General features: G+C 43.3%; 2 protein-coding genes across 7 annotated transcripts in view; both read left to right on the plus strand.

The window, feature by feature from the left end:
• Positions 1-2,221: 2,221 nt before the first annotated feature.
• DENND5B (DENN domain containing 5B) lies at positions 2,222-115,274 on the plus strand (the record flags this gene model as incomplete). Of its 5 annotated transcripts, XM_080631810.1 has the most annotated exons (24): positions 2,222-2,333; positions 49,893-49,958; positions 56,964-57,073; positions 61,830-62,496; positions 73,203-73,390; positions 76,861-77,397; positions 78,753-78,984; positions 79,776-79,862; positions 81,055-81,205; positions 93,195-93,288; positions 94,261-94,371; positions 96,579-96,710; positions 97,506-97,658; positions 98,164-98,242; positions 99,525-99,606; positions 104,205-104,333; positions 105,618-105,739; positions 107,865-108,010; positions 109,713-109,831; positions 110,955-111,142; positions 112,792-112,874; positions 113,040-113,166; positions 113,967-114,141; positions 115,091-115,274. In XM_080631810.1, 24 exons carry the CDS (start codon positions 2,222-2,224, stop codon positions 115,272-115,274), a joined length of 4,074 nt encoding a protein of 1,357 aa, XP_080487936.1. The 5 variants fall into 5 exon arrangements, with proteins under 5 accessions (XP_080487936.1, XP_080487937.1, XP_080487938.1 ...); XM_080631811.1 differs by lacking the exon at positions 79,776-79,862; XM_080631812.1 differs by lacking the exons at positions 79,776-79,862; positions 94,261-94,371 and having other exon boundaries at positions 56,937-57,073.
• Positions 115,275-136,944: 21,670 nt separating this feature from the next.
• Positions 136,945-144,179, plus strand: part of SINHCAF (SIN3-HDAC complex associated factor) — an 18,244-nt gene continuing 11,009 nt past the window's right edge. Inside the window, exon 1 of one of the 2 annotated variants that reach the window (XM_080638973.1) lies at positions 136,945-137,191. In XM_080638973.1, coding sequence (XP_080495099.1) covers positions 136,951-137,191 — 241 coding nt within the window. In that variant the 5' untranslated portion in view covers positions 136,945-136,950. Of the gene's footprint in view, positions 137,197-144,179 lie in introns of both variants that reach the window. The other variant, XM_080638974.1, reaches the window with a different exon arrangement.

The following is a 144,179-nucleotide window of genomic DNA, read 5'->3' on the forward strand; positions in this document are numbered from 1 at the left end:
CCAGGTCTACTGGCACTGCAATTTTATCCAAGAAAAAAACACTGTCCTATGCAGAAGGCAGCTAAACAAAAAAAATTTAGAACCACTTGTACCCAAGGAAAAGAGGTCAGGACCATTGTGTTAAATTTTGGGTTAATGTTAGAAGCAGTCCTAACTCGTACATCTTTCAGAGAGGCTGATGAAACCCCTGTCTTGGACTGGCTGGAGACAACCATGCCACCAGGCCTCTAAAAGAGCAGCATACAATAAGAGATGAAGATGGTGCTTCTCCACAGTAAGAGCAATTACCTTTGAATGAGACTGACTTGTCAAACTCTTATCATCTGATGTAGAGCTGAATAAGCAATTACATACAAGTTAATAAGCAAACCAAACTACATAAAATAACCTTGCCCTCAGTGCAAAGTCGAGAAAACAACTGGTGTCCTAGCAAATTACTACGTGGATCTAGCAAGGTTCAGCTTGTTATGCCAAGTGCTGCAACCAGCAGAATCATTGAAAGAGTACTCATCTTCTTTTTCCTTGGATATTGGGGTTAATTCTTGCCTGCTTTCAGTAGAACACTGTGGGAAGCTTAGAATGAAAAAGGCATAAAACTTGTTAATTCAAAAGACAGAAGAGAGATATATGCTGATCCAGGTTGCCTTCAGGTGGGTAGGAACAGTTATTCCACATACCCCCGTAAAATGACCTGTACTGGATGAAATGCTGCAAGGTTCCTTGCAGCCATTTCTTTATCAAAGGTGCTTGTTAAATAAGGACAAGCATAAATCATAGAAAGGAAAAATGTGGCTCACGCTGCTGAGAGGAAAGAGAAAGAGGTCATAAGAGTCCACAGTAAGCAAAGGATGAGACTGGAGTTATTACAGACTGCATGAACAATACTAGTAAACAGACAAACACAGAAGGATGAAAGTGCATATTGAATGCTGCCCACAGCATCCTTAAAATACACACATGAAGGATCATTGTCATAAGCAGGGATCTTATCAATTTGGGGAAGAAAATCTTAGAACTTCAAAAGAATCGTTTTTGTCCCTTTAAAAGTAGATGCCATTCCTGAATGGATCTACCACTGCTTTGGCATTGAGGAGTAATAACGGGAGGAGTTTTAGCAATTGGAGTAAAATAATATTGATTTCTTCCTGGATGCAGCAGAACGGGTAATAAATCTTCAATAAACTGTGAATGAAGCAGCTTTTCAGATTTTTGCTTTGAAACAGAATGCATATAGCAAAGAAATAGTTCTCCATCCTAGCAATTAGGGGGATGCGATTGCCATCAATCATGGTGAAGGGATGGAGACCCCACAAAAGCCTCTGGAAGTGGCCTGGAGCACAAGTCTTATGAGGAACGGCTGAGGAAATTGTGGGTCTTTAAGCTGGAGAAGAGAAGCCTCAGGGAGGACCTTATCACTCTCTACAGCTATCTGAAAGGAGGGAGAGAGGAGGTGGCTGATCTCTCAAGTAACAGACGATAGGACAAGAGGAAACAGCCTCAAACTGTGCCAGGGTAGATTTAGAGTGGATATTAGGAACAATTTCTTCACTGAGAGGGTGTTCAGGCATTGGAACAGGCCGTGCAGGGCAGTGGTGGAATCACCATCCCTGGAAGTGTTCAAAACCGTGTAGATGAGGCCACAGTGACACGGTTTAGTGGTGGCCTTGGCAGTCCTGGGATAACGCTGGACTTAATGAGCTTAGAGGTCTTTTCCAACCTAGCTGATTCTATGATTCCCTTTCATATTCAGATAAAAGCCAGCCTCCCATATTCCCACCCAGGGGGGGGGGGGGGGGGAAGAGACAGTAAGCTTGAATCACATAACCCGAGAACTGTGCAAAAAGAACAAAACCACAACGTGCCGCAAAGCCTCCTGGAGCTCTCCCGTATCCCTCACACCGAAAGCGCAGACGAGAGCCGGAAACGTCTCGCTAAAGCCGGGGAGCAGGAGCGGGAGGAGGTACCGCGACCGCCCGGGGTTTAAATGCCCCGCGGGGGGCGGGCCGTCAGTGCGGCTCCGCCCGTTTCCCCCGCCCCGTTCAGCTGACAGCGGAGCCGCTCGCTGTCCGCCCGTCGCGGACGGAGCTGCTGCTCGGTGCCCGTTAGCTGCGGCCTGCGCGCCCCCGCCGGGGATGGGGGGCGGTGCGCCGTGACTGGCCCCCCGGGCGCGTCCCCGCCGCGCAGAGCCGCGCTGCCGCAGGGAGCCGCCGCCGCCGGCGGGATGAGCGGGAGCGGCGCCCCGGGGCCCGGCGCGGCTCCTTGCCGCTTCGCCCACTACTTCGTGCTGTGCGGCATCGACGCGGAGAGCGGGCTGGAGCCCGACGAGCTGGCAGGTGAGCAGCAGCGGCGGGGCCCGGCGCGGCGCGGAGGCCTCGCCCGCACCCGCACCGCTGCGACTGGCCGCGGCCCGGCGGGCTTTTGGGATCCGTTGCCTCAAAATGTCTGCGCCCCCCGCGGAGGAGCGAGGGGAGGAGGAGGGAGGAAGGGGGTCTCCGAGCAGGCAGGAGCCGCGGGGGGCGAGCAACTTTGAAGGATGAAGCGCCCGCCGAGTGGCCGGGGGAGCATCCCTAGAAGCGCAGTGTTTGCCGGTCAGGCGACCGCCGGGATGCGCCCTCCCCGCAGGCAGGGCCCCGCGACCCGCCGTTGGCTCTGGTCCCTGATGGTGGAAGGGGAAAGGGAGCTCCCAGCGGGGACCGGGGGGAGAAGGGTACCCGGGGTTACGGGATTGACCGAGTTTTCTGTTGGGGCAGATGGATATTCTTCCCTATTTGTGCTAGAAAAGGGGGAGAATAGGATGTGGGATCTGGGAAGCACTGAATAAAATAAGAGAATCACATCTTTAATTATGCTCCTTTATTCACATCTTATGTCTATTCAGAAAATAGTCTTCCTGTATCCTTCCTTCTTCCTCCACCCCAGAAGATGTTACAGAATCCAAGAACAAAATTATTACTATGGGATCTAACACATTAGCCAAAATGGTTTTTTTTTTTTGAAGGGTTCATGACTGGATGTGAGCTGATTATGTTGGCATAAGGCAGTATTTCTTCCTAAAGGTCACTTTTGTTTATATAAAAGGAACTGTTGTGATTTTACATAGAGAATTAGGTTGCCTGTAAGCTCAATAGCGAGGCAGAATGCATGAGAGCTGAACGTTTCCTCCTTGAATCAGGAGTCTGAAAGCACGTAAATGCTTACAGTTTGCCATTCCTATGCACTCGTACTGCAGGCAAATGGGTGAATGTGGCCGAAGCTGAAAGCAGCGTTGCTGTCACGATGGGCACCTCTGGGGGTGAGATCACGGCAGGGTCTCTGCTACTGTTGCGTCAGGAAACACCTTGCCTTCTGATTGTGTGAGAGAAAGACTTGATGATGTGTATCACTGATCAGTGTATCCTGGCTAAAGTTCGTATGTTTGTCACCTGTGAAAGAGCACACGCTAGAGGTAGCCCACGGATCTCCAAGTTGAAGCATTAGCCAAACGTGCTTTAATCTCTGCTTTTACACGTGTACTAGTGACTGCAATTGTATGTTTTCAGTTTTGCTGCTTTTAGTAGCAAACTCCTGCCTTGTGAGCCATCTCTCAGCTGATGGCATACAGGGTTTGGTTTGCATAATATGACTTAGTGGGGTTTCAGCTACTTAAACTTTGAGTCATCTCGAACTCTTCTATCGAAAATAGTTTTAAAGCAGTGCTGGCTGGCAGGCTGTGCCTTCCCTCATGAGTACCCAGACTTTCAAACTTGGCTTTTGCTATTTCCCAGTGAGATGTGCTGGTGTGTTCTTGGGGAGCGCTGCTCAAGGACAGCCAGAATGTGGTGAGCTCCTGCTTGGATACAGGACTCATCTCGTATGGTCATTCAGTAGGTTTAGCTGAACTGCTCCAGCAACACTAAAAAGATTTCGAAGCTAAAGGAAGTCTCCCTCTTCATTTTTCATTAAAGGAAAGACATTTTGACACATCTGGGATACTCCTATTTATCAAATAGAACACAACTGTGAATAATTTCAAAGGGAAATTACCAGAAGTAGTTATTTTGGAAGAAAGTGGGGTTCTTTTTATTCCTTCCTCTCTACAGGAAATAACAAGCAGAAATGTCTTTAACTGCTTTAAACTAGGCAAGGTCCAGCAGTATGGCTTGAGCACACAATAATTGTTAATAGTGCAAATTTGGGGGAGACTCTCAGTACCTAGGAGGGTTGGGATATGATAGAGGAAGAAGTGGAATAACAGAAATATGATGGGACTTAATATTGCCACTGAGCAATGTTATATTTTTAGGGACTCATGACAAGAGTTTTCTCCTATCAGCTGGGAGCACAGCAGTTGGAAATGTTAGGGAGGAACAGGGAGTGCTGTGAGCCACAAATATAATGCAGCCATGGAAAAATTAACTCTGGTTTTAGATGTAGCTGAGGGGAGTATTAATGCCACTGTAGGCAGGCAGTAGCAAGATCCCTTCTAGAAATCTGTGTTACAGGTTTCAAAACCCAAGTTACTACAATTGAATTCATTACCAGAATAGGTGGGGAGAAAGATGCTTGAGGAAACAGAAAGTCTATTGTATCACAGGAAACACGGAAATTAAGGCTATTTCTTTCTAAAAGTGCTCTTACAATGTTTTGCAGAAAAAAATGATCCTGTTGTTTCAGTATGAAGTTATGTAGCTGTGATAGCTTTACATCGTGCTCTCCTTGTGCTTAAAGAATTTGTCGAGGTAAGTCACAGCGTCAATGCAGAGTTGCTGTGACTTAAGCCACTGCACAGATCATACCCGATTTAGCGAAAAAGTAATCAAGAACCTGCTTATCTGCACACCTGTGAATCCCTTAGCAGCTGGCATACACACAGTGCCTTGCTTAAGCCAGGTTTGACCTAATGGAGCTGTGCCAGGGCTGAGCAGAGGAGCATGAGAGGGAATGAGCTGAGTATAAGAGGAGCTCTTCTGCAGGGCCTCTCCTGTGAACAGAGGAGCACAAGTCACAATATCCTCGAGGGATTTTCAGCTTCCAGATGGACTCATTGGTGATGAGCTGAGGCACAGGCACCTCGCTGGGGCGCGTGGCGTGCTAAGGAGCTGCCAGTGAGTCAGCTCTGGTGTCATCTGGAGCTCCCTGACCTGCGCCCTCCCTACGCTGGGGACAGCCCAGGAGCCACCCCTTGTGAAGGCTTGCCATGCCTGATGGCTTAAACACAAAACCTCTTTCCATGCAAACCCTCTGCAGTAAAACAAAAACCAAACAAACCCACAGCAAAAAATCACCTACTGCGTCAGGCATGAAGTGAAATGTTTCAGTGATGCTCTTGGAGGCAGGGTGAAGAACTGCATTTTTAATTCTTATTGTAGAGCCATTAGGTCTATTTACAAACTGAAATAAAACTAATGTTTTAAAGGTGCATAAAGTCTTGACATGCCTTTAGGGAAGAGTGACTTGCTTTATATATAGTTCCTTGTTCCTGTGGATGCTCAGCGCTTAAAATAAATTTGGTAGATGAGGATTTTCCACCATTGTTTTTTAATAGGAAATTGCTCCACAGCTGGCTTCTCAAATGGATTCATTTTAGGTTTTAAAATTAATTAGTTTTGAAAAGTAAAAAGCTGTTTACCTAATTGTTCAACTTGGTAGTGCGTACAAGCATGCAGCAAAGTAGCATATGGACTATAATACTGTCAAAACACCTGTGGAACCATCAAAAGCTGTCAGTCAAGGGTGGAAGAAAAAAATGTCTCTCTAGGGACGTAGTTTCCTTTCCTCCCTCATGTAAGCACTTAATAGTTAGAGAGGTCAGTAAACAAAAATGGGGTATTTGATGTGAAGTATCTTGAAAAGCATGAAAATTTCTGTATTGGGTTTTGTGCCCTGTTGAACTCCACTAACATAGGATGAAAGGAGCTTTTCTCTCATATTCAGGGCTGATGGAAAATGTGTTTCAGTTCACTTTCAGCCTCATGCCTACTTCTTTCAGGTAAAGCCATTTTGAGGCTGTATCAGTCTTGGAATTGCATGAGCTTAAATGAACTCGTTATAGTAGATATTTAACATTGCCTTAAACAAAAAGACTTAATTGTTCACTAAATTGTTTCTATTAAATATTTTGTCATACTGTATGAACTTCATCAGTGTATGTGCAAGGCATGAGATTTTTCTGGCTGTAGTGGATTTTACATTTTGCTTTGAGAGCATGTTAAATTTTATAGTTTCTTGTTACAGAGTGCCACAAACTACAATTTAGCAAAATCCAGAATATATACGACTCAATTAAGAAGAAAATTAAGTATCTTTTATTGCGGAAATAATTTAGTGCTCTGGAGGAAAGCAGAGAGAGAATTAGGGATGGGAGTTCTGTTCCCAAGTGGAAGGTCTGTTCTGTGCTCCACTGAGGATGCTGTTGCTGGAGCGGTTTGGAAGGAGAGAGGATGCAGTAAGCTGACATGGGAACTGGGGCCTGAAGGACCGTGTTGGATGGTGCCTTCTGCATCACAGAACTTGCATGTTGCTAGAGTTGTGGTAGCTCTCTTGCTGTGTGAAATGAAAAGGTTTATAGCTGATTTTTCACACATAAACCATAAAATGTTACCTCAAGACTCTCTTTACAGTGATGAGACATTCCATTATCTTGTCTGGTAACATATTTTGCATTGTCTAGTTTTAACCATTGCATAATATAATAAGTTCCCGTATCTTATTGTCCTGGTTCAATGTATTCTTTAAAACTGTAGAGAGCTTCATTACTCTACCTTTAAGATCAGATTTATATTTTCTTTTATTTCTATTCCTTTATAATGAGCAAAGCTGAGAGTGCTTACTGGCCATGCTCATTGGAAATGCTGAGTGTCTTGGGGAAAATAAACACTATTCCTGCCTCATGCTGTTTCCCTACCGATATGCAGGTATCGGGTATTAATTTTCCCCCAGTGAAATGTTACTTCAGTTCATAGTGTTGAAAGCCAAACCGGGCATGCTGCAGTCTGGCTAACTGTGCCTCTTATCTAGAAGGCTCTTATTTTTAGAAAGCCAAAAGACTCTTTTGTCCTTGTGTGCTCTTGGCACCTGTGTGCTCGCGCCTTGCAGAGTCTCCCCGCAGCCTGTGCACTTCCCCATCGCGCTTCCTTCATGCCGAGTCACCCTGCAGTGCCTGGTGGCATTACTACAGAGATACAACTTCTTGTATAGGTGGCTTTTCTGAAAACAAGTGATTGGGGTTTTTCCTAGTTAACTGGAAATAGACTGAGAAATGTCCCTTGACAAAGGAATTTCTAAGCAGTTGCGGTTCCTGTTCATAACTTAGTTATTGTAAATGAAAAGTGACTACAGGAGTTTTGCTTTTCATTTTTTAAGTGTAGTCCAGTGTTGCAGAAAGCATGTTTTTAGGCATTATCCAGGTTAAGTAACCTGGATGCAGGTAAGAGTGGTACAAGTAGAGAAGATGGCTTATACTGTACAGCTTCACAAGATTTAACTTGCCCCTCAGAAGCAGTAGAACTAGATGATCTTAAGGCCCTTTCCAACCCTAACTATTCTATGATTCTATGATTACTGAGGATTTCTGATCGTTATAGGGCTTGTGAGAGGGATAGAACTCAAGCATTTCTCCTGCTCCCCTTGAGAAGCAGCACTCAAATGCACCACTCAATCTTCTGCATTCATGGCTAGAATAAGCAAGTCTTGTGGATGAAGGACTGGATGGAGTAGCTGGCTTATGGAAGTAACTGTTGTAAATTGTCATAATAAACAAGAAAACACTGGCTATACATTTAGGAGACCTGTTTGATAAAAATCTAATTTGGGTTAATATTTTGTTCATGTAAAAACACTTAGTCTGCTTAAGTGTTGCGTTTCTGGTTAAAGAGAGCATGGAGGTAATCCCTACTTAAGTGCAACCTCAACTCAATGCTGAAATGGAAATAATAGAAACAATGTTTTGTGTCTGCTCTCTTCGGTATCTTTAAAAGTGGTAACATGGATAGTTGCTGTAATGGTTTATTCTTAAACATGGGGGTTTTTGGTTGGTTGGGGTTTTTCTTGCTATGGGGAAAAATAGAATTCCATCCTAATGGCACACAGAGTTTTTGGGGTTTTTTTACAGATTTCTGAATTATACATTAAAGACTTAGCTTCTGTAGGAGGATTTCTGCAGCCAAAGGAAACAGTGCTTTCTATAAAGAATTGTCAATATTATTGACAAGTATGATCTCCAGTTACAATTACCTTTAATAAGGAGTAACTCTCTTGCCTACTTGGGTAACGGAATATTTGTGGAATTGCTAATGTCTGTGATGTGTTATTATGCTTTAGTAATAGCACTTTCATTCTCTATATATGCCAGAGAGACACTGGATCTAAATGCTCCCCCAGTCCTGGTGTGAGTATTCTGCTGTACGTTTGTCTTCATCTAATCTTTTTCTACTGTATTCCTTTGAAAATAAGGTATTGATTGGGTTGGAAAAACATCATTATTCCTATCAATAGCACAGATTCAGTAATGCAAAACCAAAAAACATTTCTTGTACTTTTTTTGCCAGGTAAGCTGCTGTTTTAATTTCCACTTAGAAAGACTAAACCCTCTTTCGCTCTCAGAGCCAGTTTCACTGTCAGCATGTGTTGTGGTAGCACTGAAGAAGAAGGTGTGACCACATGAGGGTTGTTTTCTCGGTGAAAATCCTGGTAACTGGCCTGTTAATATTGCAGTAAGTAGCTTTTTTCCTTAACATAGTGAAGTAGCAGTTGTGAAAGTGCTGGCAGGCTGAGCTACTGCTGTCCTTTACAAGAATGACCTAAATCCAACCCTAATCTTGCTCCTGCACATCAGTCTGAAGTTGCTGCTTCCATTCAGGTGGCTTAGTAGTGCAGTGGCTGGTGAGAGCCTTGGTTTCTGGGGCTACAGCTACCTGCCCCAGGCAAAGAGCACTAGCAGGCAGACATGTACATGTCCTGAAGAGTATGGCAGTGCCGGATCAGCATCACTGTGGCTGAGTGTTAGTAGGGAGTGTGAGAAGATGCAGTAATTTTGAGCCTATGCTGGAGGGGAAAGTCCCTGTTGCCAGCAGAGGGAGGCTCCTGTGTTGATGTCCACCTCTACAGTGGTCCTAACAGCACTGGAGGGTGGTAGCATTTGGGGGAAGGAGATACCCACCCCTCTGAAAACGGAAGAGCAGAAACTGAATATGTCAGAATTGCTTGTGGCAGTTTATGACTGTAGTATTGATTTCTTTGCTCAGCTGTTTGCCCCTGAAGCCTTTCTGTCCTCACCAAAGAGATTTCCCAGTGCTGCAGAAGCTGTGCCAGCACCCTGACACCCTGCCCACAGCATTCCTATGCTAGCCTGGAGCTTGCCATAGGAATACCTCGAAAATAAGCTGCTTCAGGAGAGGCTGAGATGAATGCAAGCCGGCAGGACAAGGGTTTCAGGGCTCTCTTGGCTGCCTTCTTTCACCTCCTAGTCATGCACTAATCAAGTTGTCCTTAATGCCAGCTCGTCCCTGAAACTTGCTGGCAAGTGTACAGCCTGCAAAGCCTTGGCGTGTGCTGATGCTGGATATGTGGCTGGCACTCTGCTCCCTGCTGCAGTTGCTGATCTGTTGCAATGAGGGTTGGAGTCATTGAGAAATGTGATGGAAGGGGGGGAAAAACAACCCAACTGCATGGGTGCTTGGGTCCAGTTGATGCTATGGTGTTTGGCTGGTGCTGTCTGAGGTCATGTAGGACTGCTTACGTATGTGGGAAGAAGATTACAAGTAGATTGTTCAGCCATCTCTTGTGCACATGGAGAGGAACTGAATGTAGCAGTCAATATGTGAACCTACATAAAGTCTGTGAGTGTAAATAACTTATTATGATTATTATTATTACTTCAGTATCTACCTCTTGACCAGAAAATAGCAAATAAAATATGTATGGTGGGAAAACTTTCAAACAAAATTTGTTTGAATAGCAAATTTCACTGTGGAAGCAGTAGGCCTTTACTGTGGTATTTTGGTCACATTAGCCATACTGATAATCTCAAAAGTAATTAAGGAAGAAATGATGATGGGTCATCACAATAGAAGACACATACTGGGAAGATGACTAATGTGTGACAGATTGCTGAGGTGTCAGATGCTGGCATGGACGGAAGAAGCTTCTGTTACACTACCAGTATGAAAATATAAACAATTTATGCTCCTTGCTTGGAGTCAGAGATAGTTTTACTCAGCTCAGATCATTATATCTTAGCTGAGAGCTTTCTCATCTTTCTCATTAGGGTGTCCTAGGCTTGATGAAGGTGCCTGGCCGAAAACGTGAAGCCATGCTCCTTCGAGGTGTGAGGTTTTGCTTCTTCCTCCTTTCTCCACCAACCCAATCAATCCATGAAAAATAATATCAAACCATCCAAACAGATGCTGAAAGAGTGAAAGGGAAAGAATATTCCCTTGCTAATATGTACTCTGTGTAGAGCTGGTTGAAGGACTTTGCTAGATCTCAGTGACCTGCTTTGAGTGATAGTATGAAAATTAACACTTAGTAGAATATAGCGTTGAGAGGAGAGGTCTGGTTTTGGTGGATCTGTAGAGAAAACTTGTTCTTTTGCAAAAGAACAACCTTCACAATTTCATACAAAAATGTCAGCAGTTCTTGTCTTCAGAGGCAATTTAAAAACATGTCAGTCTTGAAGTGTGAGCTCCCCTGCTTCCGCTTGGAGCGTGAACTTGGCTTTGCTTTATAGTCATGTTGTTCATCAAATTGCGGTAATAATTCTGGGACCTAGTAGCAATTAAAAAATAAAAATAAGCAAAACCCCAAACAAGCTTTATATCAAATGGATTCAAATCATACTTTCAAGCGGCGTGAGTGGTAGGTTGCAGAGCATGAAAGCTAGAAGAATCCTCTGTCCAGCCCTTCTTGGTATTCTCCTGTCATGTTAAATACTAACATGTGGAAGGGTAAGGGGGCTTAATCTGAAACACCATTCTGTGTAAACAATGACAGGATTAGAAGGAAAGGAAAAAAACGTAAAGCTTAACTGTCATGGGTGTGTAGGGGCTGCTGCTTTTCATGGGTGACTGAAATTATTTGTATAAATTTGCATTTTCCCCTTAGCATCTATATAAACTTATGCTCATTTCCATGCATAGCTATTTTCATGTACAAACTGATTGGCATATGATGTAATGCAATGTTACCTATGTTAGCAATAACTATAATTTCACAGAAAAAGCAAGTGTCACCATGGATGCTCCCTACACGAGGCTGTCCAGGTGTAAGAAGTGCTTCCAGTCTCTTGTTACAGAAAGACAAGAGACTGAGCTCTTTGTAATGGAACAATGAAACCGAGCACTCACTGAACGGGGAATTTCTCAAGGAAGTATTGATCCAATGGGTCAAGCAGTTTGCTTTGGACTGACTGACGTTTGGGATGCAGCTGGAGCCTGCTGGGAGAGGATACTACTTTCACAGTTGAAATAGGTATTGCTTACACTGACTTTAGATGTCTGATGGGTTCTGGAGCCCAGGTTCTTGCTGGCCTGCAGACCATCTGAAGGTCCAAATCCCTGTTTAGGAGCCTATCCTCCTCTTTTTTCTCCAGGTAGCTGCTGAGATGAATCCAGTCAAATGGTATAAATACCTTCTGCTGGGCCCTCTGGTCTCCTGTGGGATGCTTAAGAAAGAGAATTGGGATTTATTTTTTAGATTCAAACTATGAAGTATTTGAGCAAAGAATAAAATATACAATTGAGTAAATATTTGGCCTTTCATTGTTGAGGGAGGTGCAGATTTGCTGATTAGTTACTTATTCGCACAATAGTATTTTTTTTATTGTTTGTATTACAAACAATTCTGTGCTTCAAAACAAAGCGTCAGCTCTGTTAGCATAGACTTTCAGGTGTGATGCTGGCTGGCATGGGGAAAGATGAAAGGCTGTTGCATGGTTTATAGAATGGGATTTTTTGTAATGTAGATGTTGTGCTTTCTCACTTCGTTTATTCTTCCAATATAACTATTTGAAAATATACAGCACCAAGTATTTGGAGAAGAATTCTCACCTTTTAATAAAAGAAACCAAAACCAAACAAACAAAAATCCAAACAAAACATGAAAACCACTCAAACCCCTAAAATGTTGTGTAATCATATGAAGACGAAATGGCTGGTTGTGAGTCACAGTGCTTAAAAACTGCCAGGTGCTTTGTAAAATGACTGATGGTGGATGTATGCTCTGTCACAGAGCTTTGAAAGGGTGTATTCTGCTGTACGTTTTGCCTTGTAAACACTTCAAGAACATCAAGGCCAGCAAGAATGGTACTATGGGGTCTTTAATGCACCCATTTTCAGGTTGTCAGCCTTTGTCTCTAATGGCTAGTGTTATGCATCTATTAAGAGAGAGTATTTATGTCTGGAAAACAGGATAGCAGCTATTCAGCACAGATGAATTACATGTTTAGCCTTTTCCCAAGATGATGCTCTTAGAGATAGGTTTGTCTTACTTGGCATTTGCAAATATGTTGAGTCTTTCTGGCTTTAGCGAGCATGATAGCAGATGTTGTTTGACTCTTAATTCAAGCAGGGATGTGTAGTCTAGTGTTTCTATCTCAAATCAAGGAATGACTAAGAGCTAAAGAATTCTGGTATAAGGAATGCTATTAAGTAATCATTTTTTCCTGTGTAAGTATGAACATCTGCATAGGGTGAGGCAGCTGTGGTCTGCTGCTGCACTTAGCAAAAGGGAAACAGTGATGGGAGATGTTAACTTTCATAATAGCAGTTCTGGTTAATAACTTACTGTCATTTCTATGCCTGTCTTTGTTTCCTTTCTTCCTAATGCTGCCCGCAGGGTGATGAGTTGGGAGGGGAAAGAGCAAGCCCTGCTGAAAATTGCTCAATCTAACACACTGTTAAAACAACAACAAAAAAACCTTCTAGCTTAATGCAGGCTGAACTTCCCATGAAAACTCTGCCTTAATGAGCTCAGACCCCTCAGCCCTGCTTTGTCCCTGTCAGCAGGTGAGAAAGAGCTGAGGTCCCTGGTGTGGATGCCCTGGCTGTGACCCAGGGCTCAGGGCCCTGATTAGTTCAGCTCTTGTGCTTTCGGCAGGAATAAGAATGAGAAAACATCTTGTCTTGGGGCCTGCGTGTATTCATGTTCCTTGCCTGCAGGTCTGTGCTGGCACAGGAGGAGGCATTTGTCCAGGAGCTGGGAGAAAAGGCACAGATTTAGATCTGTCCCAGAGCTGAGAATGAATTGCTTGGAGCAACTATCACAGTGGAGTGTCCAAGATACATCATATTTGATAGTGGTGAAGATCTGAAAATGATTCACTATTCAAAATCTGTCTTGGGTTTCAGTTATTGGTTAGTTTTTTATCAGCACTTCATGCCAATGACTCCTGACTGTGTCCCAGCATTGCTTGTGGTGCACTGATAGGAAGCTGACGCTAAGCAGGAGACCATCTGTGTTGTTAATAGTATAGTGTTATCACACTTGAAACTCAGCTTGTGATTGATAACATGATCACACTAGACCTGTTTCCTTCTTTAAAAAAAAAGAAGTCAAAAAACCAATACTCCAAACCAGTCTGTATCCTTATCCACCAACTTCTGAGCACACAGATCAATTTAATTTTGTCAGAGGTGAAATTGTAAAGATACAGGGGTTTTTTTTGGCTAAGTCCCTGCAGCTAAAGCAGAGATCCTAATTAACCTTCCAATAATACAAAGGCTGCAGGGAAAGCAACAGCACTTTATAAAGCAAGAGAGGCCCCTCCATGTGGGTATCCTGGTAGGCTAATTGGCAACTACATAGCTGGGATCCAGGCAGAGCGTGTGTTGTCCCATGCCCATCTGGTGGGTTGGGGAAGGAAGGGTAACTCTTGGTGCTGGGGGAAGGAGGGAAGATGAGAGCTAACAGCCTGGTGTGAGCAAAAGGAGCTACAGATGAGAGGTCCTGGTGTCCTGTCATGTCATTCCTAGTGCTTTTCACCCATACCTGTGAAACCATACAACTGTGTTAATGCCATCTTTCTTAGTCTTTCCCTCTCAGCCTCGAAGAGTATTTGTTAGGGGAGCAAATTCTGCTACAGCTCCTACAATGTGATAACAGGTGGTGGAAGCAAAGCTACATCTGGTTGTTCACTGGGTCCAAGTCCTCCTTCAACCTAAATGGAAGGATATAGGAGCTTGGCTATGCTGGTGCCGTTGCATCCAAGAGATGTGCCTATAAAAAAACACTTTCCCCTCGTCATTCCTGCCCAAATGCACCAAATGGGAAATAGAGCAGCAGAATATGCTGGGGAAGGGTGTTTTTTACTTTTTTGTTCCTCCTTCATCTTTCCCCTTACCACATTTAAAACCAAACCCACTCATCCTCATGCTTTAGTGTTTCTAAAAGGTATTCTGATCTTTCCAATAATATTGTTAAAAGCCAACTGTATTCTGATATATTAAAGTGCTAATGATGCATAAGGAGTCATAAAACTGTATCCAATGCATTAACTTTTTAGTAACACTAGTAAAAGGCAGTACAAGGGATGGCTAATCATTCTGCATGTATAAGTTGTCTTGGAAGTAAATGGCAATATTCATTTGAATCTGGCCACTGAAGCAGCCTAGAAGGAGATAGCATTGCCCTGCAGTGTAGAGGGAGGTTGACTATCCACACATGATTAATCTGCTGATACCAAAGTGGCATCACTCCGTGCTTCCTGCAAGCTTGTAACAGATGAAAGCATTAATGAGCCCCTGGGTAACTGAGACTATGCTCGGGGGGCTATGAGGGGAAATCAGAAAGGGTAAATGTTGCTGACTCAGTTTTTCTTTCTTGTGTTCCCTCTATGTATTTTTTTTCAAGTACTGCTTAAGTAATTGCATGTTAAAGTGAGCATTTAAAAATGCCTCTTCATGTCACTAGCAGTAGCAGAGCTGTTTTGTGTATGTTTGACCAGCTGGGTTATTTAAGCCTTTATTGTTTCCCTGGACTTTCTCTACCTGAAATTTGGATCTTCAGATGTGAAAGAGTGACTCTTGGTTAGTCACTGACAGACTATGCTGAGTCTTAGTATGTTACAGAGAGAGGTTGGGGCCAAACCTCCCTCAGGGCTGGCCAGGTGATCTGCTAAGCCATCTTCTTTTGAGAGGATTCAATTAACTGGCTAGTAAGTGTGTAGAGGTCTCTGAGGGCTGATGATAATTTCCAGAAGGTTTGGAAATTATGCTAGCCTTAAGAGAAACCATTTCAGGAGGCTAACTTAGCTTTGTCAGGGTTGATTGTTTTCTATTTTCACTTTCTGAATATATTTGATAAGAAAGAGATTGCAGCTAAATTTAAGCAAATTCTTGCATTCAGGACTGAAATTTCTGCCTTCTTTTCTTTCTTACTGATAATGGTCTTGCTAATGCATTGACATTCTACCCCTAAAACTGTATTATCTGTTTTATTTTGTGGGAGGTCATTGGTTTCACAATATTGTGTAAAACTGAAACCAAATCCTCCTGTCTGCAGCTGCAGTGTTAAATAGAGCATCACTGTCATGTGGTGAGCATGGCTGTCAAAACACTTCGGGCAGAGTGGGTAACATGAACAGTTCTTCTATGCTTAAATATTTATAGAAGAAAATGCAAACTCAGAATGCTGCCAGCAGACAGACATACTGCTTAAATATATTGTTGTGTTGGTAAGGGCACGAATCTTTGTGCTGCAGCTTTAGGAAGAAGACAGCGAGTTGCCTCTCCTTGCACAGGGGCTCAACGGTGTATTTTTTCTGCACATAGATATATATGTGCAGAAAAGGAGCTGGGAGTTTGAAACTTCAGAAGATAAACAATAGCTCTACGCACAAGTGGTTTGCCTGCCAGCTCTCCCAAAACAGACTGTTCTCTTTGCCCACTGGTCTTCTGCTACAACAGCAAAAGCTCCGCACAAGCCCTCTCTCGCATGCCTAGCCTTAAGGGCCAGCGTGTCTTTATTTCAGGTCCTCTGGTGCAAACAGGTGGTGAACTGCAAGCGACGAGATACTGAGGAGAAAACCATGTAATTAAATCTGGCACTGTAGTATAGTAAATCTCCTTGGTATTCTTTAGCTTCGTAGAGCCTTTCGAGCAATACACAATGGCCGTGATTAATGACTATTGTATTGTCTTAAATAATAAGCTTGAGCCTTCAGATAGGTGACATAATTTAGCCTTAATGAGCGTCAGCTTCACGTGTTTGATCTTAGTGCTTTGAATTTCAGCGTCATTGTTGCCATGTCCTTGAGAGATTGTTTTATGCCAAAGAAAACAGTAAAGGGGGATGGGAGGCAATTTCTATGAGAGTGTGAAGAATCCAACCAGTCTGTTGCTCTGAGGACATCGACTTTCTTGTTGAATCTCATTGTTAAATATGCAAGATGAAAGCAGTTGAATTGTTCATAAACTGGACCCATTCATATTTAGAGGGATTTTCTCTTTGACAAAAGTATTCCTTGCTGGGAGGTGTCTGCTGACAGTACCAGTAATGGGTGTTTCCTTTTGTGTGTCAAGATGCACCAAATACCCATAGACGGGAAAAGGCTTTTCAATCCTTTCCACACCATCACCCCATCCATCACCTCCTCAGCAGGCTTCTCTGTTGTTTCCTTCCTTGACTAAAGGCAGCAGCTCTTTGATATGAGCTCCTCTTTCTTCACATTTCTCTTTCCATTGCTTGGGTTCAGCTGACGCAGGAGGAAAAAAACCATCTTGCTGTCTTCCCTGCAGCTACCTGTGAAGAGCTTTCCCTGTTTGTGCTGCCTATCTGCACAGCACTTCAGCAGAGCTGCAAAGGGGGGGCTGAGAAACTACAAAGCACATCAGACCTAATTATTCAGCTAGCATAAGGGCCTTTCTTTCCTGCTCGGGATATGCGCCCTTGACTGTGCGGGTAGTTTGACTGACATAGTGTGCTGATTTCAAAGCCGTTGCACAGCACTGCATAAATGCTTCAAACCTAAATCCATCCCCCTCTAGGCAGCCTGTCCCAAAGGGGCAGCCCTAACGGCAGGGTTTGGTAGGGCTCGTAAGTGGAGGGTCAGTGCAGACTGTCCCCCTTGTCGTTATTTTTGTGAGGCTGGGGGGGGGGGAAAGGGATTTAAAATCCCTCACCCCTTTCCTATTAATTCTGACTCATTTTGTATGGTTTTGCATTGTGGTAGAAAGAAACATAATGGATTTGTTAGGGTCAGTGCTTCACAATGTGACGGTTGACTTTGATGGGCAATAGGGCCTAGTTTGCCACACCAGACAAAGGATTTGTAGGTCTTGCAGGCTGCCATCTGTTTCTAAAAGCAAGTTTTTGTGGAGAAGGGATGCAGCTTGCATGCTGAAAAAGTTGGTATTTTTCTGAGAATTGCTGAGTCTTTGTATTTGAGCTTTTTATTTCAAAACCAAATACAGTTTATTAATAGCAGGACTCCCTTTGTGCTCTCCCTCAGGCAAGTTGGACATCCAAATAACATTAATGATGGATTGATGTCTTGTAAAATACTTGTATTTTAGAACACATGTTCTCATCCCCCAAGTGTGTTCTACTCTCCTGCCCCCACCCAAGCTCTCTGAAATGCAGTGTCTGGCTGCATTCAGGTTGTTTGCGTTTTGATTGTGCTACATAAGCATATAAGGCACAGATTGGAGGAGGAATCATGTTCAGCCTTTGTTTGCCTTTTTACTTGTGCTGAAGCTTTGTCTTGTGCTCTCTTAAAAACAACAGAAAAATACAGCTGATCATACTCTGCCCCTGTAATCCAGACTGGAAACTCCTACCTTCCTGCAGTGATTCCACTGCAGAATCTCTTAAATAAAGTGGTCAGCCAACCTGTAGGGCTTAGACATGCTGACAGGTACGATCTGCTTGCGTGCCATGCGTTAACCTGACTGTTAATGGATTGTTTCTATGTATAACTACTAGAGGTAGAGCAGAGCTGGACAATCCAGGTCTGGAGGGCAGGAAAACATCCTGCTGTAGGATTTAGCAAAAGTAATGAGTAAAGCCTCTGCGGTTTTTTTCTTTCCAGCAGGGGATGTACAGTACTGCCAGCACTGATAAAGAGGTCCTGGATTGCAATCCTGTCCTGCCAGGTTTATTTATACAGTCGCTGTCCTGATGCAATAGAAGGGGAGGGTTAATCCTGTCCTTCCTAACACTCTTACGGTGCATTTTTCCTATTGTATTATGGAGAGTGACCGGTGTGGCTGCTGTGGCTGTGCAGGTACACAGATACATCACTCAATGCGGGACTGGAAGTGCAGTGCTCCCTTGTTGTGACAAGTGAGCTAATATGCTGTTGATGAATATCACATTAAGAGTGTGGTGGCTGCCAAAAGAAACTGGCCCCCAGACACAATAGCCTGCATACTGTGCCAGAAGGGCCTGCCTCCATAGCCATTCCATGCGTCTCTGCATCCTCCTGCAAACCAGCATTTGCCACAGACACTTGTTCTTTGTTCCTGACGGTTGCCAGCCACCAGCAGAAAGCTGACAAGCCACGTGGGGACTCGTGCTCCCATTGTTGGAGTGCCGCATTTCTGGCTGTTCCTGGAATTAACCTTTTCTCCAAACTCACTCCCAGCCCTGGCAAGTAGCATGCGGCTGGGGGCTGGGGGAGCTGCCAGCTTGCCTGCACTGCCTGCCAGTGGGAGATGGAAATATGGCCATCAGCTCGCAAGCAGCACAACCAGCTCTGATTCCGTGCCCTGGCTTTCCTCACTGCTTGAGCAAAAAGGCTTTTCTTCCATGCAGGCAGCTGTGAGGAGAGGAAGATTTTTTTTCTTTTTTCTTCTTTTTTTTCTTTTTTTTTTCTTTTTAGGGAATTAAATGACTAAAATGACTGCCTTTGATGGGGTGGCCTGGTTCTGTACCAAGCTTTCTGCCAGATTTTCCTCCTAAGTCTGTTAATGCCTCCTGCAGAGCAACCGCTGACTGCTTGTGGAAACCATGTCAGTGGTGTGGCTTTGCATTGATCAGTTCTTCACAGACTCCACATTTATTCCTCATGGGCAGCACTTTTCAGGTTTCGCCTTGAGAGATGAAGAGAGCACCTATATTCCTCACAGATCCCATGATCAAACAGGTCAGGGCTATATTTGTGCTGCAGGTGGTGTGGAGCACCTGTGTTGGAGGGAAGACCACTTCCAGCTCAAGTCCCTTGCTCAGAAGTCTTGCTTCTGAGGAGCTGAGGTCTTCAAGGTCCAAAGGGTGGCACAACAAGACTGGAAAACACTCCAAATAAATATGTGAGGCCCAGAGAAGCAGCATTCCTGACAATTAAGTTAGATGAGGGTGTACCCAGCTCTTACATAAAGACCAGAACTGATACATAATAGGCAGTCTGGTCACAGGCTGCCTCTACTAATACTGGCTTCTAGGTGCTCTACCTGGCCCTTTTGTGGAGTTCAAATATTTTGCCAAGGAATGGCTTGTCAAGTCCTGCCATGTAATCTAGCCATCTAATATGCTAGATAGCTGATGCTGGTGATTTTCTTTGGAGACGTGATGGTTCAGCTATCAAATGTCTGCCTCAAGAGTGAGCCCATCCAGCTTACCATAACTCCTTTCAAAGAACAGAAAAACTTCATGTCTGCTTTTAGGTACAATAGTGCCACAGTGTAGAGTCCTAACACCTGTATGGCATCCTTAGAAATATGCTTGAGGAAACCCAATGTTTTCATGCAGTTTCACTTTATACCAAAGCTGAGAATCTCTTGTCTTTCTTCCATCAAAATGCAGGGTGACACCACAGGCTTCACAGAAGTGTCTTCACCAGCTTAAGGATTAAAACTGAAAGGGTTTGGTTTAATTTTTGTAATGGGATGCAGTAGTCAATGATGATGCATCAAGTCCTTCTAGGTGGTTATAAATATATTTTAAATGAGTGTTGACTTTAAGAAGCCAACATGCTCTTTATGGTCCATTTGTGGTCTCCAGTCTTTTGGCAACATGAATATATACTGCTCCTTGGTAGCTATTGAAGTTGCTGCAGTGGTAGCTGTATGAGCCTCTGTATCTCCTTTTTTGTGTGGCCTTTGTGTCGTCTACATTTAAAAAGGTGAGGGGTAGAGGAGAGGTAAAATATTTAAGAGTGGGGACAAAAATGATGGAAACATCATTCATAGAAATAGCAGATGATTTAGTTGGCTTAGCCAAAGTCGGTTTGGCCCCATTAGAGGAGAAGTTTTCTGCTGTACTTAATTGAATTTGCCAAGCTGGAACAAGCCCTGGCATAGCAGTTTCAACCCCTGCCTTTGCTAGTCAGCAGGATTCAGATCTGCGGAGAGGTGATGAAAAATGCTTAGCAAATGCCATGTGAACTGGGGAGTCAGCACTGAAGTCCCTTCTTGACCTGGTGGTGATGGTGGGTCATTTCCTTCTCCCGAGTCAGGTTGGGACATTTGGGCACGTGTCCAGCACAGAAGTGCATTGCATACCTTGGGCAGTGTGCGTTACCACTGCAGGGATTTTCTTCCTTGTGGAGGACTATGTGCTTGGCGCTATCCTGGCAGGTGCCTGCACAAGCTGTGCTCTGGAGAATGCATCTGATCTGATCAAGCCTTTATGGAGATGGAAAACTGAAATTACTTAGGAGCTGTGAGAGGAAGCCAAGATTCCCACATCCCATTACATAGGAGCGTTATTTGTCTCTGGAAGCACATGGGTATAGTACAGGAGTCTGAATCCTAAATTTTAATCCTAGTGGCATTTTAATTTTAAGAGGCATTGACTGTAGATCCCGAGGAACTTTATGTGCTGTCTTTCCTGCAGTCTACTGGAAAAAATGTGTTATTTGTACATGGCAATGAAAGCATTGGCTGTGAAAGCTGCAGATATTTACACGTACAGTTGTATGGTTCTGAACCAGCTCAGCGCTGAGTGGTTTCAGCCTGCCTACTGGGATGGCAGGGAACTAACATCCTACCAAATTAGCTGTTACTTTAATTGGGAAGGGGAGGAGCAGTGAACAAATGAATGCCTTCCATTTGAGTTCATTTGGAGCTGTGGACGTAGGAGCTGTTTTTGTTTGATAAACTTGATAAACCTCATCTGCTGCAACAGTGATTTCAATTGGAGGAAGATAAATCGAGGTGGAGAAGGAAATTGGAGGGCACAGGCTCAAGCGTGAGCAGGAAGCTTGTTTTAATAACCTTGTAAAATGCATGTTGCTTTGGTTTGGGATGCATGCCAACATTTCAAAGTTTTTAGGGTAAAAAGGAAGAGAGCTCAAGTTGTTCAGGTATATTTTAGTATGACATTTGAATTTATTTGAGATGCCTCTGAGAAGCAAGCCAAGTTTCAACCAACAGAGCAAGACAGAAGGCTGTGTAACTTCCTTGTGGAAACAGGCAGGCTCTCTGCTGGGTTTGTGTTCTCAGTCCTAGAATGAGAGCTTTCTGTTTGTGCTATCCAAAATAGCGATTAGTCAGATGCGCTGACAAAAAGGAGGAATTTAATGCAGTCAGGGGAAGAGTGATGTAGTTTATCTGTGGGCATGGGTGTGCCTCTGTGGGTGTGTGCCACATGGATTAAGTGAGGTGGTGTATGCTTCTGTTGGACCCAGAGGAAATTACTTTAAGTGCAATGAATAATGTTTGGAGGGCTGAAGAATAGGAGGCAATGAACGTAAGTCTCTTTCTAACTTAAGGTTATCTTTTAGGTTTGTTTTTTGTTTGGTGCATCACATTAAAATAGCCCAGATACAACGCTTGAGGTTAAAAAGTGCACTAAAACTGGAATACAGACTACTCTTTGGAAAAGCAAACTTGTAGAAATTTCTAAAGGAGAAGTCTGTAGCCTAAGAAACAGGTAAAACCAGTAAGAGACCTGATAGCTTTTCCAGGTTACAAGGGAAAAAAGATTATGAAATGGAAGAGTGAGCTGGTGATCCTGAAAGTCAAATAGTTTTGCAACACTGTCAAAAAACCTTAAAGCAAATATGCACAATGCCTGGGCGGCTGAGTGATGTTAGCTGTTCTTTCTCTAGATCAGTGGGGAAGCGTGTGTGCACGTACAGATGCATATGCAGATCTAATTTCTCCCTTCCATCACAGCTGAAGGGACACCAGATAACCTGGGTTGTTAGAAAACGGAGTTTCTACAGGCTCCCAGCTCTCTGTGACTCTTTTCCCCTCGCTAGATGAGAATTCAGCAGAGTTTTCTGGTAGTACTGAATGAGGGACAATGACCTTAGTGGCCAACAGGTACAGCTTCAAGAAGAATCATGGAAACTTAATGGCTTCTGGTGAGTGTGTTTTCAGCACCATATCTGTATAATAATCCTTTGCATGGGATGTTCAGTCAGTGACATGAGCAAAGAAGCCTACTTCATTTGGTGCCAGGTCCCTTGCAGATGAAGAACATGCAGTGCCTTTTTTTTTGTGGCACATGACAAGTAATTCTAATGATTGGTCACGAGCCTCATTATTCCAGGAATCCTATTACTCCACCAGGAGTGGTTGCCTAAATTACTTCAAACTTTTCACTAATGTAAAGAGTAGAAAGTTTGACACCTGGTTCCCTCATTTCACTAACAGAAAGTTGTGGAAACATAAACCAAGAAATCAATCTTTTGGGGATTTTGTTTTGCTGTGGTTTGTTGTGTTGGGTTTTTGTTGGTTGATTGTTTGTGTGTGTGTGTGTGTGTGTGTGTGTGTGTGTGTGTGTGTGTTTGGGGTTTTTTTGGTGTGTGTATGCGTGCATTCATGAGAAGTCAAGATTATGTTCTTAACTTCCTTAGGGCTCTGAATATAAAATCCGTATTTCAAAATCTTTGAGGTAAGAAGTAAAAAGACATAAATGGGAGTGATTTTGATGAATGTTTCTAAGAGGATTTGTTGAGATAAATGATGTATAGGGGTTACCCCACATATGTGCATATACTTGTACTACAAAATGTTAAACCTCTGACAGACCAAATCACTGTATTTCTCAAGTGAGTACAGCATTTACGTTTTTCTTGCCATATGGTTCTGATGCAGAGTCATTTACAAGCTTGTCCAGAAGGCTTGGTTTGTGCTGTGAAAGCACAAGCTCGGTTACATCACTATATTGTTCAGTGATCTTAGAAACAACTAATGGCTGACAGCTGTCATTTTTCTTTCCTTTTGAAGCTAGCAGGCAGTGTGTCATCAACCAAGGTGGTGCTTTTCAGGGCTCTGTGCTCTTTGTGCAGGTACCACATAGTTCTGCAGGGTGATGGGTGGCTTCTGAAATAGGCTGCAAAAGCTGTCCAATTATTGGAGCAGTGAATGCAGACCAAGTTAGCTGTTTCGGTGCAGGGGTGATGATTGCTGCAGCACTGGCAAAGCAATGATTGGAAGAAAAGGTGGGTTGCAACTGTTCATGAGGAATTATTGGAAGATGTGTGACTTGATCAGGACTGGCCTGCCTGGGAGCACTTAACTGCTCAAAAAGCCTTAGCTGAACTGCCATGCTTAAAGTCTTGTGGTGAGATCATAGAACGAACTTTGACAGTTTTCAAAGGCTTCAGTCCATTCCCTGATATCTGAAATTCTTTCCCTCAAAACCAATTTTCAAAACAAGTTTTCTTCAGTCTTTGACTCTTTTATTGGAGTATTAACAAAAAGGAGAGGGTTATCTGAGGGGCCTGTAAGCTTTTGTTTGCAAGAGGGAGTGTTCCAGAAGAGGCCTCAGGGGACTTGCTCTGATCGAAGTAGATACCCTTCAGAAGAGTCCTCTGCTCTGGAAGCTTTGTCTTTTTCCACAGTACATAATACGTCTAGTAGGAAAAAGGTCTTGCAACTCTCTGTCTTCTGTCTTACCTTGTTAAACCTCCAAAGAAGAGTAGTTTTGTTTTTGAAACGTACCAATTTAATGGAGACAACTGATCATAGTTGTTGCCATATGTTGTATTATGGGGTTAAATTTAGTTGGAAGGCTGAATTAAAAACTAGGTTGTCTCATTCAGGCAAGTGTACATGTTGATTAAGTAGCTTGAGCTGCAGATGCTGTTCCGTACTGTGTATCAATGTCTGCCTAGATCACCAAAGGGTCAACCTAATGCTAAAGAGGATTCAGAGTTCTTCCTATTACCCACTAATGGTGTGTAACTCATGTAGCAATTCGTTTCTTGGTCAGCTGTACCGTCCATCTTGTCTAATAGCTGGTATGTGCTGTTGCTATGGTGTATAATTCATTGACAGTGTTATAAAGTGACTCTCCCTAAGGGGGCACATCTTCATGGTTACCTTTTGGAAAGCTTGATTTGCATACTGAAATAGCAGGGGGCTTGTATGCATGCACATGCATCCTTCAGCTGAGCCCAGCATGCTGTGGTGGGCAGACATGAAAAATGGCCAGTCAGCTTTTCATCCTCCATTGATATCAAAGGGAAGTTTTGTTTTGCTGTCGCCTATGTACCTAGAGCTCTTCTTTTTGTGAGCATCCCCAGCCTGTGAAATAATTCAGGTGATGCCCAGTTTGTTTGATGGATAGGGTTTATCGCCATCCCCATATTACATTTCTATTACAACTTCTAACCTTATTTTGGAAAGTCACTTAGTTCAGGGGGGAAAACATAGCTTGTTGAGACATGATATTTCTGGAAGCGAGAGAGAGGAGGATGTAGCTATTTGGATTGCTTCCTTGAGGCTGCCAGATTGTCTGCACTAGTACAGTCTTCAGAAAGCCAGATTTGGCATTTCTGAAGAATATGCTTACTGCTCTTTTACACAATTTTAGGAAACTATTCCAGCTCAGCAAGGTGCTGGGCCCCTCCAGTAGTCTAAGAGACTGCAGCAGCAGTGTGTGCACTGCCCCTGAGAAGGAGCAGGTGCACCCTGCCATTCTGGAAACCCATCTCAAATGGTCCAGCAGCCTCTCAGTGCATGGGTACTCATGCTCAACAAGCTATGGTCCTTTAAACAGAAGCAAGAATATGAAGAAATGAAATATGAAGCAGATTGAAGTTCAGTGTAATCACTGCATTAATCAGAACTGCCCTGCTATTTAGCACAAAATCAGTTGAAACAAAGTAATGGATTCATCAATATGGATTTCATTCATTTGCAAATGATTCCATCAGTATTTTGCTCTTTGATGTATTCATTTTATCTGGTTTGTTATGTAGCTATTATATCTCACCATACAGCCTCAGCCCTCCATAGGAGGCAACTTGCTATGGCAAGAGTCAGTTTATCAGTGTGTTTGCTCACTGTAGGCCTGCTAATGAAGTATACAGATAGTTGCTTATAGGCCTGCAGTTTGGACTTGCCTATAGAAAATACCTGGGAAAGCCCCCAGAATCCTTCTAGGAAGAGCAAAAGAGAGCTTCTAGGTCCCATTTTAATGTGATTTTATGTTGCATTTGGCTGAGGTGCAGCAGATCTGCACCTCTGTGAATCTGTGAACCTGGGAAGCAGTGGCACTGGCTGACAGAAGAGATTTGGGAGTGCTCCCCTCCAGAGTCCTGCACTCAGGCTACATGTTGTTTTCTGTCATTCCCTTCTTCCCCCCTCCTTTCTAGGCAGTATCCCTGAGCTGTCCCTTAAGAGGAGTAGTGATACTAAAACCTTGTTTTCTGATGAGAATTGATGTGTGGTCTCTGTGGGGTCAAGGAAGAAGAAAGTCCTCTGGCCAAAACTCTCCTCACAGAAGGGATATTAAGTACTTTGGCTATTTAAGGAAAGCTAAATGTCCTACTGGTTATGGTGGTTGCCTACAACAAATCTCTCACGGAAGTAAAGTAGGAGGGGAAACTCTTTGAAATTGTGTGCACCTGGCATGGGTAGGACTGGATGCTGTGCAACTTCTGAATAGCTGGTCCTCAACTACTCATTATTGATGACATTAAATATCCTTGCAATATAAAATATAAGTTGGTGTATCTTTTCAGTGTCATCCTGTAGTTCATATTCCAAGGTTTTACCACAGCTTTGGTTTACAAGGGCAAACCTTTTGGTCGTATTGCAAGGCCAGTGTAATGTCTAAGGGACTGTGTGAGGGAGTGCATTCTCCTAGGGCAGAACACAGGTCACACTTTGCTGTGTCTTGGAGAACTGCAGAACCTGGCTGAATAAAAGCTTTTGCAGGTTGCATAAACTGTTCGGTACAGCATACCACAAGGTAATGCACATTTGAAATATTAATGTAGAACTTAAAAATCTTGCTTTAAAAGCTTGTTAAACTTTGATTACAACAAGCACGGTTTAGACACCTCATTAAAGTGTTAGAAGTTGATGTTCAATGTGTGAGTTCAAGCAGAAGATGATTATCCTGAAATATGCATGCAAACAGGATTTCCCCTGCCCTTCTCCTTCAAAATAGTAGGAAGCATCAGAAAGTAAAGTATGACATTAGCAGTGCCAGCTTCAGAAATATGTGTGGATTTAAGTCACTAGGTTCATATTCATAAAACAGCTTGCCCCAGGAAGTAGAAAGCAATTGTTCATCACTTTCTCCTTAATGGAGCCTATAAATCTTTCTGACCCTATGAAAGCTGCAGAGCACAAAGGAACTTTGATTCTGTAACGCAGTTACAAGGTTCGGCATGAGATTGAGGAAGTCCCTGTCCACAGTCCCAGGATTGTCCCTGTATTTTATCCAGCTTTTGGCCCTGTATTTTATCCAGCTGAGGATCGGTCACATATTTCTCCTGACATTAAGCTCATCCCAGTCAGATGAACGATATCACCAGGGTCCTATGAAGTTATAAGCACCCTACAGGTCTTGTGTGTGGTAATTTTACAAGCTTCTTGGCTTAGCCAGGAATGACATTTTTCCCTTACTAAAGTGTTGTCAGTGGCATGGCACTATTTGAAGTAATGCATAATCCTTAATGTAGGCTCTGAAGGACTGCATGTAGTGATTGATTTGGCAATGCTTTGGAGCACTCCATTTGCAGCTAGGTGGTCCATGTCTCCAATGTGGATAACTCAGGCACTACTGCATACACCTCTAAGAGGGTCGTTTATTCTTAGTTGCTGCAATTATGGTTCAGTGTTTCTGTAAAACTGGTAGTTCTTTTCATTTGATCCTTTATTTAAAAATAATAAATGCATTAAAATACATATATATTCCTAGCATATCGCAGGGATGACTATTACAAAACAGTGAAAAGCCTCAGGCTCTTCAGGTGCAAGCTTCTCTCACTGCAGTACTTGCCTTGGTGTAAATTATAAATGCAGTCATGTTGAATAGCAGCGTATTATTGGACTGCCTTGCAGTAGCATGTGGGGAGGAGAGAATGGGAGGGAGTGGTATTCTCCTGAGAGGAAGTCGTTGGCTACATGTTTGGAAAACCCTGCAATGACCCCTTTGTAAGCCACCTTTTGGTAAGGTAGCTATGGGAACCTTCTTTCAAAAAGAGGTAATTAAATATTTTTTTGTCATCCTACATTTCAGGTTGGTTTTCACATATTTCATTCTTCCTTTCCTTTCTTCTGGGTCCTAACAGTTTTCTTTTGCCAGTTTGGGGTCTTTAAATGCTAGTGTCTGTCTTCTATTGTTATTTTTTTGAATCGGTGCACATTAAAATCTTTTCTTCCTTTAAATAAAAATGGCCACTGTTCAGAAATTTAAAACTTTTGCCTATGAAACCAGAGATGTTTTCCCTCAACTGTTTAACACTGCTGCTGCTTGCTTCCTTTTCCCCATATCTTCCCCATCCTCCAGGTGTCTTTGTAACAGAAGACACTGAAACCATCTCAGAGGCATCTCGAGCCTACCGTGCAATGCGCTGGAGCTTGTGGAGACTTTTATATTGTAATTAATTTGTACATGTTTAACATGAAAATTTTATAGGTGAATCTGAATGTAGCATCATTTACCATCTGTAAATAAAACAAGGACAGGGCTTTGCAATAATAATGTGACTTGTTAGTCAAACGAAATGTGAAAATCTGAAACAGACGTCTGAAATCCTTTTGTGGCATACATAAATGGATTCAGCTGCACAGGTGCTTAGAACAACAAAGAGACAGGAAATAGAAAACTTTGATTTCTCTCTTAAAATAAACCCCAAATTAACAACAAGCACAGCTTGTGGTGTCGGTTTCTAGCCAATGTAAACCTTCTTGGTAGACCACCTGTAGTCTCCTCCTAACAACAGTCCAGCAGTAAAGGCTGCTGGCTCTGGGTTGGATGTGAAAAGCGTGAAATCAAACAAGCCTACATTTTATTTGGTTTCTCTAATGCTACAAAGATCCTAATTCTGAATCTCTGATTAATGCCTTGAGCCAGTTAGAGGTGATCAACATTATACAGAGCATAAAAATACTGGGTTTTCTCCACATTTCTTACTGCATCAGCTGTACTTTTGTAGGGACTGGTGTTGTCTCAAGCACTCCTGAAAATCTTGATTACTGCAGGCAAATCAGATAGTGGCCTGTGGGGACAAAGCCTCAGCCTTAGTTAAAAGTGGATGTGCGTAAGACAGATGGGAGAGTGTGTTTGAGCAGTAGTGATAGATAGAAAATCATAAATGGGCAGTGAAATTATAATGATTAAAGTTATAAGAAAAAGGATACGGATGTGTCTGATCCATGCTAAATACTTGACAAGTGTTTAAGGCAGCTTGGAGAGCAGAGTATTCATCTCTTCCTGCCTCCTCCCCAGGTGGAGCCCACTGAGCAGGGGCACAAATGAGAAATTAAGTAGCAAATCCTGTTCCCTAAAATGCATGTAGATGGTTACTGAAACTGATTTTTATATTCTGCTTCATCTCTGATGTGGCCTCGCAGAGATCCCTTAATTTTTGTAACTGCTTGAAGTATTTCAACACTGCTTCTGAATTAAAGCAGCAAAGTGGACAGATAAGATTATTTATAATTTTATATATATTTATAAATATGATATGTATAAAGTGTATCAAAAGATTATTTACTTTTTCTTTAGGTTGTGGCCATAATAGTTGCCTAAAAGTGATCGCATGTGATAATTTATCAAAAAGAGATGTTACGCTTTCCTGTTATGTACAGGCCTGTCCCTTATAACAAATGCAACAGGAACATGCTCCCATCTTTCTTTTTTTTTTGGTCCAGTTGTTTACTGTGGCACAGTGTTTTAAATAGCTGTTACTGAGTAATTGAATGTGTCTCCAAATACGCTTTCAGATGAGTCTTACTGGTAATGTGTGAAAAGTAACAGATGCTTAGGGTAGAAGCTATGTTCTCTAGGAGAAATGTTTGAGTCTATAGGTACAGAGCACGTAGGTACACCCTTTTGATCCATAATCTTTTTATTTCACTTGTTCCTGAGTGCTCCCTTTAGCATCCCTCATCTACTTGGGCTATGTATCCAGTTGGCTTCGTCCCTGTGACTGGATTTCTTCTAAGATATCTGGCTTGTGGTTTTTTTACGTTTCTTGAAAGAAAGATGATGAGCCAGAATCGACTCATTTTATACTTTGAAGGATTAAGTAAAATCTGGGATATTAAATTTACTGGTTTGGGTGAACGTTGTGGTGAAACTGTTGTATTACTGCGGACCGTCACTGTTCATCGACTAGTCTTGTTGCAGTCCATTAAACAAAATGACAGCTACAGGAAACATATGGTTTCAGTTTTAGTGGCACAGTGTGTTAAGCAATCAGCAATTTGTGTTCTTAACCTGCTTATTGAGCCCCATTTTTAGTAACCTCCATCAGTAGGGTTTGTTTGTTCTAGGGTGGCTTGTGTCAGGCTTCCCCTTGCCAATTTATTGGCAGGGCACTGCGTCTGTTTACAATGCAGATGTCTGTCTCCTACAATACAGTCATACAGTTCTCATTCAAATTGAGCTCTTGTTTAGAGCCGTTTGAATGGTTTTAATATTCAAGCCCACTGCAGTCTCATAACTTAACCTACCAGCTGAAGTGAAGGCTTTTAAATGAGACTCTTCACTGCTGTTCCTATGGTTACACTGAAACAGAAATCTGCTAAATAGGAGCCAGAAGGGCACAGAAAATCTTCTAGTAACAGTTGCTACATTATTGCAACACTACAATTTCCAATTTATTCTTTCATTTTCTTTGCAATATTTTCTCTCTAAGTAGAAGCCCGTCTTTCTGAGAATTAGTGACTGCTACTGTTGGAAAACAGTAGCTAGAAGAACATGGAGCCTCACCCCCTGGAAACAGGTTTTTGTTCTGCTTGCAAGTGGATTTATTCCCCTCCCCTTCTATCAGTTAACTTAATTTGAAAAGTGCTCTTTATGTGCAGTTGTAAGAGATCGTCCCTGGCTTAGCTGTAGGTGACTTGAATGCAAACTATGAACCAGCATCAACGTACAACTTCCTGTCAGATGGTGGGAGTAATAAGTGGTATGTTAACTGCTATTGTGGGGAAATAATACATATTTAAAGCAAACAACCAGCAGTTCCTTGAGCGCTGGAACAAACAGAGCCAAAGTCTCCTGTGGATTTGCCTTGTGCATGATTGATTTTTACCATCTGAGAATGAGCACGAGCCTTTCCTTGCAGCTGAGGCATTTTGTGATGTTTCCTTCACGTTGTATCTCCAGCGGAAAGCACACACAGCAGCACTATTGGGAGCTATACTATTGGGAGCTATGCTGTTCTTTTCCTTTTCTTATCTCCACCCTATGCCCACCTTTGGGTTGAAGCAGAGGGGTCTCCCCACTTACCCCACTTTTGCTGGCACAGGAGCATATCTGGCTGCCACTGCAGTGTTCATGTGCTCTTCCCTTGCGCTCCCTGGAAAGGCATGTTAGGAGGCTAGGGAACCAGGTTGCTCCTGCCTGGATGTTGGAGAGGACATGTCAGGGACCCGGTGGCTGCTGGAGACCTGCAATGGGGAAGATGCTTGGCAGTAAGCAATAGAACTGCCCCATATTCATCTTGACCCTCTTCACATTAGTGAGAAGGTGTGACAGCCCCTCTTCATCTCTCCAAGCAGGCAGTTGGCTGCTCCTACAGCATCTGCCCACTCTGGGTCTGCCTTGAGCTGCCTCTCCCAAGGAGCCCTTTCCTCTGCCTAGCTTCCCTTGGGCAGCAGATTGAGATGTCATCTTTTATCTGACTAACACTGTTGAACTCAGTTTCCACAAGAGAGCAGAGTGAATGGTAGCTGTGGAAAGGAGTGTTATCAGATTGGGAACTGACCTCTTGGGGCTTGTTCTGGTTCCTGTTTAAAAGCATTGCTCTTGTGAAAACATCCTCAAGCCCTGTGGCATGAGAAGCAGGCTGAAGTAAGCTTTTGTACTGCAGAAAGCCCAGGGTAATTAGGCATCTATATAAGTAACACTTGACACATTAAAACAGATGAATGTTTATTCTAGCTATTCTCTGGATACATGAGTTTCCCATGCTTTTTAGATTATTTTAAAGGATGGATAGAAGATCATCATGAAAGAGGAGTAAAGAAAATCAGACCATTAATGACATAATGAAGCTTGCTTTCTCTTTTGTAATGCTGTTTGTGACTCAAGTCACGTGCAAGTTGGAAGGGTTGTCAAACCAAAGGAAAAATCAGAGTAAAGAAATACGGAGTTGTAACGGAGATTTCTGGGAGGGACTGAAGGGAAAGTGGCAGCCCTACAAATTCTGAATTAGGGGTCTGCTTCATTCTCTGAATAATTTCAAGCTGTGTTACATAGCATGGTGCCTGCTGGAGCAATCCATGCTTGTATCTCAGTGGTAAAGTGTCAAGAATACCTGGGGCCAGTGAGCTTAGAAGTAGCAACAAGCTGTTGGGGCAGTGGGAGACAAAGCGCAAAGCAACAAACTGTAGCAATATATACCTATTTTTCAGTTGTGCTTTATGACAGATGAACTGCTTTTGATGGCAGACTCTGCCCTTTGAGCCAGCAGCTTGGCTCTGACCTGTGGATGTTACCTGGCAGTGGGGTTGGGGCTCCAAGGAGGTAGGGGTGCTCTGGTACCCCTACCATCCTGCTGTTGCCATGGAGCCAGCCTGGCTGTGGCATGCCATGCACCTACTCAGCACCATGCAGTTTTCTCCAGAATATCCAGAGGGTAGAGGGTTTGGCATAGTTATGGTGCTCTGGTGGCCTCATTTCTGGGATAGTCACCCTAAAGATAGGGAATATCTTTTGTCCATCACTTGGCCTGAAATCTGCTCTGTTGTGAAGCAGCTTGAGGTAAACAGGGAAGATTTTTTTTTTTTTAATTAGTAAATAAATCACAAGGTAGAAATGCAGTCCACACAATTGCAGGCTTGAGAAAAACAGGTGAAAAGAGATAAAAGGAAAAGTAGAACTATCATTTCCTGGACTACCTTCTGCCAACCAAATTACCTGGCTGTCCCACCCTGCTTTGGAGATCCTCATATTCCCTCTAACCACTCTGATCTCTCCAAGAACCAGCCAGCTGTGTACCGGTCTGGTGCCTGGCTAAGCCTTATGTGCTTATGTGCTTGGAGTTTTCCATATGAACCTTATAAATGTGTATGGAGTGTAACCATGATAAATGCACCTTGCATCCTATAAAGTTTCACTTGAGACCAGCAATGACTGCAGTCAGTCACTTGGGATGACAATTGGTTTGAAGGTGACTTGTGCAACTTAGTCATAGGGAATGGCGTAGCAAAGTTATTAACCAAAACTCAATTTGAGTCCTCTGAGGGTCAATGGCACGATGAATGCACTACTTTTCCTGTGCTGGATCGGAGACTTCTGCTAAGCTTCATCTGTAATAATGTTCTAGTGGAGGTGAATTTCCAGCACTGGCGCAGTAAATAACTCTGCCATGGTAAATTTACTGAACCGTTCAGTGGGGGATTCTAACTGCTGAGACTGACCTTTCTCCCCAGTCTGTTGCTTTCAGGGAAGTGAAATTATCATTCCAGAAGCTGGTAGTTTATTGGTGTTCATCTTGAGATGCTTAAAATCTCCTTCAGTCTTTGATACAGTTATCTTTATGCAAACACAGTCTAAGTCTTGGAGATAAAATGGGGAACTTCAGAAAAGCTGTTAACTGCATGAATAAATTCTGAATTTAAAATTAGTAACACTTCTGTCTTGTCAATATACAGACACAAAAGTTCACTTTGTACGTCCCCCTCCTCTTCTGCGACCATTTTTGTCTCTTAAAAGAGTTTCTTTTTTTCTTCTCGGAGTCGTGAGTAAGACTGGCATTTTCTTTTCCCTGTGTGTAAAAGCTCTCTGTTGAACAGCTGATGAAGGAAAGGTGACCTGGGGCTGGTTTCTGAATGGCCAGGTCCTTCTGTACTGAGTTCCCCAAACAGTTTTAAATGCGAAGTTCCGATGGTTGACATCTAGACGTTGACAGCTACTGAGAAATATCAATTCTTTCTGTTTTCCTGCTGGGCAAGATTTAATTCTAAGGCAGGCCAGCTGAGTTTAGTGAAATTCCTTCTCTTGGCAGGATTTTGATGGGAGTTGCTTGCAGGGATGATAAAGTAGCAGCTTGTAGCTCTGGGAACTGTGTTGTGATATTGAGACCCCAACTCTGCCCTGTGAAGGGTGACATGCTGCCGCCTTCTGTAGGTAGCCAGATAATTGGAAGATAGTATTTATTGCCAAAGACAACTGCCAAAGTCCTTCAGGCGTGTGCTCTATTTGTTCTTAATAAAGTGGAGAAAGGCACTACCTTTTTAGTCAAGGTGATACGGTTGTTCTGGAGCTTGGGTGCCATACCTGAGTGAAGAGACATCTTTTATAAAATGAGTAGGATGTAAGAAAATAGGTTGCTTGAACTTTGTGGGTTTACTCATGTATGGTTATTAAGGAGCATTCCCATGCCTGTGAAGCTGGGCAGGGAGCAGGCTCCAGGAGTGTTGGTGCACTGAGTGAAAATCCAGACCATTGGGATACATCTGGGATCCTTCTTGCATGTCTCCTTCCAACGTATTAATGATGCACTTCTCTTTTTTTTTTTTTTTTTTTGGGTGCAGTAAGTCATTTTTCTTCTTTTTCGTTTTCCTTCTGGGAGGCGGAAGAGGGAAATTTAGACCCAGTCACTCTCCAGCAGGCAAAAAGAACCCCAAATTGGACAAATTTTTCATGCCTGAAGGCAGGTGTTCTACCTCTTACACCACGTTAAAGTGGACCTTTGCTATTCCCTTAGAAAGAAGCTTGGTTTAACACCAGCACCACACAGCCACTGGCTCACTCTCCTCCAGAATGGTGGGGGGGAGAACTGGAAGAGTAAAAGTGAGAAAACTCATGGGTTGAGATAAAGACAGTTTAACAGGTAAACCAAAACAAGGAATTTGTTCACCACTTCCCATAGGAGTCAGGTGTTCACCCATCCCCAGGAAAGCAGGGCTCCATCACACATAGTGGTGACTTGGGAAGAGCTGTCACTCTGAATGTCCCTCCCTTCCTTCTTCTTCCCCAGCTTTATATGCTTGAGCATTATGTCATTTGGTCTGGGATGTCCCTGTGGTCAGTTGGGGTCAGCTGTCCTGGCTGTGTCTCCTCCTAGCCTCTTGTGCACCCCCAGCCTGCTCACTGGTGGGGTGGTGTGAGAGGCAGAAAAGGCCTTGACTCTGTAAGCACTGCTCAGCAGTAACTAAAGCATCCCTGTGTTATCAACACTGTTTGCGGCACAAATCCAGCGCAGCCCATACAAGCTACTATGAAGAAAATTTACTCTACCCCAGCCAAAACCAGCACAAAGTTAGAGCTGCACTTTGTGAGGGTACTATGCTTGTAAAATGCTTGAAGCTTGGTTGCTGGATCAGGCCATGCAGGGACTGGAAAATAGGCAAACTGGTGCTTAACTGTAGCTAACTTGGACAGAAGCTTTGTCTCTAGTGGCTGAGGGAGGAAACGTGATCTGAAGGAGAATCCTGCAGAGCTGGAGTTGCCAAAGGGATTTTCAGGTCAAAGGAGGAGTTACTTAACAAATCCATAACCCCCTAATCAGTGAGCAGCCAACCCTGCAAATGCCAGAAGACAGGCTTTTCATATATATAGAAGGAAAATCCTGTGGTGCTGTATCTACTTTTGGATATGGATTTAAAGTTTTTCACAGACCACAGAGCTCAGTGGTGATACTTTTCCATTAAATCTATTTTGTAAGAGCCTGAGTAATACCAGCCTTGCTGATGATTAGTTTGTGAAAGCAATTCACATGCAACTGTTGCCTCTGTGCATGTGCTGTCTCTGGGAAGATGATGGATTCTGTAATTTATGTCAAGAGAGCTGTGTGTCATTCTGAAAACAGAAGGGATGCTCCAGATCAAATCAATAGATCACTCCTGAGCAGGAAACCTTCCAAACAGCATTTTAACAAGAATCAAAGCTAATACTTGTATGCAGGTACTGACTGACAGCAGGCTGATAAAGACATCTTATTTTAGAAACTATCATAGCTTTGTTTCGATGCTCTTCATAACATCTCTGAGGTTGGTGAGTATCTTTTACGTGTGGAGAGCTATGTAAAAGTAGCCCAAGGTGCTCCGCAAAGAAGTGTATGTTTAAGTGATGATGGAAATTTCCCTTCATACTACACTAACAAACAAAAAGCATACCTTTAACCTCTTGCTATTCAGGCAGTTTCCACACCTATGCATAATACAGTTTTAGCCAAACCAGAAAACAGGCCAATGAGGAAGTTACAAGCACCTTGTCAAAAAATAACTTGGTTGTTTTTCTTCAGATCAAATCTTTCTCAACTCTCCCTTCTTTCCCTCTTTTTCTATCTCTAAACAAAGAACAGCAATCATCTAAATGAGTCATTATTTATACTGCTTCTCTCAGTCTTGATGCATCCTAATTTTACTTATGTTCTGAGGCCTGAACAGTATATTGTCAGTCATAACAGTTTTGCACCTAAAGGCTGTCTGTCCTTAAATATATGCAGAGTGATTTAGAAAGCACATTGAGTTTTGCTTTGGCACCAGCCTTGGAGATGCCTGTGTGCCTGATAAGCCTTATAGTGGTGCCCAATACAGTAATACAGGCATCTTAAGTTAGCTGGATAAATGCAGATTGATTCCAGTCTTTCGATATAGGAGAAAATTGAATCAGGAGGGAAAACTGTAGTGAAATTAGGGCTTGCTGCTTCCTTAAGGGCACTGGGGTTGGGGGGCTTATGGAGGCTCAAGGCTTCCCTCTTCCTAGTGCTGGAGGAAAAAGACATGGGAAAGAATATGCTCCAAGTATGCAATGTATCCCACTATCTCTCTGACTGTGGAAAAAGCCCTGAGGGCATTCTGCTTGTAATCTCCCCCTCCGGAATCATTTCTTTTTAAAAATCTAGCTCTTAACCTGGGCTGGGAGGTTCACTTTACACAAAGCTCACACTTATTATACCATGGCTTATTCAAGCCCAGGCAGTGAGGCCTGACCAAGTCACATCTCACACCTTCAGAGCCAGGTTGGCATCACTGGCTTTTAGGATTTGCTCTGTCCTTCTGTCTCATGCTGGGCTAATTTAGCCTCATCTTGGTAAACAAGGAAAGGGTCCTTACTCAACAGATTTGAGCTGGAGTGACTGCAGCTGTCGTCTGGTCTGTGTGCAAACCAATTTTGTTCATTCCCTTGCCTGGCAGGAAGCCTGCACCAGAATTGTGTTGAGACTAATCGGCATTAAACTAATGTCAGGAGGGCTGTGGCGAGCTGCCCTGTAGCAAGGCAAGAGCAACAAGGCTGTTCAGGAGGGATTAGTGTAAGTCCTGCCTGGGATGCAGCTGTGCTAGGAAAGGCACCAAAAAGGTAGGGAGTATTTTTCTTGGGCCTTGTTGTGAAATTCCCTAGACAACTGCCAAAAAAGTAGCTTCCCAGTGAGCAATCTGTATTGTTTACTATATGTGACCATAAATATGAAAGCCAGGAGGGAGAAGGTGCAGTGCCTGTGGAGCTGTAATATCCAGGAGATACAACTGGTGCTCTTGAGCATGCTGGGCTTTCCTCTTCTGGAGGGGCAAGGTGGTGAATGAGTAAGTTCAGTGTGTGGTCTCCAGCCAAAAGATGATGTTAGTGGTGCTGCTGCTAGTCTTATATTATACCATAATAGATGTGTTAGTACTAAACAACGTGAAGGCTGGGAGGTGGAAATATTTCTGAGAGAAGGCCTGAGGCTTGGCAAGGGATGATTCATAGATCTTAATGCCTCACAATCTCTGTTTTCCTGGTTGGTATTTACACTGCAGGTTCAAGGGTGCCTCCTGGTTTGCACTGAAAGCATTAAATCAGAGAGATCCCAACTTAGGCTTTTTGCTCCTGAGATGCTGAAATGTTGATGTCTCACTTTGCTCTCCCCTCTCTAGAGTTATTGAATTGTCTTTGCAGCTTTTCTTCTCAAGAATTATTTTTGTCTTGCTCTGAGCACCATGATGTGGCTTTGAAGTCAGCCCTGCTTTGAATAGGGACCAAATTACCTCCAGAGGTCCTTTCCAACCTGATTTTCTTCTGATCCCCTCAATCCTGATTCCCCTGCTTTCATAGGTACATGTTTTGGATGATCCTATACCTAAAATTCTCCAGCTTCTTTGACTTTGTTAGGGGCTCATATGTTTGTGTATCGGCTCAGCATTAGTCATCCGTTCTCTGACTGTAAGTATTACACTTCATTGTATAACCACATAAAATGGGTATGCTCTTGTGTTATCCACAGCAGGCACAGCTATGATCTAAATGCCTTTTAAGGCCTTCTAAACCTTTAGGTAAATCTGCTCTGCCTAAATTTATACATCAAAACTGTTTTCTTGTGCAAAGCTAAGCCCAAATGAACTTTTGAACCATGTCCCTGCCACATGTTAAGTGTGTTTTTGTTGTTTAGGCAGCTCATTTAGGGGGAGCAAGCAGACCTTCTGGTCTAAGATGCCCCAATTAATTATAAGCTACGCAACATAAGAAATCCTCCTTCTTAGGGAAAAATCATTAGCAACAAACCTGTCTGAGATGAGTGAACTGAGACCCAGGAGCAGTGCAGCTTTGAGTGCTCTCATCAGGAGAAAAATCCTTCAGGCTTTGGAGAAGAAGGGACCAAAGACCTCAGCTTTGCTTTGTGGTTACTCATATGTGAGATAGATAGCACCGGTGGGGATCTTGGTGAGACTCCAGCTGCTTTGGGTAAGAGGGTGTGACAAGATACAGCGCTGTGCTACCAAAGCTCATATAAAGCCTGAATGCCTGTCCATTGAGGTATCCTCAGGCGGTGTCTGATGGCAGGGAGCATTTAGTGAGTGTGAAGTTATTAATTAGGCAGAAGACTATTAGCTATCAGCACTGCTTTCTGAAACAGAAAGCTTTCCTGAAGGGAAGTGAAATGGCTTGGGGGATACTCTTAAGTGGGAGTAAAAGGTTACAATAAACAACCAAGCAAAAAAACCCACTGATTTTTTGAAAGCATGGTATCCAGCTAGGTACTAACAGAAATTAGTGGGATTTCAAAGAAGCCTCCAATGCACATCTTGACTAGCCTCTGAAATGGCCCCGCATGTGTGTGTCAAATACATGTGAACCTCTACAACTCTGGTGCATCTGATTTTTATTTTGTTTTTCCTTATGGTAGTGGTGTTTTGAGGGCTTTTTGCCTGTTCTAGGTGACAGAAACCTGGCTGTTGTGAGAAGGCAAATGGGAAGGGCTGGGCAGGATCGTGGTCCCTTGTCGCTCTCCCCTTTCTCACTGCAGGACTAACTAGACCATGGTGTGCTGAGCACGCCTCCTTTCAGGTTACTCCTTTTTCTTTCCCTTCTCATCTTCTAGCAATACCTTACCTGCCATATTCATGCTAATGATACATCTCATTCTTTCCCTGACAGGTGATTGAAAATAGCTGTTTAAATTGAGGGAGGGCCAGTAACAGAAACTAGATTTGCTGCAACCCAAGCCTTCTTTTCTATCTTTAAAGACTGGAAAAAGTAACATTTTTTCCTGAACAAGTTATTGCTTTTTCAGAGTCTCTCTTTTGGACTCTGGATCTTCAGAAATTACTTTCCCCAATGCAGTTGTTACACTTGGATTCCAGGGGGGGCCTGTTTTTCATGCTTAATCATAAGCTGTGTGGTCTGCTGATAGCCAGTGGCTTCAGGCTATTGCCCTGAAATTACCACCTCTTGCCATTTTTAATGCAAGAGGTTGTTTTTTTCTTAATTCAAGGCATTTGACAAGTTTGAGTCCCCTCCCTGGGGGAGCACAGATGGCAGCTAAAGGGATGCTGGAACAATTCCACTCCTACCTCGCTGATGGCAAACCGAGTTTCAAGAGAGAGCAATGAGACTCTGCAAATCTGTTCAAACAGATCCTGTGTCCCTGACAAACATGGAAGGGATCTGATGCCCCCTGTAATGCCTAGTGCTGTGGTCTGACATCTTATCTGCTTACCCATGCTCTCCTGCTTGGCTGTTATGTCCAGGGCTCCCCTCCTGTCCAGATCTTAGTTTCTTGCTCTTATGGAGCACATGTAATGTTAAACCAATCTTAGTGTTGTGGTGTTTTGTTTTTCTCCTCCCCCACAACCTTGTACACATCTCCAAATATCATTATTGTCTACTAAGAGGGGATTTTTGCATTTGGTGACCTTTTTGAAATTGTGAGAAGATGGGAGAGTTTCTATGGCATGAAAAGGTCGGCCTTACAGACCAGAAAGGCACCTTGATATTCTAGGCTTGAGGCTAGGAAGGAACTGTTAGCTAAAACAAGGCTGAAATGCTGTTGAGCCTGTCTGCTTGATGCCCCAGCTGGAATAGTCCTTTTTCACAGCACAGGTTTACCCTGCAGCATCTCCTGAGCAGGTCCTGGAGGAGCTGGAGCAGCCTGCAGTGCACTTCTGCCTCTTCTGCCTCAGGGCACCCTGTTCGAAGTACAGAGCTGCTGTGCTTGTCAGGGAATTAATTATTAATCTTTGAGGAGAAGGGCTCTTCAGGAAAATTCGACCTGGTGCAGCTCCTTTATCCATTTTAAGGATCATGTGTGGGTTTCAAGTTTTGTGTGTGTCCAGCTCACAGAGACCAGGGGTTTGAAGAAGGGACAGCTTGGACTTGAAACGTCTGCAGGCAAAGCTATTTCAAAGTTTGCAGTCTGACTCAGGAGTTTTTCTTTATGAACATAATGCTGGGAAAAGAAACTATGGTCAAAAGCTTTTCTTCTTAAAACTGTATAAATTGCATAAGATGTTTAAAAAAAAATACACACACATGCACATTTATAGAATCATAGAATGAACTAGGTAGGAAAAGACCTCTAAGACCATCAAGACCAACCGTTACCCTTGGACTGCCAAGGCCACCACTAAACTGCCTGAAGCCACTGAGGGCACCATCTACATGGTTTCTGAGCGCTCCCAGGGACGGTGATTCCACCACTGCCCTGCGTGGGCAGCCTGTGCCAATGCCTGAGCACCCTCCTTGTCTAGAAATTGTTCCTAATATCCAATCTGAACCACCTCTCGTGCAGCCTGAGGCTGTTTCCTCGTGTCCTGTCACTTGTTACTTGGGAGAAGAGACCAATCCCCACCCTCACTACAACCTCCTTTCAGGTAGTTGTAGAAAGTGATAAGGTCCTCCCTGAGTCTTCTCTTCTCCAGATCAAACACCCTCAGTTCCTTCAGCTGTTCCTCATAGGACTTACTCTCCAGACCCTTCATCACCTTTGCCCTTCTCTGGACCCGCTCCAGCTCCTCAATGTCCCTCTTGTAGTGAGGGGCCCGGAGCTGAACCCAGGATTCAATGTGCAGACTCACCAGTGGCCAGTACAGGGGGATGATCATTGCCCTGGCCTTGCTGCCAAGCTATTTCTGATACAAGCCAGGATGCTGGTGGCCTTTTTGGCTGTGTGGGCACAAGCTGGCTCATGTTCAGCTCCATCAATCAGCCCCCCCAGGTCCTTTTCTGTCGAGCAACTTCCCAACCACTTTTCCCCACACCTGTAGCGTGGCATGGGGCTGTTGTGGCTGAAATGCAGGACCCAGCACTTTGCCCTGTTGAAGCTCATACCATTGGCCACAGCCCATCCAGATCCCTCTGCAGAGCTTCCTATCCTCAGCTGATCAGTGCTCCCAGCCAATCTGCAGACTTACTGAGGGTGCCCTCAGTCCACTCATCCAGACTGACAATAAGGTCTTTAAGGTCCTTTCCAACTCAAACCATTCTATGATTTTGTGAAATAATCCATTGCACCTTTTTTTTTTTCTGTTGTAGCTACTGTGGTTAAAGCTGCAGAGCAGCTCAGGCAATTTTCTTCTCTCTTTTTCTCCTAATTGCTGGTGTAGATTGTTCCTAGAAGCCACTACAGAAGTTTTCTGCTGGGGATCTTTGCAAAGCTTTGTGTTATTTTGTGATTGGAATGCACTTCACTGTAGCTTGCTTACTGAACTACATTCACATAGAATACGCTGTTTCTCAAAAGGGTACCATTTCCAAAATATTAAGTAAAAGAAAGGTTAGGAAAAGGGAGAAACTGACCTTCTGTCAGGACAGAACATGTACTGAAATAAGTGCTTGTGCTTCTACAGGTCGACACAAGGTTGTGATTAAATGCGTTTTCAAAGCAGAAACTAAAAAGGCTCAGGAAACATAAGTTATTTCAGACGATGTTGATTTCATGGCTTCTTCAACATGCCCTGACAGTTCAGTGAGATGAAGCAATATTGTCGTTTGCCTACGAAAGTGCAAACCTCTGTCAGAAAGTCCACCTGGATGACTACTGAAGAGTCTCATGAGTCTGTGTGTTTTCGTTTAGGTAGGGCAAATGCACTTTGGTCTAAACTGGGAAAGGAGCTGTACCTGTACAGGGCTCAGGTTTTCCATTAAGTCACCTGCTCAAGATCTGTCCCTGTGGGCTGCATCAAAATCTACCATCTCTTTAGACATGGAGGAAGCGATGGAGAGGTGGGAAGGTGATGTGGGATAGAGCCATTGAAAGACTGTTACAAGTGCATCCTCTGTCCTCACTGCAAAGTCAAAAAGTGTTACTGCCCTGAATGAAACAGGGCTCAGTGCTACTCTGCAGCCTAAACCAGCTTTGTGGGAAAGCACCAGTATAAGAATGGGAGCAGGAAAGGTGAGGGGGGTACCTGGATAAACACTCCAAAGAGTTCAGGTCTCTGAGACAGATGCAAAGGGATGGTTCCTTGGGGAAGGATTAACTTGGGAAGAAGTTAACCATAAGCACCACAAGAGCGAACAGTTCCTCAGGCTGTTTATAAATTGATACTCTGATGGCACAAAATACAGATCCAGGTTGAAGTTTCAGATTTCTGTGTTAGAATTAGTCACATTCAGGCTGTCACACTGGTATAAACAGAATAAACCTTGCTGAATTCAAAGCGGGGGTAGAGTCCTACTTTAACAAGCAGGCTTTTTCAGAAGCAAAAGGAGTGCATTTTGGAAGCTTTGTTGTTTTGGCTCATAAATGAGCTCAGCTAGAAGTCTGAATGTTTTGTAATTATTTCATGACCCCAGAATTTGCAGCTGTAGGATGTATGTGAGTGCTCAGATTCCTTTAATCTCATGTACATACATAGTCTTTTTGATTTCAAAGAGGAATTCTGTTCCCCACATGCATTGCCTGTTGTGACAGCCCCATTGGACTAATTTCGCTGTATACACGTGAAGCCCTTGAAATATTCATTATGGTCTGTGGTAATCTAATATTAGTGAATCGTCTTACAGTCCTTTACAAGAAGGTCTGGTTTTCAGCTTGATAATAAAACTGCAGGCTTTATTTAAGCAAATATACTTGTGCCCAGCTAGCCTCTGCTTAGCTTATTGCTAACAGCTGTGTAACTGCTGAGATTTGCATCTTTTGTTGTCACAAATATTTATAGTTTTGGTCTTTCGTCTTGTGTGTTCTTCCTATGTAAGCGTCAGGAAAAAAATGTGCTTCCTTAATGTAAATATTTAATGCAGCGCACACAGACCTGTTAACCTTTGCATTCAGAAGGTATCCATCAGGAAGGCTCTCAGGGTGTTTGCATGTTGCAGAATAAATCACCAGAAACCTGCCAAAGCCTGAAGAGATATGCAAATGTCTGCGTCTCTTTAATCTGGCATGTGTGTATCCTGTCTGATTGGAGATGGGAATTCTAATCCCATGGGAGCCATGCAGAAACTCCTGATGCTACCGCAGAGCTGTGAGGAATTACGAGCCAGCTGGTGTCCATGTTTGAGGACTGTCTCTATTTCAGCTTGGGCCATTTTGTGAAGCTGGAAAGAGCCCCAGGTGCAGGGGACAGCTTTTAAACCTATAATGGAACGTTCCTGCTAGTCCCCTCACTTTGGGAAAAAGGGAACGTGCACATATATGTGGTTGTGAATACATTATACATGTGCTCTCACATTGAATAATGTTGCTTAGTTTAAGAGGGAATGTGAGCAGGGACTATTGAAACCTATCCTTATGCACCAGAAATGATGCTTTCCTGCCTTGATTTGAAAGAACAACTTTCTCCATGCAAAATGGTTATGCTCTTGTTCTCCGTAACATGATGTTCAAATTCAGCTGTCCCACACTGACACACCAAGACACCGTCATTTTGAGTTGTGCTGCTATACCCATACATTGTGTTAATTCTGTTTCCTTCTGCATGCGCTTCCCTGCATTTATTACACCTCCCAGACTTTAGTACACACACACAGACCATAAGTATTAAAGTATGTTCAGATATGGTGTGGTCTGTTCCTAATCCAGCCTTGATCTGCTCAGTATGAAATACACCATTTCTAATGTATGCTCAAACAGTTACTGAGGTTTCCGAAACAGCATGGTATGGTTTGCTTCATTACATGAAGCATTCTATTTAGCTCCATAAAATTCCCCTTTGTGCAAAAGGAAAGTGTAAAATACCGTACCATATCTCATGCAGAAAAAACAGGAGTTGTATGCAATGGCCAGGAGGGCTCTCGTGTCTGTTTAGGGGTGGCTCTAAATGCCTTGGTTTTGAAGTAGCCTCTCTGTAGTCAGTGACAACATGCTTATTTAAAAATCAGAGCAGCAATTACATGCCTTCTACCTATGTATCTTTATCATGCCAATCAACTTGGGACCCACGTACTAAAAGATCAGTGGATTAGTGTAAAGAGGAAACATTTGCTTAAATGCCAAGTAATTTTAGGGTTATTTAGACCTCTGTTCCCTGCTGCTTGTATGTCTCCTAGCAGGGTGCTAAAATAATAGACAAAATATGTGCTTTGGGTGAAAGTGGACTTCAGTCTTTTATACTCCTTTTGTGCATCGCTCCTCTTTCAGAGTCCCACTGGCTCTTTTCAGCCGTCTTTCAGGCCAGGAAATGTTCCCTTTTCCATTCTGTGGCTCTCCACAGACTTCTTACCTTTAGGGTTTAAAAGCATCCCTGAAACATGTATTGTTTTTACATGGGTATCCACTGCTCTACAGAGGGATTTTCAGTGAAGTGGCCATGGAAATTTATGGGGAGGTGGGATGAAACACTGCTTTTCGTTGCTGGGCTTTGACAAAGGAGAGACTTACAAGACACACAGCTCTTTGCACTGACCGCTTTTGGTTGTTTTGTGGGACTTCACCTGTGTTCTTTAAGAGATTAATGACACTGGAAGGTGTATCCCTGGGGTTTAAGGCTGGGTTGTTGGGAGAGGAGAAACTCCAAAATACACTGGAGAGTGTATCTGATATAGGCCTTGAAGTGGTATTTTGGGGGTAAAAAGGTTAGGACCGCACCTGCAGAATCACCTTCACTTCCAGACATCTGGGGGAACAAATGGGACAGGGGAAGAAAGGGTCTGAGGTGCAGGGGCATGTGTGAGCTGAACCCTGAGACAATTATTTTTCTGGGCTTCTCAATGGAGATCCACCTTTACAGAGATGTTTTGGCACCTAATACTCCCCAAGGATTTAAGGCTCTCCTTTTAAGAGAACTGAACTAAATCGAGAGGCATGGTAGAAATGCTGCTATGCTTTGAGGTTTCCATCTGGAGTCTATTTTGGATCCAGAAATCAGTATTGGTCCATGCCTTTATTTAAATCCTGACACTTTACCATGGCATGGTGATTGAGTCCTGGTTTCAGTTTTCTGTATTTTCAGTAGACTTGGAAACTGGCCACAAAATGGTCAGAAGTGACAAAGCATAAATCTGATTGTTTATGCTTTGCCTGTATTTAACTAGTCATGGTTTACTTAAGGTTTGCTTAAGCATAGAGAATATTTTTCATGTGGTTTAGATGTGCAATTACTGTGCACTGATGGCTTCTTAATGATCCCTTGTGTAAACTCACTGGCAGCAGCCTGTTCTTCAAACAGTTTCTAAATGCAGGTGGTGTTGATCAAGACATGTAGGTTCCTGCAAAGATGTTTGTGGCAGAAGAGGTATTTTAACTGAGTAGTTTCAAGATCTGATCCTTCTTTCAATATGATGGTATTTTTGCCTCATAATGCTTTTAGTTGACAAAACTTCATTGTTGTTTTTTTTTTCCAAACCTAATCAGAACTGCATCATACAGTATGTTGTATAAATGTCTTGTGCCTCCAGTGGCCAGTTTGCCCACAGTAGAACCGTTTGCAGCAATATGCTGGTCTCCAATTATTGTAGTACAGTTGGGCTGAAACAGCTGAGAGCAATCTCCAGATTGAAATGGTTCCTTGGGTAGCTCTTAAGTGGCAGTATCAGTTATAAGTACCAATACTGCTGTGTGGGCAGTGGGTACTTGCCTGCCTGCATCTTCATTCCTGCTCACCACCCTTCTCCATCTGGGAGCTCTGGTAACTTCCAGCCTTGTCTGTGGCTTCTTGTGGCTTTTCAGCATGCAGAAAGCTTTTGTCCTTTCTTCTTCTGAAAGGATTCAGTTGTTGAAAACTGGCAGAAGAGGGGCTCTTGGAGACCATCATAAGGACAATTCTTTATTGGCAGCAGCTTAAACAGCAGTTTCTCAAAAAAACCCTAGACAAAATCAGTTTGTGCTACACAAGGGAGTGTTTCTGCTTTGTGCCGATAAAAGAGCTTTCCTGACTACAAGAAGCAGAGTTCTTTCTTTGCCAGCCCCTTTTCCCATCAAAACCACATATAACTAAGTTTTCATGCAGCCTTTGATAAACAAGCATTGCCTTGCTGAAACCCTTTGCTTGTAAAGGGTATGCAAAAAAAGTAACTTGGTACAGTGAGGAGCTACTTCAGGGTCCACCCTCTCTAAAACCACCTCTTGCCCCACTGATAACACCAGTTGTTTAAACTTCACAGGTGTGGGCTGGCTCTTCAAGAAGTGTGAAGATGCTGTTTGTGCTCAGGGTGTTTCAAGTAGCCAGCTTCAGTGCCACTGTTGGGTTGTGTGAATTGTGCTGTTTGAAGAAGAGCCACCTTCTGAACTGGGGATAGCTTCCTTCTGGTCATCACAGCCTGTGCTCCTAGGGAGTGCCCATTAAAAACCAGTCACAGTCCTTGGGACCCTCCTTGTGGCTCAGCACCGAGGAACAGCTCTTGGGGACACCGGAAAGCAAGGATTTCCCTTAAAGCAGAGGAGTCTATTGCCCAGTGCGACAGCTAGGTTCAGGGAGCTGAGGCCTTAAGCTTGTGCAAGATGGGTAAAAAGAAAGCTGCTAAAGAGCAGAACCCTAAATCAGGCACAGCTGACTATTCAAGCTGCAGCAGGGGCATCTTTGTGCTCTGTTTATGTCAAAGTTGATTAGTGCTGAAAATGGCCCAGGCCAAATGAAGCTTCTTTCTTTTCTTGTACTGATTTGCAGGCAGAGCTTAATTAGGGTGGCAGAAGGTGTTATCAGTGAGTGTATTCACACTCTGCTGTGATATAAACATAGCTTTGATGAAACTGCTTCTAACTTCATGTAACAAAACACCTGAAACTTGCCATCCTTGTGTGTCAAGGGAAGCTGATATTGGTTCATGATGTTATGTGCATTGCAGAGTGGTTTAAAAAAATCTATCTTAACATAGCCCCATTTAAAAGATAACTGAATACACTGTAATTATAAAACCCCAAAGCAAAATTTACTGAAAAATTCCCCTTTCTTTCCTGCATTCTTGCACACAAACCTAAAGACCAGTAGTACAGGGATTTTTAGGATGACATGTTCTGGTTGTTTGTGGTTTGTTTTGTTGGGGTTTTTCTTTACTCATCTCCAGAAATACCAACGGTAATAAAGCAGATCTTGGGACAGGACTGTTGTACTACCTCTGTCCCAGAGGAGTAGAGGACAAAACTTGCTTTAAGGTATATTTGAATTGAAAATGATGTTTGTGAGTGCCTGTTTCCAAAACCAGTCTGAGAATGCAGCATCATGTTTTAACACAGAAATTTGGCACATTTGAATTAGATCCTGCTCTTGTAAATGAGTAGAAAACATAAGTATGAAAGGGATCCTGTGCAGAAGGCATGACTGGATACCTCATTCCGTGTTCAGTCCGTGTTCATGCTTTGGCATCCTGCTGTGTTTAAGAACCTGACCTGATGTCTTGCTCTTGCTTGAACACTTTAAACACTGCCAAGGTTAATGTTCCTCTGGGAACTGAGAGATGGATTTCAAACCCTTCAGTTCCATGTGGTTATGTATGTTGCTCGTTTTCTATGTAACTAACCAAAAGGTTGTCAGTCAATCTAAGAAGAATGATGTATGAAACTTAAATTTAAATGAACTTTTAATTATTGTTTGGACTGTTTTCTCCATTGTAAAAATGCTTTTTTGTTCCATATCAAGTATTCAAAATGAATAGCAGATTTGTGTATAAAGTGCTATAAGAAATAAAATGTTCCACTTCCTGTATATAAACAGGATAGACCAAGGAGCTCTGGGACATGCTTTCTGTATACCACCTAGTAGTGGTTTAGGAGCTCATGCTTGGAAAGACTGCATGGCAGCACGAACGGAATAAGTGAATTCCACACACCCTGATTTCTAGAGAAAATAAAGGTCCAAGGCATAAAAAATTCCCTATAAGTATAGGTCCAGTTTTATACCAGTTCCACTGTTTCCTGCTGATAAATTCCAGCCTTTGCAAACAGACTCCAAGGTGATTGTGTAGGGGCACTGAACCTCGGATACCTGTTTATTAAACTCCTCCCACCACCACCACAAAAAGTCACCCAAACTGATGTAATTAAAGTCATGACTTTTAGGATTTGACAAGATTATGTTGCTATTTTATGTAAAAGGGATGGTGTAATTCTTACTTGTTTGCTAGTGTAATGGGGACTCTGTGGTCTGTTGGCAGCTGGGACTTGTGGCTATTTTGAGAAGCTGACATTGTTGGTGCTGTATAATGTTACTCTGTAGGCAGATAGTGAAGCATTTCATCAAGGTCAGAAGGAAGGGATCATGGCAAAATAAACTGCTCATGTTAGAGCCTTTTTCTCTTTATTTAGACTTGTGCAATATTCTTTTAGGTGAACAAATCTTTTTTAAAGGGTATTTGAAATACTGAGCCTTTCCTAAGTGTAATTCGTTTGTGGCAATAGTTGTATTCCATTGCAGTATATTTGTATGAAGAATTAGGCTGTACAACAGTGGTCATGGCTCTGCATTTATATCACTGTTGTCAATGATCTTCTTTCATTTGACTCCTTGTGCAGAAGTTTTTGCATACCTTCTGTGACTGGTTGGCCATATGATTGATGATGATAAATGGTCATAATACTGAAATGGGTAACAAAAGCAGAACCTGTGCCAGTGCATCTGGTTGTGCATCCCTTCATGAATTTTTCCATCTTTCCTTTTTGCTCTTCCTATTGCAGAGGTGCTGGCTAAGTCCATGGAGGCTCAGTGCCAAATTCACTTTGAATGATAATGTTGTAAAGGACTTTTGGGGAGAGCTGTGAGGGCAACCTGGCAAAGAGGCTTGTGACAGCAGTGTAGGCATGGGCCATTAGCAAAGGCAGTCTTGAGCTTTGGCAATTGTTTGTTTTGTTTCCTTTAATTTAAATATTTATGCAACTTTTAAGTTCAAACAGCTCCAAAGTAGAATGAAATAGCTTGAGACACCTGGACTAGGAAAACATCATCCTGCACATTGAAATGTGGGTTACCCTCAGGTGCCTCCTGAAGAAATGAGAAAACTATCCTAAAATACAAATTCTCTTCTAAAAATCTGTATTGAAAGCACTCCTATGCCCTCTCTTGAGGGCTGCTTTCCTGGGAAATACAGACTTGGCAGCATTTTCTGGATCCTCTGAACTGGTGCTTAAATTAACAGCTGAAGTAGGAGGTCGTGGTGGAAATACTCTGAATTTACACCTAGAAACTGAATGACCAGAGAGGTCAATGGTGTTGCAGCTATAACATATGCTTTGGGTTTATAAAAATAGATTTAACTTGAGAGGGATTGTGTAATGCTGCATTATAGAGTGCAAATGGGATTTTGTTTTTTGACAAAGGAATGCCATGGTGTCTGTGAAAACATTTTTGTTTTTCTGTAGGAGATGAGCAAACCAGTTGGAAGAAAACTCAGACGTGTTAGTAGGATGCTTTTCTGTTAAAAGTGCCTACTGGGGTAGCTGTTACTGGAAGAGATTAAAATTGTTCATCCAGGTTCTAAACAGAGTTCATTTATTCAAGTTTTAGTCTAAAAACAGCCTGTTACGAGACAGAAATGATGAATAGGACTATGAGGTAACTTCAGTAAGCCCGGAAAATGGCATGCAGTACAGCACTGAAAGTGTAGCGACACAGCCAACAGTGTGATACTAAGGAAAACTTCTTGTGTTTACACCAAAGTGTTCAACACCAGTTAAAGAACTGGTGTTTTTTCCCCCTGCGTTTCACAGGCTCTGGAATGGATCAATATATGAACAAAGATGTCTTTCATAATAGGGAAGCTGTATGGCAGCATGCTGTTTGAAGTAGCAGAATTTAATCTTGTTACTAATTTTGACAAGTATTTCTACAATGTCTGTCATTGCATTCAACACCTTTGTAGTAATATAGTCGTGAAGGGCTTTATTTATCACGTGGGTTTACTCTTTGCCAGTAGTGGGGGGGAAGAGAGGTTGCAAGGGGTATGTTTAATGTCTGCTTCACATTTCTTCCCTTCCCCAGTACATTTGTGTTATCTTTTCATTTTGTTCATACTTGCTTTTTTTTATCTCTGTTTCTTATGTTGTGTAGTCTTGTACAAATGGCTAGAAGCAGAACTCCATGGCAAGAGCTCAGATACTGCAGACAAAACTTCAGGTAAAGAGGGGTTAAGGACAAAACAATCACCAGGCCCTCTACTATCTCTTTGTTTTCGGTCTTCCAACTCCCCTTGAATCAAATTAAGGATCAGAGTTCAAAACTGAAACCAAAACTCCTGGACTTTTTCATTCTTTTACCTAATTTAAATCAATATCTGGTAATTTTTGTTCTGTTTCTTGAAGCTATCTTGGCAGATGTGCTTCCCCTTTCCAACAAAATGCCACTAGTGGTGTCAGGTGTATTAGTGGCTATATGATATGCTGGATCTTTGTGTGCTTGACAAAGACTGAACAATATCTTGTGTGAGGCTGTATTAAAGGATTCTTACCCAGAAATCCTACTTAGTTATGTGCATTTGTGAACAAAGGGAACTGGAAGGTCCAGCTTCACTGATTTCTGCTACAAAACCCCAAAGGTTCCTGACACCTCAAGGAAGCGTGTTTTGCAGTCTAGATTTAAATAGCAATGTTAGTGAGGCCCACACAGACATACACCAAGAAAAAGCCAAATCATTTAGATGTATTGAAAGGGTACACAACCACTATGGCTTCCTGCTTAAATATGATCCATCAGTTCCTTTACGTATTGACATGCAAGAGGTAGGTTAGACCCTGCTCTCTCCCTAACCCCCCCAAAAGCCGCCATACAGACAAATCACATCTTTAAATTTTGGAATGAAAACTGTTTGTCTGCCTTGTCCCAGTCCTCTCTTTCATATTATTTCCCTTCTTTGCTGTAAGGTTATGAGAATATGTGGCCACAAATACTACCTTGAACTCCAACTAGCCTGCCACTGCCACCTTGGTGTCCTGGTGAAGCCCAGAAAAAAAATAGCAGAGAACACTTTCTGCACTACTTAAACTAGACAGTTCCTCAACCTGACAACAGCGTAGTCGCTGCCCAGCCAAGCCTTGTTAGTCCTGTTCCCACTCAAACGCTGTGTATTACTTGATTCTCATGCAAGGTCATGCAGTTATCCCATCAGCTTAACCAAGTGCAGTCTGCAGGGAAAGAGCATTGCTGGATATGCTGAACACTTTTAATTAGAAATAGCTATCAAAGAGGCTGTCACCATGAGGTGCATAATTGTGCTCCCAGTACGCTCCTCTAAAGGAACAAAAGATATTTTTATTCCTGTAGTCACAAGCATTCCTCTCCACATTCCAGAGCTTGGAAGGAGCAACAGATAGCTCACATTCCCTGGACCAGAGGGTATGGGTATTGGTGCAGGATGCCTCTGCCTATTTGGAGCATATGCTTGTATGCCTCTATAGCTGTGATAAGTAGTTAAAATTTAAATATGATCACCCACATGAAAGCCATCGTGACTGACAACCTCACAACTGTAGCTGCATTTCCCTAGTAATTGTATCCTTCATCCAAAACACAGATCAGGCTTGTTTTTCTAATTCTGAGAAATCTTTTCATTTTGAAATGAAATTAGCACAGTTTTCTTGATCTAGCATCCATCCCCATTTGCTTTTAATTTGAAACTAAATCTCCCTTTAAAAATGAGTGCTTTGAAAGGGAAGGCACAAGTTGTTTCAAAGTTCTGTTACATAGGCTGTAGTGTCCAGTTGAGGTGGAACTTGAGTCTGACACTTTTTATTCAATTTTGAAAATTTTTATGCAAATTGAAAAGTACTTGAATGATTTTTTAATATTCTGAAGGTGAAAGGATTCCATTCAAAGTTTTTGATTTGCTTTTGAGAGGCAGCTTCCACAATGGGACATGCGAAGGTTGGCCACGCATCAAGTACAGTGTTTCTGTCTGTATTCATAGTACTGTTATCTGGCCATGAATATTTTAGAATACGGAATCAATTTGTGCTTGATACTCGCTTCATTTTTAATGTGCCTTGCTAGTCCTGTTTGGGAAGGTAGCAAGAAAGCACTTAAAAGCATATAGTAGATTTAATGGAAATTCGCTGTTTGCCTAGAATAACAGCTAAATAAATGTTCCTTGCCACCTGTGACTCAGCAGTTCATGGCTACCAAGGCTGAGAGCTGATAATATCAGGTACCCTTCAGTCCAGATCCCTTCCCTCATGTTTGCCAAGAAGTTTTTGCTCCCTATGGTTCTCCTCCAGCTGCTTGTCAGTGTGGAGCTGTCTGTCACAGTTCATATCTCTCATCTTATTATGGTGAGAGTTGGGCTGTTTCCTGCTAGTTTGGCTGAACGATGGCGTTTCACCCTGACATGCAGGCTGCTTTCTGTCATACCCTTCTACTTTTTCTTTCCTAAATTATGGATCTCCTCTAAAAGCTTGCCCTGCCTGACTTCCCAGGAGGCAACTTTGTATGGAGGGTGCCATGTTGTGTCCTTTCAAGCTAATGACCAATTGATTCACTCCAGTGTGGTTTCTTGGCTCTTCTCTTTTGTTTCATCATCACTGTTTGAGAAAATTATATTTTCTCTGTGTGTGTGTGTGTGTGTTAATTTATATACTTTTAAAAACCACTGGAGCAGTAAAATGCAAACCCTGCAGAGACTCTGCAAAGGTAAGTTCTTCGTGCCATTCACTTTTCTGGATAAAATGTATTCATGTTGTCAGCATTTTTACTGCTGGTTTTGGGAAGCTGGGTTTCTTAAAGCAATGCTAGTGCTTCATTAACAAAAGGTTTTAGCTGTGTTTGTTGTCGAAACAACTAGATTCGTATTTTCAGCAGTATACCAATTATTGGTTATTTCCAAAAGCCGATTGAAGGCCTCAGTTTTTCATGATTACAGTGGATTATTGGCAAATGCTCCTTGTTCTGCTCCACTAGTTCCAGATGCTGCCAGAGTGTTGCCTGTCAAAATGGAGGGATGCATTACAGGGAAAATGTGAGAGGAAGGATATTCAATAACAAGAATTGCAAGAAATCAAAGCCTTCCCTGCTGTTACATCTCCAGGAATGTAGTTTTTGGTCTAACTTGGACACAAGTACAACTTTCTCTACCAGATAAAGTTGTTAAGGGTTAATTAGTAATTGAGCCACCAAACTAGGGGAAGATAGTTTCCCACAGAGAAGCCTCCCAGCACCACTTCCCTAATGTCTCTGAGCACTCTGACATGCTTCCAGAGTCTGCCAGTGCCACTTTGATGCCAGAGGACAAGTTAAGGCAAGACAGCAGCTAGCACTATGCAGCAGCTGCCCTCTCTGCTCTACCACGAGCTTAAGCTGCGCTACCAGAACAGATAGGTAACACTGCCTGCACATACCCCTCCTCCTCTGGGTGCTTGTAGAAGTTATTTAGGAGAAAGCAGGTTTACTGTCCTACTCAATCTAAGCACACAGAGCCACATTGCCTGAAATGCCACATCTTAGGTGTGATGAAGGCAGGGCTCTCTTGAGCACACCCAGAGCACAGGGCAAAGCCTCCCTCAGTTTCTGTGATGCCTGTAAGTGAGCACAGGCATTATAAACAGTAAATGACGTGATTAATGTGCATTGCTGCTGCAGTCCCAATTACAGTTATGGGCTAATGCCAAGGTGATTAATCATTTAGTTGTTGACTGTCATCACTGGAATCTATTTTTCAAGCAAAAGGTGTTTTTACAACACCCATATGATGTAGGTCAAAAACTGGCCCCCACAGCACCTGTGAAGGGCTCAACCAGTGAACTGCAGCAGTGATGAGTGTCTCTGAACCTCACAAATTACCCAATTAGCATCCATCAGGTTACAGTAATGGTTCGTCACGATAAAGGAAACCTTTAAAAAAATTTGGACTCAAGCAATTACTCGCTGTTAGCGGTGGAGAACTTAATGAAATCATCCAGATGCTCTTCGAACATTTAATAGAAACATTCAAACAAATTTAGCATCAAATACCTGCCTTTCTGCTAATTCGCAGTTGTAAGGTAAACTCTGTCAGATGTGAGAAAGATTGAAGATCTAATTAGGAAGTAACCTCATGCATATTTATTTGATTATGCAAGCCCATTAATTACTGTTTGATATTAAGAATTAAAGATGTTGCCAGGTATCTTTAAGTGTATACCTGGAGAGAGAATTTTTGCTGGCTTTGCTTGTTGGGATTTTTATTTTGTGGTGGATGACATTATATCTTTCTCTCTAATGCCTCCACAAAGAACATCTGGACCAAAATCAGAGGTTGTTCTGCTGTCATGTTCTGCCAGAGTAATGATCTCTGGTGTTCTGTACTTCAGTCTGAGCTTTGTAATGGAGCATGGAGAAGATCTTTGTGGAGCTTGTGCTCTGGACTGCCATAGCAGCTAATAGCAAGCCTGGTCCAGCCTGGCAGATGTTATCAGCTAAACCCTGTCATGTCTTTTAATTTGGTCCAGTTTAGCTGATACCTCCCATTTTCTTTATTTCTATGATGCATCAGCTTTCGCTAGGTTCCTGGTTTTACCTTGACCAATTCCAGAAGCAGGCTGGATTCCCCTGTCAAAGCTCCTCACACAGAATCGTAGAATCACTTAGGTTGGAAAAGACCTTTAAAATCATCGAATCCAACTGTTAACCTAACACTGCCAAGTCCACCACTAAACCATGTCCCGGTGTGCCACATCTACACATCTTTTAAATTCCTCCAGGGATGGTAACTAAACCACTTCCCTGTTCCAATGCTTGACAACCCTTTTGGTGAAGAAATGTTTCCTAAAATTCAATTTAAACCTCCACTGGCACAACTTGAGATCATTTCTTCTTGTCCTATCACTTCTTACTTCAGAGAAGAGACCAATACCCACCTTGCTACAACCTCCTTTCAGCCAGTAAGGTATCCCCTGAGCCTCCTTTTCTCCAGGCTGAACAACCCCAGTTCCCTCAGCTGCTCCTCATCTTACCATTTCCGTTTATTCCTGCCCAGGAAATATGGCTGCAGCATTGCATCATCTCAGACTCGTTCTCCTACCAAGCAGAGAATATCCTTGCAGAAGCTTATTTACTTTTCTCCCCCATGTTTACGTACCAAAATCGAGTGAGACCGACATAGTGCTACAAATAACTAACGCTGCAATGTGTCTGAATCCTGTGTTAAAAGTGAGCAGTTGTATAAAAACACCTGTATCTTTAAAACCTCAGCGATGCCTTGGAAAGGAAAAGATTTAAAACCCTTTCTCTGAATTCATTTGAGAGTGAGTGCTGTTGGAAGGGCTGTTTACCTCTTCTCCACCTGGCTCCCGTGCTCGCTCAGTGCAGCAGCTCATACAGCAGGGAGACGTGCAGTCCCAGCACAGCTGAGTCATTCATCTCGAGGAATTTCTGCCTGCCTATGCAAGCCTTCGTGGAGGGGAGCTCCGGCACAAGCCTCTGCTTCCCCTTCCTGGCCAAGCAGGTGGCTGGCATTGCTGTAAGGAATGCCTGACCTTCACCTCCTCTTCTTCCACCTGCCTCTTGTGCAGGCACTGCTGTGATGGCCCTGGCACTGCAGCCCCTGAGGGACAGCACAGTTTCTGCCCTCTACATTGAACATGTGTTGAGGGATTCATACAACAAATGGCTTTCATCCCTCCTAAAACTTTGCCTAGATAATTTTTGCCTTGTGAGCAGCCACTGTGTTTTTCTGTTACCTTTTGTTCCCCACAATTATCTGCAGATCCTAAGTTCTGCCAGGCAAAGACTGAAGCTCTTCTTTAAAGTATCAGTTTGTACAGAAATTTCCTTGTATTAATTCACTCTGAGCCACACTGCGCTTCACAAGGAGCAAAGGGCACGCGCCAAATAGCTTGTGGCCTCAAACCTTCGGGTAGCTGCTGAACTGTGAATCTTGCAACATCACTCAGAGGCTGCTTGCTGCACAAAGGTTGAGTTGACATATGTGATTCAGCAAGCACAAATTGTACTCCTACAGTTCGTGTTACCTTCAGAGGGGGGTTAGTAAGGTTAGTGGCTTGCAGTTTAGCTTTTCTGCGGGAATATTGCCTTTAGAGCTTGCCAAGTGATTATGTTTTAATCCAAAATAACCTCTCATTAAAAAACATTCATTCATTAATGAAATACATAATGAAATATAGAGGGGTTTTTTTTTGTCTGTTTGTTTGTTAATTTTTAAGAAAGGAAATCCAATTCTATTTCAGTAACATTTTTAAAAGTATCTTGGTAACACGAAGGCATTCCAAAGGGAGCCTTTGATTCCAAAGCACGGTTTCATGAAAAACACTTCACATTGTGAACTTAAGGCTTTCATCCCATTCATTTCTCTCAGGTGAGAAAGGAACTGAACAGGAAAGCTGTAGTCTTTAAAGCAAGGAACCTGAAATTCGTAACCTGAGATACCTGAGAAAAGTGTAGTAGATGGTAATACAATTAATAGATTTTTAAGAACTTCTTGTTTTGATTACTGTGTTGCATGTTATAGGCTATCCAGTGGTGGAAACTCCATTAACAATATCCCCGTGAAATACAGTATTTGTATGCTGATAAATGGATGCATTTCTGCTTGAAGTCTAATTTCAGTCTTCTTCTTTGCACTTGCTGGATTCTTTGTGTGAAAAAGTCTGTCCTTGAAATTTGATGTAGAAAAAAGAAATGTTTAATCTTCACCCAGGACTTGTGACATGAAAAAGATCTATAATGAATCCTTGAATAATTTATAGAGCTGAGAGGTGCTCATAACTTTTATTGACCCTAAGACTGTTTCTAACAAACTTGAAGGAAGTGCCTCTTCCAGCGTGTAGGTAAAGTCATCGCTAGATATTCAAGCTATAGGGGAAGTTGAAGAATTCAGTTAGATGTGGGGTCTTTTTCAAGAAAACTCCAGCAGTAATTTTTCTCTTAACAATAAGTTTCCATACCATAAATACTAAGCTGGAAGATGTTTTGTAACTGTAGTCAGATTTTGTGGGAAGGAGGGTAAGGTCAGACTGAAAGCGCATTTTTTCTCTGTTCTCTTTTAAAAAAAGTAGTACATCTGTTGGGAGTGAAAATGCCCATCAGATTTCACAAAAAAACCCTACCCCAACCATGAAGTGAAAGCAGCTGCCCAGGCCAGCTCTCTCTCTGAAGCCTTACTGCTGTGACAAATCATTCTTTCTTCCTTTGTTGCAGGAGAGAATTTCGACCAGAGTCCCTTAAGAAGAACCTTCAAGTCCAAAGTTTTGGCCCATTATCCTCAGAACATTGAGTGGAACCCCTTTGACCAGGATGCCGTCAATATGGTAGGTAGAGAAACTCTCTTCTCAAGGTGTTTCCTGACAACTTCAACACCCAAGTGGTTCCTGAGTTGTTTGCAACGAGTCCTTGTGATGTGATGAGCAAGGTGCTTCTGCTGGGACTAAGAGCACCCACTAGGCATGCTGGTTGAAAAGCTGCTGTGGAAGAGGTAGTATGAAAATACAGAATACTTTCAGGCACAACAAATATAAAATGCTGCATTTCCCTCTTCAGTTCTAGTTTCATACTGCGTGATGAAGCAAGTCTAACCACCATCTCAGTGACTGGGTGAGAAGGGATGTAGTCACCCAGGATACATATCCATGGGTGGGAAGGAGGCTAACCAAGGAATTTTTCAGATACTTCAGGAATTTTTCAGATACTTTTCAGAATTTTTCACCCATGTGAAATTTTTGAGTAACATAAACCTTGATGCTGTGTACAGCAAGGGAAAGAGGAATCTTTATGCAGGAGCTGGAACTTACCAAAACCCCAGCTTTCGTTGGGTGTTTGGTTTTAATGGCACCTCTGCACCAATACATCTTCTGTACATGTCTTTCCTCTTGGCTAAATTTGATGTGAGTATCTGTGTGGCTAAGTCCCATGAATGGGGGAAAGAGGAGTGGGGACAGTGGCAGCTGAAAGAATGATGATCCACTGGACTACATCCTTGCTACTTCTCAACAGAACCAACCTCATTGTACAGTGCAGATATGAAGTCCAGAGAATCTCCTGGCCCTCACCCAGGAGATGTAGAGACAGGGATGACATAAATTCCACAATAAAATGGCTTTTGCAATGCAAAATGCTTTTGGAACTTCTCTGCAATTATTAAGGTGTAGAAATATGAAGTTCATCTCAATTTCCACTTATTGACAGCTGGGGATTTCTGTCCTCTGCTTCCAAATGTGAACTGACGGAGATAGTGAGGTATTTGGGCAGGTCTCCACATCACTTTGCTTAAACAGAAAGCATGAAGGACTCAAAATGATGCTTCATCACCACAGTTCAGATGGTAATAGCTACTAAGGCTATTTATGCCTTTTAATTCTGCCTTTGAATTGGGAGTGTTCAGAAAAGAAGTGATGTGGGAGGTGTGCAGCAGGAATATGGCAGCAAGAGGTAATAGATGGAATTGCTGCATTATTTGTCTCTCACGTTACAGCTGAAAATGTCTAGTATTCATGAAGTGTGATCATATTATTGGACAAAAATGGAATACTAAAATCAGCAGGAAACCTATTTAAATAAAATAATTGAACTGAGCTGCATTCAGCTGAAATCAAATAGCTGAAGAACACATCTTTCATTTGCAGTGTGTCTTGGATTTAAAAAAAAAGCATTTACTAACAGCAGCAGTATTTAATGGTCTTTTAAATCATCTTTTGGAAAACTGCTTTATTGTTTTGATCTGAAACATCATTTAAAGTAATATCCACCTCCACAAAATCCCTTGAGGCAATTATTGGCCTTTCTGATCTTGCCTTGCTGCATTAGTTCTGCCTATGTGTTTGCTTTATGTGAGCTTCCAGAAGCAATTTTCCTCAAAGAAGAAAATGCATAAATCCTTGAAGGTTAACTTGTGAGAATTCTGGCTTTGCTGAATGCCTGAAGAATTTCAATTGCCTTCTGAAACCATCCTGTCACTTTAAGAATAACCCCTGACGTCCCAAGAAATCACACTGCCTACAAGTCATGTTTTCTCTCCCTTTCAAAGTATATATCAAATTACAGAGTTCTCTTTAATAGGGAAGTATTTCTTTCCACCCCACACTGCTTTTTGTGATTATCCCTGCCTAACGTCACGTACTATCTTCTGTAGCCACTCTGCAAGTAATTTGTTCTACCAAACTTAAGTTCCCATTAGAGAGCAAAGTGAAATTTTTAGGAAATAAACCTCCTGTTTTAGCTCTCTGGTTCATCAAGGTATATAAATCTCTGACTGTATTTCTGAAGTCCGAGGAAGCATTTTCTGTTTAATGTCTCATGTACTGAAATAAAAGAATTAAAAGGTTCCTCAGTGTAATTTGAAAGAGCAGGCTACAAACAAAAGCATCTTTCACTCCACGCTCTCACCCATGGTGCAGTTTGGGTATGGAGCTGGCTGCTGCAGCATATTGTGAACATGAAAAAATATAGAGGGACTTAAAAAGTGAAATAGAGGATCTAATGGAGAAGAGGTGAACCAATGCTAATGGGCAGTGGGTCCAGAGGGAGCCTTAGGTTCAGAAATATCTGCAATGGATGATGGCTGTGAGGAGAAAGGAGACAGGGATTACAGTTTGTGTGTGTCCTGCCTCTACATTTAGGAAAAGGGTATCTCCTACTCATCAATTCTAAAAATGGGCTATGGATTAGTTGGTATCTTTTTGTCTGACTTTGTGCAGCTTCCTTTTGTTTTTGCAAACCCATCTTGATTATAAGCCTTATTGCAAGTATGATTTATTCCACATTTTTCTGCTGATGGATATGTTTAAAAATAAATAGTAAAATGCTCTGAAAACCAAAATCCTTTCCTTTAATCAGTAATCTTGGATAGTTTTCTATCATTATACAAAGGTGCAATAAAGGTGGGTGACTGCCTTCTTAGTATTAGTCAGCCAACTTCACCAGCAGGCAAAGCTTTTTAACCCTTTTATCACGCCCCACGCTGCTCTTACCCAACACTGTCCTGTGGCACATGTGACAAACAGAGATGAGATGGGATGTGATTGATGTCCAAGGCACTAAGATGAAAGTTTTCATGCATTAACTGCAAATTTGAAGCTTTCTGTATTGCTGAAAAATGAGCACAGGCCCTTCCTTTTGATCTTAGCTTCTTAAGTGACTCTTGGTCGTTCTTCCCTTCTCATCTTCTTTTTTATTTTGCCTTTCCCTTTGTCCTCTTGCAGGTCTAACAACAGCCCATGCCAGGGTTTGCAGCAGGGTCTTAAAATGTTGATAGTCTGCATATGCGGGGCTGTGGCTGAAACGTAATAGTTGGGTGTCCCTTTGTGTGTGTATGCTCAGTGTATAAAGCACGAAGGAATAATAATTAAGACTTGGAGGAAATTTATTTAAAACAGCTTTCTGGAACACTCTCAGCAGGTCTGAATTTCCCTGATGCCTGTCTGTTCTTGATTGTACCATTATGTACAATTACGTTATTCAGGTATTTTTCTATAAAAAGAGGAAAGACAGTCTTTGATAGTGTTGAGATTAAAACCTATGATTTCAGTCTGATTGGATTTGATAAAGCCATAGCTGCAGTTGAATGCCTACATTCTCAAAATAAATTTTTGTTAAGCCAGCTTGCCAAAAAAAGAGATTGAAATATTTTCTTATGCAGAATAAATTTAAATAAAGTGCGAAACAAGGATTTTTTTTACCACTTCTTTATTTGAGAAGTCTTAACCATGGCGCTGCTGTTAATGCCTCAATAAAAACGATAAACCTTTTCAATGAAATTGTGGCTGCTCTTCAGAAATGGTTCAAGCTGCAATTTCATGCTTTATGTAAGCAAAGCCCGTCAATTGAATTAAATTCTGCCAACTCCAGGCTACTTATTTCCCTTTACATTACCTTTTAGAGCAATGCATGCGAGGTACCCCAGATAGCTTAGGGGCTCATTAGCATGTCATGAAGGGAGTCTGGAGTGCCTAAAGCCCAGCTGGGCTGGTAGCAGCTTTATTAGGCTGTCAAATGGTCTGTGCAAGGTGCACTGGTGAAGTTCAGGGTAGGATGTGCCTGAAAATATATAATGATTTCTCTCTATCTCTTCCACCATCAGAATCATTTACTTCTGGTCAAGGTGAGACATTAGGGGATGAACTCAGTCATGGGTAGGTTCACATCCCTTGGGAAAGCTGGCTTCTAATGTTGCCTTTTGGAACAGGAGGAACACTTTGAAAGCTTTCTTTCAAAAAGAAAGCTCTTTGCTTTTATTTCTTTAGATAGAAGGTACAAAGGAAGCTTTAGTTCTTAGTTTATAAACACACTGATTTAGCTAGAACCGAGTTTCATGCTGACGCACATTCAGACAAGTTTGCTGCATGTTTGTTATTTTGTATTATATGGCTGATAGAATTCCTGAGGAATGCCTGGAAAAATGCCTCAAGTTATCACTAAGGCTGTATTTCAGAAAAACACCCAGTGTAGCAGAATCACTGCAAAAGATTTTGCTGAGTGGTAAATGAAAACCAAAGCTTTCATAGATTTTTGGGTGTTCCCGCATACACACACTTCTTCTCCTTTAAGCTTTCTTTTGCATTTAAGAAAGAAAGTAAATGTAATATCTGTCAGGCAATTGTTGGGTGTTTTGGGGTTCATTTCTTTCAATAAAATTAGGGAAGATGAAAGAATTTCAAGAAGTCTGTGTAATTTGAATTCAGTAGTGTTAAGATACTTCCTTGGCTCTGGTTTTGGAGAGCTGTGAGCATGATATATGCAAATAAAAACAAAACTGGATGCTTTCTATGATGCTTAAATAAATAAGACAAAGACTATCCAGTAGTGAAAAGAATTTCACAAAGTAATGAAAATTAGTTGTAACAACTTCATAGATGGGTCATTTTGGAAGGTGTTCTTCTTTCTTCAGTCATGTCTACCTCTTCTTTTAAGTAGCATCAGTTTTAGGCTGTTTGTTGTTGGGCTCCTTTTCAGAGGAATTATATTTCCTGATACATGGTTTTTATGGTAGATAAGAACACGGCTGTAACACAAAAATAATGAAATAAAATTGTAGCTTTGATAATTACATTTATTCCTTTTCTCTTTTCTTAGCTGTGTATGCCCAAAGGGCTGTCTTTCAGGACACAGGCAGATAACAGAGATCCACAGCTCCATTCCTTCATCATCACCAGAGAAGATGGCTCTCGTACATACGGGTTTGTGCTCACATTCTATGAGGAGGTCACAAGCAAGCAGATCTGCACAGCCATGCAAACACTCTACCAGATGCACAATGCAGAGCAATACAGCAGTGTCTGTGCCTCTTCCTCATGCAGTATGGACTCCCTGGCCAGCAGCATTGATGAGGGCGATGCCACATCCCTCGCCAAGCTCCAGCGGTACAATTCCTACGACATCAGCAGAGACACACTGTATGTCTCCAAATGCATTTGCCTCATCACCCCTCTGCCCTTCATGCAAGCCTGCAAGAAGTTCCTGATACAGCTCTATAAGGCAGTGACATCCCAGCAGCCACCTCCTCTGCCCCTGGAGAGCTACATCCACAACATCCTCTACGAGGTGCCCCTGCCACCCCCGGGGAGATCACTGAAGTTTTATGGGGTTTACGAGCCCATCATTTGCCAGAGACCTGGACCCAATGAGCTCCCGCTCTCTGACTACCCACTGCGGGAGGTCTTTGAGCTGCTGGGCCTGGAGAACCTGGTCCAAGTTTTCACCTGCGTTCTTCTGGAGATGCAGATCCTTCTGTACTCACAAGGTGGGCACTCATCTGGCGATGCATGTTAAGTCTGTTCCCTGGGCAGATGTGGCCACAGGAACTAATATAAAGCTGTTGATTTTTCAGTGGGTTTGTGAAAAAATGTGAGAGAAATGAGTCCTTCCTAATGAAAGCACTAAATAATTGTTTCCTCCAGTCAGTCTAGGTGCTGCTTGTTTAATTATGCATTGTATTTATCACTTGTGACAGCTAGCAATAGAATTCACTTAATTATTATCCTTACGTTGCACTTAATCGTGCTTCAAGACAGCATGAAACTAATCCTATCTTTTGCAAAAATACCAGCAGAAAGTGTCTTTCTTTTTCAAATTTCAATAGCAAACTGAAGTTTGGTGAGATTTCCTCTCTCCTGCATGATGGATATGTTCTGGTTAAAGCACTGAGAGTTCTATGTCCACGTTGAAGTATGCCAGCAAGCTTTTGAAAATCTCACCTGTACCTTTTCTCTCCTGGTTGTGTCTTTCTACAAAGAATGCAAGTTTTGGGAATCCTGGCTCGGTGCTGGGTGTGCTCTGGGGCTTTACAGCCCTATTACTGTTTCCTGTATGTTGTTGGTTACTGTGAGTCTGGCCCTGGTGATATTTGGGTACCAAAAGGAATATGCTGCAAACGCAATACACCAAAGTGCCTGAACAAGTCAAGTTCAAGAGTTGCTGAGTTTCAAGGGATTGTCCAGACTTTCTGGAGGTTCCTCTAAGTCTCACTTGGATGCCTGTCCATATTATCTCAGGTTCCCAAATGGCTTCTGTGATGCTGACCCTAAATTAGTAAAATATGCCTGAGGGAAAAAATAGTTTCATCAGACTAGAATGAGCAACATGAAGCTGGGAGGTGCACATAACTTCTAACAAAAAAAGGAAGAGATGAATACCTAGACTTCTCAAAAGATGTGGTTCAAGCAACAGACAGCTCGAAGTGGGGAGGAGAGAGGAGGTGAGAAGTCACCTAAAATGAGCACGGGTAATGAGCCTTCAGGCTACAAAACTGAATGCTTGGGTTTGTCATAGAAAAGGTCAGTAAGTGTATAATAGTAATACTAACGAGTAAATGGCTGAGAATGGGGAAAGATGTTCAGGGAGGTGGAAGGAGGTTAGTTCTTCAACAAATGACTGAATTCAAAGGATTGCTAGTTCTTTGCAGAGCACTTCTCCACATGAACTCCAGGGGTTTGCTTTCAAGAACTGAAAATGAAGGGTTTTATCTGTTCTCAGTTTGAAGTGCGAGCAGAAATCCTGCTGTTAGTTTTGATTAGGCTGCTTTTCCCCTCCTTTCTGCTTCTATGTGTGTGTGCTTATCCCTTTCTTCCTCACTTTAAATCGTGCTGTCTTTGCCACTTCACACCAGGGTTCAACATTAAGCTGGAATGCCACTGAAATACCTCCCCATCCCTGCTCATCATTCGCACTCTGGTCCCTGCTTATGGACTCACTGAAAACTGAGATTCTTTTTTTTATATTGGGGTTTTTTTCATTATTTTTTACTGTAAGCTAGTAGTGTTAGGAAAATTCTGCTTACGTTACATTTTAGTGATATTTTCTGTAGATGGAGAGCAACCTGCGTATGCGTTACTTTGTAATAGTCCTTAAGACAGATACAAAATATCTACTAAATAATTTTGATTCCATTTTCAGTGCCACCAGACATTAGATAAGTAAGTGGTTTTCTTCCAATTACTGGCTATAATTTAAGGGTTTACTTGTTCCATTTGTTTTCACTGTGGGTTTCTTTGCAGAGAAAAATGAGATGGTGAGAATTAATCCTCTCCACCCTCCAAAATTCAGATTTTTTTGTTTTTCTCCTCTCCTTCTATTATTGGTGAATCTAGGTATGTCATTGACATGGCCTTTACTTCCTGATCTAATATAGACACAGCTTGATGGTGCATGGGGAAAAGCGTACAGTCGTACTAGGGAAATTCTGTGATTATGTAAATAGCATCATAATGCTGGTTCCCAGAGGTGAGGAATGTGGAGTGGAAGTCAAGTGCAAAGCCTCATTTTTGGCACATCCTGATAGCTGAGTGCTTGGCTAACTGTGCACTGCAGCTTCTTTTAAATGTCAGTATTGCAATTCCAGAGAAAGAAAACAAAGCGGCTCTTTCCCTATTTGAGATACAACCAGCCTAGATACTACTGAAATCTCCTCTCTAAGCTCAAGGGCAAATGCTTTCTTAACTCCCAAGCTCTTCAGAGGCAAAAGATGAAAAGTTTTGGGCTTATCTCTTATTCTGTAGTAACGAATGAAAGAGCGATTTTGCAAATGCATCACTCCTCCCCTTACTGCTTGAAAGACTGTGTTTCCAATGGCCTGGCCTTGCTGCAATCTTCCCAAACTCAACAAGAGATTAGTAGAAGATGTTCCTGTGTCCACAGGGTGCAATTTCAAGCAAGCCAGCATTATTCACCCAAAGTCAGAATTTACTGAAATGCTGCAATACTCAAGGAATCTGAGCACTGGGCCGAAACCTACTTCAGTTCACCAAACTCTTTCAATGAGAGAGCTGCTAATAACATGTATGGGAAATGTAAGCTGAATTTTCTGTGGTTCTCCTAGCCCTGTTGCAAGGAAGGTTTTCATTCCAGCTTGCCAAAATAAATTGTTTTCTTTTTAAAAAAATAAGACCTATTTTAGGAAGTTGAGTGAAAATACAAATTGTTGCACAGCCCTGATCACACAATGAGCCCACTGGCTATCCACTGAGAACCTTAAACTTCTCACTAAACAGCTCTCCGCTAAAGGCAGATTACATTTGCAGCCAAGAAGGAGCTGTGGGGACGTGAAAGCTGCAAACGTTGGGAGCAACTGGTCAAACAGCTTTGGTTCCAGACTTCATAGGCAAGCAAGAGCAGCGGGCTGCCTGCGGGAAGGATGGTGGTCAAGTGGAGTTGCACCTGGTTGGTGATAACAGCAGCAAAGGGTTGGCAGAAGGGTTGCATGGAGACTACTGGCTTTTCTAGGGTGGTTTTCCTCTAGTGAATTAGGAGTCAGTGACTAAAGCATTTGTTTTTAACCCTGTAGTTGAGGCATAATGTTTCCAGCAGCCTGAACAAAAGAATCTAACTAAATGAAAAGGTGAAGGTGTTGTGTGACTTTACTCAGTTTGCGCTTGACGCGTTCCCAGCGTGATATGAGAGTCTGGTACAGCTCTGCAGGGAGACAGGACCTGTAGCTGTTTATACCATGGCTGCTGTAGTCAACTTTGGTTATCTAGCTGTTCTATTCAGGGTGTTTTACTAAATGTTCTGTTCATGGTGTTTTACAGGTAAGTGGTATCCTGTCATTTGGGAAAAAATGCAGGGGTGGAAGTGGACTGTAGCTTAACTTTGCAGCTGTGGTGGTTAAGCAGAGGGGTGGAGAGATTGACATAAAAGAATGATGAGCTCATTTTTGAGCTCATTTCTAAGATGCTTCATTCCCAAACATTTTGGACTGCAGGCAACTACCTTAATCTTCAGCTTCTCTCAGGTCTATAGTTTAAGCTTCAAAGCAGCTTGCTGCTACAGAGCTCTCACTGGCTTTACAGGCCACAGTTTGGGAACTGTTGGTGTGTGGATAATTGTGTCCTTCTGGGGCAAAAGCCAGTATGACCAAAGCATTTCAGTGTAAAGCTGTGACACATCTGTGCAGCTTAAGAACAGCAAACACTACTGTGGCAGCATTAGGGCAAAACACAGAACAAGGTGAGGATAGCTGGGTAACAGGCAGAGACCTGTGCTCCTGCCTAAACAGCAAGACTGAAAAGACAAGCCCTTACTGTTCATGAAGACAGCATGGACTTCAAGGGAATTAATAAAAATCACTGTTGATGGGTAAATGTAATAGACTGCTCTAAGCATCACTTTGGCCAGCAAAGGTGATGCGGAAAGCTGTACTTGAAAGCCCTAGAAGGAAAACTCCTTTGGATTCAGGTTATGTCTTCCTGCATATAGCAAACGCTTTGAAGTTTAAATAGGACCAAATTTTAACTTTGGAGCTTTGAAAAGCAAGGGGAGGGATTAGATATTTTTCCTTCATAATTCATCAGGTTGCAGTCTTTGCAGTACTCTTGCAAGTGCCCTTTATTTTATTCAGAGCACATCTCTCCTGTGTGACCATGGAGGTGTAAGGGTATTGTGAATGACCAGACTTCCAGCAATGTCCACTCTGTGATAGCTGCTTCCCAAGAATCAATAACAAAACACTGGCATGATACATCTGCTGGAGAGAGATGAATTAAACTATGAGCTCTGCAGAAACCTTGGCAATCCATTTCACATGTCTGCATTTCTAGGGATTTAAACATGAGAGGAAACGTGTGGATGAGAACTAAGATAAACTTCTTAGAGCTTAGGCTGTTTCTACTCATTATAGTTTTGAGCATTTCCCAAGTTGTTTTTCAAAGGGTTTGAGTAATTGCTCCTCAAAAATATTTGCCTTTTTTTTTCACTCTTAGAAATTATAATACAAATGATTGCATATGGAGAGTCATTGCCTTGAAAAAGGCAGTGTTTGAAAAGTCTTACGAAGTCTGTTCTGGGGGGGATTTTTTAAACAAATACATCTATGATGTGTTTGCCTTTTAAAGCATTTTACACCAAATTAGTTACATAGAAAACCTTTGCTCTCCTGCTCATTAATTAACACAGTTACACTCCACACTAGTATTCATTACAAAACAGTGGAAAGCTATTGGAGAGAGCAACTTACATGGGGATAAAATGCTGTGAAAGAAACCTGCGTTTAGGGTCTCAGCAGCACCACAGTCAGAGGGTACTGCAGTGTGTGTTGCTCTGGAAAGGAGACAAGTAATTGGATAGAATAATCAAATCGACTTTTCATTTTTAGCTTAGGTGAAAAGACAAAACCATTTTTTAGTTAAAAGTTGCTGTATTTTATTAGCTGAGGTCATTATGGCCTGAAAAGCCAAGTTTTTAAAGCATCTGGAAACGAGGAGAAGGAGCTAGTACAGGTCTGTACCACAACCCTACTCCTGTTCATATTCACACTGAACTTTAGGGAAAGATTGGGCAACTGCTTTTGACACTAAGCACACACACACTCCACCACCTCTCCACTTTTTTAAGTGGAGTCTGTGCTATCCACACCACCTTGCTTCCCTGGTGCAGAGCAAGGGGCTCCCTGTGTCATCAGGGGCATCTTCACATGTCCTGCTGCCCCCTTGCCAGCTTTGTCACAGACTTTTGCCCTGCTCTTGGAGGCTTAACCATGCTGGTAATAGGAGCTGATTCAAGTTTTTCTGTGAATTAATTCTTAAGGTGGCTCTTAATCATAAGCCAATTTATGCTGAATCACTGATGGCAAGCTGTGACGTGGATAAATGGAAATTTATTGAAGTGGAAGTGATTTTTTTCCATTAAGCATTTGCCAACATGGGAAAATGAGAAGAATTGGTCTCAGCGAATAGTGGCCTGAGAATGTTTCCCTTGAGGCAGAGCTGACCCCCAGTCTCAGAGGGTAATTCTCAGTTCAGGCAATTAGATGCAGTCTCATCTTGATCATTGTGTATAAGAAAATATGTATTTTCAGATTTGCATAAATTGCTGCTCTGCTTTTATCTTGTAACTCATGTGCTATGTCACCCATTGGTAAATCTACTCATCCATCAGGGATAAACGGCATTGAGATGCCACGGGTTGTTTCTTCAGGATGGTCTGCTGTTACAACCCTATGTCACTGACCTGTACAAGCGTCCTGAAGGCAGCACTGGTGCAAGGTGCTTTCTATGGAGAATTCCTGGCAGTGTTCAAGGCCACGTTGGACAGAGCCTTGGGCGACATCGTCTAGGGTGAGGTGTCGCTGCCCATGGCAGGGGGGTTGGAACTACATGATCTTAAGGTCCTTTCCAACCCAAACCATTCTATGATTCTATGACCAACGTTTCCTGAAGTCTTTTTGTGCATTTTATCTGAACATCTCTTGAAAATCACCTGATCGGGCTCGTCAGTCATCACAGCCGCCAGTAAACAAACCAGATGAAAGATGGAAGCTTCCAGGGCACTTTGAAGTCTGCAACACTTTATATGCGTTGATGCTGTGGAGCTATTGAAACCTGATTTGAAAACCTTTGCTTTCATAAACAATTTTTGTCTCAGATGTGAATTTCAGATTCCCCTTTTCATCTTCAGTATGCTATATATAAACATTACATACATAAACATTCTGAAGGTGCCAAGCTCCTAGACAGGCTTCACTGTGTGCCATTCCTGACTCGCACTCAGAGCTCAAAGTAGAATATTACCTTTTATTTTCCATTTTTTTCAATATACCTGGTTCAGCTAATCCATACTTGTTACAAAAAGTAGCAGTTCAACAGCGATTGCTTATAATACTTTGACTGTAAGGGTAGCATGTGGAAAAACTTATAAATCAAAAGAATGTTTTAAAGCCAGTTCAGGTGTTTCCCCCTAAATAATTAGCTCTTTCTCATTAAGGTTCATTGATTTATATTTTTTTCTCTGTTGTTGGCTTTGTTTTTTTTAAAAATATTGCTTAGAATTGTTTTCTTCCTTTTGATAAGGGAAGAAAGATTATTCTTTGGGATCTAATTATTATCTTTCAGGATACATATTTGAATACATGGCTTTGCATGTATTTGTAGGTATACTACATGCATGTTCAAAAAGCAGTAGAGGAAATGAAGTGGTGTCCAGGTAACCCATCTTTTCAAATGCTTCCAAATGCTTTCAAATTGAATGTAAAGCAGGACTTAAAAGGGAAAAGAAAGAGGAAGCGTGGTCTATTTTTAAAGCATAGTACTGGATTTAGAAGATCCAAGCTGAGACTCCAGCTCTTCAGCAGCTTTCTACCTTACGCTTGGTAGGTTACTGGAAAAGAGAGCTGGAAAACTGGCAAATTGCTTTTTATCAGGAAGGCTGGGTGTGTTGAAACTGGAATAACAGTGTACAGATCACAGCAAGAACACTGTTTCTGGTTTGAATGAGCGTGTGTGTGCTCTTACACATGCCTTATACTCAAAAATCCCATGGTTGGGCCTTTTCTGAGAATGTCCCAGGTGAAATTCTCTTCTGTTTGATTATGATCAAAGATTCCAACCTGTTTTGGAAGTAGCACTTGAACGAGGGAGGTCTTAGCTGTTCTGGGGAGGGTCATCCCTTTCCTCTCTTAAAGAAACTTGGTTACACTTTGCTGCAGTATGGTAAGGATTTTGAGATATCAGATTCCTTTGTACTAGGAAAAGTAATTTTTATGTTGAGCTTTGTGAATTGCCTAACATCTTAGAGCTTCTATCCACAATCTGTAAAATGAAAGGAGAAGGATTATTTTGCCTTGTTTTCTCAGTCACTGCTGGTGTTTGGACTTTAAGCTCTTCAGGATAGGTATTTCTGCATGCACAGTATCTGTTGTTATACTGTACTGGTTGGTTATTGTCCTATTACTGTATTATGGAGAATCAGCATCAAGCCAAATATTTGTCAAATTTTGTCCTCTTTCAGAGTTACATTTGTAGTGAATTGGTGTTCAGAATTGATGTTCAAATGCCAAAACCATTTCCATCTCCATGCTCATGCAGCAGAACTGGCGACTCGTGGTGGAGCGGATCCCTGCTGCAGTTATTCGTACTGCACAAGAAGTGAGATGGAGGGAGTTGGCCAAGATCCCCTGGCAGATGCTGCCAGAAAAGGAGGTTGGATTCAGACTCCTTGAACTCAACTCTTTTGCCCTGTTCTTCAACTAAGGGGAAGGTTTAGTGTGAGAGACAGACCTGTGCCAAATCCTGCTAAGCAGCTGGTAGGAGGTGGCAGTTGCAATAGAAGCCATAGGGGCCACTTCGTCCTGGAATTATCCTCCTTGAGCAGTTTCTCTTGGGAAATGTCCTGTGTACAAATCAGAGGTTAGACTCTGAACACGAAGAAACATAGAACTGTAGAATCATTCAGGTTGGAAAAGATCCTTAAGATCATCAAATCCAACCATTAACCCAGCACTGCCAAGTCCACCACAAAACCATGTTGCTAAGTGCCACATCTACACACATCTTTCAAATACCTCCATGGGTAGTCACTCCACCACTTCCCTGGGCAGCCTGTTCCAATGCTTGACAACCCTTTCAGTGAAGAATTTTTTACCAATATTCAGTCTAAACCTCCCCTGGCACAACGTAAGGCCATTTCCTCTTATCCTTCAAGCAGTTGCAGAGAGCGATAAGGTCTCACCAGAGCCAGAGCCTCCTTTTCTCCAGGCTAAACAACCCCAGTTCCCTCAGCCACTTCTCGTAAGACTTGTTCTCTAGACCCTTCAGCAGCTTCATTGTGTTTCTCTGGACACAGTCCACACCCCAATGCTTTCCTTGTAGTTGGGGGCCCAAAACTCACCAGTGCCCAGTACAGGGATGATCACTTCCCTAGCCCTGCTGGCTACACTATTTCTTATACAGGCCAGGATGCCGTTGGCCTTCTTGGCCACCTGAGCACACTCATGTTCAGCTGGCTGTTGACTAACACCCCCAGCTCCTTTTCCATCAGGCAGCTTTCCAGCCTCTCTTTCCCAAGCCCATAGCAAGCATTGTAGCAGCTGTAGCTACTGTCTGTAGCAGTATTATTTCAGGCTATGTAGATCAGAACAGACTTTGAAATGGTCTCATGCATACCAAGACATGCTACTTTCTATGTTTGATGGGTTTTTTTAAAACCTTTAAAGCTTTCAGAGTTATGAAAGGTTATAAGGTGCTTAAGGTTCACCAGTAGGTATTGTTTCAGTTTGTATAGGTGCTCCTCAACAAGACAGCACATGGACCTGTGTAATTATAGGCCATTGCACAAGGAGGGATTCATGAATGGCTGATCTGTAGCTGAGAATGGTTTTGAGGTGTAACCTTGAGACTGACTTGTGTGCATGAAAATCATTTTGAAGATTGAGTGACTAGCTATTAGTAAGACAAGATGAAAAATGGTTTTGACTGCCCGGCTGACCTTCTGCAGATCGAGGCTGGTTTTCCACAAAGAGGTGCCAGCAGGAAGGAGAATGGGTCATGCAATTTGTTGTTTTAATTTGCATATTTATTCAAGTGCATCTTGCCAGTGACCTCCTAATAGCTGAGCCGTGTCAGATGGCAGTGCTGTTGTGGATATCTGCCAGGGCATCAGGCTGGCTTGTTCAGGAAATGGAAAGGGCCAGGCTGGGTTTCTGTGCAGGCAAAAGCAGACAGTGGGGCTATAGGAAAAAAGCAGCCTTAGCAGACTCAAGATCAGGTTCATACATTTACCTTTAATGTTATGGAGTGAGGCAGAGGGGCTAGGAGAGATGGGCAACAACCCAACTGTTACCAAGGATCCGGGTCTGGCCTTGGTGAGAGTGAAAAATCCTTTGTTTGCTCAATGAGACTGATGAGAACTTGAGAACTGGTTTAAGATACAGCCATAGAGGAGACATCCCTTCTGCTGCTTTCGGTGGTTGCTGATGATGTACCGTGTGCTGGAACTGCAAATAGTAAAAAAGAAGCTTTCACAGGTAGCAGAGGCCCAGGACAGGAATTGGTACTGACTCCCTGTCTTGTCTGTGCCATGCACCTTGTGCAAGTTCAAAGACACTTATGAACTTATGCTTTGGTGTTCCTATTTCCTATCTTTAACCAACACTGTTAAATGAGGTGTGCTGCTGCTTCATGGCAAGTTAAGGTTCCTAAGGAATTGGGGTTTAAGTACCTCCATGTTCTTAGAAATTGGGGGGGCATTGTTATTAAGGCAGAAGCTGCTGTAATGTGGGGTAGGAAAATCATCTGGTTTCACATTCACCAGCAGCTTACAAGACCCAGGGCCCTTTACCTGTTTCCTGATGGATTGCCTGCAATTTGCGATTCGCTGTAAGGATGCCCTTCTCTTTAATTCCAACATGTGATTTATTTATTTATTTAAAGGAAAACAGAGAAACAAACCCCAAAGTGTTCTCAAATTTAGATTCCCTCATATTAATAAACAGGTTGTGGTATTGCATCATGTCAGCTGGGTAGTTGGAAAAGAATTTACTCATATCCAAATATTCTTGCAGCTCAGCTGGATCAAATTAAGTTTTAATTTAAAAAGTAAAGCATGAAATGTTTATTTGAGCCAAACATTGCAAAGCAGTGAACTAGTGGATTAAATACAGATTTGGGGAAACAATACAGTGTAAATATGGTAGCTATACAGAATATTTTTGACAACTAAATTTCTGCTAGGCTTCTGTTTGGGTTTTATTTACAAGCAGTGCTTTTAAATACTTAGGGACTGTAAACTTCTCCTGGTATGTGGCCAAGGCAAATCTGAAACTTAGTAGTAGCAAGTGGAGCAGAAGCAGGCAGACAGGAGCAAGCGAGAAACCACAATGTTTCCTTCAAGTTCACTTCTTTCTCCTCTTTTTTCCTTGTAAAAATACATGCTTTTCATAGAATTAGAGTATTATTATCCTGTACTATAGAGAGAACTTTCGATATGCTTTTAATAAATGAATCTAATGACATGATAGATCTAGATAAGATATGCATATTTATGCTCAGCAGTTTCTTCCTGGGGGTAATGAGTTTTGACAAATAATGTGTAAAGTTTTTAAGTACTGTCTTATTTTCACACATCTTACCACATAAACATGGTTCTCTCATTTTCTCACTGATGTCCTTGCCAACCAGATTTCAAAAGTGAAACACAAAGATAACTCAATGTCTGTCTCTCTCTCTGTCCCTCCCTGTCTAGATTATCAGCGGCTGATGACAGTGGCAGAGGGGATCACAACGCTGTTGTTCCCGTTTCAGTGGCAGCATGTGTATGTCCCCATCCTTCCTGCCTCTCTCCTGCATTTTCTGGACGCTCCTGTTCCCTACCTGATGGGGCTGCAGTCCAAGGAGGGAACCGACCGCTCCAAGCTGGAGCTGCCTCAGGAGGTCAGTCTCCACCTTTGGGGATGCAATCTTGGAATGCATTGTTAATATTTGTGTGAATCCCTGCTGGAAAATGCCATGCTTGGTCTTAGGAGCCTTCTCTGGCACTGTGAAGGCTGTTTGCCAACAGGAGTGAGATAGTAGGGGAAGCCTCCACAGCCCTTTTCAGTCCATTCCTGAATTTAATGAGTACCACTAGGTATACTGACTTCGAAATGCTTCTCCTGCTTCTTACTATGACGTTGAAAGTTTCTATGCTTTCCCTACATCACATGCTTCATCAGGTTTTGTTGCTCTTTGTCACTGTCATAGTCCTATTGACAGAGGACTAAAGAGCCTTTCATTCGGGGATGGTCTTCATGAACCTGCATCTCAGGTGCAGTTGCTAGATGGCATAAACCTGTCCCCCTGTTGCTGATGAGAAGTATCATCCTGTCCTGCCAGCCTCATCCCACCCTTGCATGAGCCCACAAGTTCCTGGCTGGGTTGAGGTTCATTACAAACAAGCCAGATTTGCATTAATTCCATGCCTGTGAACCACCTATAGGCATACACACATACTTACTTCTGTGATACTGACTCAATCCAAGGGTGATCTTTTGAAGATCTTCTGTCCTCCCATGCAATGGGAAGTGAAAACTTTGCCTGTTCTACCACTTTCTCCACAGAGGAAAAAAGGATGGAAAGGTTGTCCTCCTAATCTAGGTGTTCAGAGTGAAATGGAGATCTTTCTCCTCAAAATTTCACCAAGATGATTAAAACTGCTTCACATTTTAACCTGGCCACTGATCACTCTCCATAGTGCAAAGTCTTTGCAATATGGCTAGCCTGCCTGCATTTGAGATAGTGACTGGACCCATCTCTGGACCTTGCTATGCATTTTAACTTGGGCTTGCATGGCTGTGACATTTCGTGGCAGTGGTAGTGCTGTGCTCAGCTTCATGCATAGGCCTTTCCTTGCGGCAGGGTCCCTAAGGCTTGCAGATAGGTGCCCTGACTGAGGAGGCAGATTGTGAGCAGCAGCAGAGAAGAATATGCAGGAGGGGGAGTTTTTATGTGGAACTGGAGGGATAAACACAGAGCAAGGATAATATGGTTTTTAATAAAGGTCTATTTTAAGTATAAGTGGAGGTGCCTGATTGTTAGGATCAGTGGCATGTAACAGTACAAATCAAGTCTTGCCTTGTGGATACAATGACCCAATTCCATGAAATTTGCATTGGTGTGGAAAAGAAGCTGGTATCTAGCTACGCTTTTCAGTAAAACCATGCTAATATTACATAATTACTGTGATTTTAAAAATTATTAGTCATGTGTTTTAGTTAACAGATTAAGCTGTCATTTTGCTTAAATTAAAGTTCTAATGTGATGGGCTTGAAGTACTGCTGGAATAACAAATTAAATGTTGCCAGTGAGGGAAGAGTAATAGTGAGGTGGAAACACACACCCCCCACTATGATGTATAACAAATGAGTGAAAAATATTAGCATTTATGAACACCACAAGTCCAGTAACTGTGGGAGAGGGAAAGCAAGAAGGCGAATTGAACAGGGAAGATCTTGGATCTCAAATTCCTCTAGACAATAAAAAAAAATAGAAAATCCTTCAACATGCAAGCAGGGATGAAGTGCTGTTTGCTTTAGCATTCCTTTATTGTTCAGGCCAGGGGCTAGCTTTTCAAGCTGTTGCTCTAAATATAAACCATTTGTTTGCTAGAGATAAAAATTCTAACAACTGGCCATCGTGCTGTTTTAAGGTTACTAATCTGCCTGCATTAACTTTAATCATGGGATGTTTTTGAAGAGAGAAGTGAGACCAATTCCCTAAGGGTTTTCTGAATCCAAATCTCATTTTTCAGATTTTGTAAATTATATGCAGAGCTGAAATTAAAAAGCCTTTGAAATGAAATATTGATAGATAAGAAGACAGTCCCTGAGCTAAGGAACTGCACCGATGCATACCACAACTCTTTAAAGCTGTATAGCTAAGTAAAGCAAATTGGTTTGGATGAAGAAACACTTTTCTTTGTACAATCCAGATTTATTATGAAAAAGCAAGCTGAAGGCACACTTTGCTTTACCAAATTAATGCTAACACACTTCAAAGTATCTATGTGAAAGGTGCTTAATGTCAAACGTCCCTAAAATATCCAGGATATTATAACCATGTTTTCTGTGGAATGTATTGTCCTGCTGAAAATTAACCTTTTCAGAAAAGGAGGAAAATCAGTCCTTTCTGTTTACATAATCTGAAGATTAGTCTGCAGTCTTTGGTGAGAAGTCAAGAACAGCACAAGCGCCTTGGAGCAGGCAGAGGAGCTGAGCTAATGGCCAAATAAGGCATAACAAAGATCCACTGCTGCTGCTGTCTCTGCCCTGTGGGTTTCTGCGTCTCCCGTTCTGCAGCTTTGTGCCAGGGTAAAACCCATCAGAGCTCAGCACCTTGGGAATCTGACCTGGTTTAAGATTTATTCAGCACAGCGCACTCAGACAGTGAATTTCAGATATAAGCCGCAGTCCAGGAGGTCGATTACTCTTTTTCATTCTGCTACTATTCCTGAGGGTGCATTTGCAATGTAATTAATTTTTATGTAGGGTTCTTCCATCCCCCCATTGACACTTCCCTAGCAAAAAGTATCTGCTCCACTAGATTAATGTCTTCACTTAGCTTTAATCTTACAGGCTGAGATCCATCTCCATTCGTAGCAAAGCTGTCTAAGAGCGCTGTGTTTAAATCTTGGGCAGAGGAATTGCCAAGATTAAAAGCCTTCATGGAAACAGGGAATAAGGAGAGCAGGGAAATGGTGCTTGACCTTCAGTGGACAAGCTATACTCAGACATGATCCCAAAGGATTTGCATGGGACCCTTTTTTGTAGCTTTGCTTGTAGCAATGTCATCTTTCTCACTGAACATCTCATTCCTTGGTGGCACAGGTACAGAGTCCTCTTGCAGTTGGATCCTGGTAAAATAAACATGTCCTTGAGATGTGATAATTCAACACACGTAATTTTTACGTGTGCTGAGAAATGGCACTGCACATTGTGCTTGCTGGTGCGTCCTTGGCCAGTCTGGGAGGGAATATCAAATCTCTGCAGTGGGAAGTTTGGAATCTGCAAGTCCTGAGGGAGCAGGAGAGGGCAGGATGCTTTATTTATTCATCCAGTTGCCATCCATTTGGTCTTCAGCTTTACTGAAGGCTAGACAATACAGCTAAAGTCTCCTGCATATGTGTGTTCTTAGCCTTCTGCTGAAAGCTCTTACCCTGGGAAAACAGGGCTACTTATTAGAGAATCATAGAATCATAGAATGGTTTGGGTTGGAAGGGACCTTAAATCTCATCCAGTTCCAACCTTCCTGCCACGGGCAGGGACATCTTCCACTAGACCAGGTTGCTCAAAGCCCTGTCCACCACTGCCAGGAGGAAGCCAGTTCTGTGCTGAGCATCCATTTTGAAACTTCTATTTGTATTTCAGGCAAACCTGTGCTTTGTGGACATCGATAACCATTTCATCGAACTGCCAGAGGAATTCCCCCAGTTTCCCAACAAGCTGGAGTTCATCCAGGAAATCTCCGAGGTTCTCCTGCAGTTTGGCATCCCGCCAGAGGGTAACCTGCACTGCAGCGACAGCGCCACCAAACTCAAGAACCTGGTCCTTTGTGACCTGGTGAACGACAAAAAGAACGGGAACATCCCCAGCAATGCCCTCAACATGTATGAGCTGCTGAAGGGCAATGAGACGATCGCCCGCCTGCAGGCCCTGGCCAAAAGAACTGGCGTGACAATGGAAAAAATGACCATCACGGCTCCCCTTGCAGAGAAGGAGAAGGATGGGAAGTTGCCCTGTGAGGAGGTGGAGCTGAGGGACTACAAACTGAATGTGCAGCTTCGCGAGGTGTTTGCCAACCGCTTCACGCAGATGTTCGCAGATTATGAGGCTTTCGTCATTCAGGCTGCCCCCGATATGGAGTCGTGGCTGACAAACAGGGAACAAATGCAAAACTTTGACAAAGTAAAGATAGCCGTGTACTCATTTTTCCATCTGAAAGTGCTTTTGGGAGGGATGTATGTGTGTAATGTATGTAATGTCTGTATATAGCCTAGGTATTCTTTAATCCCCTGTTCTTCATCTGCCTCACTGAGAGATTTGTCTGGTTTGATTACACAGGGCCAGATTGTCTGCCAAAGTGAACTGGTGCAGATCCAATGAGCTGATCAGAGGTGTCCTGGCTTGTATGAACCAGGCTGGCAGGTTTCTGCCCAGCTGATGGGGCTTCCTCTGTGGGTTTGGTGGAAAGGGTAGCAATGGAAATTGACTTTTTTTCTTTCTTTCTTTTTTGTTTGATGAGAGGACAGGTGCACACACAAGACAAAAACCAAATCCAGTCCTTCTTGTTTCCTAATCTCACAGTAGAGCTTTCTTTTAATGGGTAATGTTGGTCTGTTATGACCCCACCGTAGTGTGTACACTAGAGTGAAAAGAAAGCTGAGATTACAAATGGGGAAATAAAGAGACTGTAGGTTAGCAAAAGGAATGAGAAATCTTGGGAAGCTTGCACAGTTATTTCTGAGTGACCTTGCAAAGTAGTTAGCTCTCCTAGCCATCAACTTTTTCAAACGCAAGTCCTTCTCTAAGGAGAATGGTAGAAGGCTAAAGAGGCAGGAACAGACTAAATACTGATTTGAGTCAGCTTTTGATCAGAAAAATGCTGCCATGCCTTTTATTGATCTTGTTTGTATTCAGGCATTGAATAGTGCAGCATTCATAAGGCAAGTGTTGTTTAGTCAATCTCTGCTGATACTTCTGCAATAAAATGGGCTATTAAGGTTAGGGTTTTCAAAGCTCAGTTAGAGACTTGGGCACACAATCAGTTTTATTGGAAATTCACGATTGATTTCCCTGAATGATTTCACAAGACAGAATTAGCTGTAGTGCACTGTGCACCCCTTGATATGTACTTAATAAGTGATTTGGTCCTAAGCAGGGATGCCAGACTACAGGTCCCAAGTGGGCTCATCTGATGGTGGTCTGCCATGGGTTGTACAGGCTCGTTCCTGCAGGTGGTAGCTGCTAGGCTGCTTTGAAAAAGCTGGAGTTATGCTTCAATAACTCTATAGCTCGTTTGTGACAGTCTACCTGTCACAAAGTCTCCACAACTACTTATTTCTCACAGTTGTGACTGAAGATGTGACCCGTGAACCAAACCCCTTTGCAGATGGATTCGCAATTCTGCGAGGTGTTTTTGTGGTGGGGAAGCCTTGTCCAAGCCTTCCTGTTGGCTGCTGGATCAGTTCTCTGCTGCAGGACAGCTTGTCATGTCAATGGCAGGTGGGAATACGGCACTAATGAGCTGTTCTGTGTTTCAGGCTTCCTTCCTTTCGGACCAGCCTGAGCCTTACCTCCCATTCCTTTCACACTTCATCGAAACACAGATGTTTGCAACCTTCATAGACAATAAGATAATCTCCCAGTGGGAAGAGAAGGACCCTTTTCTGCGAGTTTTTGACTCCCGAATTGAGAAAATAAAGCTATATAATGTAAGGGCCCCTGCACTGCGGACATCCAACTATCAGAAATGCAGCACTTTGAAAGAAGCAGGTACGTTCAGACAGGCTAGTAAAATATTCAAAAGTACAGTGTCAGCCACAAAGAAATATAGGTCCTTAGTCATCCGAGCATTGCAGCCAGTGAGGAAGCCCTAAAGCTACCTGAGGATGACTCAGCAGTGTCCTTATTTTCCCTAGGCAAAAACTTCATCATGCTTTTAAACACCCAAAGCAGCGGGAGCCTCTACATTCCCTTCGAGCTCTGCTAGGCTGGTGCCTTTAATAAGCACAAGTCAAACCGTGGAGCTGGGCTCGCCATTTCTCATTTTAGGCGGCTTCTGTTCCATTGCCAGGAGAGCTTTCCTTCACCACGGTGGTGGGACCAGAACCAGTGGCACCAAGGAACCAAGCCCCAGTGTCTGCTCCGCTGGCCTCATCTGCCCCTTCCTGTAAAAAGACCTTCTTTTGCCTTGTGCCATTTGGGTAGAGCAGCAGGGGATGCCGGGGCCTATCTGTGTGGCTTATCTGGTAGCTTCAGCAATAGTGTTAATGAATAGTATGCCTTATACTAAGACTTGGATCTTTTTTCCATTACAGTCACAAGATGCATTTTCAAATTACACTTGAGTTTCTTACTGTGCAAGTATTTATTTCATTTGCAAGTAATACAGGGAAATTATGTTCTTAAATTTATTGGGACACACATTAATGAACTGGGGTAAACACACACTTCTCGTGGGGATTTTTTGAATAATTCCTTCTGAGCATTTTACTTGGTACAAATGTGTCAGAAATAGAAATCCTGTGTCTACTTAACTATCTAAAACCAATTCTAATTTGCAGGTCGACTGTCTATTCAGCGTCTAGTTTTGGTAGATATTGTGGCACCAGAACCTCATTTTCTGTCTTGTGAAACGCAGCAAATGGATAGTAATACCAACTTTCCTTCATATTTCCCATTCACAATACATGTGACCCTACCACCGATCCAGCACCTGCTTGTTTAACTTCCTATTTTCGGAGCCCTTCAAACCCTCTGACCCCACACTACCCAGCCCTCTTTTCCAAAAAAAACCTCATGAAGAGATAATTTATTTATTATTTTAGTGGGGAGAAAAAGTTGCTGGTTTTCCAAGGATAATGTATGTAAATCTCCTGACAGTTTCTTTCCCATCACAGTTTTATAAACTAGGAAATGAGTTCTGTGTTGTTCCTGACAAATGGAAAATGGATTTAGCTTACACATTCTGCATATTCAGTAGTTGTGATATGCTGAAAAGAACGGGCCTGCCTGTTAATGGATGGGCTATAAAGAATTGAATATTAAAGTTGCTAATTAAATGCTGATTTTCCCCATACACCTCATTTCCCCTTTCCTTCACAGTGCATCTGAATCAATATTGAGAGGGTGACAGATTTCACCCTGCTTGAGATTTGAGATGAAATCCTCATGTTCTTAAAGCAAATGACTGAACTACATGAGCCTCAGCGGAGCTGAAATTCCTCTCCAAGCTTGCCATAGTTTCCTCCCGTCTTTCCAAGCATCTGTTCATCTTCTTGATGCTGCTCAGGCCTTGTTACAGTTAGCTATGCTTTTTGAAGGCCTGTCATCCAGTAATGGCATATCTAATTTCAGAAGGAGGATCATGATAAGTGCCAGATGTTTGTAAAACTCAGGTATTGCCTCCTGTACGCCTGCCCAGGCAGGCATGTCAGGGGCGGAGCAAGGTGTCTGATCCCATAGAGATTTGCAACTGGCCTTAGAGGTTTCCATTCTGCTGAAGGAGTGTTAAAACCAAACAGTGAATTAAAGGGAAAGATTGGACTGCTCTTGCCAGTTCATAATGCATCTCGTAGGCTCCTGTAAATCCTTGCTCGTTTAACAGCTAACTTGCTTGTGCTAGTCCTACTTGTGTTGGGTGAAGAAACTAAAAGCTAAATAACAACATAACAGCACAGATGCTCCCTCACTTCTGTAAGTGACAGAATTCTGGGTTTAAAGTCACTATTTAACTTTTATAGAGCGTTTTCAGGGATCGGAGCATGACCACTTCTGTTGTCATAGCACGTCTCTTCAGGCGGTTCACTAACGCAGTTGTTCACCTGTGACTGTAACTTGCAGCTCAGTCCATTGAGCAGCGGCTGATGAAGATAGATCACACGGCTATCCACCCGCACTTACTTGATATGAAGATTGGCCAAGGGAAATACGAACAAGGATTTTTCCCAAAATTGCAATCAGATGTCTTGGCAACGGGACCCACCAATAACAAGTAAGGACAGGTTTTATTTTCTGAATGTGAAAGCAAGTTTCTCATATAGAAGATTCACATCAGTGGACAGAAGTCCTGATTTTGAACGGCTTTGACCAGTCTAATGAACCCCTAACAACTCTTTCCATTTCTGTTTGTGTGGGCTGCAATTATTGAAGTTATAGCCATGGTTTGGGTTATGTTAGAAAGCTTTAGCTCTGGTTTTGGGAAGATTCCTCAGTACTGTTTTCTACTGAGTAGTAAGTACCATGTCTTCTCATACATACTTTTAGTTTTATCATTGCCATAATAAATTTAAAATTCACTTCTTTGCTGGTTTTAGGTTCTGACAGAAATTTTGATACTGAAACCTCCACACCATCATACAGAATTAAATTAATGCCCACTCTGTTTCTCTTTTTCCTTTAGCTGTTACGAAGTGATGCAAAGATTTTTATAGCTTTCTTTCAGTTTCCACGTTGGAATAACCAGGAAGAATAACTCTGTGAGGATGGGAAATTATGTGGTTCTGTACCTGGGTTTCTTGTCTGAGTCTAATAAGATTCTGTCTTGTTCTTTAAAATATGAAGGCAGAGGTACCTGTAGATGTGGAATTGAGCATGTCATTACATAGTTAATTTACCTAATGTAAAATGAGAACCTGGAGTACTGACACACTTTACGTTTATGCAGGTATAGTATAAAGGGAGTGCTGTAAGTTACTTTTTTCCTTTTCTGTCTTCCCTCAAAACCCAGGAATGAGAGGGTTTTTTCCCACCTTCAAAAATGGTAGATTTGTGCATCAGTGATTACTACTTCATTAAATTATTAGCTCAAGCCCTCACTCCCAGTTTCTGTGGTAGGTCACAGATAAATCTGAGAGCTTCAATAGCTATGACTGTCCGAATATTAAACCTAGCTCTTGTTTTAGACAGGTGCATGCACACACACACTGCTCTGAGCTGCCCACTCAGTTCTATTTATACACCTTTTGTGCACCCCAGTGCCAGCTAATTCCTTTTTTATAACCTACTAGGAATAACACTTGCAAATGATAAAACAAGATATCCTTGAGCATTCAGGGTTTAAAGGATTGCAGTTCTTTAAAAGAAATTAAAAATACCCACCGAACAACTGAAGGGAGGGATGCAGATTTCCAAGTTCCTTTGTTTGCAACCGAGACAGAAGTTTGGGGGTAATGCTCCCTTGAGGAATGGAGGATTTCTTCATCTTGTGGGATGCTGTGTTTAGCAGTCTGCCTCTTATCCTTATGGTGGGTTTCAGTTTTACAGTGTCAGCAACAGTGTGAGCGTGCCCAGCCTGCTCAGAGTAGCTTATATCTTCTGGCTCTATTGCAGAATCTTAGTGAATCTATGAATAAGCATCAAATTAAAAATAGTTTTCCTTATGCCTTTTGAGATGCTTCTCTTATATTGGTGCCTGTTCTAAAATGTGACTTTAACTCCTCGAGTAATGATTTTGATTTAGATAGCTGGTTTTGGTCTTCAAATTGCAGCATGTTTCAGAATTTGTAAGTACCAAAATCCTATTACTTACCTCAAAGCGATGTCAAAGTGACAAATGTTTGGAATTCCTCCAGTTATATATTGCCAAAAAGGTTTGTAATTGGAAAATCTCAAGACCATCTGTTTCTTTCTGCTTCCTGGCTTTCTATGTGAGCAGCTGAGAGGACTCTTCCTCTCTCATTCAGGATATATAATTCTGATGAATTTACACCCACATAGAAAATAGATAGCCTTTTCACGCTCTTTGCAAATACAGCGTAATTCTTCTGACCACAAAATCAGTTGAAGTATGGCGTTACTTTAATTTGATTTTCCAAGTGTGTGTTTCTTGGAGATATCTTATACTTACATATGGGACTGGGTCTTTGCGTATGGGGATGGGAGAAGAGAACATTTCAGCTACATTCCCAGGCACTTCAGATGTAGCTAATTGTGTGTTTCATAAAGTTAATGCAAAGGATATTGTTATGTAGATGAGAATTATTTTTGTATACTTCATTCTACATAGCAGATTTTGTCCTGGATGTTGTAAATGTATTTGTATGGGGGGGAAAAAGAAAAAAAGGCAAAGAAAAATAATTCCCATTTACAGTCAGTTGTTGCTGGACAGTAAAATAAACCAATTCAAAGCTGTTTTAATGAAAACCTGTCCTCACTGGCCAGCAATCAGATTTTTATTGCTTTTCTTTCTAAGCAGATAAGCTAACAAATATGTAACTAGAGCTCATAATGTAATCAAGCTATTTCCTTCCTGTAACCAGGCAGAGCATTGACAGCTACTGGGCTGTTGTATGTATATCTAAATCAGAAATATAATGCAAAGAATAAACGCTTAGTTTTAATCTTAGATCCTGTATGTGATCCCAGAAAACCACATTGCCTAGACAGGCAGAAATTGGTGTTTGGGAGAGGAGGTGTCTGGCTCTTGTTTGCTAGACATGGAGAGCAGGGCTTGGGGACAGAGGAAGGGCTGGCAGTCATGTTGGATTGCTTCCACCTAAACGCAGCTGGAAGCAAATGTTGATCACATTATCATGTGTAAGTGTTAAAACACCAAAGTCTGTCATACAAGTGAAGTCTGATAATGTTTCACCTGTCAGCCCTTGGCCACGCTCAGCAGCATGCTTTGTCCCATTTCTGTCATTCTTCTTCTTCCCCTCAGGGTGTCCTTTAAGAGACTGGTCGAGGGGGTGAACTAGTGCTCCTCTGGCCCCAGCCATCGTCACACTGCTTGCTGCTTTCTCTCACCTGCTTGGTCATTTTTAGGTCAGTTGAACAACTCCTCTTACATTTGCTCCTACTCTTACCAGCATGCGGACTGCAGATGTATGCTTGGTATCATTAAGGCTGGTCTTCACCTCTTCCCCTGGGGTAGTCAGGAAATGTGGACTTGCTCAGCTAAGCAAGAACTTCACTAAACATAACCTCAAAATTCAATTTACTGAAAAGAAATGAAAAGTTTAAAACAAGCAAGTAAAACCCCACAAAACCAAACCCCAAACAAACAAAAAACCCCACCGCAAACCCTCACCTCCATGAAACTGAAGGCTCACAGGTGTAGTTTCCCTAATTGTCTTTTTGATCAAAACTGCCAGAACATGGAAAGACAGGAACTGCAGAATATGCAGACCTAACCTTAAGCAAAATATGATAACTGCTGTATCTAAATTATTTCTATAAATTAAAAGAAACACTGTAAAGAAAAGAGCAATTAATCACAGCTAACAGCAATCGAAAAAACCACAAAACCACAGCACCCCCCAGTTCTGTCCTCTTTCTCATCAGGAAGCAAGGTCCCACTTGAGGGATTCCCTCTGTGCTCGTTGCCTTCGATACATCCCCCATGTCATGGGAAAACCTTCTGAATCTACAGAGAGGAGCTGCAACTTCCTCTGGGTACAAAAGCAGTTCATCCGTGCTGCTCTAACCTTGTAAAGCAGTGGCTTCTGGAGTAGTCCTCCTAGGAAGTGTCCCAGAAGAAAACAGGCTGCAGTCCCTTGGGCAGTTTGCCATGATTCTGGAAAAGAGCTTTAGTTTCCTGAGTCCTCCTTTCCTTTTTTAAACCCCACCACTATTGTGGTTCCTACATGTTCCCCTTCTCCTTCCCCATGTGCATTTTCTACCAGGCTTTTAAAGTTGTAGCTGGGACTCCACTGGGTGATGCGTTTGCAGTGATTCAGGAGAGGAATTTGAATGATAAAAAGCCAAGCAACATAAACACTTCATGGTTTTTCATTAGCTAATTGTTAAATTAGGGTGAATATGCTTACGGTGCAAAATTAAAACAATGAAACAAGCTGTGTTTTCAATCTAATTGATTACCTTGTAACTTAATTTGTACTAAGAAGCTTGATAAATGAGATTAAATATTGCAGAGGAAACCATTGATTGCACACCAAGCATGGGAATATATTTGCATTCTGTGAATTTATAGTGAATGCCAGCAGAGAACTGAACTGATTATTTTTATCCTAGTTTATTTTGGTTTTCAAAGGAAGGTTTTGCTTTGTTACACATTTACAAAATGGCTTAAATTATACTTTTTGCCTTTGTCTTTGTTTAGCCCAGTTTTTCCCACCTTCTTTATCTGAGCTCCACTTTCCTCATCGCATCCTTCCCTGATCAGCCTGTTTCCTCTTTCCATTCCTGGCCACTTCTCTCTCCTGGGCTGTCTCACTTGTATCCCTGCTTCCTGTGAGCTTCGTGCTTTTGTCTGTCCTCTGTACCCTACCTGACCTGCAGCGATCCCCAAAGGAGGGTGCAGTCCAAGTCTTCAAGCACAGAACTCACTGTACTTGGCCTCCTAACCTCAGGCTTCAGCAAAGTGATGTGTTGCTCTTACCCAAGAATCACAGAATCCCGAGGGTTGGAAGGGACCTCAAAAGATCATCTAGTCCAACCCCCCTGCCAGAGCAGGGTAACCTGGAGTACATCACACAGGAACTTGTCCAGCCGGGCCTTGAATATCTCCAACGTAGGAGACTCCACAACCCCCCTGGGCAACCTGTTCCAGTGCTCTGTCACTCTCACAGTAAAGAAGTTCTTCCTGATGTTCACATGGAACCTCTTATGCTCCAGTTTACACCCATTACCCCTTGTCTTATCACTGAACATCACTCAGAAAAACCTAGCTCCATCATCCTGACACTCACCCTTTACATATTTGTCAACATTGATGAGGTCACCCCTCAGTCTCCTGCTAAAGAGACCCAGCTCCCTCAGCCTTTCCTCATAAGGGAGATGCTCCACTCCCTTAATCACCTTAGTTACCCTGCGCTGGACTCTCTCCAGCAGGTCCCTGTCCTTCTTGAACTGAGGGGCCCAGAACTGGACACAATATTCCAGATGCGGTCTCACCAGGGCAGAGTAGAGGGGAAGGAGGACCTCTCTCGACCTACTGACCACCCCCCTTCTAATACACCCCAGGATGCCATTGGCCTTCTTGGCCACAAGGGCACAGTGTTGGCTCATGGTCATCCTCCCATCCACCAGGACCCCCAGCTCCCTTTCCCCTTCACTACTTTCCAGCAGGTCAACCCCCAGCCTGTACTGGTACATGGGGTTGTTCTTCCCCAGATGCAAGACTCTACACTTGCCCTTGTTGAATTTCATCAAGTTTCTCCCCGCTCAACTCTCCAGCCTGTCCAAGTCTCGCTGAATGGCAACACAGCCTTCTGGTGTGTCAGCCACTCCTCCCAGCTTAGTGTCATCAGCGAACTTGCTGAGGGTACATTCAGTTCCCTCATCCAGGTCCTTGATGAAAACATTAAACAGCACTGGTCCCAGCACTGACTTCTGAGGGACTCCACTAGTCACAGACCTCCAGCTAGATTCTGCCCCATTGACCACAGCTCTCTGCCTTCTTCCTTTCAACCAGTTCTTGATACATCTCACTACCTGATCATCAAGCCCACACTTCCTTAGCTTATCTATGAGGATGCTGTGGGAGACAGTATCAAATGCCTTACTGAAATCAAGAAAAACCACATCTACCGCTCTACCATCATCCATTCACCTAGTTACTTCCTCATAGAAAGCTATAAGGTTGGTCAAACATGACTTCCCCTTGGTAAAACCATGTTGGCTACTCTTAATGACCCCCTCATCCTTGATGCAGATTTCAAAAGCATTTCTTTGCTTTCCCCGGGCATTTGTTCCTGTGCTATGTTTTGCTGAACCCACCACTGTGTCAGTGTCTGTTTGTAAAAATCATGCATTACGAGTGTATGACATTGGTTCATTGTCGTGCTCCAGTTTATGGCATGACTTGTGTGGGCACTGTTCTGTGGCCTCCACCACCAGCCCCTGCTTCAAGTTGTGAACTGCCCAGAGTTTATCTGCCTGGGGCTTTGGTTGTTGTCATTTTTAAATAGGATACCTTTTGCTTAATCGCTAACATTTAACATTGGTTAATGTTTTTTAAAAATATGTCATGAATATAATGCAAAGTGGTTGCTGAATCTCTGTATGATGACAGAATTCATGCTGGTTTTAACTACAGTATTTTTTTATGGGAAATGATCTGTCTTGTACTGAGCGCTTCTTATTATAAGGGCTTTTTCTCCTCCTTATCTGTTGGGTGCTGTTTTAAGGCTGGCTTCCATGAAGCTTTTTTTTTAATCAAGCCAAACAGTTGCATTTTCAAGTAGTATAGGCTTGCATCTCTGCAGTGTGTCTAAATCAGCAAGACAAGAATCAGCAATGAGCCATCCACGCACAATGCTGATGTTATTTAAACCTTGCAAGTAGTAAAAGTTCACTTTTTATGTATGAAAATCTGAAATAAGCAGCTCCTATCCATTAGCACCTCTCCTATGAAGACAGGCTCAGAGAGTTGGGCTTTTGCAGCCTGTAGAAGGGAAGACTTGGGGGAGACCTTGGAGCAGCTTCCAGTGCCTGAAGAAGACTACAAGAAATGTAGAAAGGGACTTTTTACAAGGGCCTGTAGGGACACGGCAAGGGGGAATGGCTTTAAACTGAAAGAGGGGAGATTTAAATTAGATATTAGGAAGAAATTCTTCACTATGAGGGTGCTGAGACCCTGGCACAGGTTGCCCAGAGAAGCTGTGGCTGCCCCATCCGTGGCAGTGTTCAGGGCCAGGTTGGACAGGGCTTGGAGCAACCTGGTCTATTGGAAGGTGTCCCTGCCCATGGCAGGGGGCTTGGAACTGGATGAGCTTTAAGATCTCTTCCAACTCAAACCATTCTGTGAATCTATGATTAAGTAACCTAATATAGCAAACTACTGGCAGGTGCAATGAAAATATTAACCACTCGTGTTCAAGTACGTTCATTTTCAAGAGTAAAGTATGATTGACAATCTGTGCTTAAGAGTGGTTTCTGAAATAGGAACTATGTGCTATGGGAACATGGAACCTGAAGTGTGAGTCTCCCAAGTGCTCCTCTGCTCAACTGGTGCAAGGTGGTAAAAGGGCAATTAATTTCTTTCAGTTAATATATCATTTTAAAATAGCTGTGCAGAATGAAAGCTCACTGGGGAAAATGTGTGTCAGATCCTTGCATCCTCTATTCTATTTACTCTTCCTTGAACAGCATTACTGTCTGGAGGGAGTTTGCAAATTAAATACAACTTCTGGCAGTGATTTGTCTGGGCTTTAAGGGGTGATGCTGGCAAATTACTACTGCTGTTCCTTGCAGAAGATGGTGGTTTTAAGTGTCACCCCTTTAAATCACTTCTTTTCATACAATCTGAGAAGACAGCCTGTCAGCGCAAGATCACTCTCTGCAAGGCATTTTGCTCATTTTTGTCCACTCTTTGAGCCATTTAAAAGCTTTCTTGTTCAGCCCTTCAGAAGAGATGGAAAGGTGTATTAATCTCTATTTGAGCCTTCATCCTCCTTACAGTGGAGCAGTGTGTGCAGAGCAGATTCACAGTTCAGAACCCCTCCCCTGTCAGCCCATCCGTCATCAGGTGAAGCTTGGTTTCAACCTTCCTTTTGATTTCTCTCTGGTTCAGTGGGTGTTTGGCTTGGAATCTCTGTCTAGTCCCATGCAAACTACATGCGAACCCAAGCAGATGACACCTGCAGTCTGTGTGTATTTAAAATGCGCAGGCTGCATGCATGCATGCTTTCAGGGGATTTGGTGGAGGGTGTAGTACAGATACATGCTAATTTGTGAATACAGAAACACAGTCAGTTAACTCCTTTGATGGAAGTATATAGGTAAAAGGGGTGTTGTCATGATTTGCAGACTTAAATAACAGTCTACCTCAGGAGATGGTCTATATGTGAGGAGATTTAGGTTCTGTCCTATAGGCAAGTGTATTTGTCTTCTTCCTTTTCTCTCTTGTCATTGTAAATAGATTGTAAATTACAATAGTGATTTTCATGGTGATGGCAATATTGGTTAAACCTGTCTGTGAATGAAGTTCTTTAGCAGCATATTGCATGTGTTACAGTATATATCCTATCTATTACACCCATGTCTGGTTTGGGTAGACATAACTTCTTCATTTCTCCATGGATCTTTTGTAAGTGGTGCAAGGGGGAAAGGTAGGTGGGGAGAGAGAGGTGTACATATGGTTGCAGTACAGTGTGGCTGGTCCTTGGTGTGAGGCTGCTGTTCTGCTAGGCTGGTTTCTGACAGCTCAGCTGTGATGCTGACTACCTTACCATTTTTATAATAGAAATCAGGCATCACAGGTTAAGTATCATCTTTTCCAAGTGTCACCTTTACATTTCCTCCTAATCTCTACAAACCTATTCCTATGCTTGTAGGATCTAATTTGATCTTAAACAATACTGACTTCCATGTCTTCATGTTAAATAGGTCTTAGTTGGAGGTGCCTTCCTTTCATTTCTCTGTATTGAACACAGCAGTTTTCCCTGGTCCCTCCTCTGAAATACCATTGCTTTTTCACAGTCCCTGGAAGTGAAGAGCCTTCATTTCTGAGCATGGGAGTTAGATACAAATTGGCAACTGAAATGACCCTTTTCTCCCTTCATGTAGGCAGCTTGTCCCTGGGGGCTCTGCAACACAGCGCCTGAGCTGTGGCTGCTTCATCCCCAGAGACTCCGTGCTCATAGCAGTGCCCCTCCTGTGAAGAGTAAATGAAACATGCCAGTAGTCCATGCTGTTGGCCCTACAGGCAAAATATAAAGGGGAGAAAGCATTTGGGGGGGGGCAGGGAGGACTGCAACAGCATGTAGTTTGGCAGCAGTGCTGATGGAAGGGGAGGGACCAGCCTGGAAGGCTTCATTTCATGTGCTGTACATGGGCAGAGGTGGTAGCAGTTCAGCTCAAAAGCCCAAAACCAAGGGACAGCAGTAATCAGGTGTTTGCTCATGTTAAGTACAGCCTTCCTCACTGCTTCAGCAGCACCAGAGCTGAGGTGTGAATAAGGGAGCAGCCGGCAGCAGCTCATCCCAGCAGGGCCAGAAGAGGCACCCACATGGGATTGCAGCAACCCAAAGGAAGGGGTATGGCCACTGGGGAGGGCTTTTGCCCCCCTTCATTCCCTTTAGTGACAGAAGGGAGAGGCAGAGAATAGTGTAAAATACAATCTCTGCTTATGACAAGAGGGAATGGTTATTGCAATATTGAAGAGTTATTTTGGGAAAATTCTATGTGGCCCAGTAAAGAAAAGGCTTTAAAAGATTTAGCTGCTTAATCCTGTGTATCTGCTGTTAGATCTTCACCAAATCTCCTGGGGAGATTCAGAGCAGCATCTGAATGCACAGACCTCACCCAGCGCCCCAGCAGCTCCTCTTTCTAGCTTAGAGGTTGGGGAAGAGGGAACGCACAGCTCGCTGCATGTGTAATTGCTCCACTTAATGAGCAACAGGGTTTTTTTCCGTAAGTGTCCTATGATCTTTACATTTGTATATATAGTTCTGATTAATAATCCGGAGAATGGCCTGTGCCTGCTCCCAGGTGGAGAACAGGGCTAGAATTAACTGAAAATGCTTTAATGATGGTGTATTTCTGTGGATTTCATTCTGCTTTCGCCTTTCGGTGAAACGTGTTCCCTTAAAGGATGCTTCTGGCAATTCTTACATCTTCCAGTAACTGCAGAAGTGCCAGGTCAAGAGGGATCCAAACTTTGTCTAGAATTCAGGAAATAGTGTATAAATTGGAGCAGAAAAATATGATGTGGGTAATATCTGATCTCTAACTTAACTTTCCAATGTATTACTGGCATTCTGTCATGTGAAATGTAAGTGTTGTATTAACTCACAATACATGGAAGGTCTCCAGAGCCAGGTAGCTAAAGTCACTTTTACTGTGTTTGAGGGGCTATTCTTTATGCTGCATTTCTACTTGTTGAGATTATTAAATTGTAGGGGTTTATTTCCCCACTCTCAGTCATGCAATGAGACATTGGGTATTGCTTCTGAAAAAGATCAGTGGTGACTTACTAAACTCACAGGCTGTATATTCTTAAGACTTCTGAGGAAGTGCAAACACACTTACGTCAGTAATGTATTCCTCTGAGAAGGTATCAGCATTTACTGTGCAGACACCTATTGGGCTGTTTTGTTTAGTTACCAGAGACTTGAGGCTACATTGCTTTAAAAATACATTTCTTGTCTTATGGGATGGTGAGGTCCTGAAACACAATAACACGCAGACCCAGATGTTTATTTCTTACTTTGTACTTGTTTTCTTGGTGCTATTTGGGAGGTAGGAAGTGACTTAGATTTGACTATAAAAACTGTAGATCCTGTGACTTTTTTCCCTTATTATCTGTGTGGTTAGCCAAAATCTGGTCTTCAATTGACCCACCGGCAGAATTGGTGGAGACAGTTAGGTACAGATATGCAGTCCTTCTCTCTGGAAAGGGGAGGGTTTGTTCTCCAGGGGTCACATCCCTGCTCTTCTTTTGGATCAGTTTCCCCTCCCTATGCATCGCCAGCCACTTGCTGGACATGTCAGGACCCTAGTCCAGCTCTGTGCAAGGGTTTGCACCTCCAGGTGTGCATCTGTTTACATGTCACCAGCTGAAAGTCCTTGCCCACATAATTCAGATCCCACATCCTATTTGTACATGCTCTTGTTTGGGGTGCATACAGAAATAGGTGGGTCTGGGAACCAAAGGCTGCTGCTGTCCTCACCAATACCACCTGTGTGGAGAGGATCACCAAGCAGACAGTTCTATCTTTGATGTGGGTATCTCTAGGTTTCCTTCTGTATAGATGTATCAAAGGAAGAGAACTCAAATGCCAGGGGCTCTGCCTGTTGATCACAGGTCCTGTAGAAGAAACCATCTGAGAGCAGTTGCTTATCCATATATCCTGGCAGGCACTGGAGCTGGATGCTGCTCTGGGCAGGCTTTGTGTTCTGCTTTGCCTTGGTTTTGCTCTTTTAATTCTGAGTGCAGGAGCTGCATGGAGCAGCTGAAAGGATAAATGCTTGGAGGCTTTGTTTTATCTCTATTTGAATGATATTTTGAATTTTAATAAATGCAACCACAGTAATTAAGTAATCTCATTCTGAAGATACAGCCTTCCTGTCCATTAAGATACTTATTCTTAGTGCTCGACAGGTTGCTTTTTACAGCATTATTTCAGCTTTCTTTTGTATGTAACGTATTAACTTCTTTATTCTCTGCATCAGCTGAGCATTTTTGTTTTCAAGGATTTGACAGAAGACTGTGGTATCCTTAGGAAACCTAAAGTCAGACTAGAAAGTCCTTGGGACAGAATTATCATGTTTTGGCATAAAGAAGTTTGGACACTTGGAAGCTTGGGCACTTGCAGCCTTAAGGTTGTTTAGTTTCAAACCTTTTGTCTGAAAGTGGCTGTTTTCAGGTAACAGCTTCAGATGAGGGAAAAATTCAATTGGACATACATGAATATGTAGAAAAAATAAAGGCTTTCTGTGGTATTTTGAAGCTCTATGTAAGAAAAGATACGGTGGAGATAGCAACGTGATTAATCCCAGTAACATCAACATTGTTTGTGGTGGTTAGACACAGGTGCATCCAATATCACAGTAGTTCTCATTGCAAGAAGAATTTGCTCTGAAATTATTCCTGGGAGTACCAGAGGAAGTGGAGAAAGGAGAAGTACCTCCTCCCGTAAAAGTGGGGAATCTTAGAAGTTGCTGAAGTTGTTTTATTTTGTTTGTTCCTACAGGCACCGTTTTTATCAAACTTCAGCAAATGCAGCAAACAATGGTGGTGTTGGGTAACCCAAGTATAACCGGTTGCATAGTGGTGGCATCAATGTTGTGGCATGACCTGCATTTGGGTAACACAGGAGCTCTCACTGGAGACCCTGGCAGGCAGCAGGCATGTTTCTGTCAGGGCTTTTGTCCCTTGGGTGCATGCTGGCCTGTCACCAGCCAGGCGGTTTCCCATTGGGAGGTCGGACACCAGCTTGCACCCGCATCTACTGCAGGTCCAAGTTTGTGCTTTCACTTCTCCTGCTGCAATCGCATATTCTCTGGCTCCTGACCCAGGCCTTCCCTGCTGATAAGTCTTCCTCTCATGTATGTCTTGTCTCTCTCTGACTTGGCAGCCGCTGGGCCAGTCGCAGCACCACCACACAGCGGAGGAAGGACCGCTTGCGGCAGCACTCGGAGCACATTGGGCTGGACAACGATTTGAGGGAGGTAGGTGGCATCTTCTGCGAGTGGCACAAGCTTGGGAGCCAGGAGGTGAGGTTTACGGTAATGATGCGTTATTGCTTTGGGCAGTTTTGTGGCAGTCGTAAGGTTTGTATGGGTCTTTGTAGCCATTTAGATGCTGCTTGTCGCAGATGCTTGTGGATGTTATGCAACTTCAAAGCACACAACATAAATAAAATGCTTTTATGATTTTGGATTAAGGCAGTCCCTTTGTTGTCATGAAAATGGCTTAGTCGCTGATTTGGTTGTGTTACTACATGTTACTAGGTGCAGCTGCCGGGTTCTTGCTAGGCTGAAGGTCTCTGGAAAAGGCAAGTCCTTGAATAAATGTCAGTGCTGTGAAGGCGAATGAGGCAGGGCTTCTTTTTTTAAAGGAATTTTTTTCTCTCTCTTTCTCACAAAGATTCCTGATATGAGTAAGCCTATTTGAAAGGTTAAGACTTTGGGGCTTTTTATGCCTGAAGCTTGGAAACTGCCATGCATCTTGTAAATGTCATTCACATGAACTCATTTCCTTCCCATCTTTTCAGTTTCTTCTCCATCATTAAATATTTTCTGCCATATTATTCCATGTGCTTCTTCTGTATGGCACTAGCAAAAATAAAACATTCATGCTGTTTTGTGGTAAATCTTGTTGCATTATGTTGGCCAGTGTTGGCATTTGCCTTCTGAAAGAACCCAAATGGGTGAGTAGACTCTTGAACCACAGCTTCAATGATGTTTCGTGGAAACTCAGCAAAACAGCACTTGTATGTTTGTTGCTATTTTTGCTAACATGGCTTTGCAAGTGTATTTTAAACGTTGCCTCGTGTGTTATATCTCAGAAGAGCCTTTTCAGTATTTTGTCATGTGTTTACTTTCTTCTTTTTTTGGCTGTGGATCATATGCATGCCTCTTCTGCTTTGTCTCTTCTTTCTTTCTGGCTATTCTGCCATTGGGGCATCTGCCTCCTCTTAGCCATCGGAGGAGCTTTTGCTTCGTCAGAACTCAATGGCCTTCTGGGAGTGGGATCAGGGACCACCCCCTCCTGCACGGCCTCCTAAAAAATCCTTCTCTGAGTGCTGCCTGGTATGTTTGAGTTTTTCTTGTTGAAAGTTGCTTTTGAGATGTTGTTAGCATGAGGAACTGCTGTCTTCACTATGTCTCAAACCGCTCCCTCTCTCATAGAATATGAGCACATCCCTATAGCACTCAGAAGTGTGGTTATAATCGGAAAAATAGCTGGAAATGAGCTCTAGGCTTCCAGGCCAGTTCCCTGGCAAACAGGAAAGCTCTGAGGCTGAAAGGCAAGAATTTTGCTTTGCTTCATTCTTTCCTGTTTCCCACCTGGCAATTCAACTTAGGGTGTCAGGTCCTAAAAGCGTTGCATTCTGGCTGCTGGATCATCATATCTCAGTGTGGAAGAGGACAGTGTTGTGTGGATGCTGATGAACAGGCAAAGGCCAATCAGTTTCTTCTCTCAGCCCACCCTTATTCTTCTCTTGAACTTAAAAGAGTTAATATTTTTTGTATTTTTTTTTTTATTGTAGCATAATAACAAGACATACAATGAACAAAGTAAGGTTATCCATGTTTGGTACTCTTCAGAATATAACCACACTTTGCATTTAACTTTTTCCTTTACATTTAGAAAGAAACACTAGATTCCCTAATTATACATTCCCTGTATTACTCTTTCACCGGTTTTGCTCTAATTTTTGCACTGAGTTAGATGGAAATCACTTGTGATACTGCTTGCTGAACAATACGCTGTGATTTTTCTTTTAAATTTATTTCCATGTGTAGTTTTTCAACTACTTTTAAGTCCTTACAGTATTGGTGAAACTGTAATCACCTAGCTGAGCATGTCTGTTGAACAGTTTTCTGTGGCAGAACCCTACATGCTTATCTGACCTGTTGGACTGATGTTAAGTGGTTCTTGTCCAAATTTTGTATTGAAAAAATCCGGTTGTGTCAGAAAAGCTGTACTCCTCCATAAAAAAAAAGAGTGAGCTGTTTCAATTAACTTCAGTATGTTTGGGTTTTTCTTTCAGTTTTCCTGATCTAGTGGAAGGTATCCATGCCCATGCAGGGGGTTGGAACTAGGTGATCTTTAAGGTCTGTTCCAACCCAAACCGTTCTATGATTCTATGAAATAAATTGCTTTCTACACAGACAGAAAGCTCTAAGGATGCAGCAGCCATCGTGACCTCTCAGTTCCCCAGAAACCCAGCCAGCAGCAGCGCTGGAACACTGGAGGGATGCGACCCATTCATCTCAGGGGGAAGAGCAGTCATTGTCACATACCATCCCCAAAAGAGGCAGCATTAACTGGATAAAAACACACTATGGAAATGGAGCATTCCTACACCAGGCTATGAGTGTTGGGTTTCAGTACTTTTATTTGGCAACATTCTATAGTGTTGCTTATTTTAACAAAAACTTTACGAATAATGCTTCGACAACTTTTTGATAGGCTTCACGTTTGCACACCTATATGAGGCCAGCTTCTTAGCTTTGCTCAACATGTTGACTGGTTTGGGGGTTTTGGCTTAACAAGAAACACCCCATCCCTGAACAAGAAGGCAGTGGAGCAGGAGGGTTTTAAAGTATTTTATTATAGCTTGGATTTGTTTTATTTTTAATAATATGCTAAATTTTGTCCATACTTCTCAATTACTGCCCCACAGTAAAAACATGAATGATTCTAAATGTCAGTTTTGTTTAAGATGAGCTTCACTTGTAATTAAGAAGTTAATTGAGAATAAAATCAAGTCTTATTTTTCCCACATAAACTATCCAGATGAAAAGTAATGGATGAAATCTTTCTCATTCAGTAAGTGTGTTTCTGCTTATTGTAATTTATTTTCAAAGGATTTTTTTCAATTCCTGCAGAGTCTGGTCACAAATCAGACAAATGGCTTTTAATTTATTTTTTTTTTTTAAGTGTGAATCAAATAACAGTGAACAAAACCTTGGTGTTTAGACTTTATTGCTGAATGAAGGTATTGCACTTTTATGCACTTGCTGTGGCTAACCTTGTGCTAGTGGCTAACAGTACACTTCACTAGCTAACATTGACTGTTTCAGTACCAGACTGGAAAATACCTTGCTTTTTCTGTTGTCAGAAGGGGGCATTCCACTTCTCCAGCCTGACACTTAAACATCAGGCAAATCATGATTTTGTTCCTAGATTAACGCTAGCTCATTCCTTTTCACCAGCATTTGCTTGCCTAGGATTAGGACGAGGAGAGTCTCTCTGACTTGTAATACCTGAATGTTCTGTTTATTTTTAGAAATACATGCAGGAGGCCAGGAGTTTAGGAAAAAATTTAAGGCAGCCCAAACTCTCAGACCTCTCTCCAGCCGTGATTGCACAGACCAACTGGAAATTTGTGGAAGGGTTACTGAAGGAATGTCGTGTGAAGGTAGGTCCTCCTCATCTGCTCTCCCCTCACACTGAGCCTACATAGCATCCACAAGTGGCATCCTCAGAGTCCTTCACAGCTGGAATGGAGTTGGTGTGTTGGTGGATATCCGTTTAGTGTTGTATCTTTCAACTGCTAGGAAAGAAAAGAACATGTTATCACTTTTCTTTTTATACAGTCAAAGTTGGTGGAAACAGTAAAAAAAACAGGAAGGAGAATCAGCATTATCAGATGTCTTAGGGAGAATTTCCTTTTAATTGTTCATATTTACAACTAGCCTAAACATAACTAGAGGGCTTGAGATCCTAAGTCAAAAGGGAAGCATTCAGCATGTGCAACTGTTGTGCATGTTGTTTATGCAGAGCAAATTAACTACAGCAGTTTCTAATGTTAAAGAAACTTGTACAGCCATGGAAATACAACTTTTTTTGTGTCTCTGGGTCAGTTGCAGTTGAAACTCTAATAGCTGTAACCAAGTACTGAGTAAGGCTGAAAGTGTATCTAGTCTATATTCTGGTTTTGATAGTGATCTATTATAGATCAGCAGTGTAGGAATAGGACAATAGATAAAGGGTATACAAATAGGACTGCATGCAGTAATCATGCAATTATTTTGTTTATAATTCTTTTTTACTTACTACTTCTGTAAAGAGATTTAAAGTTTCTCTGGTCAGGCCATTAGCAGTGGTCTCTAGATTAAGCATGTTTAAGTAAGATAATCTGTAAGTTCTTTCCCTTTTTGGATAATAATTTTAGAAACCTTTGGAGATTTTTTTTTCTTTCTTTTTTTTACAGACTAAACGTATGTTGGTAGAGAAGATGGGCCATGAAGCAGTTGAGCTGGGACATGGAGAAGCCAACATAACAGGTCTGGAGGAAAATACGTTGATTGCTAGTCTCTGTGATCTGCTAGAAAGAATCTGGAGCCACGGTCTGCAGGTCAAGCAGGTTGGTAACTGGAAATTCGGGGCTTTGTGTGTACAGTAGTCTAGCAAATACTGAATGCCATCTCTACCTTTTAAGCTGCTACTCAGTGGTATCATTCCAGCAGAAAGTGAGAGTAACCTTTGGGCTCACAGTCCCTGGTTCGTATCTTGTAAGGGTTTGGGGTTTTGTTTGGGGCAGGTTGCTTTATTTTTTCTTCTTTTAATTTGACAAGTACCTCTGGAAATAGCAATGATGATGTCAAATAGGTGTTTGGTTTCTTCTCTTTCAACCTTCACGTAAGAAACCCAGGAACAGGACAAAGAAACAAAGTGGGAGGTATGACTGCTAGGGCAGTGGGATGGTTCTGTACTTTTCCTGAGGTTTCACAGCCCAAGACAGAAGGATTGGTTGCCATTATGGAACTTTTTACCCACTGAAATGCCATCCCGTTATTTTGCCATGTTCATTGGCCTGTTTTCTTTTGCCTGATCTATTTAAAGCTATGTATTACATACTCAATTTGCAGGGAAAATCTGCTTTGTGGTCCCATTTACTTCAGTACCAGGAGAGAGAAGAGAAGCAAGAGCATAGTGCAGAGTCTCCAGGTGAGTACTTGGCAATTGACTCCGTGAAGGGTCCATCACAGCAAATGAACTTGGGCCTTGGAGGAACTGTGCAGCCACATGAAACCCATGCTGGATTTTCAGTGTATTTGCTTGCTAATACCACATTTACGTTTTGAGACCTTTCATAATCATTGTGAAGATGCCTTGATGTCTGAACAAAATAGGTTGACATTGGAGGCAAAGGATCTACTGATTATCCGTATCTTGAAAATCGCTTGATGTCTGTTCGCTACCTGAATTCCCTTGTAATCAGCATTGAGTGAGGTGTGAGAAGCAGTGCTTCCACAGGAGAGGATTTCTGAAGAAGCTGAGGGTGTGGAGCTGTGTCTAAGACAGCTGACATTTTTCTTTCAGTGAGCAAAATCTGTCTCCAATCTCAATGTGAATAAATCCATGTTTAACAAATCCTTAGACTGGTGGATGGTACAGTTCAGAAGTTGTGTAATTAATCTCTATCTATCAGTCTAGGTGCTCAGTTTAGGGCTTGGCCCTTTGCAATCACTAAATCACTTCTGTGTTGTGAGAGAGGTTGGTTTTCTGATGTTCTTGAGACCTCCCTGCTCAGTGAGTGCTGATGGATATTATAATAAAAGTCTCTGAAATTTAGTGGGTTGTCTTCCAAGGATTCCCCAGTTGTCCCAGTCCTGCAGATGGGAACTTGTATGATCGGTCCTCAAAGACACATCTACGGACAAACTAGTCTCACTCATGAAAAGACTTTTTAATAAGCTTCAGTGACTAATGCACTGAGCAATCTGGCTGGCAGGCACAAATTCCTGAGAGCAAAATGTGTCACCACAAAGCAGTTTGATCACAGTACTGGAGCACAGAAATGCATGGCATTCTTAGCATCAAGTATGCTACTGTAGCTTAATTCTACCACGTCCTTCTCAGTTGTGAGCTTTCCATAGAAACGTATTGCTAATAAAAGTGATTGCCACGCAGATTTATATTAATGTATTTCACATACACAAGAGGAAGCTAAATCTGCAACTTCAGTGCTGGATTAAGGAAGGAATATATTAAGCATTTTTCATTTTGTCTATTTCTACATTTCCAGGATAGAGTTAATGATAACACACAGAAAGATTGCAGTTACCAGCCACTTAAGGTTGTTTTGTAAAACAAATGCATTGCAGACCATTACTGTAATTTTATATTAACTCTATTTATATTAATGTTGATTATAATAATTAATAATTTGTATTATTAATTAATATTAATAATATTTTATATTAATTTTATATTTTCTCCGCCGCAGTTGCTGTTGGAACAGAAAGACGGAAGTCTGATACAGGAATTATTCTTCCTACTTTGAGGGTTTCCCTGATACAAGATATGAGGTAAGCACTTTGTTTCCTAAAGCATTAATTGTGGTTTTAATTATGTAGCGTAAGGTAAAGATTCTCACTGGCTTTGGGTCTACAGAAGCTACAGAGAATTAAACCTTCTCCTCAGCCTGCATTAATATCTACAAAGTGTTGCCTTCTCATTTTGCAAAATTTTTTTGCACGTGCGCTTGATTTATTTTAGTAAAAAGCCAATGGAAAACACACAAGCAGTATTGGTTGGGAGCCAAAAGGAGTAAGGAGTAAAAAATGGTGGAGACCCTTGTGATAGTACCAGGCAGAAGTTCTTCAGGGCATCTCCTTGATAAAGCTGCTGCCAGGTCAGGCCACTGTTTGGACACTTCACTTGGGATCCCAACTAGGGATGGCAGTGAGGTAAAAGTGCCATGGAAAGAGGGGAGGAGTGGTGCAATAATGCTCACCTGTAAAAAGCTGCTAGCAAATGCTAGCAATCTGTGAGACTACATGAGTATTGTTTCTTGTAATACAACGTCCTTCTACCATGTAAAATATGGCAAAAAATCTTATGGTAAAAATAAGATTAGTTGTAGTTAATTCACAAAGCCATGGTTACAGTGATGTGATCTTTGCTATGTGTGTTAGTACAGATACATATTTTTCTGATGTGACATCACACAGATTAGTCAGACTTCTGAAAGAAAATATCTGTACTTCCCACCTGCAGTGTGCAACCTGTTAGTTTGACGTTATATAGTCTGAATCTTGTGCTCTCAGTCTGAAGAATATGTCATGCCATGTAAGGCTAAAATTGCATGCGAAAGAGGGAGGGGGAATATATTGTGTAATTAGGAACATAATGCCAAGAGGTCATTTTGAATGTGTGTCTGTCATTTTAGCATCCCTCTCATGGGACACAGCAGCTATTTACTTGATTCAGTCCTGTGAGGTTGATGGGCATGTAGAGGGTCAGGCTGAGGAAAGGATGAAGGAGGATCTGGAGCGGAAACTTGCGTGCTGGGTGGGGATTCCTGACAGGAGCCCATGTGTGCTTGCTGCTGCATGCATGGGTTTTGTCTTCCATGTACTTCCACTTAAGAATGAAAGCCCAGCACAGATCTGAGCTCTCTTGCTTAAATTGAAAGAATATTTCTGCTGCTTTTTCAGAGAAACTGTGTTCTGCTTCTGTGAAGAGTTTCTGTTCTGCTTTTCACAGAAGCAGAACATTACCTTTTATAATACCTTGGGTATTTGTGATTGCCTACAAACATGTGTGGTCATAGAAAATGCTGGGCAGATGGTGAGTTGAATTTGTCATCTATAATCTCGTGGCATACTTTCTCCTGCTTGGAATGAGTGTTGCTTAGTATTTGTTTGCACACACAGATTCATGCTGAAGATAAAAGGATGGGTAACTATTAAATTGCCAGGGTTGCTGTGCTAACTGAACTAAGGGCTAGAGGATAAAGCATTGCCTTAAGCACAGCTTGGTTTTGATGGCTCATGCAAGGTTATGTAAACAACAAAAGGAGTCACTGTCTGAATGTGCAATGGGCCTATGCCACAGGTAACCTGTTGTGTCCTCTGCCCCCCTCACAAAGCCAGGCATCTTAGATGTGGTAAGGAAGATGCTCAAGATGTTTATTTTGGTTCTGTGCATGGAGAGTCTCTGCACAAGTGTGTTCGGGGAGTATGCCCTTCAGCCTCTCTCCTGGATAAGGATCTGTAGCATCCCTCCCACCCCTGCAGGCTCCTGCTGCAGCCTGCCTCCAGCGTGTCCTCACCCCTCAGGCACGTTGCTGAGTGTCCAGCTAGACCAGTCAGCACCAATACAACTTTCTGAAACCTTTGGTCCATCTGGGCCTTCCCCATGGGACAAGCTCTTCCTTTCTGCCAGCACTTGCCTTCATGCCCGTGTTGTGGCTCCCCTCCCGTGTCGAGCTTGCAGCAGAGGATGTGGGCCCCAGGTGTTGGGCTCACAGCAGTCATGCTTAACCTGCTGCAGTTAAAAGAAGCTGGGTTAGAAAGGACCTGCTACCTACAAGAGACGAGCTAATGCAGCTTGTTTCTGACTGCACTGGGATGGGGAGCATGCACACCATCCTCAGGGCCATGGTGATATTGAGCAGCTGTAGCCTCTTCTGTCAGCACAGCTATTTGCAGAGGGTATGTCTCACCATTCCGCAGGCTTACATTTGACAGGGTAAATAGATTTTTCTTTATTGCTAATGGGATTAAAAGCAAGTCCCAACCTAGGGAGTTGCATGGAAATTGCTGTTCAGTACCCTGACAAGAAGAGTTTGCTGTGCAGTGGTGAGCAAACAGTGCTAATGCTTAGGTCACTGATAAAAATAGAGCTGTTCTGACTCTCACAACTGAGGGTGAAATAAATTTGAGTTCCCGAATGCTCTGTTCTGTTAAACTGCTTTGCTGACACCAAGATGGATAACTGAATCTTTTTTTATGTCTCTGTCAATCTGCATGGTTGCAGAGCCTTATTTTTCCCAAATGCACAGTTTTTGCCAATCTGGTCTGAACCAGATATGAGTAATGAAAAGGTACAGAGCATCCATGGAATGAGGTTGAGTCCAGCTGTACTTGAATCTTCTCACAGCAAAATAACATATTCTACTCAGTGTTTCATATTAGATGTAATTCAGGCGGAGCAGTGAGGGGGAAGGGGGGGAGGGAGATGATAGTCTGTGCTTTGATCTTCCTATCTCAAAAGACTTGAAATGTCTGAGGTGAGTGTCTCAATGGATTTAGTTGAATGTAGTGCGCATCCTGTTTCTCAAGGACTCACGTGCCCAGCTGTCTGGGCCAGAAGGTCGAGCGCTGGCTGCTAAGCTGAGCCAGGAAGGGCTTTCCAGAGCCAGGAGCAAGGCTCTCAGCAGTGATTCAGCTCATAGGCATTGCTGCTGACTGAGAGAGGCTGCCAGGCTTGCTTTTATAAGGGCAAGGACTAGTACATGAGTGTAATGTGCCCTCCTGCATTTGTTTTACAGGTCAGTAAAAGTCAGTACTTCTCACCTGATCCATCAAAGATCTATCCATGTATCATGTTAGGAAACAGGAGAAAAGTTTCTTTAGAAAGACATCTGGGTTTTTTCCTTTCTTTTTTTTAAGAGGAGTTTTAAGTAACCTAGGTTTTGCCACTGGCAATCCACCATTACTCTTATTGATTGTTCCTTCCTGATGGTTCTTCTGATATGTACATAAAGCACCGAGCTGTGTGACAGAGACACCTTAGCTTGGATTGCAAGGGTAGACCTGAGTTTCGAGGATTCGGGTAGGTCAGTCTGGTAGAGAAAGGTGTTGCTGAGCTATACCTGGTGTATCCACACCATTTGTGCACAGTGAGCTCTTATGTCTGGACAGCACTAAGTTTCAGTTTGCAAATTTGCCCTCAAGGTCCTGGTCGTGTTATGGTAAAGAAGCTCTATAAACAAGAGAGTGTTTTTCTCAAATAATAGAGGGTCCAAATATAACACAAAGCACGCGTTTGGTGTAACAGATGGAGGAAAACACGAGACAGTGAGACTATGCTAGTGATGTAAAAAGCATCAGTTGCAGCATGACTTTGATGGATTTTCTTTGGAGTAAATATTGCCACATTCCCTAACACTCAGCAATGCACAGAGGGCCTTCAAGAAAGATGCAGGAGTTGGAAAGTAAGTCACAACAGAGATAGTTAAGGCTCAGCTAGTGGTACTTGGAGCCTGCCACAGACCTTTGGAGGGCTCAACTGCCTGAGCACTTAACATGTAAACTGCATGAAAATTAAGAAATTGCAGCCTCTTCTTTCATCTATTGGAAAATGTTACTCTTGGTTTTGCTGTTTATTTAACCAAGTTGGGGGGTTTTGCAAGTAACTTCGCCCTGCCATGGCAGTTCTCTTCCTCTTCTAAAGCTCCCTGTGCTCTAAAATTGGGTTTCTGACATTCTCCAAGCTGAAATAAGGGAAGGTTAAAAAAAGAAAAACAAAACCATAGAAGAAAGCCCCTGTGGGGGTGCTTTGCTACAGACCAAGCATGAGGAGGCCTAGTCAGATTGTCACTTACACAAGGACCTCATATCCCTGGAAATGTGATACTGCTTGTGAGTGCCTGTCACTCGGTTTACCCCAGTCCTCTTTTTCTCAGGTTTCCCATTGCAGCTGCCATCCAGGGGTGTGTTAGAGCCTTCAGAGTAAATTGTGGTTTGAAGAAACTCTTCAGATATGTATTTCTCTTTTGTCCTCCCAGACATACCCATTCGTGTTGGCAGCTTGGGGAGCAACTGTGATAACATAACTGGGTCTCACAAGGTGGCTGCTTGTTTAAAGTGTTAGCAGTGTCCATGAGGACATCTACCTCAGGCAATGCAAGGATGAGCAGATCTACCCCTGCTCATCTTGGCGAAGCAAACACCAACACAGAGCAGCTGATACAGGCTGTAGTGTGCCCAGGTTGCACCCTGCTGTGCCTGGGAAGGGCTGCCCATGTCCCCAGGCCAGCACTGCAGTGCAGGGCTCTGCAGGGCCCGGCTGTGTGTTTTCCAGTTCAGATGCTGCATCACACTGGATGTTGCCATTTAAAGCATGTAGAATTTTTATGATTCATCTGTTATTATTATTTTTTTCCCACCTGTTTCAGGCATGTTCAGAACATGAGTGAGATAAAGACCGATGTGGGACGAGCCCGAGCCTGGATAAGGCTTTCTCTGGAGAAGAAGCTTTTGTCTCAGCACCTGAAGCAGCTGCTTTCCAACCAAGCTCTTGCCAAGTAAGCTGGCTCTTTTCTTCAAGCTTCACTTTCAGGTCTTCCTCAGTGGTGTGTCAAGGTGCTGTGCAGGTTTGGGGTGCAGCCAGGTGCCCTGTTTGGGTACTGTGGATTCCAGCTAGAAGTGATTTAAAGGCAGAGGTTAGCTGAGGGAGAAGGTTCTGCCCACCCAGCAGGGCAGAAGCCTGCTCACCCGCATGGAAAACATCATAATTTTCAGGAAGGAGTCATTAGGTGCTGGTCAGATCAGGGGTTTGACACAAGCCACTTTGCTACCCTACAGTCACTGTATCTTGTGCAAATGAAGCAGCAGGCACAGGAATGCCCCTTTTCTCACAGCAGCCCTGTGTTAGGTTGGCTCACCTTCATCCTGACTGCCGTGAGCTGGGTTAGAGGCCAGCCCTCCCAGCCATTCAGCAGCTGCCCAAGCTCTGCCTCCTCTTTCAAGTAGAGGCACTGCCCGTGTAGATGTTCCTTGACTTTATTTTCTCAAAGCAATGCATTTAGAAAAAACTAACCAAACAAACAAAACCGTATGAAAACATCCTAACTACCACATGCAGTTCTGGCTCTGTGATGATTTACATGGCATGATTTATGCCAGAAGCTACCAAACAGGAAGAAAGAAGAGTAGGTGGAGACAATCACCTCTTAGGTCATACGTTTAAAGGCATGGTGGCAGGCCTGTCTTTTCCTGAAGTTTCACCTACATCTAAGTTTCATCTTCATCTAAGGTATCTACCTCAGCGGTCTGAAGGAGTCTGCTGCCTTCAGACTGCAGGCAGTGTCACAAGCTCTGTGCTTTCTTGGAGCAGGGCCAGGTTATCTCCTGGTGTGTCTTTGCACTGCTTTGGGCAGTTGGTGATGTACACTAGGTTCACTGAACTGAAAGAGTGTTGGGAGCACTGCTGCTGCTGCTTGGTGCCTTTCCTGGTTTGGTGCCTTTTGCTTAGTTTTCTCTGTTGCAGGATGGAGCAGGAAGAAGATTAGGTTATTAGACAAGGCTATTCCACAGTGGGAAGATACAGGGAAGAAAGGAGGTTGCTGTATGTTGGTTCAGGTCTGCTGTGGTGGGTAGTGTTAGTTTACATCTGTGCTTTGCAGCAAAACCTGATCCTTTAATGAGATGAACCCTGTAGCCTTGCTATGGTAGCATGGAGCCAAGAGTCATCTGTAAAACACATGCGTAGCAAATGCTCCCGATGGATTTCCAGCAGCTTGTGTTAGCTGGGGAATCTCACTTTTCATACCTCCCATTAAGATCAACTCTTAATTTGTTTCTACTAGGAAGCTTTACAAGCGTTACGCTTTCCTGCGCTGTGAAGAAGAACGGGAACAGTTCTTGTATCACCTGCTCTCACTCAATGCTGTGGATTACTTCTGCTTCACAAGCGTCTTCACCACAATCAGTGAGTTGGAGAATCAATCTTTTTCCCCCTGAATAAAAATTAGTTACTGTCACGATTTGTAAGGGATGATGGTGCTGGTGCCTGAGCCGACGAGCTCTTATCTGGAAACCTTGGTTGTTGCTGCCAGGCTCATGGGTGCTGGGTGTTGCTCTGGGAAACCAGCTGGAGAGCCAAGGTCGTGTGGGAGTGCTGTGGATAAAAGCATTGCACAAAGGAGAGCAATCAGCACAGAGTGCTTGTATAGGCTCCTTGGTCTTCCCTCCCAGACAAGTACATCCTGATGCTTCTTTCTGGCTCCTGCAGACTGAGGAGGTCTGGAGGATGAAATACAAGGCACTTTGTGCTCTCATGTATATTTTAAATCTCTTTTTGTCTCTCCTTAAATGCCTAAAAGATTCCCTCTCACTTCCTGTCTTGTAAGAAGAGCAGAGATTGGATTGAAGTCTGAGAATGAATCTTTGTCTCTCCAGCACTGGGCACTGCAGAGAAGGCAGGACCCCATCAAATGACCTAATTATTTGGACTGACTTGGCAGCCCGTACTCTTCATTTCCCTGCCTGCTCAGAGCGAAGTGAAGCAAGTTTTAGGTGGCTGTCAAAACAGGCACTCATTCTACTTTTTCTCCCCTTAAAGCAATAAATCCCCTCAGAACTAGCACAGCTCAAAGAGATTCACTCATCCTTGGTTACCTTACTTCTCTGGGGCATCCAGCTTGACAGCTTTCCCCTGTAGGATCAGCGCTTGGAATCTGAGGGTATTTTTTGAGTGCAATATCATTATATGGCACACACAAAAAAGTAAAAAGCCTGCCTTATCTTCCTCAGTCAGAAAGGCAGCTTGTGAAACATACGGCGGGCGAGCCTTGCAGTGCTAATGTGCAGTATTTGAGTCAAATCTGAATCCAGGGGAGTAGCAGTCCCTGTCTTGAGCATGTAATGGGTGGTGCAGATTTAAAAGCAAATTAATAATATTTTTTTATATAATAACAACAAGAAGCAGCAGCATAAAATAACAGAGTTACAAAATCACAGAGTCATAGAATGGTTTGGGTTGGAAGGGATCTTAAAGATCATCCAGTTCCAACCTTCCTGCCATGGGCAGGGACACCTTCCACTAGACCAGGTTGCTCAAAGCCCCAACCAACCTGGCCTTGAACACTGCCAGGGATGAGGCAGCCATATACATGTATATATTATGACAGTGGTGATGATGTTTTTGAATGGGGGGATGTCCACGGAGACAGATGAGGCTTGAGGCTTCGGCTATGCCGTTGCCAGCCATGCCGGCATTTCTGACATTCCTTTCCCCCCCATAACCTTTCCCTTCACCCGCTGAGCCCGCGGGGCCCCGCCGCAGCCCAGTTTACCCGTTAGCCCGTCAGCCTGCGGCCGGTCGGTCCTTGCGCCGGCCGGGCTCTGCTGCAGAGGGAGGCCGGTTCTGCCGCGGGGCTGCAGCTCCACCGTGCGGCGGCATCGGGCCCCTCGCTGGGGCTGCTCGCGGTAACGATGCCGGTGGGAGCTCCCCAAGAACCGGGCTGCAGAGCCGCTGCTCCGACTGTACTGCGGCTGCTGCTGTGACCCTCGGTGAGACGCACTCTGCGTGCTTAGTTCGGCCCCTGTGGGAGGAGCGCTCCTCGTTAGGTTACTGAGGCACAGGACAAGATTTTAACCTCCAAGGGAGAGCCTGGAGAAGACAAAGCTGCATGGAGACCTCAGAGCAGCCTTCCAGTATCTGAAGGGGGGCCTACAAGGGCTCTTCATTAGAGACTGTAGTGATAGAACAAGGGGTAATGGGTTCAGACTTCAACAGAGGAAGTTCAGGTTAGATATAAAGAAGTTCTTTACTGTGAGGGTGGTGAGGCACTGGAATGGGTTGCCCGGAGAAGTGATGAATGCTCCATCCTTGGCAGCATTGAAGGCCAGGTTGGATGAGACCCTGGGTGACATGGTCTAGTGGAAGGTGTCCCTGCCCAAGGCAGGGGGTTTGCAATTATATGATCTTTAAGGCCCTTTCCAACCCAAACTATTCCATGATTCTGTAAGAGATGTGGTTTACTCCAGAAATTGTGTTTACTGCAGGAGGGAAAAAGGTCAAGAATAACTTATTTTCCCCATTCTGTTCTTAGTGATCCCTTACAGGTCAGTGATAATTCCCATCAAAAAACTGAGCAATGCAATAACCACGTCAAACCCATGGATATGTGTATCAGGGGAACTAGGAGATACAGGTGTAATGCAGATTCCTAAAAATCACCTAGAAATGACATTTGAGGTGAGTACACACTCTTCGCATTTTACTTTTCAATTTGAAACATGCTTCCAAATAAGCGTTAATTTGCTGAGAGTTTATTTTCTTAAGATCACAGCATTTCAGATGCTGTCCAAGTTTGCAGGGTTGCTGTACATACAGGTGTGTACAGGCTAACAGCACTGCCTTCCCCTCCTGTGCTAGATGAAAGTCAAGCATACAACACTTTCAACTACAGGCTTCACTGCTCTCCTTGTCCCCACCCAGGCCTCCTTTTCTCACCTAGCCAATATATTTCCATATCTCCATTCCCTTTCACATTTCCTTGCCTAGTTTTCCCTTTCAGCATTCATTTCTGACTCATCCTTTCCCTTGCAAGCTGCTTTTACCCTCTTTCAATGCGTCTTCCCAGTTAACCATCACCCCAGGTTCCTTTCTACCTCTGATGAGTCCCAGATTTCTTTTCCTCCTTGTCCAGCATTGCTGCTTTCCTTCCAACCAGCCCATTTAGCCCCTGAGTTCTTCAACTTCCTGGCCTCAGGTGCTACCCCCTCAAACCATAGACCTACCCACCATCGCCATGGGCTCTCTTCTCCATGCTTGCTGTGGTTTTCTCTGCATTTAACTATCCAGCATTCCCCTCTGCTTTCCCACCCGTCAATTACAGGTTGGCTTAGTGCCACCCAAAGCAGCTGGTACCAGGAGTTGCAGGGAAAGCCCTGTCAGGCTCCTGCAGCTCCAGGCTGTACGATATCCAGTAAGGACTGATTTTTTTAGGAAAATCTGCTACTAAAATTAAAGTTGTGTCCATTGAGCATATGCAGACTGTTCTTCAACAATAGTAAAAAGAAAACCTCTTGCCAAATATAGGTAGATTTTGACAAGGAGAGTATATTTTCATAATACAATGGCTGCCTCTCAGATATTAGTATTTCATAGAAAAGATCCCCAGGCTTGTGACAAGCAAAATGACATTTAGACACTTCTAAGGACCATACCAAGACTATTCTGGATTATTCCTTTGGCTGAAGTTTTCCTAAAATATCAACTTGAGCAGCCACCCACTATGGAAAATGTCAGCCCAAGCTGCTTGTTTGGCAGTATTAGAAGCAATGAAAACCAAGGTCTTGCAAGGGAAATGTTTAGGTGACGTTAATAGATGTTGCTGCCAGCCCCAACTATAATTACATCTTGCACTGGAATTCACAGTCTCTTGTTTTCCTTGTTCTGTATCTTTATGATAAGAGTCTCATGTTAGTGATTTTTATCTTGCCCAACAATAAGTAAATCAATCTTTGAAAATAAAAAGGATCTAGGGACTGCTTCATAGTGTAGAGTGAGTCAAGTGAAGGTCAGTATGCTCAAAATGTACTTTTGAAAAGCTGTTTGTGCTAAACACCTATTTTTCTACAAAAGAACACTTTTTATCACCTTAGCTCAGAAATGTGTAATTAATATTCAGAAATAGTCAGTGAGTGTTCACAAGAAACAAAGAATGTAATCTCTTCCCAAGCTTTTAATAGTTTTATTTCAGGTTATTTCTTTTCTCCTGCCTTAATTATTCTGCTCTTCAAAATGCTTTGCATGTTTGGTTGAAAATACTTGCTGTATAAATCAAAGGAAACTGAATAAAAACATACATTTGAGACCATATGTGTGCATGTGGTGGTGGTGGGGATGTGGTCTGTTGTTTTTTAAATTAAGTGAAAACTGTTATTCATTTCAGTGCCAGAACTTAGGGAAGCTGACGACCGTTCAGATTGGTCATGACAACTCAGGGCTACTGGCCAAGTGGCTGGTTGATTGTGTCATGGTCAGAAATGAAATAACAGGACACACATACAAGTAAGCAGCAAGTTTTAATTTTCTTTGTCTGAAATTCTTACTTGTTAAATCTAGAGAAAGCAAGAAGGTTTTTCCTCAGTTGATGGAGCACTGTGGGCTGATTTGGGTACCTGGTAAGGTTGGGCTGGTCTCCCCTACCCCAGTTCTTTCATTTCAGAAGCCCTAGTTGAAGTCAAATAATCTGATTGAGACATGAACGTAGGATTTTCTTTGCATCTTTCTGAGACAGGACAGACGGTATGGATACTGTTGAAGTGATTCTTATGCTTGTGTCTAATTATTTAATCTCTTGATTTAAAGTAGTGTGGTAAATTGTGCAGAGATGAACTCTTTAAATCCCCAAGAGCTGGATTTATAGTTCAGGGCAAATCTTTTGTTTCTTTTTAATTTTAAAAATATTCAAATGTCTAAGTACTGTACAAATGTACAGAAAGTCAAATTGCAAGAAAATAAAAGGGTTTGATGATTTCTTAATCTTCTGTTGAGTTCACACCTCTTGTATTGAAATGATCTCCTAATTCACCATCGGTGTTACAAAGCATCTGGCTAAGCAGACTTAGGTTTTTTATCTAAATGTAGATTTGTAAAGCTATAATTCAGAAAGATGAGCTCAGGGTTGGCCACAGGAGGAAAGTACAAGGAAACTGGATACAAAGACTGGGGGTATGGACATGTTCATGGCTTTCATTAGGAATGTGGATTGGGTCAAAACATACAGTGGTAGAATGTGCTGTATGAGATTTGAGTATGAGGAGATGTCACAGCTTCAACTCTGTGGGGGAATTTAGTTGTTAATCATGACAGTATTTTTAAAGGCAGAATATCAGTTGTGGTTGCAAGTGAAAAAGAACCTGGCAGAAATCAAGATGTGGACCATAAAATACACGTATAACACTTTGTTGTCCCAGGCTTTCACGCACGCTTTGCATATTTCCCTTTTCCTAAGGATCATTGGTTGTGCAGAAAATGCTGCCTGTTGAGCTCTGGTTTGTGAAACGTTTCTGGCTACAAAATGTTTCCTGCCTGTTAGCAGTGTTCATTGAGTGCTAGCTGTTCCTCTAGCTTTGAGATGAAGCCAGACTGCTTGCATGGCTGACCTGTGCTTGTCCTGGGTGTCTGGCAGGTTTCCCTGTGGGAGATGGCTGGGGAAAGGTGTTGATGATGGCAGTCTGGAGCGAATACTCATTGGAGAGCTGGTGTCCTCCACATCTGATGAAGAGCTGGGAAAGCAGTGCCGTACCCCACCGCAGCAGAAATCTCCTACCACGGCTCGACGACTTAGCATCACTTCCCTCACAGGGAAGAACACCAGTAAGTCCTTTCTTTTCTCCCCATGGCCCTAGACAAGGGGGCAGCAACGGCTGAGAGATAAAGCTGTTGTGAACAGGGTTGCTCCTACTAAAGAGAGGCTTGGTACAGAGGAATAGCTGCAAGCTGATGAGTTTTTCCTGCCCCAGTTTGTGAGTCTGCAGCTTGTTCTGTGGCTGCACACGCTGCCTCTTTCAATGTCCCCCATTTGACAGCTGAGAGATAATAATCTCTTTCCTTGGAGCACAGAGATGTGAGATGAGGGAGGAGGAGGCAGCAGAATTTGCAGTAGCTGATGCTGCTCAGCTTCCCAGCTCACTTTGCAGTCAGTGGGAAGACAGTCCTCTCTCAAGGGCAGGTCAGAATTTGATATGGATACTGTGAACTGCCTTCTAGAGGAGCACATCTTTAGGGGGACCCCGGGGGACATCAACTTTGCATTCCTAAAATTAGCTTTTATGAGTAACTGCATCTGGCTACTGCAGGGCATGAGACTGTAAGGGCCATGTGAGGCATTCTCCACTAAAGCAAACTGATGAGCACAGTGTAGATCCTGTTCATAAATCTGTCCAGCCCCTGTAAAACTAGACGACATGACTGCTGAAATGTCAGGCTAGGAAAGAGTAGCCTCCAAGAACAATGCAGCATCTAAAAACCACCATGGGGCCACTGCAGCTTTTCACAGGAGTCCATATTAGCTGGAGAAGTGGGCACCAGAGCATTTCCTTATGTCTGAGAACACTAAGACCCGGTAATTCACTTGTCTTGAGAGCTAGATGAGGCTCTGTATTAGACCTGCCAAAGAATGTGGAGGTCCTGATGTACTAAAATGATGCTGAATTACTCCATGCTTCCAGAATAACAATTGTAAGGCAAGCTATAACAACCTACATGTGTTTGAAAAATAAGAAAGGACTCTCAGAAGAACCATGAAAATCTGGCAAACATCTGCTTAAAATGAAGTTTTGAAAGTTCAGTCTGTTTTAATAAGAAAGTGAATGAGGGACTGAATAATTTTCTGCAAGTAGGCAATTTTCTGCACAGGAAGATGAGATGGTTGCAGGTGGAAGCATAGCATGATTCAATAGTAGAGGCATACAGCTAAACAGATTCAGAGTAGGAATATGGCATACATTTTAACACAGAAAATAACTTATTCTTGGAACTATTAACAAGGAATATTCTCTCCCTGTGGCCCCTCACAATGGTACAATGACTTGAGATGTGTCTAGATACTTTTTTGGGCTCAATAAAACATTGTGGGTTCCAGTCAGGAATTAATGAGTGCTGGGTTTTCTGACCTCTGTCATGTAGAAGTGAGCCAAATGACTGGGCTACAGCCTTTCAGCCCACATCTCCTCATGTCAGGGTTGCTGTACTCTATGTAATGAGAAAGAAGTGATTAACTCAAATAAAATATTTAGCAAGCCAGATCCTTGGGTTGTGCATTTTTAAGTAAGGCAATTTATTTGACCATTCCAGGGTTGCTCATCAGTTGTTTGTAATAAGGCTCAGGATTACACAAGACAAATGATTGCCTGAACTCTGTTAAAGACACAGAATAATTCCTGCAGTTCAAGCTATGTCATGAGAGTTTGATGAATGTTTTAAAGTTGGTATCTTCAGCTAGTATGCTTTCCATCATTTCACAGAACCTAATGCGGGACAGATCCAAGAGGGAATTGGGGAAGCTGTGAACAATATTGTGAAGCACTTTCACAAGCCAGAGAAAGAGGTACTTCCTATTTTTCATTACTTGCCTGGAACCTATAATCTATGTAAATATTTTTATAATGCGAAATGGAACTGAAGTACTAGTAGGGACTATTAACCTTTAAATTTGAAGGTTCTGGCATGCAAACAAGACAAGTTGTACTTACAGACTCTCCCTTCCTCACAGAGAGGGAGCCTTACCATTCTGCTGTGTGGAGAGAACGGCCTGGTTGCAGCACTGGAGCAGGTCTTTCACCATGGATTCAAATCTGCTCGCATTTTTCATAAGAATGTCTTCATCTGGGATTTCATAGGTAAGGTGGTAGGTGATTTGGAGGCAGAAGAAGAAAGATAAGTGCAAAATGACTACTCATACACAGACCTTGGGTTCTTATGAGCTAAGGTGCCATTTGTTCCTGCCTGGCATCTGTTCCAGGTTGCTTGAAGTCAATGAGAAACAAGATAGAAGATGAGAAATACTAAGCTCTGTATAAAGGATGAATGTGAATCTGGGCAGAACTTTAAGAGCACTTCAAATTCTAGTCATTTATTCATAATTGAGTGTTCAAACAGCCAATTTTCTACCCAGAAACAAGGTAGGCTGGAGGTTGGGGTAGAGTAGCAATTGGTGTTAGGGGGAGACGTGGGAAGGGGCAGGGAGTGAAAGGTTTATATTTGTAGTAATTTGTGAGAACTCTCCTAATCACTGCATTGGTCTTCTGTGATGCTTATCTGTATGCCTGCATTGTGGTAATTTAAGGTGTACTTACTCCCTTAAAACATACAAGTTGAGATACTTAGGCTGAGGGTAAGTGCTTACTCAGAAAAGATGAAAAATCAAAGCTGATGGTATCATTCAGAATGAAACCACTGACAGGTACTCTGGTGCAGCTCCCTGATGTTACCTAACTGTATTAGACATCAACCAGTCCGCTGACTGCTGCTATGTAGCAAAGGTGGAGATCACCACCTACCTATGGTCTTGAGAGTGAGAAATCTGTATATAAACTGTGTACTAGCTCTCAGCAAGTTGTTTTTCTAAGTATTCCCTTGTCTAATTCTATGTCTCAATGAAGTTACATCTCACTGGGTTCTGATTTTCTTCCTACCACAGAGAAAGCTGTTGCTTATTTTGAAACCAGTGACCAGATTGGAGATAATGAGGAGGCCCTTTTGCTTCAGAGATCATCATGCAAAACCTTCTGTCATTATGTGAACGCCATCAATACTGCTCCAAGGAACATTGGAAAGGATGGCAAATTCCAGATTCTGGTTTGCCTGGGGACAAGGTACGTAATTGCTCTTTGATATATGTGTCCTCTTGCATTAGACTAGAAGAATATTTTTGCACCATTGTTATTACCTTTAGTTTTCCATTTTAAGACATCTCATACCCATCTATTACCCAATACCTATTAAGGCTGCTTTAGTACTATGTGAAAAATCGGATCAAAGAAGCAGTGTCTAAACTGCTAAAAATGTTTTGAGCTCTTTTATAACTGTTAGCTTGACAGTCATAGGTATGAAGTCTGTCTTGAAACTGTATTTTTGATGAAGTGATGCCTATGTGAATGCAAAGTTCTCTTGCAAGAGCTGGTGCATTTCTAAAGCCTCATTAAATCACTTTGCCTATGAAAATGGGATGTCTGTTACAATTTTGACAAAACTATTCTAGTTCAGTCTTTCCTTGCTTTCTGTCTTGCACTTGGGGAGGGAGGTGGGGCTTGGTTATATTTTGGATGGTGGAAGTTGGTATGTCTAGAAATGAGTACCATTTTTGTCCTGTCTGTCTGGGTATGTGGAAAATCAGTTGGAAAACAGTCTATTGGTTTTGCATGAGCTTTATTTTCTCTCTTCCTGATCTGAAAATGTTGCTGAATTCTTCCAAAATCAATTGTCCAGTTCTGCTGATATCCTTCTATCTTTGTTCCTACAGTATGCTCAGCTATACAAGTATACATGTATTCCTACAGGTATATTCATCCAGTATTCATTTAATATACATGTATATTCATTCAATATACTTGTATTCCTACATGTATATTCCCACATGTATGTTCAGCTACCTGTGTTTTATTAACATAATCAAGGGTTATGATTACAAAGGAAACTTCTATGTGGAAACAACATGCATCACCCTCAAAAAGAGTCTGCATATTCTGAGTTGTGTTCTTGGAGAATTTATGTTTGAGACCTGTTTACTTGGTGCTAAAATAATTCTCTTCATCCTCTTTGCAGGGACCACTTGCTCTCTCAGTGGATCCCGTTGCTGGCAGAGTGCCCACCCATTACAAGGATGTATGAGGAGAATGCTCTCCTACGGGACCGCATGACTGTCAACTCCCTTATCCGAGTCCTACAGACATTGCAAGATTTCAATATCATCCTAGAAGGATCGCTCATTAAAGGAGTGGATGTTTAGCATGGCTTTGCTGAGAACTTCATTATTCCTTTCCCAAGCAAGCAAACCACAATTGGAGACCTGTCAGGACTTGAACACGATGGTAGTGCACCACTGTAAGGCAAAGCTGCCAGTTGAAGCAGGAGTGGGAAGCCCAGTTTGTGCCTGATGGGGACTGTCTTCTAAAGCTGCACAAAGCTAAGATGCAGTATTGTAGTTTATTTGAAACAGAAATTTAGTATAAAATAGAGTATTTTCATGTGTTAGATGTGTGTAAATACGCTATCTTCTTTATGAAATTATACTACTCTAAGAAATTTTTCTTAGACCGAATGTTCTTGTTCTGACTATGAGTAGCTTAAACCCAGGGAAGGACTGGGGGGAGGGAAGGACCGAGGTGGGAAGGGATGCCGCTACTTGCTTGCAAGGAAGAAGCCAATCAATGTGTAAATACTGCGCAAACTCAGCAGGGCTTTTTTCAGGTATTGCAAATTAATACAGTAAATATCCTTATGTAGCCATTGTGATTGTCTCACTCTTGGAAATGTTGTAAGCATATATGCTGTCTTACCCTACTGTACATGGGCTCTCTTAGTTCTTCGTTTGTTCAAAGACTCAAGCCATTCCGTGCATGGAAGTTGTGAGTCGTCATGTTTTTTTCTGTTAGGTTTTATGTGTTACTTCTGTTGATCTCCAGAAAGGGAGATAAGTGTTGAAATGCTTAAACACTGGCAAGGAGGACTGCTGTCAGCCTCAGAGCCTGAGAGTATGAGAGACCTGTATAAGGGGTGCTGCTGCACCCTGAGATGGGGAACAACGGCTTGCTTGACTCGCTTGGTGTATCCCTTGCCTATGTAGATGTTCTGATGATTCCCGGTTGCCCTCAGCCAGTTTGTGTTGTGGATGACCTTTTTTTTCCCCATGTTGAGGAATTTGGTTCATACCAAATTCTTGCTGTACTTGAGAAGAATCATTGCTGTAGAGCCACAAACACCAGTGTTGCTGTGCTACTGAACTATATCAGCTAGTGTTGAAATGCTGACAGATTACGAGTCTTCCTTTATCCCACAGAATGTGTGTTCCTAGGAAGTACAGGGATCTTTGATTGATACTTTTTTCTTTTTTCCTTTTTTTTTCCCCTAGATTATCCAGCTAAAAAAAGAAAAAAGGTAGGGAGGGGGAAGAAAGAAAAAGGAGGGAAAAAAAGAATCTTACTTTTGTATTTTGTGGCTCTTCTCCTACACTCTTTCCAGTTAATGTGTTACTAATACAGTGTGTATATATAGATACAGCTCTTGAAGAGGAACTGGGATCAACTGAAATTCTGTATGCTAAAAATTTAACGAGAGATTACATTAAAATCATCTGGAGGATACCATGCAGCAAATGCAGAGTATGTTTTCTGTTTTGTGGATAGGAGTTGGAAGGATCTGAGGGCATAGTTGGCTTCATCTGGTTTTAGTTTTTGGAGGTTAGTTTAAATATAGGTGTTTGTTTCACTTGTTTATTCCCATTTTGTCAGTGGATGTCTCACTGTCAGCTGTGGATTGGGAAAGGCCCTAACTGGTACTGTGAGGTTATTGCCTTGTGCTGTGCTCTCAAGTGGCATTAGGAGGGGAATGGTGGGCAGTTGCAGGTCTCGATACAGTTTGCACGTGGTGGAGAGAGGAATAAGAGCTAAGAAAAAGGAAAGAGGAAGAAAATTAGGGTTTGCTTTCTCCCCTGCCTTTTGCCAAGCTTCTCTGTTTTCCTGTGATCCTTCTGCTGTCCAGTTCTTACAACAGCACTTGCTTTAGTGTAAAAGTTTCACGGCATATTCCCAGCCAGAAGAAAACTCTTCATGTGACTTTGTTTCATTAACAGGGAGAGTTTTATGCTATAGAAGGGGTTTTTATTTTTAAGAAAGAAACAAAACAACACTGTCAGGGTGTCATTGACTTTTATGAGGGTTCCACGTTTTAATAACCGTTCTTTCCACCTGGGCTTGTACTTCCTTAAACTGACTAAACTCATCCCAGATACTGTGGGCAGCACTGCCATGTCACTGCCGTGGGTGTGAGTAACTAATGTAAAGGCTGTGAATGGTGTCATGGGTTAGAAGCCAGAGCCCACGGATGTGTCACATCTCTCTTGCGTTTCCAGAAATGTGAAATTTGAGGTGTGAGGCTTTTTGGTGTGGCCAGGCAATTCTTCTGCTTAAAGTCAGCAGAAGATACATCACAACCCTTCAGCAGCAACTGAAAATGTGTCCCTAGTACTTAACTCCATCAATAAATTACACATTTAGCACCAGAAAACATGTGGCAGCATTATTTGGTAATGACTGCTTAAGATGTTTTGATTTGTATTGCAACTCGGGCCTTTTATGTCTAATTACTGCTATACATGATCTTTTTCAAGCCCAAACCAGTCTAAGTGACTTTCATTTTACTGAAATAACAACCTCTTTAGTCCTTGGATTTCTTTGCAGCATCATCTGCATTTGCTAGCTGGATACTTCTCAAAAGCACACTGCTGCATACTTCTCCAAAGACTGTTTATGACTTCAGCAGTCGTAACATTCATCCGACATGATTCAGTTTAACTGCAAGCAGGATAAAGTAGAAATATGGGCACCACTAAAGGTCAAGCATAGATGAATAAAGCACACACAGAGAAAAGGGCAATAACTAAATAAAGTGTTTCTTAAGTTAAAACTAGTCAAAACCTGAGAAATTTTCAAATTCAAAACAGGACCTTCCCCCCTCTCAAGCTACATTAAGGAACCTTTAGCACTTAACTTTAACACAACTTCACGTCGGCTTTTTCAGCAAGTGTTGACTTGTTTGGTTTTGTCAGGTTTCACATCATTTACAATAAAAATTATGTATGCCTATATTTCCCTGTAGGCAATAAAACACCCTCAGATATGTCGAAAGGGGCAGAGCTGAGTGCCTCAGATTCCTAGAAGACTTCTTATTTGACAATGTTGGAAGTACGGTTCTTTGTAGTGAGGTTTTTTTCTACCCTGTATGATTATTTTTTTCCTTAGTAGACCACTTTTGTTTCTTGGAAACCATGAGGTTTTTTCTCTAAGGTTTATAGATATCATTCTACTCACTAGGATGTTGAGAAACCCATCAGGATTCTTCTAAGCTAACACAGTTTTTACTTCAGTGTTAAAGCACCTTCTCTGGTTGAGAAAGGGAATCTTGGAAAAGACCAAAGCTCTCTGGTGTCTGCTTTTTTTTAAAGAAGAAAAAATCCTATCCAATACCCATCTGCAGGTGTCTGAGTTTGCATCGTCCTGTTATACTAACATCCAGCATGGTAACTTGAGGGAGTCAGAGAATCAAATGCCTCACTATGTACAAAATATGTATTTATAATTCTCTGAAATGAATGAAATTCTACTGTTTAGTGAGAAATCTACTCATGTTTATTCCAAGTTGGTTTGTGTAGTTAGATATCATTGTTCAAAAGTGTCTTTTTAGAATGGTTGCGCAATGGCGTATTTTAGAAAACTTCTTTCAGTCAAGTGAAGTTGCGCATCTTAAGGGGAAATATTGTATGTTACACTTGAAATGTACAAATGTGCCCTGTATAGCTTAAAACGATCCTTAAATGTCTCCATTAAGTATATTTTGTCTTTACATTATTACTAACTGAATAAGAACTGGATAATTTTCAAGACGACATGAGTAAAAGTATTGTTATATCAAGCACTTTAACATGCATACCACAAACTGACATGAGTTTTTCAGGTTTTGAAGTACATTGAAATACAGCTTTTCATGCTATGTCCTTTACAAATAAAACTGTGAGAATAATGGCTGGTGTCATTTTCTCCGTGCAGATGAACTGAGAGATTCGATTCTCAGACTGAAGAGCTGAACTGACGCTCCTGGCAGTGGGAACTTGCTGAAGCAAAGAAGGGGAAAGGGAGTGTGAGGGTCTGCTCTCAAAACCTGCCCTTCTGCCTCCCCTGACACAAAGTCTGACTGTGCCAAGCCTGACCAGCCCTCCATTTTCAAGGCTTAGGTGGAAAGTGTGACTGATCAAAGGGAAGAATTGGGAGTGCAGTGAAGTTTAGCTCTTTCCAGGGTGGCATTTGCTAGGCAGCCTGGGTTGCTCTCCCTTGGTATCTGCATGGGGAAGAGTGGAGAGAAGGGGGTGGGATCCAATTGGCAGCCAAATGGGAAGTGTGGGATTAACTGCAGCTGAGGGTCTCTTTCCTCTCTTGACATGAGTTGCTCTGATATTTAAACTCAGGGTTAAAAAGCTGGAGTGAAACTCATGCCCTCCAGCCTGTCAGTTGGCATGTCCCGTAAGAAGAGAGGTTGATAGAGAAAAGATGGGTGCCTGCAACAAAAAGGTGCAAAAGAATGGCAGTGAAATGCCCTGCTTGGTAATTCAAGGTTTTTCTCAGCTGGACTGGATTTTCAGAAATCCTCCCCATGCTGTCCCTCCCAGCTCTAGTTCTGCTGGAATTGGCAAAAATATGAGAATGTTTGAAACCAGCACTGTTGAAATACAGTTCCTTGTACGTGTGTGTATATAGTGTGTGTGAAGTGGGCCATGTCTGTTCATTCAACTCTTGGTTTTGAAAAGGCAGAGAATCTTAAGAGAGGGCTGAAAGTCTCAGAGTCTGGGACCATGTATGTGGGAATCCTGAAATATGTAATTTCATGATACTGATGTTTAGCAACAGTGTAGCAGCAAAATCATAGGACCCCATAAATGTGAATAAAATCCATAGAGCTGCTTGTGGTCAAATTTCAATAGGAGGAGTGGCCACACGTAGTACACCTCCTTATTTACTGTGTTAGGCTTAAGTATGTAAATTCAAGATAGTGGGATCTGGCACCTTAACGGCAGTAAGTACTTGAAGTAAAGCAGGACTGAACTTGTCCAGATGAGGAAGTGCAAATAACTTCCTCTCCACTGCGCTAGCATTAATGCGGTCTGGGAACACTACAATGTTTTCTGCAAAGGGTAAGTAGAAGAAAACTGAGAAAACTTGCACGGGTAGAAGTTAACTCACCCATCTAGTTTGTTCCTTTCTGGCATTTCAGGTGAGCCTGTTGGAACAAATTATGCTCGAGTTAAGAGTGGAGCTGCTTCCCTGTCTGTTACCCCATCAGCTCAGGGACTGAGGCTCCTGTGATTGCAGTCAGGGAGTATTTAATCGCTGACATTCCTGTTTTCTCTTGTGCTGTTCCATCAGACACTATAAGCTGGTTTGAGCTCAGCACATGATGTGAAGGGAATGGGAAAATTTCTGTATGGGTCTGCTATCCGGTGGCTGGTTAAGATAAACTGTCTGCTGAAGCCACTGCTGAGCTGATTTGTCAGTGGAAAGCTGTAGATCTACAGGAAAGCTTGACACTGTAATAGGCCCATCTGTATTCCCTGCAGACCTCACAAGGCGTCTCGGCTTCTCTGAAAGAACTACTTCTGTCAGAAGAGTATGTGACCAGACAAATTATTTTCTCCTTTAACCAAACCCACCTTTGTCTCGAAGGGGGAAACAGGAGGAAACACAGCCAAAACCTTCCTGATCCTTACTCAGGGCATATTTATCATAAGACTTTGCTGTAAAGGACCTCATTGCTGTGTGATCTGGTGACAATCTTGTTATCATTCAAGAAGTAATTCAGTCGGATCCATAAATGCCAAATAATTGTGGTTTATATCAGAAAGACTCAAGTGTTCATACCAGGTACTCTGAGTAATAACCTGTAAGATACTCTTCTTCCTACTTGTAGGGGTTATCTTAAGTCTTATGCAAGTCTTGCTCAAGGGGTAAACGTAGAAGATAGCCAACACAATTCTTTCTCTTTGTGGAAAATAACAGTTCTTTGCCCAATACAGACCTGTTAATTTTATATTCTCTGAATGATCCATTTACTTTTAGACCTGGCCAGAGCAGCAAGTTAAAATGGGTCAATCGTAGAGTGGTCTGTTCACCCACAAGTGAATGTGGCAAGTGAACAATTGAGTTTTATTTGCAAAGTCATTTGGCAGCACTGTGCAGCAGATGTAATTCCCAAGGAGCTCAAGTGCTTACCACAGGGCATCTATTCTCCCGGCGAGAGGCAGGCATGGAGAATGCAAGAGACATCCCAATCTTCATACAGTACACTTGATGCCAGATTCTCTCCCACTCCCACAGCCAGGTGATAGAAGCCTAAACTAAAATAAACTCCTCCCTCAGTAGCAGTCAGATGTTAGTTTTGATGCTGTGCAATCCTTGCATTCTCCTACTTTCAACAAGAGGATTTCATAAAGCCTGGTGTTAGCCTGGAGAAGCCTTTTTCCTTGCCCTGCCTCTGCAGCCAGAGGGAAGAGATGGGCTCCTTCAGTAGGCCTTGCTAGGAGAAACCTCACTTGGCTGCTTTTAATTATGACTACAGAAGTCCAGCAGAGGCAGCTTGTGGAGGCTAAGCTAGCACTAATGTTTATGATTATACCCCCCAGCACTGTCCTCCAATGCTGACTTCATTTCTTCAAAGGCATTCAAGTGATATATTGGCATGTTCTTTACACATCAAAAACCAAAGAGTTTACAAGAGCAAAATCTAAGGGTGATGGACAGAGGTAGTTGTAATTTTTACAATATACTAATAATTTAGATACAAAGACAAGTTCCTCATCTGTCTTACAGAGGCACAGGATAGAGATCAGAAAATATGGCTTCAATTTCTAGGTCTCCCTGACTTCCACCAAGACCTTTCAGCAATTTGCTTATGGCATATTCCATTTTGCAGCCAGAGAGCTGAGGTACAGAGTGGTGGGACTTTGCTTCAGCCAGTCTCCGCCTTGCCAATCTAGGCTGTTCAGCCTTTGGGTTAGAAACTGCTCATCCAGAGTCCATTGGTGTGTGACCGAGAGCAGCTTTTCAATGTTACTGTGACAGAAGTACCCCTAAGGTCTCATCTGTGGTTAATTCCAGTTTAAAGGCATTGGTAAGACCTGTCGATTTGTAGTGGTGTGGGTATGTGTAAGTCTGTCTAGCTGTGTATGGTTAGAGAGTTTTGTAATTGTTAGGACAGAAGAACAGGCTTTCTTCTTACTTAACTACAATACAGTGATTATGGTTACTATCTGCAACGTGGTTAAGCACTCCAGAAATGCATACAAATACTTGTTTTGCTGTTGTGTGAGGATGGTCACTGATTTCCTACCAAAAGGAAGAAAAAACAGATGTTTTGCAAGAGCAGTTCTCTACTGCTTTTCATCTTCAGGCCAAAGCTCTTCCATTAACATCAAATTAATCTTGTCCCCTCTCTGCCCCACAACCTGTCCCTGCTCATTGCAAGCTCAAATAAACCATCACTCACATCAGAAAATACATGGTGAAAGACACACAAAGTTCTAGCAAGAGATTTCCCATAGTAGTCGTCAGAAATAGTCAGTACAAATGAGAATCATCTTTGTTGTTGTTTGTTTGGGGTTTGCTTTGGTTTTGTTGTTTGGTTTGTTGTTTTTCTTTAAGGCATGGAATTAATTTTAAATTAACTGGGAAGGCAGCCCAAAGACTGTGCTTTTGTTCTTGAGATGGCTGTGAACTCTTCCACTGAGTGTCCTCAGCCTGTTTCTTCTACTCTGTGCTCTCACCTGAATTCAGTTTACCTGCTTGCACATATGCAGCTTTTGAACTGTCATTATGCCATGGGATAAAGAGGATGTGCTCTAAATCGTACTGTGCAGTATGAATCCACCAGCTTGGAATTAGTGTGGCTATTGGCTTGCCTGAGATCTAAACATCTTGCAGATGGTCTGTGGTTCCTGACTGTATAAATAGTATGGAGCTGGCGCAAACTGGGTGGGGTGCACAGGACAGCTCCCCCTGCCATCACCACCAAGATGACTTTCAGAAAAACTGCATTCAGGGAACATAAGTGGAAGCATCACCCCATGCCTCTACCCAGCCTTCATGTTTTTAAAGCTGTGGAAAAGGTTTGCACTCATGGTAACAGGAACACAGGAGAACTAGGAAAAACTTGCAGACCAGAGAAGCTATTTAATTCACTTTGTTAAAAGAGAATTTCAGATGTCAGCAGGAATTTGTGCTAGACAGGGGCAGTGTGGGTAGCTGTGATCAGTGAGAAATAGGATAGCTGTTCTGGGCTTAGTCATTCGTGTTTAACTGGCACAATGCTGAGAAGGGAGGAATGAACTAGCTGATCTTCAATGGAAATGTGTGCCCTAGGAAGTGCAAATACAAGTTGATCCACCACGGCTTGCTGAACTCAGTGGAAGTTCCTAAAACCGATAAGTTTAGACAGGCATTCATGAGCACTATAGTCTGCTAAGCTACTAGTTTGTGCACAGAAGAGAAGCAACTCTCTCTTGGGAAAATAATAAAGTGACTACTGCTGCTTTCAACTCATAATGTTTAAGCCAGTCTCACTCTTACACATAAGAGGTTGCTTCTAGGTGATCTCAGCATTTTAAGTAGAAAAGTTTATCTCTGTGAAAGGCCAGGCTTCTGCTAATGAAGATATTCAAAAGCCTTGTGTTCATCTCTTTAAGGTCTTTGGTTAAGATCCTGGAAGAGAGTAGTGGCAATATAGCATCTCACAAGCAGGAGACTGAATGTGAAGGTTGGCAGTGTTGATTCCGGTAGAGCTGTAAACAGCATGGATTGTCTTGCCACTATGTGCCAGATGTCCTGGATAGATCCCACCCAGCCTAGTATCAGAGATTATGTTTGTAGGCAAATCTGAGATTTCGTTCTCCATGGTAAAGCAGCAACTAGCAGTACAAGGCAACAGTATAGGCATGCTCCTTTTCCCCCCTCCACCACTACTCCCAGCTGTAGTTACCCAGAAGTACTTTGCCAAATAGAGCCTGGATGCATCAGTCTTTTACCCACTTTTCGCCTGTAGCCACATAAAGCATTCCTTTGACATTGAAAGGTAAGTCTGTTTGCAATAGAACCAGCTCTTGCAAGCATAAAGTGTTGTTAAGTTTTCATTCAAAAAATGATGCAGGGCTACTAGCAAGTTCTCCCAAGCACTGCAAGCCTAATGCCTTGTCTGGTTATACTGCCATCCAAGCTAGCCACATTCCTGATGATGTCCCAGGCTGAGCTACTCAGTGAGGTCCCTCCTTAAAGAGCTTTCTAGAATGTTCCTCTGTCCCTTAGACTTTGCTCCTTTCAGGTTTCTGTAAGCAGTGGGTGTTCTCATTTACTTTTGTGCTGAGAATAAGGGTTAGGAAGGGATGGAGAAGGAAGCAGCAGCAAGATGGGGGAGGAAGGCGCTTTTGTAGTTCATTGAAATGGTTCTCAGCAGGCAGTGTTTCCATAGAAGAACCTCCCTGACTTCTCCCTTGCCAAAGTATTGCTTGGGGGAGGATGGCAGGAGGGCTTGCACTCTCTTCACTCCTCCCAAACCTAAAAGAGACTTTCTGCCCTTGGCTGAGGCAATTCACCAGGTAAGGAATAAACTATTGAGGACTCCAGACACAATACACACTGCAACAATTTAATTGATTCTGCCTCCTCCTCTTTCAAAGAATATTTGCCTGCAAGGGCCTAATGTACTATTTTTGCCTTGTTTTAGCAATGCTGGCACAAGAGCCATGGGTAAGAAGTTGGGAGATGATGGTAGCAGCTCTTTATGTGTCTGTACAATCACTCATGGCTCTCTTACTCAGCTATATAAACTAAAACCCCCTCTAGCTACCCTGAAAAATGTAAATAACATTTATTAAAACATTGTTCTGTGGTAGAACCAGCACCAAAGTTACAGAAAGGCTGTTATGCAACAGGATTTTGCTTGTGAAGAAGTGGATGGCTGCAAATCAAGTGAATGCCAGGCTTTCTTCATGAAAGAATGACGCTGGGGACAAACAGAAGTGTGTACAATTAAAAATGCATAAAATACACAAAGACAAACAGCTGGCAGAGGCCAAAGCTGTCTGAACACCTTCATGTTGTGCTTTGCCTGCCTCTAGAGTTAGCACAGATACAAAGGGTGTGGTACATGCAGTGAAACAAGATTTTTTCCAAAGGCATTGTGTTTTTAGCACAAGTAGCAAGAAAATAAGCAAAGCACAACAAAGCAGAGGAAAAAAGTTTTGATGAGGCAGGACAGCGTTCGTTCCTGTATCTCTGGCTAAATGCACAATGTGCGTTCAACAGAAGATATGCCATAACGTAAAATAAAGGGATACAATGTGGATGTGAAGCCAAGAACAAAGTTGTACAAGCACAAGACGAACCCTTGGTACAAAAAACAAGCCTGGTGGCTCGCTGCACTTGATAAAGACATTACGAAACAGGCCTGATTTAATTCTTCTCCAGGTGTGGCAATGCTAGAAGTTGGAAGTGACTTTAAAGATAACTAAATGAAGAACTTTGGAACTACATGAGCGTGTAAAGCCAAGTGCATGTTCCAGCCTTGCTGAGCTAGGGCTGAACAGCATGGGCTGGAGTGTGGCAATCCTAAACCCCCATTCCTTAAACGGAAATCATGGAGACGTGTACAGAGGTGGTTTCCATTTTTATCAAATCTGTACAGATAAGAATGCCTCACCAACAAAGTTACACACGAATATGTTGCCTTATTCTTGTTGGTTTCTTAGGTTTGCCGTTTTTAACCTTGACTCAGCATGGGCAATGCCAAACTCTCAGGCCTACAACATGCTCAAATGTATATTTGGGTATTTGCAGTCAATCCAGCTGTGCTAGAAAAGATTAACTTTCCTGCTTTTTAACTCAGTGTAGGAAGTGAGGACTGGCCATCCTGTACTGCCCAGAGAATCTGCTGGAGCTAAAGCATCCTGTGTCCTGGCTGACCCTGGCAGCTGCCCTGAGGAGGAATCTGACCAGAGCTGCCATGCTGAGAAGGGGGCAAAAGCAGCAGAATGGCTTTATTGAAGGGTGTTATTGAAGGTGCAAAATACAATTTGCAAACAATAAACAGTAAAAAAGCAGGAGCGCTGCACTCAAAAGGACAAGCTGGGGAAGCCAGGATTAGAGAGGAGCATGCAGTCTCTGGGGGCAGCAGCTCTGGGGCCTTTTGAGCAAAACTACAAATGAAGCACAAAGAATTTGCCTCTTTCTTCTCAACTGGCTGCCTTGTGAGGCCTTGCTTGTATGCTCCACCAGCACACCTCAGCAAGCACCCGCAGGAAGCCAGGGGACACCTGCAGGGGTTCTAAAGGGAGATGGCGGGAACCATGTGAATGCCTGGGGGAAAGCAGAACCATAACCTCTTCAGGGTAGCAAAGGGACCACCGCCTTGATGAGCCACAAGCCCCCAGGGAGAGGAGCTGGTAGTGGCCAGGCCCTGCGCCAGTCTGAAGAAACCACTGACTAACCCTGTCAAACTGAAACAAAACCTTGCTCTTTTGATACAAGGACCTGCCATCTCATGTTATAGTGGGATAGGTGAACCATGCTGCAAACCCCACGGTGCAGCCTGGAGATCAACATGGCCGCCAGCCCAGAGGCAGCCTGTGTAGTGGCATAGATGAGGCTGGGGCTTCTGGAGGGCTGACGCTGGCAGGTGGACAGCCAGTGCCCTCCCTCAATGCTTTTAAAGTGAAAAAGGCAAGAGGCATCAAAGCGGTGCCCAGACAGTGGGAGAAGTGCTGGTGCTTACTCCCCGCTCGGAGCATGAGTTGGAGACCTCGGTGAAGGCAGAGGCCTGGCTTGCAGGGAAGAAGGGTCTGTCACGGCAGCCTTGTGCCACTCCTGCTGCAGTACTGCTGAGAGCTGCAATAGTGCAGCAGAGACCACGACAGCATGTCAACACAGGTGTATGCAGCCCTGAGGAGGAGGAGAGAGCTGGAGTGAGGACGTGCCTTTGTATTTCTTTCCCAACAGCTGAGCAGTGGAACAGCATGTAAGTGAAAGCTTTGAAATGCAAAGATCAAACCAGACTTAAAAGTCTGCCAAGACCGTAGGTAACTAAGCAGGAATTTCGTGCACTTTGGCTCAATAATATAGTCTAGAGAACAGTCTCTGCTGAAAGGCCAGTGTCAAAACCCTTCAGTATAGACAGCTCACATAGGTTCTTTCTTTCCTTTAAATGGTAGTCACATTATCAGTGAAGGAGAAGCTGCTCTGATACCCACTACCAGCTGGGAGGTGAGAGAAGACTGGCAGCTCTCCAGCTGTGGGCTTTTTGGGTTAGACTGCTTTTACCATCCTCAGAGGTTGATTCAACTTCATACCATTTATTTTGAATAGGAAGCACTGAATCCAGTGCAAAGCACTGGTCTCCAAACCAGTAGTAGACATCTAGTATCAGCCTCTGTGGCATTAAAAAACATTAAGCCTACGTGCTCATTTAAGAGGCACTTTTTGCTTTCTGTTTTGAGTGATGCTGCAGGATTTGTGCAGGCAATTAAATGTCAGCCTATATATTCCTCTGGTTGGCGAGCTTTTGGAAACAAGTAATTCATAAAGGGTTTGGAAACGTTAAACATAAAAACAGATGTTTTCATACTTATTTTCTTTGATTTATCTAGGAGTTCATCTCATCATATGATCTCAGTTTAAGTTACTTGTCTCAAAGTATCAGATCCAGAGGCCAAAATGTCCTACTGAGTCAATATCTTGCAAGTAGACCACGGCCAAAGATATCACTATACTTCTTTGTCAAATCAAGAATGACAGTTTCTGTCTTGTTTTTAGTGTTGGAAGAAGATTCTGTTTGTGTCTAGTGAAAAACTTTGGTCCAAGGTGTTTCTGAATCCAACCTTGCCAGTGCTCAGAATCCGTATTACAACCAACATGAGTCCATAAAGTAGATGGCTCCTCTCAGTGTTTTCACTAGGACTGAATTTCACACAGGCAGATGACATTTTCTGTTCCAGTCTACTTACCATGACAGACTTGGAGAATGGAAAATGAGTAACTGCTATCATAACAGTTGCCCTGTAAAGGGACCTGGATCATTTAGTGTCCGGCTTGCCTGAAACATGACTGCACGCACCTGCTGGAGGGAAATCTGTGTCTTTGTCTGTGCATTTAAAATCTGTGGAGCAAGAAGCAGTGACAATGATGGATTATATAAACCCAGCAGGGAGGTGTTCTGTTGCAGAGCAGAAGCTGGCCAACATGAAGACACACCAAAATATTTAGAAGGCAAAAAGTTGTGGAGGCATCCCTGAGCCCTGCTGTCTCCCGGAAGGCCAGATGGCGGTAAAAGTCAGCACAAGAGTACCACAGCCTTAAGACAAAGAGCAGTGAGAGTTTGGGACCATGAGCATGGGAGGGGACTGTCATGGCACAGGGATTACAAAGCAACATGGCATTTACCAGAGCTAAATAGTCTGCTGTTAAGGACACAGAAATCTATGCAGCAGGCTTGAAGGAAACTGGCAGTAACCGATTTCAGTCAGTCCCCAAGAAGCTGAGTCTCTGGCATGCTGCACCTGCACAGCTTCATACATGATATCCTAATCTCTCTAGGGATAGATAGAAAGGTGACACCAATTTAAGTGGACTCTTGAGTGTAGCAATTGGTATCTGTCCCCAAGCCCCTCAGCACACCCTCAAAATGTTGTTTCCTGTGCCCCAGTCAACATCTACATGCTGACTCGATGTAAGGAGCATGCTGGGAGCCCATTTGCCACAGCTTATAAAAGAGGCTTTAAAGCGCTGCTGCCGCCTTAAAGAATGGCACATACAAAACCCCTCCTGTTTTGCAGTCCACCTATGAGTAGCTACTTATTCTAATTTACAGCAGGATGTGTTTTATAAGAGGGTAAACTTGGCCTGACTATATAAGTGAAAAGCATTTGAATGCTTGCACACATGCACGCACACACGTGCAACTGGGAAGGACCTTCACAACACGCACACACATCTGCTTAATGGGCACGTCCTTGCACGTGAGGGTTGCAACTGAGCCACTCCTGCTGCATTCTTTGTGTGTCTAAATGTGTTGGGCCTCTCTGTTCTGAAATAGCTTGAGGGTCTAGAAGTAGAGGAAACACCAGGCTGGTCAGACCTGCAGTCTGGGGTCTAGGACCATGGCTGGTACTAGATGTCACAGAGAAAAGTGCCTGAAACCTTGAACTGTTTTTGCTTGCCATCAAGCAGTTAGCAATTGGCCAAAATGGGAGGATTTAGCCCTTGCTCAAACTTTTCTTTTTTCTATTACATGGTGTGAATCAGATGTTTATGATTCCCCAATCAACCCTGAGCACCCGTACTCAGCCCTGGCATTAGCAGGGCAAGGAAGGATACATTTCAAGAGGTCACTTTCATATCTACCCAGTCTTCCCACTTTCCTTCTACAGATAATGCAAATCAAGTAAATATTGCTCTTGGTTTTGAAACCTTGCATTAGGAGTGGTTCAACCACTGCTAAAAGGGTAGTTGTCCTGACAAGAAGAGTCAGTCAGTTCATCTGTGGATAGAGATTTGTTTTGACGGCATGCTGAAAATAGCACCTCAGAAACCACACTGCTAGCTGGTTTTAGAAAGGCCAGTTTTTGAAGCGTCTCTAAGTGGCCAGCTCGTTACTCTGTAAATAGCAATCACTTTGTTTAGCTGTTCTTCAGAAAGTGCACATGCCTGAAGGACAGTGCTGCCCTGGGGCACCTCCTCACAGCCTGGCCATCCCTGCAGGCTGCTCTAGTTGAGCTTCCCCAGGAGCCCCTGGGGCTTGTAAGAGGAGCAGGAACCTACCTGGGGATGCCACCACCCACAGAGCCATGCTACGCATGCTCACCTGTGTTTCTTCGGGAAGGCTGAGCTCTCCATACATCCCACATGCTTCACGGCACTGCTGTCTGGCTGATCCCCCCCCAACCTGCTATGTGAGCTCAGTCCCAGCTGGAGTATCTCCCCTCCCATAGCACCTAATCAGCCTTAATCCTGCCCTGGTAAGACCAGTCATCCCAGTGGGAAAGAAAAAAATACAATGGTGGCTTTAACTGAAGACATTTCTTCTGAAGCTAAAAGGTATGTGGCATGGAAGTTCTAAACCCTTCTGCTTCACAAACTGTTCTCTTCCTGCTGAGAGGCTTTTAATTTTTTTCCTGGAGATGTAGATAAGTTGAAAAATACCTCTTCTGGCCTTGCAGGGCCAGTAACCCCTTACATCTCTTCTCTCCCATACCCACATGGGACTTCCTTGGTGGTGTCTATATCACGAGGTCAGTGAAGATACAGGAACTTTTCCTGCTGGCTATGAGATGTCTATCAGATCACTCTGTGCCTATGTAGTACAGAGCACATGCTGCACACTAGCTGTGTGGCTCAGGCTGTGCTAATCCTGCCCTGGAGGCTTCATATGGGTCCCTTGACTGCTCTGTATGCTGTAATTTGCAGTATGAACAGGCAGGCAGACCTGAGGGAAGGCACTAAGGTCAGATGAGTGTTCTCTGGTTTGGGTTTATTTAAGTCTCTCATCACCCTCTAGAGCTAATTCCTGAGCATGAACATCCATTATCATAGAATCATAGAATGGTTTCAGTATGGGACCCAACGTACTTTTGGAGATCCCTGTGATGGACAGCTGCTCAAATTTTGCCTGAAGGTTCCCCATCCTGCTTCTGACCTCCCCTTAGCTACACGTCTTTCTGAGCGAAGACTTCTTCCTGGAAAGTCCTTCTCATTTTCTTTTTATTTTCAGAATGGGATGCCTCTGCTCTGAGGAAAAGGGATGTATGTATCCTACTGCCTTCTCCCTTTATGCTGCTTTCTGTGTGCCTGCCCTTTTTCTCTGTCTGCCCTTGGCTTGCTTTTTAGAGGATGTTAAGTGTCAAGTTTGGTTGATTTGTTGCAGCCTAATTAGCTGATTTAATCCAGTTAAACTATCTGAAGTTATCTGTGTAATGTGGTGGCTTTGTTAGCCAAATCCATTCCCTCTTTCCCTTGCAAAAAATGTTGCCTTCAGCTCCTCCCAACAGATCTCCAGTGGTAGATTCCCATATGGTTCTTGGCTGTGTGTTGAATGCTTGTGATCAGGACTCTAAATTCTGCAGATTTCCTTCAGGGACCATCTCTGTGCACCCCTCCTTCCCCTGGTTAGCCAAATCTGCTCACAGCTCTTCTTCCTTGCCAGAAGACTTGTAGGTACCCTGTCTTTAGCAGCTTGGCAATAAAGTCAGCAAGATGCTATGCCCTCATGAGACTAGTCACTTGTACTTGAGCTCACTGTCCTCTGCCTTCCTTTGGCTGAGTAAAATCTCTGCCCACAGGGAGACGTGTTTTCTCCATGGTATCAGTGCAGTCAAAATCCTAAATCTGAAACTGTCACCTCCTCCAAGTGCCTTTTTCATTTGCTAGGGTATCTCAGTGTTAGGTTGATGTCATTCTTCAGCTAGCTCCTCCTTGATCTGGGAACAATTTTTTTTTCTTCCCTGAAAAGGGAGTCTCTGGACCTTTGTTGTGTCTGCTGGTGCTGTAGATTAAAAAGCAGTGCCACTGAGAAGGGACCTGTAGGCTAAAAAAATCTCCAAAGAAAGAATGGTGATGAGTGAAGCTTTAACCTGGAAAGATACTGCCTCAGGTTGCTTGGTTTTATTTAGCAGACTTCTGGATATGAGCCTAGAGCACCGACACCTGTAAAATAACCCTTTTCACGGCCCCCCATGCTGACTGCTCCCTAGCAGAGGATTTTCAGGCATCAGGGTATGACCTTGTTCCTGACACATGACAAAAAACAATTAGCTTCCCTAGATCTTTCTATTCCGAAGCATCCCTATTTACCTGCTTAATTCCTGTTGAGAGAGAGGTCCAGAAAGCAAGCCTGCCATGCCAAAGTGTTGCTTTTAGCCACCATGGATGCCCTCTCAACCACATCCTACAGCTGCACCTTGCTTTTCATTCTTTTCAGCCAGCTCTGCATGTGTTCAGGGACATGCAAGAAGATGGACATGCTTAGTCAGGAGTCTTAGGTTCAGTAAGAAGCTTCAACGAGCAAATTCTGTCCCCTAAAAATGATCCTACTTGAGACCACAACACTCTCTGAAGAGTTCACAATTTTGTGTTCCCTAAAGATTACTCTGACATAGTCAGTATAAAATCTGGAACTTGCTGCTGTGAAAGATGTGTGTCTCTGTTCAGAGGAGAGATCTCTTTTGGGTTTCCAAATACTTGGTCTTTGTTTTCAAAATTGCCCCAAATGACAGAATAAGGTGGGGATAACTTTCTTGACAGGAAACAGCCTGGCAGGCATAGAGGGCTGATCTCCTTAAAGGCATCTTCAAATCACCTTAATACAAATCCTCATAGAATAGTCTTATCGGCTTCAACAGGGATGAAAGCAATAGTGCTGCAAAGAAATGAGTAGCCCTTGAGAAGCTCCATTAAAGGTGTTTAAGTGGTAATGGAAAATTATCTTTTTACTACAGAATTTGAGCAATCCTTAAGAATTTAAGAGAATTATCTTCCTCTTAAGCAATTTGAAATAACAATTAAAAACTCTTCAGAAAGGCGGTTATTCTCTGTTAAGCCCTGATGGATTTCTTACTTAGGCTGGGCTATAAATGATCTTGTTCCTAGGAGTAAAATGGTTCAGGGTCCTGTCTCTGAGGCACGTAACTTGAGTGCTTCATTCTGGCAGTATGAATATCATAATATCTATTCTTATTATCATCAAACTTTGCTGTCACTGTTTATTTGTAGCCATCTGTCATTTGGCCTAAAACATAAACCAGAGGGAAATACCACATTTATTTATTAACCTGTTTGCTTTAAATTACCACTTCTGTGAACATTTTCACCTTCAACAAATCAAGATACTGTTACTCATAGGGACAGTTGATGTAAGCAGGAGCTAAAGAACTGACCTGTTGATGATCCTGATCAACTATCTGTTGATCTCCCTCTAAAATCATACTCCTTGGCAAAATCTTATTTACAACTCTAAGTGAACCAACACTTTTCTCTTTTTTTGCTTGAAAGGACTCCTGGTAATATTTTTTTCAAAATCTCTTGCGCAGGCATTTAGCCAATAAGGCAAACTTTCAAATTACTCAAGTTGTAAAAATACATTTTACAGTGAAATCTCAAAGCAGAAACAGCTGCCTAGGTTCAGTTTTGACAGCTGCTTTTCACCTAAAAACAAGTAGCCTATTTGTGTTTGCTTATTCATTAAAATTGAAATATAACACAATAGGATCAGGTGTCTCAGCTGGCAAATGCCCTACTTGTTCTCTGTGTTGGTGCCTCTGCCTCAGTGCTCATGATACGTATGTGTTTTATATTATAAACCCCTTGTGATTAGCTTTATTGTTACACCATCAACATACTTGAGCTTCCCAGATAAAACAATTAAGAACCCACCTAGGAAAGATACTAGTTTAACTGGAACACAACAACAGTCCCATTAGTTTTCCAGAGACCACACGTGTTCTCGAAGTAAATGTTTCTTAAGAGCTGACCTGGATGAGAACAAATCCTCTGGTCTAAAGTTTATATATCAGGTCACCTGTGATCCTCATGAAATCCCATATTCCCCCTTCCACTCAGACCAAGCTCTGAATGGAAAGGAAAATGCTTAATTTTCCAAGGCAGAGTCTCATCAAATGAGGCTTTACCTATAGTGTGAAGGTGCGTGCACTGTTTCAGATGTCTGCATTTTCCAATTTAAACTCCTTCGGCTTGTTCCAAGCTTGCAGCTATTTTTCATGCCCCTCTTTCCATACAGTGAGGTCAAAAAAAAGTGTCCCTCTGATGGTGTGGCGAGCACAGGTGGCTTACTCAAGGGGAAGGGGCTAGAGTAACCTTGATGGAAGCTTTTTAGCTATTGAAGTGCCTTTTACTTGCAAGCTGACTATCACCCAAAAATGAAAACTCAAACCACTGTTGAGTTATATGGTGGCCCTGAAACGTCATCTGCAAATGCTTCAGGGAAACCGGGGACGTTTGAGAAATGAAGGTTTTGACCACATTTTTCATTTATGCATTGTCATTGGGACTCACATGGCTAGAAGCTGTTTTCCTCTGAGGGCAGGAATGGCACAGCTAGCTGTTCACAGGCCAGAGCAGTACAGGGTTTGCAAACTTAAATCCTCCGCGGGTTACAGCATCAGCTCTGTTCGTTACTGTCAGTGAGAAGCCTGCATTCTCCACTGAGCTTTGGGGCTTGCATGAGATTTGGAGCATAAGGGCATAAAGCCATGAAATAAATACCCGAGCAGTTGCCCTGACCCTGGTTTGTATGCAGCCAAAGCCTAGGCCAAGCCATTCCGTGAATGTTCAGTGTGGTGGTGAGGGGGGGCAGCCAGCGACAGGCACCAAGGGACTGGGTTTTTTCAGCTGGGCATTGAGAGGCAGCACATTGTTTGATACCTACAAGGATCCTTCTTTAAAATACCATTTCATTCTCAGTGGGGGATTTAAATACTATACTAGATGTTGTTGTACTAAAAGGAATGTCACTGGGGGTCTTTGAGAAGTGCAGAGAAGAAAAAAAGGGGAAATAACAGGAGAAAATTTGGGAGAATCACTCCCTCAAACCACAGAGGCACATAAAACTACACACGTTATTTGCAAAGAAAAGTTGCCAAAAGAGCTGGTAGAGTTCCCCAGACTAGTTAAAACCAGTAAAATCGTATCTGCATTTTGAGGATTTATTCAGCATTAGCTACACTTGTGTCTCACAAGTTGAATGTGATTTGGAAGCACCGGTAAGGAAGTCAGCAGACTAGGAGAAGTCAAAAAAGAAAACCCTAAACAACAACCACCCACCCACCTCACAGATAAACCTGCAGAATTCCTTGTGAGAGAGAAATCCTGCTGCGCCTCACACCCAAATGGACCGGTTTTGCAGTGCTGAGGGAGGAGGTGCTGTAGAGTTACCAAGGATTTACAATCAGGTAGAGATGAGGTGAGGTGCTCCAACTAACCTAAGGAAAAGCAGATGGTCCTGCTCACCGGGAAACCTGCCCCTCTTGCTCCCACCAAGGTTAGCCAGTGCTGCTGCTGGGAGCAAACAGATCCTTTCAGCAAGAGTTCTCCATGGGCTGCTAAATCTGTGCCTGGATTAGGGTTAGACCCAAAAGGTAACTACCAGGATAAAAATGTGTGATAGAAACACTCAATGTTATTTTTAATATTTTCGAGCATTAGCCAACAACTGCATGTTGTGTCTGTGCTGCTGTTCATTCTGTGAGAAACTTTTTCTTTTGAATAGTTGGAAATGCAGCATCAAGGCCAGGTTGGATGGGGCTTTGAGCAACCTGGTCTAATGGAAGGTGTCCCTGCCTGTGGCAGGGGGTTGGAATTTATTAGATTATCTTTACGATTAAGGATTATCTTTAAGGCCCCTTCCAACCCAAACCATTCAGTGACTTTATGATTCACGCTCCAGTTCGGTTTGACCACAAGCTTGGGAGGGAGCAGCTTGCACTTGTATTGTAGTTACAGGCCATAATGGTGCTGTCGTAACCAAGTGTTCCCTTGTACATCATAGGCTAATCCTTCTGACATGGCTACTTTTTAAAGGAAGCCTATTTCGATGTACCCCACCAGCTGTTTCATGAAGCCGCTCTTCCTAAACTGCACCAGAGAGCGGGAAGCAGAGGTTGCAGTGATGTGAATTTTTACATCACTCATTCTGACATCGCAATAAGAACTCCCAAGAACTGCTGGTGATTTTTAAAGTACATAAAATGAACTATATGGGGAGAAAAAGCCTCCAAGACCAGCACAAAACATCCCCTCTTGCTGCCAGAAGCTATGACCCACCATCAAGGTCGAGCGCTGGTGCCTCTAGTGTGAGCCCAGACATGCTTTGCATAGAAAATTCACCAGTTGCTGCTATTGGGTGATGTTAAAAACAGCAGTTGGGCCACACTTAGAGGAGTGCTGCCTTCATGGTGCTGATATTTCATAAAATCAGCTAAGTTGGAAAAGACCTCTAAGATAATCAAGTTCAACCTTTACCCCAGGACTGCCAAGTTCACCATTAAACCATGTCACTGACGGCTTCATCTACAGAGTTTTTGAACACTTCTAGGGACGGTGATTCCACCACTGCCCTGGACAGCCTGTGCCAATGCCTGAGCACCCTCTCTGTGAAGAAATACCCAGTGTAAACCTCTTCTGACACAGCTTATAGTCGTTACCTCTTGTCCTATAACTTGTTACTTGGGAGAAGAGATCAGCTACTTCCTCTCTCCGTCCTTCTTTCAGGTAGTTGTAGAGAGCAACAAAGTCCTCCCTGAGCCTTCTCTCCTCCAGCCAAAACACCCCCAGTTCCCTCAGCCACTCCTCATCACACTTGTGCTGCAGACCCTTCACCAGCTTTGCCCTTCTCTGGACCCACTCCAGCTCCTCAATGTCCCTCTTGTACTGAGGGCCCCAGAGCTGAACACAGGAATCGAGGTGCAGCCTCACTAGTGCCGAGTACAAGGTGACGATCGCTGCCCTGGCCCCGCTGCCACGCTACTGCTGATACAGGTTAGTGTGGCGTCTCCTGCCCCGCCCTGTCCCCTGGGCTGCAGCGCGCCTGACGCCTCGGGAGGTGGCCGCTGTGACCCCGCCCCGCCCCGCGCTGCTCCTCCAGGCAGGCAGGTGCCCGGGTCCCGCCCACCGCCGGCTGGGGGCGGGCCGGGGGAGCGCGCCGCGTGCGTGAAGTCATCGCTGCCGTCATAACGGGCAACACCGCCGCCCCCGCCCCCTCCTCCGCCCCCTCCTCCTCCTCCCAGGCTTCCCGCGCGGCCTTTCTCCCTTAAAAGGACAATGGGGCGCGCAAAGCGAGAGGGCTTGATTGAGTAGAAAGGAGCCGTGGGAATGGCGCATGCGCAGAGCGGCGGCTGCCGGCGGGAGGGGCGGAGACACGAGGTGGCGGGGGTGGGGTGGTGCGCTGTCTCTCGTGCGCCCGCCCGCTCGGGCTGTCCGGTAGAGCTTGGAGAGCGGGGTTCGGTCGCGCACCGCACGGCAGTGTTCGGCTGTTGGTGGACACAGGAGCGCGCTGAGTGGATTCGTTCTGCCGAAGAGAGAAGGAGAGGAAAAAGTGAAGCTGAGAGCGAACGTGAGGTTTGAACCGGGATTTTGTGTTTACTTGCTTGGCTGGGTTTGGGTCAACATTGGGGTGTTTGTTGGTCTTTTTTCTTGGTCTTTTTTTTTGGGGTTTTTTTTTTTTTTTTTTCCCCCAGTGGCTGGTGGTTTCTGTTAAACATAAGTTAATCCAGCAGCCTGCGCTCAGTTCTGCAGCGGCAAAAAGACTTTGCCTCCTGAAACAGTTTGACACGCATGGCTCCCGTGAGCGGCGTTTTCTATCTTTGCTTCAGTTAGTGGAGTTTAAAGGAGGTGCTGGGTGGCGGGGGGAGACGCCTCCCGCGTTGTTGGTGACCCTGCCTGGGAACTCTAACCGTCGTCGTGTCCAGTCCCCAAGTACGGTTAAAGCCTTAAGTTTCGAGGAAGAAGCGTAGACCGGTTCCTGGCCATTTAACTCCAAAAGCGGACCCTAGCTGCGGGTGCGTTAAGTAAACCGGGCTGCCCGGCGGTGGCGGGGCTGCACGGAGCCCTGCCCGAGGCCTCGCCATGAGGCCCCACTGGCCGGGTGTCGCAGGTGCGGCTGCGGCGCGCCCCGCACAGCACACCTGTAGCACCGGCGCGCACGAGTTGCTGTCGGCAGGGTGGCGGAAGGAGCGGGAACACGGTAGTGCCCACTGTCCCTGCTCTCCGTGTTGCACGGAGAAGGAGAGGGAGCTGTTGGTTTTAGTTCTGGTTATCGCTAGTGTTTGCGGTCAAGCACCGTGCGCGCCCGGAGACGAGGAAAACGTGCGGCTGCAGGCTGGCGTGACACGTGCTGCTGGTCGCATGGGTCGTGGTGTGGGGCCTTCTCCACATCAGCAGGCACCCCGCCACCGGCCCGGTGCGCGGTGTTATCTGTGTGGGGACGCGCGGTAGGCGGGCGGGCGGCGATGGCGTCCTGCCGCTCGCGCCGCGCGGCGCGAGTGGAGGTCGCTCCCGGCCCCGGCAGCCGATGCCCGCGCCCGGCGCCAGCAAGTTCTAACTCACGGCTTCCACGGGGCTGCGGCGGCGGGACTGGGGCTGGAGCGGCCGGCGTGCCCCCGGCGCGGCACGTAGGCAGCGCCCGGCTGCGGGGAAAACAAAGGGCTCGCATGTGCTGCGGCGCCCGGCGCGCCGGGTACAGGGCTTCTGTCTGTATGGGGGGGGATGGACCTCAGCCCAGGGGGATGTCGGTGGGATAAAACTCGTCCCGCGGGGAGAGTGGTGTTTTTAGCGGCTGGTTGCCGGTTTTGGAGGACTTTTGGAGGAGCGGTGAAACTTTGGGTGCACGCGCGCTCCCCTGCACACCGCGGTGCAAGCGGGCGGGCGAGCCTCGCTGGCCACCCCGGGGCTGCCGCAGGGTCTGGGGGGGTCCGTGTTGCCCGCGTCGCGGCGTGCCCGCGTTGCTGGGAGGTCTGCGACGGCCCTTTGAAGTACAACTGTTGCCATGTTTGAATTACGTCAGGGCCGAGCCATGAGGAACCAGCGCTGAGCGAGGCGGGGGACGACGGGTGGCTAGGGGACAGGACCGGTCCCTGATGGGGGAATGTAGTGGTGGGAGGCGTCCATCAGTTGCCGGGACAGGGGTCGGGGTGCCCGGTGGGGCTGCTGCGGCTCGATCCCCGCTTACCGCCGGATGAGGCGGCTGCACCGAGACCGCGTGGTGGGGCGGTGTCTGCAGCGCGGGGCCGCCTCGCAGCGCCCACCTCTGCTCTGCGCTCGGGGCTTTCCTCCCCTTCCTACGCCCTTTTAATTCGCTTTTAATTATATTCGTCTTTCGGCAAGTTCAGCGCTTGGCAGCCTCGGCGAGAGGAGCGGGGGGAGGGCCGGGGCCGCCAGCCTGTGCACTCCCGCCGCTCCACCTGACCGGCGGGGCCGCGCACTAAAGTAGGTCGTCCGCCCCGGGAAAGAAGATGGGGGAGTCTTTGTTCCCGGCGCTGCCGCGCCTCCGCCCGCCACGGCCCCCAGCCGGCGAGCGAGCCCGCCGGCGGTAACGGGCGGGAGCGCGGCCCCGCCACGCGGTGCTCTGCTCCCGGAAAGCGGCCGCCGCCTCCCGGCCAACTGCGCTGCTCCCGTCCCGGCGGCTGCAGGAGCGGCGCGACCAGGCTCCACCTGGAGCCAGCGTTTATCACCGTCCTCTGAGTTATTTTATCCTTTCTTAAGTTAGTTTTGCGGCAGGGGAATGCTCGCACTCGCGCTCTCCCTTTCATGAGATAAAAGTTGCCGTGTCCTCTCTTACGCACATCTCCGGATGCGTATAGCTAAACGGATTTAAAGGGACCTGCCAAACCTGTTGTTCACTCGTCTGTGCCTTAGCGCAGCGAGCTGGTCTGAATCCTGCCTCCCCCGGGGCTCCCCCAACTCCTTCTGGGCAGGAACGTCCCCAGTTTGTCCTGTTGAGAGCTTTGTCCCCAGCAGTCTGCTGGTCCGCAGTCCTTTCGACCCGAATTATACAATAATCATTAAAACTGCAGGAAAGAAAAGTTTGGAGCTGTGCCCCACTGCTGTTCTTTTGGCAGCTGGTGCAGGATGCTGCCTTTCAACCTGCTGCTGTGTGCCTCATGCCCTGCCACCCTTCCCTCGTGGGCAGAGAGAGGGGAAGGCCTAGGTTCCTGAATTCTGCCCAGAACTTCCACAGCATCTCATCTGTGGTGGAGGCTGAACAGTGTACTTGAGCACAACCTGACTGTAATGCTCGCCTTTTTTTCGTTTTGAATTTTAAGTTGTCACTGGTGGAAGGTGGTAGGTTGACAGCCATGGAGGCATCTGCTTAACCCTTTTACAGGGCAGGCCAGGAGGGTGACTGTTGCTCAGCAAACCTCTTCACTACTGTGTGCTTGCTTCCAAAGGTGAGACTGCCTGTCAGCCATGTGCAGGGTAAGTGCTGTGGAGACCCCCTTTCTCCCCAGTCTACACACAGTTAGATTCACCATGCAGTTCACAGCTTTTTTTTAATGAAGGAGAAAAGGTTGCACAAAGCCTACAGAGTAGGGGCAGACAGTGAACTGGATGCCATTCTGCTCACACCAGTGGAAGCTGAACTCCTTTGGCACCCAGGTAAATTCCAGGTTTCTTGGGATCTGTGGTCCTTGGTAGAGAATCAGCAAGTAACAAGTCGTGGGATTTTCAAACACCCCCACAGGCATGCAGCATCCAGCTCCCACTGAAAGTAGGTGGGATTGAGTGCCAGAGCCTCTGAGAAAAATTCTTCCTTGCTTCTCCCACCCCAGAGATTCTCAAACAGAAGCTGATTGCCTACAATGTCAGTCTGTCCTTTAAAAAGAAAACATCACTGACTTCTTAGAAGATGTTAGATGAGCTGATGAGTTCACACAGGTTAAAAATAAACAACACATGCTGAACAGCTCTGTGTCACCAAACTGTCTGCTTTGCATTGATTCTTGTAGCACCTGATGCTTTGTACGTCTTTCATAACAACATGACACACAGACAGTCCTACTAGACAACCAAGTTCTTCAGACTTGCACTCCTTGTAGCACTTGCTTTTTAGCAGAAAGCAGCATCTAGTGAGCTGAGGCTTGAAGATTGAGTGGTTAAGCAGAATGCATGGGCAGGACTCCATAACTTGGAGCTCGGCATTTCTGTAGAATGTGCTCAGTCCAAGTGAAATGATCAATAATATTACTTACGGACATGGAAAGGTATCCTTTTAAATGAAGTGACTATAGCTCTTCCACCAAATAATTACTACTTCTGTTTGAATCCCCATCAGGTATGTTACTCTCTTTAAAAAGTAGAAAACCTCAAAACTGTTCAGTGTCTCATGATCTCAAGTGTCTGTGATGCTTTTTCAGTAGCAGGTGGTTGCAGACAGCATCATAACAGTTGCAGTGGCTGCACTCGGACAGACAACGCAGACTGAACTCCATCATTTGCTTGAGAACATCTCAGGTTTTCCTCACAGGTCTTCTGCTCAGGCAGAGTGAGGTGTTAGTTATGCAATAGGAGTTTTGGGGGGGAAGTCCTGTTTCACGATGGAATGTCTGCAGGTGGGACAGGTTTGGGATTTCCCTCCCCCTCACCCCCCATGCAAATATTGCTGATTACTGTTTTCATGCTTTGGCCTATCCCTTTTGAAGCACTAACCACATAGCAGTTCAGAGGAACACCCAAGTGGCTTAGCCTTTCACTTCTCTTGTCTAAGTGGTTTAGGTACTTATTTCCCTCTGAAGATCAGCAGGTAGGTAGGTTCCTTTGTGACTTGACTGCTTCTGGAAACTTCACTCAGAACGGCTTGTGACCCAGCCAGGATGCTGTGGAGGCTCAGACATGTCACAGAAACATCCAGTTGGACTTTTTTATATGCTTGATGGTTGCTGCCGGTTGCTAAGATTGCACTCCAGCACTGAGCACAAAACAGTGGCTGTGGGCAGCTACCAGCAAAGAAGTGAGTTACTTATTTTGGCAGAGAGAAAGATCCCTGAAGATGGAGTTTTGACCTTTAACTGATTTTGCTCAGCTCATCAAGTGAAAACTCTACAGGATACTGCTTCATTCAGATGTGTCTGGGCTGTAGTGGCCAAATACAGCTTTCCCACAAGTAAAGTTGTTCTGGGTGGAGAAAGGAAGGGAAATGGAAGGAAAATCTGAGGATAAAGGGGACCAGAAGAGTGTACAGCGCACACAGTTCTCAGATTCTGGTTGTTAGAAATTAGTCACTGTTTTGACCTATAAGGACAGTTGACAGTGTAAAAAAATGTGGGGTTTTTGTGAATATTGAAGTTGCATTTGCAGATTACTCCCTTTAGCTTGGTCTCTTCCTTCCTTGGAGCATTCTGGCTTTGGGCATGTTCAAACACACTTTTCTGGGGTCCAATTTTAACTTCTATGCCGAAGTTTTTTGCAGCATGTAAACTCAGTGGGGAGGTATGTTTACGTTCAGTCTCTGGTATAGATCAGCTCCTCTGTTGATGTACAATTCACTGTCCTACAGTTGATTTTCAGTAGAGGTGTTGCAGTTTATTTCAGCAGAGGGACAGGCCTAAGAATTTATTAGCAAGACAAGCAACTGCTTCTGGCGCCATAGACAGCTCTGGAAGCGTTTTTCATGTGTGTGCATGTGCCTGGGTGTATGCACTTGCAGATGTAAAAGCCAGAGCATGTATATTCTTTCTGTATTAAGGCATGTCTTTCTTTTCCTTTAAAAGAAAATAAAGTACTGTTCTGGTTATGTTTCTTAGCTCCAATGCAATGCTGGAGAGATGAACACTGAGGTTTTTACTGACAGGAACCTGCTGCATCAACGTACACAGGCTAGATCATATTTTTCTGTGGCCCAATTTCAGGGATGCTGTGCCAAGGCTGTTTTGTACACAGAAGGAGAAATCAAATGATTTGCAGGGCTATCTTCCTCTCTGATGATACACTGACAGTTTTGAGTTGCACAGAGGGTGAATAATCCAGGGTCAGAGGGGATGGGAAGAAGCAAAGGTACTGAGGAGAGCAGGATGCCAACCTGACTACTATAACTCCAGGGAAAATTTCTCTTTTGGCTTTGCAAGAAGCAGGTGAGCATGTTCCTTCCAACTGGCCTGATGATTGTGTTACAAATGCAGGCATGCCTGTCTTCTAGGAATTCCTTCCTTTCCATTATAAAGGGTTTTCATTCTTCTTGGGTGATCAGAAAGAATGCAGAAGGAATCTGGAAAAGCAAATGAAAGGGGCTCACCTTTTCTTATTTTAAAATCTAAAAGAGTTCACAAGTTCTCCCCTAACTTGAAAACTTAATTAGCATCTGAAGCAATACCTCTTTTTAATTTAGATCATCAAATTAAATTTGGAAAGAAAGCTAAGCACCAAGTTCTAGTCCTGACAGGTAACAAAAGCATGAAACCATTTTCACATGCATATGATGCATGCTGCTTTATGCCAGCCTTTCAGAAAGGTAATAAGCAGGGTGTGTTGGGTTGGGTTTTTTGTTTCGTCTTTTTTTGTTGTTTTTATTCACCACCTGCTTTACTGTTCTGACTTTTTTTGCAAGACAAGTCTTTTTGATGCTGCTTTTCCAGAAGTGAGAGGGCAGAGGGATGGAGAGAGCTTTTTCTTGCAGTCTTTTCTGAGTCCATTTAACTTGCTAAAGCAGTTGTTTAAAGCAGAACCTGGGAGAATAGAAACTTCTCCTTTTGCAGGGAGACCGGGGAGGAAGGAGACCACTCTTCCCTGACTTAGGGGAATGCTGCTCCCCTCCTAGTGCAGGTGAATCTCTGCTTCTGCAGAATGACAAATAGGCTCCACTAGGATTTCTGATTCTTTGCTGATGAACTGTCCCTTTCACTTCTATGCAACTGCTGATTTAAAAGAAATCATGTATTTTACCAACATGCATAAATTTGGCAAAATTATATCATGTAACACTTTTTGACTTCTATGGAAGTTACTTCACTCCTACTTGCCATTCTTTTTTACCTGTCCCAAATTTCACATGGTTAAACTTCTGCAGCTAAGATTCAGGTGTTGGTGGCCCACCACCAACCACCAGTCTAACTCCCTCATTCTAATTTGAGATCTAAATTGCAAAGCTTTCAAGTAAAACCTTTTACAGAGCACAGTGATACATACTTCTAAGTACATGCTAGCTATTAAGCTCTCCAGCTGACAGAATATTTAGTGTATAATGGTCGAATGGCAACTGTTTAGGATTAAATGTGTTACTGGACTGACGCCTTCCATTTATAACTGCACTTAGATGCAGTTGTCAGAGAAATATGTTTTACTTGTGGTTTTGCTACTAGCTCTTCCCAATTCAGGCATGATATATGGTAATACCATTGCTGACCATTCATCAAGTGGGAAACAGATGGCACTAGTTTCCCTTCTATTGAAAGATGGTGTTGAAAGGCTGCTCCTGTGAGAATGGCAGCAAGGGTGCAAAACAAAATGTTTTCAGAATATATGTCTGATGCCAGTCTTTGCCAGAACATTAATTGTAAAACATGCATCTTGTTCTGCTGTAGTGTAAATACCAGCTGGTGACGGAGATCATC

Source organism: Psittacula echo, assembly GCF_963264785.1.
Source record: "Psittacula echo genome assembly, chromosome: 1".
Classification (NCBI taxonomy): domain Eukaryota; kingdom Metazoa; phylum Chordata; class Aves; order Psittaciformes; family Psittacidae; genus Psittacula; species Psittacula echo.